We start from the raw sequence: 116320 nt of genomic DNA, 5'->3' as shown, positions 1-116320 counted from the left end.
GCACTGGATGGCCCCGACAGCACCAGCAACGGTAACTGGATAAGGGGAAGGAAACTCAGGAAATATTTAGCACTATGTCTGCTCGTGAGTGCTTGTTTGCTTCCAGGAGTGAATCCAAAACACACAAAAGCAGCACTGTCAACATGAATCTTACTTTAAAATAATAAAGAAACTGATAATACCTTCCAACCTATCTTTTTCCGGGTATTTTTTTGCCGTTCATTTGAGCAGTGGGCAGGGCCAGTTTCGGTTCTCGCTCTGGTTTGTGAAGCACTGGACAGTACTGTTGTTTCACAACACCACAGGTGAATTCTAACATCCCCATTACAAAGCATTACGAAATATGAATGTTTGTAAACATACCATTATGCATCTTGATCAAAATAATCAGAGATCTAAACTCATTTAATTCATCCATTTTGTCACCAAAAAAAGCCCAACACCTGAATACAGGACAGTAAAATTCTCTATATTGGCTTTAGAAAGAAGTTTATCTTTTCAAAAACATTCTGCAAATATTTTTCATAAAAACATAATCATATTATTTAATTCAATTGAACCAAAAGTGGATAAAGTAATAGCTGAAAAGCAGCTCATTTTGAAAATAAATCCTGCCAAACTTGGAGACTCCATTCCGTTATCCAGCCCCTCTCCATAAGCTACATGTGTGCGAGTGCAGTGGTGATCAAGGTTTCTGAATTTTAACAATCATAGCAGAAATGCCAGGAGGGATAAACAGATAAATATTTTTAAGCAAGTGATTAGTGCACATGAATGGAGCCAGACTGAAGCAAATGCGATTTGAATCTCTATAGATAAGATAAAAATGCAGATACTGTATTTTTGTACCGCTCCATGTTACTCTGGAAAGATAACTCCTGGATAGGAATGGATTTGCAAAGGCCTGAATGGAAACTGAACTATTGGTAGAAGATGCCAGCTACCACCGCCAGGTCCCACACTGGGAACTCAATGAGGCCACCTATGCATTGCTCTCACATCAACCTGATGAGATCAGAGACTCCCTTCTGCCTCCAGCTGACCTCAGCCAATTCCAGCTGGCAACCCAGAGGCCCCGTGTCCTGCAGCCTCCTCGAGTCAGGCTGTATGAAATGCTAAACTATTACAAGTTCTTACCATCACCATTTTCTTTTTTTTTTTTCATTCCAGACTGCCAGATATCTAAAAGCCACTTCTTTCCCATCCAAACACAGTATTTAAAGGTCAAGATGAAACTCTTGTTTCCTGTTTCAGAAGTTGACCTTTCCAAGGGCAGCAGCAGGCAAGGTTCACATACTGTCCCTCTTTCTCTGTTGAGGATTTTGGCTTTTGGATCCTGCTCCTGCTGGACACCACAAGAGCTGAAATCTAGCAATCTTCTGGGCACAGTGCAAGACATATATTTAGTTCAATGAGACACTTTTTGTTCCTGAAAATAACAGATACCATGGTTGCTAACGTGCATGAATGCAGTTAGAGTGGCTCTATATTGCTTCTTCATAGAGTTTGTGTTTGCAGTGCTGACTACCTGGCAGATGTGGTGGCAGGCATTTGTCACCTCTATAAAGTTTAAACTTTTCTTGGGTTTTAATTGCAATTACACTCATCTACATTTCTTCAACTGCAATAGTTACAGAAATTGTCTCTATGGGGAAATTAATCCCAACAGCTACAGCAGATTAAGCTCTCCTATAATTAAATATTTTGAAATAGTTGCTGTGTGGATATTCTATCCCACAGTAAAAAGGAACATAATTCTGGGGTAATAATTCCAGTCAATTTTTGGCTGGATCCATGGTATTTTTCCCTGTTGTGCTGATAAAATATTATTTTTCTGTTCCTTGTCATAACACAGTTTAACATCTAAGCTGTTGCCTCTAACAGGATTTTAGCTTCAACAGCCTTCATTTCTTAACACTTTTATATTGCTTCATTTGTTCCTTTTTCTCACCTAGCTGCTTTCTGCCCTGAACAAGTAATACACCTGTGAGACAGTGGCCATGCTGCTTTAGGCACTGAAGATGCTCAGCTTTGGCACTGATCAGCCACCTGAATTTGGGGCACACTTGATATGTTAGTCAGAAATTATCTACTTAAAATCTGGATCAACAGCTAAACCCTTCAAACCTCCCTCAGCTGCTGTGGCTCCCTATCTTGGTCGTGTAATACAGCTGCCCTGATGACTTACCTGCTTAAGTTAAAAGGCTTCAAGCCAGAGCAGAAATGATCACTGCTAAATCACTACAAAAATATGGATTAATCCATGCTGTGAGCTGGGGAGGTATGATCCCTGTAACACAAAAAAGGGGCTGCTGCCAAAGCTAAGGGACTTGTTTGGCACTACACAAGGTGCAATTTTCAGTGCCACGGTGGGAATTCAGAAGGCTTTAGTTCTTAGCCAGCCACAGCTCTATGCTGTCCCTTTCAGAAAAGTGAAATTCCCCATTTACTTAAAGAATTTGTGTGCAGCTGGACTCTATATGGAAGGTAAGAAATTGTACTAAATAACTCCTTCACAGTTATATTCAAGATGGCAGAAGCTGAGCAAATTCAAGTCCTTTGATATGGTATGCTGTGTCAGGGCTAAATATTCTCACCCATCAGCAGTTAGCTGCTCTTAAGCCAGACACTAGAAAAGGCCAGGCTGCTTCTGCCAGTGTGTCACACAGCCCCTTCTGGAAAAACAAAACAGAAAAAAACCCCAACAAACAAACAAAACCCCCAAGCCAGTATTTTCCAGGATATTGCTCAGCAGCACCCTCTTTTTTTTCCCCCTCTTTTATGACATTACAAACTTACACGAAATTATGACTCACCCTTGAAGATTTCTGCCCCTTTCACTCACTCCATCTCCTTTCTGAAACTATTTCACTCAAGAGGTTGGGAACCTGACCCAAAACTTGCCTCTCCACTGCCTTTCAGGAGTCTGAGTTTGCTGTTTGAAGGACAGTAATGGAAGCTGAGGAGCAAACCCTGCATTACTGTGGGCCGTCAGACTTTAGGTCTCCTGTGGAGATTTGCACCTGAATTTCTTTGCATAGGCTTCAGCAAATTCAGGAATACCATTTTCAGCTAAAGTATAAGGAACAGACTACAGATACATCCCCTGACTGCAGCACGTTTTCTGCTGATTTATTGACTGTGCATAAATACTACACTATAACTGTCATATTTAACCACAAAGAGAGAAAGCTGTATGCTCAGGAAAATAATCCGAGGCAACTCTGAGGTTTCTCATCTGTCTTCCATGCACTTCAGAAAAAAGCAGCCACTTAGCAAAGGGGCATAGTCCAGCCATCCTGGTTTCCCCCCCTCTGCCCCAGATGTGTGTTAACCCCTTGCTGTGCACAGTTCAGAGCACCTTTCCCCTTCCTGCAAGGTTTTTATGCAATCCCAGCTAACACTGCCCACGGTCCAAAGGTGAAAGCCAGATCACCACAGCCTACGTAACAGCAGGCACATTTTCATTTCCATTTTGCTTTAAAGACCTATGAGAAGGGGTTGAGGAAGTGATTGGTTGCCTAAGATGGGGGACTGTTTTGCAATAATAGTAGATAAGCAAAATTCTGACAAAACATCTCTGAGGAGACATAAAGCGATTCCACGAAGCAGCACTTTGAACAGCAAAGCAAGCTGGAACAGATTTCCAGACAGGCAAGGCTTTCCATATGAGAATAGGTTTCAAAGTCCAAGAGTCTCTCCAGAGAAGAAACAACATTCAGAATAAAACTTTGAAAAACATTCTGGCTACTGAAAAAGAAACTGAAACCCTCTTGGTAAATTTAGCAGACTGAAGAATTGAGTTACTCTAAACCTGAAGACAAGAAAAAGAAATTAAAACTGTACACATGTCTATGCAGGGAGATACAGAACTGAAAATGTATGCTTCAGATAAGTGCATCTTTGTGATGAAACTGCAAATAATATCAGATTAATGGGGTGGGTGCCCCAGCCCCAAGCCCCCATATGCCCTTCCAAGTTCTTCCCACATAAAGATTTCTCATCTGTCTTCATAAATGCTGGGAGACAGCAGAGCTTGTTCTGGGGGGTAAGAGAAAGGAAAGGGAGAGGGATTTGTGGCCGAGAGAGGAGCCTTACACCAGGCAGTCACAGCCACTGGAAGCAGGGGCTCTCAGGCCAGGGATGCTCTGACCTGAAGGTGCATTTGAATTGACAGCCAGCCAAGAACTGCGTGAAATTCCCCGTTACTTCCTTTTACTGGTCTTATGCTAAGTGTTGCTAAGCTGTACCTGGGAATCAGGCCAAATCAGCTTGGGATCTTTGGATGAAAAGCATTAAAAAAAAAAAAAATCCAGAGTATTACCCACGTGGAAAGCAACAATATGAATTAAATGGATGCGCAAAGTCGCAGGATTTGGATTTTATTACATTCTACAAGGTAAAATATAAAGACAGACTAAAAATTACCACTTTGGAGGAAAACTACATCCTTCTGCCTGGGTTTCTGTGAGGAAGAGTCATAAAAGCAGTGTATCGTTACCAGAACTGAAACCTGAGAATACACATTTTTAAATAGACTGGAGCCAACAGGGACTGGTTAGGAGAGTCATTTTCCTGGGCTAGGCTACACAGATTTGTGCCACCGAGTGAGAAGTTCACACTGCTTCATCTATTCCCTATCAACATTTATTTTATGACAAAGAATACTCATGTGGGCTGGGGACCTGCTCTGAACTGACAGGATTCATCATAAAGCGAAAGCCACATTTGGCTGTTTCATTTCTGGACACTGTTATGATTTTTTATTATATATGTGGCCTGCCTGCAACAGAAATTCTCCCTTACAGAGTTCAAAGTATCTCCCACAGAGAAAGTTTATCTAACCTGACTGTGCACTCCACATCCTGCTTGTGCCTGATCCAAAGCGGACCAATCTCTGCTGGAATCCTGAGGGAGCCTCAGCCCTCCAATTTCAGCTCTGCAGGTCACTTCTCACCTCTCAGCATTATTTCACTGCACTGGGAACACCCACTGGCATAGCACCTTGTGTGTCCCACAGAAAAAAAATTAGAGACAGTCTCCTAAATATTGAGGGACAACACTCCATGGGATGTTAACTCTGTGCTGAGGGCACCTAAAATAACTTACTGGTCCCAAACCAGAAATGTGATGTATTATTTAAGGATGAATATTAACATTTCCAATATGTCCTTAACAGATCATCATCATCATCATCATCTTATTGAAACTGAACACTTCCATGGCATGAGTATATTTATCATTATTCAGTTCCCAAAAACAACCCTTAGCTACCACAGAAAACTCTATGCAATACAAGCATTATATTTTACCATAAACAGTTTTCACAAAATATTTTTTTCCTCCCAAAGGAATCCCATATTTAATCCTAAAGACTATTTGTCATCAAAGACTGTCAAAAGAACAGACAGAATTATTCACTTGGAACACTAGCTTTGGTGCCATGTGAGCACTTGCTGGCTCTGTTATAAACCTTCACCAGCATCTTCCTGGCCTTCCTACCTTGGTTTCGCCAGCTGCACAAGTGCTTATTTTGTTGGTTTCACTATTTTTTCAAAACCATTTAAAACTGTGCCAAGCCCTCTCTGCGGAGATGAGAGGAATCAGTCCTGCCCTGCAGTTCTCACAAGCTAATTTCAGCCATGATCTAATGAGTGGGTGGTAACAAGACAGAAAGGCAGGACAGGAGGAAAAGGCCCAAGCAGCAGTGGTGAGGTTGGCAGGAAACTCAGCAAAAAGCAAGTGCACATGAGAATAAAACAAAGATCTTCTTCTTTAATATTTATATTTTTTTTAGATAAATAATGAGGAAGAGGAAGTGAAGACTCATCTCCTGAAGTATCTGGGAGATGTTTGGAAGAAACAAGTTTCCAGGAAGACCTTAGGCAGGGACACAACCCCATCTTGTAAGAGCAGCTCTCTGTGTGGTGGCATGGAAAGAGGAGATGGCAGGAGCAGACAGCACAGTGCTGCAGCATTGCCAGCAGCACAGAGCAGATGGGAAATCCAAAGAACTGAGACACAACAGCAAGCAAGAAATAGGTGAGCAGAGCCTTGAAGAGTCAGCTCGAATGTGACGAGGTAGGACAAAAAGGCACGGGGTGGAAGAGCTGTGTGACTTTGCCAGACAAAGGGCAGAAGGGTGTTCCCTGCAGATGCTTGTGCCTGGATCTGAAGGCATTTGCATTTGCCTCTCTCACATGGGGCATTTATGCCAGATAGGAACATATAAATATAAAATTAAAATGTGCTCTCTCTTCTACGCCTCTGTCTCTTAAGATTTAGGCACAATAGAAGGTATTGTGCTTATTCTGGACTAAGTACAATAAAAGAACCCTGCTCTCTGTGTTCCTGTTAATGCTGCAGACCTTGCTCAGTACAGACTGAATTACTGAACTTCCTGATCTCTCAGGTCCCAGTTTTGTCACTTCCTTACACTGACTCAATTTTTGTGTATTAAATTTGAAGGTTTGTTGGCAGCAAAGAAGAACTTCAAACGGAGATGCTTCTTCTGTTTACTTGCTGCATGCTCTTACCTAGTTTTGGGTACGAACACAACCTCAGACCAGAGGGGCTTACAGGAACAAAGTTTCCTCTTCTCTTCAGAAGCTTTTGGTAATTTCCAAGAGCCAAAAGGTAATTATTTTGGCACAAAGAAGCACAAAAAAACTTTTAACTATGGCATTCCTGTATAGAGTTTTCTTGACACTTTTGTCTGAGAGGAAAAAGAAGAGAGGAGTAATAAAAAGCCCACTTTTATTTTTTTTTTTGAGATACAGGACAGCAGTTTCACTACAAGAAGAACTTAAATAGACAAAGGCTCTTCAAGTTGGAAAAAAAAGGTGACTGCAGAGAGAAATCTTGGCAGTGTTTAAAATGTTGAAAGGAGAAGGTAAATGCAGAATAATTGTTCACTTTCGCTTGCAGTACAAAAGCTGAGGGGGCATCCAACAAAGGCATTTAGCAGCAGGTTTAAAACAAACACACCCAAAAGGAAATACTCTTTCCTACCGTCCATAATTGCCTTGTGGCAGACAGTGCCTCAGGAGGTTGTGGAGGCTGAAAATGGATTTTAAAAGGCATTAAAAAAATTCATGTGGGACAGTGTGATCAACAGCAAATAAACACTGTAGCTTTGGTGAAACTTTGGGGTTTTCAAACCCTTACCCAGCAGATCCCAAAGCTGGGAGGAGGCACCAAGTCAAGATGATTCTGTACGTGGCCTTTTTCTCCCTCACTAAGCATCTGCTGCTGGCTGTTCCTGGAAACAGTGTGGCAGTTCCTGTTCAGTGCTGAGCCATGAGCCGGAGTGTTGCACATCAGTAATGAGCAGCAAACCGTTCTCTGCATTCTCCTGCCCAGCTCTATCTTCCAGCAGACTTCCTGTGAGGGCAGGAGATGCTTATGGCAGAGCTTTGCAATTCAACCCTCCCCCTCCTTTTCCCCAGAGCAACCACACTTATAATTGTGCAGAGAAAGAATATTGCATTAGCTAGTGAAGTGCAAATTTCAGGTTAAACCAAGGAAGATTTCAGTCCTATCTTTTGGGATTTAATTTTAGCTTTTATCTCATATTTAAAGGCTAGAAAATGCAGCTGCCTCCATTATTGGCCAAAAAGCTTGTCAGTCCCAAATAATTATTTGGTACTTTCTACAAAAAAAGAAAGGCAAGGCAACCAAACAACTGTTCTCCATAGGCAAGTAAAAGTAACAATTTACCTCAGACAGCAAGGAAAAACAAAGAGAAACCCCAGAAACTCCACCCTGAAGTCACTCCATTTAATTTTTAAAAAATAGTAACTACAATAAAAGATTTTATACACAACGTTCATATAAAGGACAAGAATTTCCAATTATGATTATGCCCACTCTTTTATTAAAAAAAAAAAAAACAAGGCTGTAATAATGCCAATTCTCTTCCAAACATTTTCAAACTTCAACTATTCCCTATTCAGCCAAACTCATTGTGTTTGCAAGGAAAATCCAACTGAACTGGGAGTTTGTGCCAGCTGTTTCCCATGTCACAACATGCTCATTCATCACCCCAACACTTCTCCAGCCTTGCACAACACACTTTCCATGGCACTGCCAAGCCAGGGACAGGCAGCTTGTCTCTTACCCCCTCTTCTCCCCCCATTCCATCTCCCCGTGCAATCTCCCTTTTTATCCCAACACACACATCCAGCTCCCTTGTTTTATCATCCAGCAGAAACGCAGAAAAGAAAGAGAGGAGAAAACAGCAGAAAAGGGGGAAGAGAAAAGGACATGGTGGGTGATTGGTGCTGGGCACAACCTTACATATATACAAGAAATGAAACAATTAAAAATTCCAGAGGGAGGACCACAAAAGCCTAGTGACAGGCTAGCAAGTGAAAATGTGTGGTAAGGTACTGGTTACTCTAGGTTTCCACAGCACTTGTATTCTCAGCTTTGGAGCACAATAAAACAAAAAATATGAGGCAAGTGGTACACTTACACTAAGGCAGGGGGGTCCTGAGTTGTTCAGCACCCCTACTAATGTGGGTCTCCTGGGGAGAGAGTCACTGAGACTGGACTGTGTCCTTCAAGGGTTTCTCAGTGTAATGCCTTGGAGTTTCCTACTAAGAGCCCACAGCCCCTTTGCCCTTCTCCAGTTGCTCAGGTCTTCTCGCGCTCACACATGTTGAGGAACACAGACAAGAGAGAAATTAAAATGCAGGAGAACGTATGTATAGAGGCAAAATAAAGGAACAAACCTTTGAAACGTTGTGAAAAAAAACAAGTGTAGATCAAAAGGAAAACAAGCACAGAGAGAAATGCAGTTCTACAAGGTTCCTCTTGTTCTCTAGGAAGATCCACCATGACTGAAAATGCATAACTTCATCCAGTGAAACCATAAAATACTCTTTGATACACATAACAAGAGCTTAGTTGAATTGTGTCCCAGGCAAAGAGAGTCACCTGATAAAGCTAAAATGACCATAGAAATAAAAGTTAGCTTTTTTTTTTTAATTTGGAAATTAGCACTGAAGAGAGTATTTAGCCATTAGACTACTTTAAAAAACAAAAACAAGCAAACAAACAAATGAAACCAAACAACAACCCAAACATGATAACAATGTATTACATCTCAGTGCATTGAGGCACACTTCAGAATGGTGGAAACAAAGGAAAAATTAGCCTCAGCCTTCCAAGGAGTATTTTAGTGAAACACAGACGTTTCAGTTAATGGGCTTTGACTGTGGGTATTTTAGCTCTAGGCAGTCTCGCCTGGTGCACTTTGAGCTTAATTCTCTGAGGTATCAATCACTTGAAACTCCAGATGAACTCAGGAATATCAGCAGCTGATGCCTAGTCAGAGTCAGGCCCAGCTGCCCCAAAATGGTCAATAAAAGAGGCATTAAAAAATGTGAACCCACCAAGGCTTTGATAACTAGGAGTTCATCCGTAATAAGACTAAGAGGGCAACAGGATCCTAAAACCAACGATATAGCCTGCCATCACTGGCAGAGAAAAAAACAGAAAATAGAAAGACTTTCGTCCTGATAGTGATATCCAAACATATTCTTTTCCAAATGCAGCACAAGCTGCAACATGCAGCACTTCTGCCTGAGGAAGGGCAGTCCCTGGGCCTGAGGAACAGGACAGCACCTGTAGCCATGTGGGTTGCGATTCCTACAGGGAATGCAGCTGGGGCCAGTGCATTCCTTGCTAATTAAATACAGTCCCAGGCTGCCAGCCAGTTACCCCTGCAACCCTCCTAGGGCCACGTTTGCAAACCTCTGGTCAAATAAGGGATATGTGGAGCACTTAGAAGGTAAGTAAGCTCAAATTTAAAGCGTTGCTGCATACCAGATACAACCCTAATATTTTTCTTACACGTTTACTATTTTCAAGCAAAAGCACTAAAGGCTGTCTGTCTGGGCTCGTAATTCCCATTGCTTGCAGTCTCAGAAAGTTGTCCCATGGACCCTTGGCCTCCAGGCTCCAGGAGCAGCATATCCACAGCACCCCCAGCTCCCAAGGAGCTGGTGATGTGGCAAACAGGGAGGGCCATAAAACAAGGTAGGGCAGTGCTGCAGCAACACCCCAGAAAACTGCTGTACCTGCTGTTAGTGTAACATGGAGACTCCTCCAGTCAGTGCAGCTCTTTGTCAAAGTACAAAATGAGAATCTTATCTTTTTCAAAGCTTTCCTTGAAACACTATACAGAGCTGCCTGTGTGCAAGCATTATCCTCAGCTGCTCCTTTCCCAGCAGATAGGCAAAGAGTGCTATCTGATTTCAGAGGCTGGGGCTACGCTCTGCTTTCTCTCTCTAAGTGGAACTTTGCCTTAACACCATTAAAACAAAGCCAGCCCTTTTAAGAAATGGGACTCTGCAGACAGTGGACTGTAGGGGTTTTCTTACTGTTCTTTCTTACTGAGGTTTGCTTTCTCGTCAGAGCCTAATCATTAGTTTTCCAGAGGTACAGAACATACACATAACTCAGCAAGGCAGCAGGCAGTGGCCACATCCTGCCACAATCTACCAATGAGGACCTAAACAGGTGTGGTAAAAATCCTCATTTTGTGATTACTCTCCAACCAAGAAAGCAGCTGGGAATGATTCTGTCACTACCAAGTCTTCCCACACACCCTGCTTTCATCTTAATTTTTATTCATAGGAACATGCAAATTTCCTGTGACATGGGCTGGAAATTGCTTCTACTGCATCTCCAAAAGACATCAGAGGATTTCAGCATCAGTCACCACTGTGTTACATAGGCCAAAATTTTGACAGACAATAGTGGAAAAAAAAAATCCTGAACCAAGAATTAGCCCAACAAACATACAGAGAAACTCAGTCAGTCCCCTCTGGAAACCCTATTGTTTACTGCTGCTAAGGTCAATGAAGCTATAAGCAAACTGTTTCAGCAAGCTCTGCAGAGTTACGTGTGCCAATACCCCACATTGTTAGTTCTGAAGATATTTTAAGAATGGTTATAATCAGAAGTAGGCAGGCCTCAAATACAGCAGCTGAGCAAAAACTCTGAGGGCTTGAGTGGCATCGAGGCCAACCTGCTGATTCTCCAACAGGATCCCTTTCCTTCTGAATCTTGGGAGAGAGGGACAAGCATGTCAATTTTTGAGAACTCAGTGAAGAAAGCATGAATTTCTGGCCTCAAAGGCTAGGGACTATTTGCTGCTCCTTCAAGGAGACCCAAACTTTATCCAGTGGCTTTAGCCATCCCAGGTGTCCACCCCAAAATCCTGCAGAGAAATGAAAGAAGGTCCAGTTAAACCTGAGCATCACCAGACAGGAAGAAGCTTTCCAGATGAGCCCAGATCTGGTTTAGGATCCTAACACATTGAAACCCTTCTACCAACCATAATTACAGGCATGTCAGACATCTCTAGTAATAATTAAATTATTAGTTTGTGTGAAAATTGAGCCTTTTGTATCTCAGCAAAAACTAAAGAGGGGAGCATAAACAATGAATAAGACTGAGCAAGTGATGCTTTCCTGTTACTTGTCTAGTTGCCAATATTTTGGTTTAGTGACAAATATTAATCCCAACTGTTTAACAGTCATATAAACCAACTCACATCCAACATGCTTCACATGGTGTGAGTATTTTATTCACATTCACTGAGGGAGAAATCAACATCTAATCAGTAGGAGCCAAAGGCACTTTTGTCATTGAAAATCACCTTGACTGCTGTGTGCCCCCTTTTCTTCATCACTTGGCATAATTTTGACTATTAGTTACAAGTTTGATTTTTTTTTTTTTTATTTAAGTTAGGTGACTTTTGCAGTCTGATCTTACATTACTTACACAGAGCAATACAGGGAATAAAAGGCAGAAATGAGAGCAGAACCTCCATTTCCTTACTTAAAGCCATGAGCTTTAACCATTCTCCAGTGCTGCCTTCTTTACTGAAATAGTAAAGTATAAATGCAGGCAGTTCTGGAGTTCAGATTATATGATCCCAGCCTTCCTCTTTTGTTGTTGCTCATTCATCCTTTTTATGTAACTGTTGCCTTAGCTGTGAAACCCATAAAGGTCAACTTGACTGTAAACTGTATCATTGGGAAGAGTTATCAAAATTGTGGACAAAGCATACAAAGTTGCCACCAATTTCCTTGATTTTGGAGAGAAAGCATGTTGGTAATGTTATTCTAAACACAACTGCTTCAGTGAAAATACTTTTGCAATTGAATTTACTGCTAAGATTGGGTCTGCAACAGGGGGAAGCTGTAAATAAACAGCACAGTCTTGCTAATGACTGTATAGAGGACAGAACTAAGGTCAGACAGCAGTGCTGTTGTTTTCAATGAATTCTGTGGATCTGATTTTATCTTTCATTGCTATAATTTCAGTGGTATTATCAACTTTTATCATAGTATAATCCAGAGTTTCCCAACTGTATACTGTTTGTCATAGTAAAATATTTCTTGTGAGTGTAATAAGACTTTGGTGAACTTATAGGTATTATTACAAAAAAGTACAAAGAAGCTAAAACTAAGACTACACCAAGTGCAATATGTATGTGGTCTATACCAAACTGTGCTCCTAGTGTAGTGATGGGGAAAGGAGTGACCCAGGGCTGCACTAGACTAGGAGTTTTATGAGGATCTGTGCTTCACTTATGCTGGAAACACCTTTCCCAGCAAAAGCCCACTTTTACTGTAATGAAATGCTTCAAGTAATCAATAATTTTATCAAAATTTCATTTTAGAGGAAAAGGAAAACTTCCGAGAACACCTGGTATCTTGTTTCAATATTTTCTCTCCAAAATAATTTTCCTGTGACATGTAGCACAGTGCCTATAAACATGGAGTTGCCGTGCTGCAGTGCAAGAGACTCTAAATTAAAACACACATTTCAGCCTATCCACCCTGCCTTTATTTTTATCTTCTGGAAACTGCAATTTTACCCCAAATAACAATAACTAAACTTTCCAAAAGCAGTGGAAGAGATCTCTTCCTCCAGCGTTCATGGTGGAATTTCCTGCTTTTTCCCATTTCTCCCTGGAGCGAGGTGGGTGCAGTCCTGCAGGGAGAACATGGAAGGAAGGCTGCTTTCAGGGCTCATTTTCCATGTGGATTTGCAGCTTGGACTGGCGTCACCTGGCTTTCCCCACGCTCCCTCCCGAGCTGGCATGCTGGTGTCTGGCTGGGCTGCGCTCCTCGGGCAGAGCTGAGGAGGAGGTGGAAAGCAGCCTGTGGAAATGCAGTGGGAAGCGAAGCGGGCCATGCCGATGGCAGCGGGAGGGATGGTGATGGCACAGCGGGGAGTTCCCACAGCAACCACTGCACAGGCAGCACCCAGCGGGCAGAGCCTGCCGCTAAGCGCGGCAGGAAATCGTGAAAGAAAGGTTACAAACTTCAAACAGACTCCCCCCCCCCCCCCCGGGTTGCAGTTAGGTGTAATTTAGACCCCCTTACTTAGAAGCCGTGACCCTTGAGCTGAGCCATCCCTTGGGCTGCACTCAGACCGCGTAGGCACCACGGGTCTGCAATTAAACCCCAGGTTTTGCATCGGTTGTCCTGCCAGTGCCAGAGGAAATCTGGGAGCTTCACTGCTGTCCTTGTCCCCACGGCATTTTGATGGGTTTCAAAAGGGTGGTTATATCTTAGAGTCGGTCATTACACCAAAAAAAAAAGGAAATTCATTTAAAATAAACTTTGTTATGTCTGCATTTTAGAATAAATGTAAGTTTGCACCAGAACTGATGTGGAATGAGACTTACAAATGTGTTGGTACAAGCCTGCATATAAGGCAGTCACAGATGATTGATACGATGACTGATACTGTAATTTAGCTTTTTATGCAGTTTAAATGAGCACTCAATTCTGTACTCTTTAATCACAAAGTGGCATTTCATCTCAGGAGTAGCCAGCTGTAGTTCAATAAAAGAAAGACTGCCCAACAGGAGTGGGCAAAGTAGGCTGAGGCCTCCAAAAAAAACCAGATCAAAAACATTGTTTGAAAAATGAAATATTAATATGGGCAAGGTTTCCAACTAAATGTTTCCTTTGGTATTTGTTCAAGTGAATGTTATACCTCTAGTGGCAGGAGAAGTGAATTATTTAGCATAATGATGATGGAAAATTCAGACTACAGTTAAGTAGTTTCTACATCTTGGCTATAGGTATGTACATAGAAAAATGCATGTCATTTTTGAAAAATGAAATCTTAAATCCCCCTGTCTGCAATTCACTCTGCTCAGATCCTGAAAGCCGAGCAAGAGATATGAGGAGGCCTTTCCAAGTTAAATACAGTAATTTGTCCAAGTAAAATGACAGAACGCAGGCTCCCACACAGTCTTGGGATGCACCCATGGCTTCTGCTGAAGTTACCAGATCTGATCATTACCTCCCATAGAAAGAAAGCTTATTATAAAAATGCTAATGTACAGCCCATCCCTGCAGGCACAAGGGAAGGCAAACTGCAGGTTACAGCTGCTGCTCTGGGAGGGAGGCTCACAGCAAGACTGGTTTAGGCTGTGACAGTGCTGGGAGTCAGTCTGTGGACATGTGTCTCCTCCCAAATCCAGCTGTGTTGACAGCAGAGTCCTCCCCCAGTCTGCCCAGAGGCTGGTGAGCATTGCCCAGCAATAGGTTACCACCCCTCTGATCTGGATATACTTGTTTGAGCAGTCCATAACCTATTTCAGTGAAAATCAGCTGGGCCAGCAAACTCTTATTACTTAAAATGTTAGGCCATGGTTGCACAGACATTTTTTCTTCCCTGCAAAGGAAGCTTCAGCTATTTCTAGTCCCCTAATCTTTGGCTACACTTTGCCTCTACATCCCCCACTTCAGGGGTCTATGCACTATTTTGTCTATTTTTATAAACCTAAGTCATTGTTGGGGTTTTTTTTAAGTTGGATTCCCCCACTCTCCTGATTCACTTAACTATCTGTGCCAACACAACAGAGGAGATGGTAAGAGGTCAGAAAAAATGTCCTAGGGGTCCCTACATGAATTTTATCTTCAGGATAAATGTCTTGAGGAAACCATGGTCTATACTCCCTAATTCCCTTCAGAATTTGGCCTTTGGTAAACTACATGACTCGAGTTATTTTACAGTCACAGAAACAATGATCTCAATTTCTTGTTAGTGTCACACTCCTCAGATACACCAAATTCAGTAGGATCTCCATAATCAAACAGTTGTTTTGGCCTGGGCTTTCGTGTAAGTAATTCAGGATGTGGCCGTTGCTGAGTTGTACCCTCCCATACACAATTTGGAATATGCCCAAGGCAGGTTTCTTCTAATGCCTGGAGTAAAAGGGGTCACTGTAATACCTGGTGGAGAAATAAACCCTAACCACTGTGTGTGCAAATCGGGCACAGGTCGGATCTGCGCTGATGGTGTCTTCTTTGAGCCAATGCACTTGGATTATCTGCACTCTAAGCTTCTCATTGGTGGCAGCAAAGCTCAAATCCAGAGTTTTTTGAATTTCCAGGTCAGAGATCAAGTCCAGCCCAGTTGCCTCCCAGGTCTCTCTTTTCTGCAGCATGTTTGCAACTTACCAAAGGCTGCACAAACTAAGCACGAGACCATCTGCTCAGCAGCAACAACAGTTCCTTGTTCTCAACTTCTATCCTCTTCAAATCCCTTGTCTTGGTCCTGCTGACCATAATAAGGAACGAGTTCAGCAGGAAGGACGAGTGTTCTCCAGAGTAACTCCCAGCTGAACTCCATGAGGAAGCTGGGAGCCTGCCTTGGCGCCGTGCTCAAGAAACAGAGCATGCAGTGTGGAGAGCCCTTCAGAGAGCGGCCAGGATCAGAGGGAGAAGGACAAACGGTACCTGCTTTTAACAACAAATCCAAATATCATTTGCTGAGGTGATAGCAAAGCTGCCCTGCCTCTCCCCCAACCAGCTGCACAAAGACTCAGCAAGTCACGCACGTGGAACATTTGTGCAGCCAAGGTGCAAAATGGATCATATTAAGTGAAGCTTTTAATAAGATTTTGATAACAATGGTTTTTATGTTAATCTCCAAAGAGTTTGCTTTTGTAACATATAACTGATAAGCATATAATCTAGTTTTAATTTAATCTCTGCAGGTGTTTCCCAATGGTAAATGTTAAATTTTTATTGCTTCCTTAGGCAGTAATAATAGGGAAAATGTCTGTAGGGCTCCCATCATCCATTTGTATGCAGATAGCATCATATTTTATAATAGCTGTAAATCTGACAGGATAGACTCTTACTGTTGAGATGATATTATAAATATGTGTCAACACTGAATAAACATCTTTGAAAGGAAAATAAAATAGAGATGTTATTAGAGGTCTAATGAAACAACCATAACCGCTTATTTATAAGAGATGTATGCGCACATCCTTGGAAAAAACTAGAGCCCATGCTGGGTTTGCAGCTTTCCAATGAGCAGGACACAGAGATTCTCAGCAGGGTTCTGCAGACAACGCAGAAATAGATCCAACACTTCATAAAGATGATGACTGCCTATAAACCTCTAACTGTTTGTTCTCTCTGAGGTTTCAAAGTGATTATAAATACCTCAGTGTCTAAGACTCAATTATGGCTTCTCTTATACAGCTGAGGGATCACAGCACGTCAGGAGCTCCCACACCAAGAACCATAAGACACCAAGTACAAGCAAGTAAACCCTGATACCTGTCTGAAGTGTAATGTAAACACATTGTGGGCAAAATTCACTCAGTACCAGACCTGAGAGGGACTTGATCTCTTAAATCATATACTGGCCTTATTTGCTGAGCATGCATGAAACCTGCTCTTGTTTACATTTAGTGTTTTAAAGACAGCTACTCTTTAGGCTATATTTTCCCCAAATCACTTTATCTGTTCTGCAGCAAATGTGGCTCTCTGGCATGCTGTGCTCCCAGTGTCCATAGGCACATCCTCAGAGAGCTGAGCTAAAGGACTCCTAAGGTGGAAGTGGCTTGGCTTCGGCCACTGGGGAGCATGGGCAGAGAGATCTTTGAGCTGTCTTCACTCTCCTATACAGGCATGCCCAGAAAGGGATTACACTTTAACAGAGGTCTAGATATTTCCTCAACGGTGCTTAGATATGTGGCTCCCCAGGTCCACATCATTAGTCATAAAAGCAAACAGTCTAACCTCTGACACGAAAAATATACACTAGTATGTCTAAGTCACCAGTGACAGGGAATGGCAATACAGCACGCTGCCAAGGAGGGGGGGAATTGAAAAGCTGCCACATGAGCAAGTAAAAAAAAAAATCTTTTACTGGTAAATTAAAGTTAGAAGAACAGCTTGGACAGTTTAGGTTGAGCAATTCTTGCTTCTGTTGTAAGTCAGAACACGTATGCTGCTTTAAGGTGGTAGTTTGAATGCAGTATTTTGTTTCTTCTGATAGTCTTTTAAAGTGAAAAAAGTATCTTTTATGAGGACTTAGTTTTATAAATTGGTATTAATTAGAAAGAAAATTCAAATCATCTTCTGCAGAAAGACAAGATTGAAAAAATCACAACATGGGCGTGAATGGAAAAGCAGATGCATCATTTGAAAAAAACCAAATACGTCATTTCCTGAGTGTCTTCAAAGCCTAAGAAGATCTGCCATGTTGTGCCATGGAGAAGGGAGCTGTCAAGAAAAACAAAATATCACATTAAGAATATTCATTATTAAGAATTAAATGCATTACGAGCTGTTGGTAAGATACAGATACATAAAATGTTGTGCTCACTCATTCTTCTCCTATCAGACTTTGTAAAAATATTGTAAAAATTATTTTGTGTAACTGCTTCAGACTGAGGATTCATTAGAGGAGGTTCCTAATGAAGTGTTTGCAGTCAGACTCTCCAACTACACAACCACCACACATGTGCCAATGTTCCAGGCCCACTGGGATAGTGGTAAACACAGAACCCTCTGCCATACTCTCTACACCTAAATAATACACCATGTCCTTATGCCATGGCAAATAAGTGGAATTTTTTGGTAATCAGGTATGAAAAATTACAGGAATCAGGCATAATGCTGTGTTTCTCATAACTTAAGAAAATCTTCTCCATGATAAATGAGTTGTGAATCTCCCGTATAAAGTATTTAAACAGATGGATAATCACCACAGCAACCAAAACCACCACAGAGTCATTCAGGAGCATTCCCTATCTGCACACTCCACTCTCAGGTTTCATGCTGCAAGGAGGCAATATTTTATGTAACAGAAGTCTAGCCAATGCTTTTAGGTAACTCACAGTGATTTCCAAGGTACGTTAAAAAATCAGAGGACCAAACATTAGCTACAGGGACAGCAGTTTTTTACACCTCAGATCACATTTGAGGTGACCTGACAAACTTGTTGCAGATTTTTTGCTGTATCTTATGCCTCTGCTCCTTTGCATCTGTATTTCTGTCATCTTCTCCATCCACATTTTCTCCTCTCGTCTTTTCCCTGCTCTACCAGCATCATAACAAGGACTGCAACCTCAATCTGCCTATGATCCCAGAAATAATTAATTACTCGGGCAGAATAAAGCAGCCCAAAAAGGAGAAAGCAAAAGAAACAAACAATAACCTAATGATACAAGAGAGAACTTCCCACAGATCTGAGATTATCCCAGTCACTGCCACACAAGGCAGCAGTCTCCATCTCCCACGGCGCAGCTGAGCAGCCTTCCCACAGCACACGGAATGTGGGCACCCTGCACGAATCCTCAAATCCTCTCCATCATTTTCCATCCCCCTGAGGCAGTTGAGCCTTGCTGCAAGGCAGGAGAAGAGCAGTGGGACGGTGCCAAGCCAGGTTTTTGTGTGTGCCCTAAACCAAACAGCTCTGGGATATTTTAGCATATGTCAGTGCTGGTTTAACAGCAATGGCACACACGTACCTTTAGGAATGTCTGAGATGGGCAGGATCTCTGCCAAGGGGACATTACTTGTCAGGGATGGGGGTTTGTGCTCTCCAAAGTAACAGGCACCAGCAGCAAGGACAGAACACCACTGACTCCTACTCACACACATACAGGTTTTCACACTGAATTTGAGTTAACACAGGGCTTTTAAAATCACACAATAACCTGGAAACAAGCTTGTAGCACTAAGTCTGATGAGAAACTTGTTTGAACATGTTTTAGGATGGCTCTTTGTGGTCCCTTTGTAAACACATGTTTCTTCTTCCCAACACCCCCCATAGCAACTGTTATCTCCCATGCAGGAATGTCCTGGGAAAGGTGTCCTGAGGTGTCCCATTGGTCCTTGTTAACCCTTTCCTGTGATTGGGTGTTCCTGTAAGCCCCTTGAGACTTCTAATTGGTTAACCTGTGATTCTCCCTAACCCTATAAATGTGACATCCCCAACAATAAACGCCCTCTTGCCTCCTCTCCACGCCCGGTGTGCTGTCTCTGTGCCTGCCATGGAGCCACGTGGGTGCTGGGGGGAGGAGGGAGCACCTCTCCCCTCCAGGCTCGGGGCCTGAAAAACCCTGTCCCTGGAGTCCCCTTTCCCTATCCCTCAAGACGTCGGAATGGTTCTTCAGATGGAGAAGGAACCACAACTGGGCTCTCCCACGTCGAGGGTGGGGAAAGGGATCCAGAACTGGTGCCACCGTGTGAAGAAACGAATTTACTGAGCTCTTCTATGAAGATAGGTGATTCCTAAGGCGCAGATGCGACATCTGTGTTCCCCGACGCCCCGAAGTCTTCCCCAATCCCCCTCAATCCGCCGTAATTGGTGCCACGTGGTGAAGGCCAAGATTGTTTGAACTCTTCTGTGAAGATTAGAGCAGTCCTAACGCACAGACTGGGGCGAAGTCGTGCTCAACGGTGGACCGGAGTCTAAGCGTCAAGGTATTAGCAGACGGCATCACCACAAGAGAGCAGCCTGTTTTGAATACCTCAACCTTCCTGAGGACATTCAGGTAAGGAGCAGACCCGGCATATTCCCTTATAAGCAGACTTCGGCATACTCCCTAAACCTCTCCCCCTGTAAACCTGTAACTACAAGAAGCGTGCATGCCTTTTTAAGAGAGAAAAAGAAAGCTTAAAGAACATATCTAATTCCATCCGCAAGTCATCTAATAAGACTGTTTTGCTAACCTTAAAGATAGTCCCGTTTCTAACAAGGGACTTAGACCACGCCAGCATGGCGAAAAAAGGGTTAAAGCTGCTAGAAACAGCTCCGCAGCAATCCCCCTACGCGGCTCCCGGCCCCGGGCCGGCCCCGCCGCGCCGCGGCTCTGGGGAAGCCCCTACATCAGCCGGCCCCGCTCCCGCCGCTCCAGCTCCCACCTTCCGAGCCGCCCGGGGCGCACCCCGCCCCGCAACAGACCGGACCGGACACCCGCGGTACCGCCGCCCCGCCGAGACCCCGGCGCTGCTGGCGGCCCCCGCCGATCCCGCCTGCGCCCTGCTCCTGCCGCACACAGCACCCCCCGTCCCGCCATGTGGCCGAGGCAGCAGCCGCCGCCGCAGCCCCTCTGGACACCAGGACTGCCTCCGAGAAACAGAAGAAAACAACCATTTGGACTCTAATGAAACTAAAATTAACAGCAATAAGTAGTTTGTTTGGTTCAGCAGTAAATTGGAAGTTTGTGTAAGTGAAAAACTTGTTTATGAATACATCAATAAAAACATTTTTAAATTCTGTTTTATAGGGACACCCTCAGACACTAAGAGAATGGGGTAAATTTAAAATCCATATATCAATAAAGACATATTCATCTTTAAGGAATAAAAAAGGGTGGGATGTAGCACTAAGTCTGATGAGAAACTTGTTTGAACATGTTTTAGGATGGCTCTTTGTGGTCCCTTTGTAAACACATGTTTCTTCTTCCCAACACCCCCCATAGCAACTGTTATCTCCCATGCAGGAATGTCCTGGGAAAGGTGTCCTGAGGTGTCCCATTGGTCCTTGTTAACCCTTTCCTGTGATTGGGTGTTCCTGTAAGCCCCTTGAGACTTCTAATTGGTTAACCTGTGATTCTCCCTAACCCTATAAATGTGACATCCCCAACAATAAACGCTCTCTTGCCTCCTCTCCACGCCCGGTGTGCTGTCTCTGTGCCTGCCATGGGGCCACGTGGGTGCTGGGGGGAGGGGGGAGCACCTCTCCCCTCCAGGCTCGGGGCCTGAAAAACCCTGTCGCTGGAGTCCCCTTTCCCTATCCCTCAAGACGTCGGAATGGTTCTTCAGATGGAGAAGGAACCACAACTGGGCTCTCCCACGTCGAGGGTGGGGAAAGGGATCCAGACAAGCTGCAGTGATAGATGGGTGGGAGAGGAAGGAGACCACCATGAGTCCTGATTTCCAGAGGTGTATGCAAACATTCTTAAATACGTGGCAGAACAAAGTTGGATCCTGGGAAACTTGCAGAGGAAGATATTAAACCTGCTTTTAGAGAGTCTGAACTTTCTTTTTAAATGAGCTGGATGAACTGGAAAATATCCAATGTGGCTAATTAATGTGCTTCTAAGTCTAGTCCTTTTAAATTATGTTTTTTTCTAATTTCATCATTTTATTTGTTATTAATTTAAATATCTCTGAAGCATGTTTATGTCTGCCACTTGTCCTGAGACAGATTTCCAAAATCAGGAACACCCTGCATTGGATTAATACTCAGTAAAAACATAATAATTTTCTGAATGTATCCTGAGAGGCTGAAGTCTGGTAGTTCATTTAAAAACAAGAATTCCAGTTTATTTTTAAACATGTTAAAATCTGAGCTGATCGACACTCATCAAGAAACAAAAAAACCTGTATTTTACCAGTTTTCACTGCATACATTTTCAGAAATTCTGACAAGATAATAATTTCTATATGTAATAATTTAACAATATTATGTAATTTGTGAATTCTTAATGAACTACTAGCAACCATTAGATCTGCAGAAAAAGGTAATTGATAATATACACAACTTGGCTAAATTAAAAAATACATTGTTTAGAATTTCTTTATTTAATGTCTTCCACGACTTTAAATAGACAAAATGTGTTGCTTCCTGTCCTGGATTGTTTCATGGTATTATTGTGAAACATTCATGGCTGCTGTGTTTACTTCACCACGGATGTGTGTTCATTTCACTGGTGGGTAAAGCCTGGTAATGGGTAAAAGATTTTGCAATCCTGCTGACTGGATGGCTCAATATAAATCTTAATTATCCACCTGACTTGCAATGAAAACATTCTGCTCCATTAATAATCTTAAAATTGGGGGTGATATTGGGTGGTGATTATGCATGGGTTTATTTTTATTATACAGGGCTTAAAAGCCGAAGTTGGGAAGAAAACTAAAGGAAGATGATATAGTGGATAACGCATAAAATGAGCTGAAGTCCACAACTAGTTTAATTTAATGAAAGAGGAATAGAGAACAAAGGTAACAGGATGAGAAGCTGTTGACAGGGACGGCGTGCCCATTTAAGCCGTGCTGCCGTATGGTCATGCAGGTCCGACTGAGTTGTCAATACTTTTATTGTGATTCACGCCGGGTGGGACACGGACCCTTCCACCGCGGGACGTGCCGGCGATGGGCAGCACCGGGGGGAGCCGGAGCTCCGGAGCCGCAACCCCGGGAAGGAAACACGGCGGCCTCGAGGAGCCGGGAGAGGGGAGGAACCCCTCCAGGACGGGTTAAACCTCAAGAACCGTGAGATGAGGTAAATGACTATTAAAAAACACCTTCCCGCAGGTGAGGAGCGGCGGCCCGGCCGCACACCCCGCGCTGCCCGCGGAGCCGGCGGGGCCGCCCGGGAGGGCGGCGGGGGACGCTCCGAGAACACCCGCGGTGCCGGGGCAGCACCGAGGGGCGGCCCCGGGCAGCGGCCGCGGACACCCCCGATCGCGGGGAGCCCCGACATGGCGGCGGGGGCGGGCGGCGGGCGGGGCGGTGACGCGGCGGCGGCGGCGGCCGGTCGGTCCCGGCAGCCCCAGCGCTGCCCGCAGTGACGGGCGGACAAAGGGGCGCCGCGCCAGCCCCACCGAGCGGCCCCGGGCGGGTGAGTCGGGCTGGGGGGCCACACCGGGCTCGGGGCGGGGGCGGCGGAGCCCAGCGAGACCCCCGTCCTGCCTTGTCCCGCGCTGTCCCGTCCCGTCCTGCCCTGTGGCGGGCGGGCGGCCCCGCGGGCCGGGCCTCCCTTCGCTGCCCTCGGCGGCGGCCCCGGGCCCGGCGGGGCCGCGATGGGGAGCGAGGCGGCGACCGCGCTGCGGGGCCCCCGGGCTGGGGCCGCTGCCCCGGGGGTCGCTCCGGGGGGCGGCGGTGCGGGGGAAGGTGCCGGGCAGGGCTGCGGGGCGGGTCCCGCCCCGGGCCGTGCGGGGGAGCCGGGCAGGGCCGGCGGCGGAGCCGCCGTTACCGCGCAGCTGCCTCAGCCCCGATCGCTGCTGCTGCTCCTCGCTGGAGAACAAAGAGGATCAATTAGGAGTGTGCAATTACCGCCGTGCCCTGCCGGCGGTACGAGCAGATCGGAACGCCTTTCCCCCCGCCGCGCTCCCAGGGAAGTGTGTTTGGCGTTTCGGGGCCACGTCGTGCTAATGGGGCACAAGAGACGTTTGAAAATCAGGCGGTTTAGTGCATTAAACACAACCTGAAAGTGAGAAAATAGAGACTAAAGTAAGAAAATAGAGACTAAGGCAGATGTGCCCTTGAAAGTCTTCCCTAGGATTCTTCTGAGCCGGAATGGACCAGAAGCAGTGCACAGCTGTTATTTCATTTTTCACTGCTTTTGCATGCCTTTTAGTTGCGTTTGAATATTTCTTTTTGTTAGTTACCTCTTCAGCGTTTAAAAAAATGGACAGAATAGTGTGGTCCTAATAAATTGTGCTGTCAGTATCAGCATGATTTATGCATCTTTTAGTCATCCATGCTAATAGGTAACGCTCCGAGACTGTTTCATTTTACAGCATCCTGGAGACAGTTACTAATTACATTTCTCATCACTCTGTGAGGGGGTAAACAGTAGCAGCTTTGCAAAGTATCAGAGCGGTTCTGCCAGTTCAAATGGGACCGTCAGCCTACTGAAATCCTTTGCAGAATATGTGCCTTCATAGATCAGCAAATTGAGGTGAGGTTAACCAACTTGCTCAAGGTCATGGAGTGTCAGTGACAGAGTTAGCAGTAATGGAATCCAGCCATCCTGGCTGCTGGGTCTGTTGCTCTCCTGTTGGGTGACTCTCCCAGATAATTGCAGGTAGTTTAAACATTGTTTTGCGTAAGCGCACGTTGAGGCCTTCAAAACATTTTGGAGAAACAAAATGCTAATGGATGAGCTTCAGTATTTGCATGTATCTCAAGGCCATTGCTCAGCTTGACACAGGAGGGAATTTTGAAGAAGACTTTGGGTTTACTTTGTAAATAGGCGCTCAAAAGGCATCAGTTTTACTGAGTATGTAGTGTAGAAAGGCTCATGTAGATTTAGGGGATAGATCATGAGATGTAACAAAAATAGATTACGCTGTAATTAGACAGTTTTTAAAAGAAGAATTTGGACACAATGACTGTAAAGAGGTTTTCTTCTGAATAAAGTGTTTACCCGATGACATTCTGTAGAGTTATTTGGAGTTGTTAGGAAGAAAAACAACCAACAAACATGCTGGGAAGCCATGGTCATGAGGCCACTGGAAGTTAAAATGGGAATAAAAAACTTCTTCAGCTGGTTTATTTATTCAGCAGGTACTTGTTAAGTAAAAGCAAATCACAATCAGGGTTATTTCCGACTCTGGAGAGAAGTTATGTTTCACTTCGAGTTTTTCTCTGTTGAGTTAAATTTATGAAGAAAGGGATTTCAAAGGAAACGCTGGCAGATCTGTGCTATTGTGACACCAGCAGTATATATTTAGCAACATCAGGGAGGAAAGATCCTTATTGTGCTGAGAAAATGCCAGCGACAATTGTTTGTCTGGACTTCAGAGAGCATTGGGAAGCGAGCTGGTGTTGTTCAGGTGTTACACACTGGCCTGTGTCCTGTAACCAGCATTACCTTAGACAGATTCCTGCAGGAATGTCATCGGCAGTGCTGGGAGAAGCCCATCTGTGCAGTGCAGGTCACAGAGCTGAGACCACAGATCTGGGGTTGATACAGATTTATGTTGGGCAAGTAATTGTGGTGACTACTGACTGCAAAATTTAGTGGTCATGGTGAGGAAGAGAGGCAGCTGAGTTTCTTTTAAATGAACTGGCTGGGCTACGTGACCTTATTCTGACCATGAGAGCTGCTGTGGGGTTAATCTGGGCAGGGAAGTTGTGGTGATACATGTACATTCTGTAAAAGTGTTCGCAGTTTCTTGTTGATCCAAAAGGTGTGGTGTTATCAAGACTAAACTGTCACGTCTCCCCAGCATGTGTGTGGTTTATAAATCAGTCTTTGGGAAAAGTGCTTTTACTGCTGTCACTTGGTGAGATGTCCCAGCAAGGTGACTTCTAAGTAAAAGCTGTTGTCTCAGAAAGGACAAAGGATGCTGGTTACCTGCTTAGGAATTCAGAAATTTATATCCTGAATGACACTGCTGTGTCAGCAAACATATCTACTGTAGGCCTGAGTTTGCCAGATATTCCTTTTGCCAGTTCAGGCGGTAACTCCTCGTCCAGCCAAGTTAAATAAGAAAAGGAAGCAATAACGGGATATACTTTTTTAAGATTGGTGGCTTTCCGTGTGCAGGTTGTGGAATCCTGGGAGGTTTGTGCACTGTTTTCAATGGATGTGTGAGAAAAATGAGCCTGTTGATAGGCTTAGTGATCCATTCCTCCACTGATAGTAATTTGTGGGGTTTTGGACGCTGAACACTTGCCACTGGCTGAGCTGAAGAAACTGGAGATGTGGTATGAAGCCAGGAATTGGAATGAAGCATGTACAGGGTTTAAATAAAAAACTGAAGCATCAAAACAATATTGATTATTATAAATAATATTTAAAACTTTTATTAAATATTGTCACTTAAGATATGTAGCAGTAGCTTGCTGTTGGTTGTATGGTAGTTTGAAACATTTATTCAGAAAAAATCCCTTTTGTTAATGCAAAGATTGCCTGTATTTCTGTTACACACAGTGTACACAGTGTAGATATGTATGAGACCCAAAGATTCCAGCCTACTCTTACTGCATACTGTATTGAGCTAATTTTGGTTAAAAAAAATTAATAATTCTTAATCTTCTACCTATGAGAAGCATCAAAAGAAGTTATTTTGTATTTCTACTTGCTGGTATTTTTTCCACATTAGCTTTTCATATAGTCCTGATATGTTTGAATGGAACCGTGAACCTCACATTGCAATAGTACAGAAAGTTGTTCAAGAAATAATGCTTACACTTGCTGTACAAGAATTTTTTGATTCTTCTGAAACAAAAGGGATTCACCAAAATTCTAAGAAGCACTCACAAAGCCATTTCTTTTTCTAGTCTTTTCTTAATAAGGTAACAGAACATCAGCTTGGAACCCTATCATTGGGGATTTGTTTTCAGAATATTATTAGTAGCATTTCAGTGAAGTGGAAACAAACTTGTACTCTGAAAAGAAACTGGATCATGGGGAAAGACATTCCAGTGAGATCCATGAATTTAAATTCTACGGGGATAATTTGCTGTTTTAATAAATAAATAAATAAATTTGAAAGCTTAGTTTGTGAATAAGAATCAGAACCTGTAAATCTGATGGTGTGACAGATACACTCTAGCAAACATGTGAACCTGTGTCATGTTTCAAGTATGAAACCTGTATCTGGTGCTTGGAAATGTGATCATCATGATGTTTAGAATGCTGAAATAAGCGTTTGGTTTTGATTGTTCATAATGTTTGGGCTACTCGCTGCGAGAAAGTTCAGAAACTAAATTTTTTAAGGTGCAACAAAACCAGTTTATCTGACTGGAGAACAGCCAAAATGTACCTTGTTTATAAAGCTTCATTGGAAGTGGAAATGACAGCTAATGAGTCAGTAGGAACTTTTTGTTCTTTTAATATTTTCTGCTGTAAAGTTAAACCTCAAAGGACACCTTCAGTTTGATAATTAACCTACAAGAGCTGCAATAAAATATGACGTTCTTGGGGGGTAGAAGACTTTGTTCTGTCTGTCATGTGTCAAGTCAATGGTATGTGTGCTGAGGAGTTTGGCCTTAATTTTATTTTATGAATTACATTTGGGATTGTTGCTTGATTGGGTCATGGGTTCTGGTTTTAGTTCTGGAATGTCACTCAAAATAAAACAGAACTGTGCGGGTGGCAGAGGGAGAATTGCAGTGGTTGTACTTTGGTTGGAGGCAGTGGTGACAGAAAACCTGTTGTCTTTTTTAATCAAACAGTAAATCCCAGATCTGTTTGGTGTTGCTCATCTCAGTTATTTTTCAATTCATTGCATGTAACTACCGTGCAGTTGTAACAGGAGTTTAGTGTAAACAAACCGTGAAGGTGTTCCCCATTCCTTTGTTCTGAATTTCTGGGATTTGACATACCTGGGTGCCTGGGTGAGCAGATACCTAGGCTGTTATTCCTCATCCGGGGAGGTCATGCCTCTGGAGAGGTTTCTGCCTAAACAGTGACTCCTACTTATGTCATGTTTCCTCATTTCTGCTCTGGTTTTTCTTAAGTGTTGGTATCCTGAGACACAGGACATAGGATGGAATATCTTTTTGTTATCCCTGTTTGGTATGTGTTGTAAAGAGCCAGTATAAGCAACCCAAGTCATGGACTGGGACCCCAAATGCTGCTGTGATACACTGAAGAGGTGCTTATCCATTTATTTTATAGCAGTTTGTTAAATAGATGGAAACACAACGCAAATATTTTTTATATATCAGTATTTTTGAAGGAACATAAGTAGAGGTAGATTCATAATCAAACATCACATTTTATATTTTTACACCTTTGTTGACTGCCTCAGTTTATACTAGTATAGACTTATGGAAATAATCTTCTTGCCTTTTCTCTTTTTTTTCCATTTTTTCCTTTAGAATTGCCAAAATGCTTTGGAATTCTTAAACGATTCAAAAACTGAAGTCTCTGAGGATTCAAAATCATAAGAACACAAGAAGCAGCAAGGAGGATTCAGTGCCAATGCAGCAACAAAAAAGACAGCCAGAGTTAGTGGAAGGAAATCTTCCTGTTTTTGTTTTTCCTACAGAACTTATATTTTATGCAGATGACCAGTCGACACACAAGCAGGTGTTGACTCTATATAACCCCTATGAGTTTGCCTTAAAATTCAAAGGTGGGTTTCTTAGGTTAAGTTCTGTTTAAGGGTTAGTTGGTGATCTTGAACAGTCCAATTATAATTCATGTAACAAATCATATCTGTGACAAAACCAAACTCGTGTCTCTACATGTATCTGTTGATGAAGTTGGTGAGGTATTAATTCATGATTTGTTACTACTCCTGTCCTTTTCATTGCAGTTCTTTGTACAACCCCAAATAAATATGCGGTGGTTGATGCTACTGGTGCAGTGAAGCCTCAGTGCTGTGTTGATATGTAAGTAAAAGTTGTTTGGGTTTTTTTCTGATATACAACATTTTATTATCTTCTTTTATTATTTAAGAGGTAGTGAAATGACAGCATGCGTATAAAATATAACTTGGATAAAGTTGTAATGTTTTCCTAACCTCCTGTGTACTTGTGGCTGTCTGGTTTTTGCTGTTCTTTCACTCTAGGGCAGAGGTATTACAATATTCTTTAATTTTGTCTTTGGGCATAAATAAACTGCCAGTAAACACATCTTGTAGTGGAGTCTGTAAACCAGCAGTGAGAGGAATGTGAGCCTCCTCTGAGTACCTTTTTGTAAGAAATAACAAGAAAAGCAAGACCCCCCAGGGTTGGGATTTCTTTGTGAGAAATACTTGTTTGCAGATTGGCAAAATGGAAATGTATGCAGTTCTGCTGAGCACATTTTCCTGGGCCATGTTTAATTAAGGTACTTTTGCCTACCTTTCACCCTGACCACCCCTCCTGTTCTCAGATCTCTGTGTCTCCCCTTTACTTGCTTTTCCTGTCAGGTCCCAACCCAATAACTGAGAAAATAAGGAGGCTGGTCAAGTGACCACAGTAATGTACAGGGTCTGCAGGCTGCTGTAATTTGGAGTAGAGTAGGTGTATAAGCTAAAATAGACCAACTTTTTTTATCTTGCATTTGCCACATCATTTCTGTGCTGATGTACAGATACAGCTGAAGGAACTGTGAGGTACCTAAAACAGTAGACTGAGCTTTTTGAATAGAAATTTTCCAAACTGTAAAACACCACCTGGGATCTCTGGCTAACAAATGGCCATATGCAGAAACCCCCACTATTGAATGAACTATCTTTTGTCAGATAAATAATACCATGCTTGGGGAATGGCTCTTTCCTGTAGACTGTTTTTCTTAGGTGTAATTTGAAAAATTCCAAGGACTCACCAAATAAAAAGGAAGTTTAAAACATGAAACTAAAAAGTTTCGGTGGGCAGGGGCAACAGTGCTAGAAATGGAACAAAATGGGTCAGAATACACCACTGTATCAGTGAACTATTGTGGTCTTTAGCAGACTTTAACCAAATATAATCAAGCTTGCGTAATTCTTAAACAAATGTCTTTTAATAGATAAAGGAAAATAAGACATACACGTGTTTCAAGGGGATTTTTTTTGTGCAGGAAAACCCCCATCCCATTCCAGTGGTTGCTGTCTCAGGGCAGTGTTTACTGCTTGGATATGAACAGTACTATGCAAGTGTGGCCATTTGCCAGATAAACAGATATTCTACAGAGCTTCCAATTATGCAATGATCTCTAAAAAGAAACAGGAGAATGTATCTGTTTATGAGGGTCTGCAGAAAATATCTCTGCTTGGCAGCAGATACATGTTCTAGCACGGTGTTCTCCTAGCACGGTGTTATGTAAAGATTCTGTTTAGGTTGGTAGTTAGTACCATGGTACTAAGAGTGGAAACACCAATTTAAAGGAAGTGTTAAAGGAAGAAATCAGTTGATCTGCTGTGCTGATATGCTGAGAGCTCTATGAATTAGGGTTGTCAGAGGGAAAAAGCTTTTTGTTTTAGTGAAGGCAGTTGCCCAGCCAACACTTGACTTGCTGAAAGGCTGTCATAAGCACACTCATTTGCCTCTAAAGTGACGTAAAACTCGCTATATCACTGCAGCCTTTTCGCTGGGGGGATGACTTGGTCTCTGTTCCTGTGATGAATAGTCTATTCAAACTAGATACCAGTTGCAAGCATTGGCTATGTGCTAATGCTTGTCGATATCTTGATGTGATACAGTTCCTTTAAATGAAGCCTGAAACACAAAAATCCATCCCTTCCTTGAAGCAATTTTGAAACTACTATCCTGTGTTACTAAGGGTACAGTCATTTTTTTTCCTCATGAGATGGCAGCCCTCTTGAAACCAAATCACTTATTTGTAGGTATTTTTTTCAGATTAGCTATTGTTACCTTAGAAACTTAGAATAACCTTTCACAAGAAACATTTGGAGGAATAATATAAATCCTTATTAACCCTAAGAGCTGATACCATTTTAAACCTAAATGTTCGAGCTTTTTAATGCTAGATACATATTTTTGTGATGAATCACAAATGCAGAGAGGAGGCAGTTGAGCAGAGCTCTGCTCAGAGGTCTGTTTTGCCTTTGATCAGTGCTATTTTAAAACTGTGCCTTTTATAGGTTCCAAACATGCTCATAATGGTGGGTTTCTGATTTTGAAAATCCCTAGCTCACTCTTGTCCACAGAAGGAATGAGTTTTTCTTCTGAGAGTGTAGAATTGTAAAGCTTTGAGCCTGTTTTCCTCAAAAAGCTGAACTTCAGCTTGCCAAACACCTGTCCAAGTATTTGGCAGCCCCACTTTACTTCTTTCCTGTCCACTCCAGTCCCCTCATACCTTTTAAAATCATTGGCCAGCATCAAACAACTTCAATAAATTGATGTTTCATCAGGTGGCAGCTCAGCCTCAGACTGAGGCAAAGGTGGGTTGAGATAAAGAATTAACTGTTCTTTTTGGCCATCCAGTTGGAGCTTATTATATATTTGGGAAATATGGAGGGGAGAGAGAAGGCAAGATCAAATCTTCAAAATCACTGAGTGATGGAGGAGGTAGGGAGGATCTGGATTATTGCAGTTTATCTGTGCATGGGGGAAAGAGGACAAACTTAGTGATATAGGATGTAATTCCATACATGCTTCTCATTAGTTGATCTGTTTGAAAATGTTGGTTTTCTCTGCAGTGTGATTCGTCACAGAGATGTTCGGGCTGCTTACTATGGTGTGATAGATAAATTCCGTCTACAAGTGTCTGAGCAGAGCCAGAGGAAAGCATTAGGGAAAAAGGAGATTATTGCTACTCTGCTTCCATCTGCAAAGGAACAACAACAACAAAAGGAAGAGGAGGAAAAACGAATAAAAGAACACCTGGCTGAAAGTGTCTTTTTTGAGCAGACTTTGTGTCAACCAGGTAGCTGAAATCTTTTACCTCTCCTGTCTTCTGAATCAGTTTTCAATAACTCAAGTTACTAGAAAGACTAAAATATTTTTTAAAATATAGGTTAAAATAAATTTGAAAGGAATTCTTTTTACTTACCTGTAAGACTGCTGTCTTTGTCACTGGGGAATGACAGTACCCAAGAACCCAAACTGTGGCTATTCTGTTTGTGCTGCCTTGATCAATCAAGACCCTTTTCTGCCCTGTTTGCATGTCATACCTTGGAGAGAGAATCCTCCCTTCCTCTGGAGCAGGAGTTCTGGTACAGCCAATGGGAATTTATCTGCCAAAGGATGGTAGTTATTTTTCCCCTTGGGCTCTTTCAGAACATATGCCCCTTCTGAGTTTGTTCCAAACCCATAATCCCCCGTTTCCTGATGAGCAGGAAATATTGCCAAAACATCTTCTGAAGTGCTCCTTGTTCTGCACCCTCTCCTTTGTCTGTCCCACAAGAACAGAAGAGCACAGTTGGGAGCTGAAAACTCGGCTCGTTTCATATGTGAGGAAGTAAATCAACAGTCTTGGGCAAAACCTGGGCCAAACAGTTAAATTTAAGGGGTAGGATAAAAAGTATCAAGTTCTACCTGAATTGAATCTAAACTGATTCTTGACAGCCTATAGTCCTGTTAGTTTTACTGATTTATATTGTTATGTTCTTGTCACTGTTTAATTTTTCATTACAGCAACAGAAATCAATTCCAGAAAATAGATGAACCTTATTGAGGGTGTTCCTCTTGTTAAAGCCAACCTGTTTCACTACTTATACAGAGTTTGTTGGCTGGTGAAATACCTTTTACTAAAGAAAACTTTGATTATAGATATTAGTAGGATACATGGTTAAAGCAAACCTACAAAGATCTCTGGCCTCACAGAACAAAATGTTACTGTGATAGTTGTTCCAGGACAGAGGGTTTGAACAATCTGATACTGGTCTTAATCCAAGTACTACTTCTCTGCTTAAAAACCTTGTTGACCACATTTTATTGCTTACAGAAAAGCAGTAAACAAAGTGACTGCAGTCTTTGCATGTAACCTGCAACCTGTAAATAACAGATTTATGGAATTGAAATAGAGCACATATTGCTGGTCACTGAGGATAGAAAAAAATGATAAAAACATTGGCTAATTTCCAATGGGACTTAAGGATTTGGTTGGAGGTATTCAGTTAACATGTTAACAGCTCTTTTCAAAGATGACACAGTGGGCCTTTGAGCAGGTTCCAGCTGTTGAAGTGCAGCGCAATAAAGGGTATGAAGGACTCTTTATTGTCTGTGGTTCGCATTTCCTTATTCTGGTGATACTGGATGTCAGAGTGGTTCACTCTCACGGTTTTTAAAGGAAGGTTCAAATTTTACTGATTTGTGGCATCTATACTGGTTCTGTTGGGTGCAGCCCGTGAATCCTCTAAAAAAAGAAGGGGAACTCATCTGGCCCAAGAACCTGTGCTCTTGCTGTAGCCAGGTTTTGCTCAGGAGGTGTAAGCAGTTACCTGCCTGTGCAGCTCTTTTGGGTGATCTTTCCTAATTGATTACTAATCACTGAAGGAACATATGAAGGAGTGCAGTGAGGATGCATGGGGAAACGTCAGGCATTGCTGAGACACCCATCTGCCCTGAGTGTGTGTATATATAGCTATAGCTATAGTATAGCTGGGCCTGGCAGGCTCTGCTCCTCCAGAAGGGAGTGGTTTGGGAAGTCATGTGAAAACAAGTCCCAGCATCAGAACAGGGAGCAGCCTCCCTCACTGCAAAATGCAGAAGGTTTAGAAGGGTGGGTTTAAGAGTCATTTTCCACCCCCTCCAAACTGCAAAGGGAAAGGAAGAATCTCAGGGTATTGCAGCTCCAATGCACTGCAAACGTTTTTGCAGAATATTTAATGTTTATCTTGGTCAGATGTTCCTTACAGTTGGTACTGTCTTGCCTTCTCAGAAAACAGAACTGCCTCGTCGGGACCTAGTTTACTAACAGTCTTCCTGGGAGTAGTGTGTGTCGCAGCACTAATGCTACCTACATCGGGGGAAATGGAATCCCTGGTGCCTCTCTACCTCCACTTAAGTGTGAATCAAAAGTTAGTAGCTGCTTATGTTTTAGGTGAGTACTTTGGGTTTTGTAAACGTTTTCTTGCAAATTCTGTGAGTCTGGAAAACTTCATCTGTGTTCACCAGTGGCTTCAGGAAGCTGGATGGAGACAAAGCACCACATGACATTTTGTTTTGCATCCCCACGTATATCTTAATTTGCAGCCATGGTGACAGCAGGGTAAATTAGTTATTGTAAGTGTTTTAGACCAGATTTGAGTCAATACTTATTACACACAGGCTTCTACATGTTAATTTTACCTTCATTTGATGATGGGCCAACCACGGTCATCTGCCAACAAAACGGAATGGAACGTCCTGTTTCTTATTCTTGTATTGCAGTAGTTACTCTATTGCAGAATGTAGGGCTCTTGTGTTACTGTGTTTCTCCCTCTAGCCCCGGTGAGCTGGTTTGTAAGGCCCAATTCTCACTGCCTTCTTGATAAGCAGTTGAAGTGTGTAGCAGTAAGTTACTGTAAATCCTTTCTAAGAGACCACTACCATCCACAGTTCTTCCTGATTTGTAACTTAACTCCTACATTAGCAAGCATAGGTAGGTTGCACATTTCATTTATTATGACTATTTCTCTATAACTATTTCAGATTTGAAGAACAGTCACACTAAACTCAATTCTCCTGTCCAGAAATGAGGATTTACAGGAAACGAGCTAGGCAGCTTCAAACTGATAGCTAGAGGTGAGGTAGTGATGGGGAAAGGTGCAAGTTCTTGATGGTTCATGCACAGTCAGCTGACTCACAGGTCAATCTGCTGAAGCAGTTTGAGATCTCACTTGTGGCTCTTTGCCCAAGCTGATGCTGATGGACTCTCAGATCAGGACCTTACGGTAATCCTCACTCTGCTTTTGTCTCTGCTTTTGAAAATTACTCCAGGTTCTGCTGGTGCCAGCTGCAGTATTAAACCATGTGACTTTATACATTTGCAACAACTGAACCTGTTTCTTGATTCCCTATGAAGTTTTGACAGGTTTTGGTTCCTTTGGTGGCAGTATTTTTAGTGTTCATGGACAGATTTTTTTGTGTGCAACTCTTGCTTGTGTAGGAAGTCAATTATTCTTGAGAAGATGAAACCACTTTCTTCCACAAGGAAGTACAACTGGATTGTGGAGCATTTAATTGAAAAGGGTTGTTATACCACACCAGCTGGGCTATATGACATTTGAGAAGTATTTGATTTACAGAAATTAGTTAAACCCTTTACTGTCTGAAAGTCCCTGTGCAAGTGGTACAGGCTTTCCTGTAAGCACCCTCTGTTGTTACTCTGCAATGATGGAATTAATCCAAATTAAGGCCTCCAGCAGTTGTGGTAGCACTGGTTGTCTGAGCCAGTATAGACCTCAAGAAATAGCTGAACTGTAATTCCTCTTTAATGGATAAATTGCTGATCTGATGGAAGGCAGCATTACAGCTCTGTTCTGTCATGCTTCACAGTCTTCACAGTCTCATAAAGTAAATAATTTAAATCACTATGTAGTGGCAGGAGAGTAAAATAGTCTCAGAAACGTCTTTATTCATGGTGAGGTCTGTAGGCTTTAGCTGAGATCTCTGCAGTGAAAGGCTGTTACATTGACATCATCTGAGCCTGCAAGAAAGACTGCCCAAGAACTGATAAATTATTATTGTGATGTTACATAAGGTTGGAATTCAAGGAGCCTTAATGTTCTTCCCTTGCCTTGTGCAATATAACCCATGGCTAAGAACTTGCAGATTTGTACTTTTTCCTGTATCAGCACATAATTAAAGTGAATTTTTCGGTGTGCCATGAGTAGGTTTATTAGTCCCACATTTCCTGCTTTCTTCTGGTTTTAATTGTTTTTAACCTCTATCAGAGCAGGTTTTTTTTTCCTCCCTCTTTAAAGGTCACAACAAAGAGTCTGTTGAAAGCTCTCTCTGCAGACTGACAAGGAAGCTTAACATCTTTGTGTAAAACTAGTCTTTGATCAGTTATTCTGCACAGAGCAGAAAAAAAGCCTTGGAGCCTTCAACTAATCTGCCTTACTGATGATTCAGCATTTGAATGACACTGCCTATAACTGGCCCCCATGAAAACTGGGGTTTGGGTTCTACTGTTACGCTTACCTAAGTCAAAATCTCAGTGTTAAGATTTTCCAGTAGCGAGATCAGTAATTGCTTGGAGTATTTATAGCTTCTTTAACATTCAGTGATTAGATAAACTGCACTTCAGTGTTGGATTTTGACTACATCAAAACTTGGAGCAATACTTCTAATATTTAAGTGTATGTATAAATGCATTCTGCATGTATTTACACACTTTTACATTGTTTTCTGGGCTGTGACAGGGTAAACTGTATTTTAAATGTTTTATTCAGTGAAATTGAAGTGTTTATTTCTTCATTCTTGTCTTTCAGGTCTCATCACCATGGTTATTTTGAGAACATGAGCAGTGAGTTCATAGGATGTCAAACACCTTACTGTATATTCACATCATGAATGTGGACTGCCTTTTACTCCCATTTGGCTCATTAAGATGCTAGCAAAACTGTTCAGTGATTTAAGATACCTTCAGAAGTGTAATATATTTTAACTGTGTATAATAAACGAAAGACTCAAAGCACTTTGCAGTGCTTCTGTAACAGACAGCTATGAAATGTTCAGTGATACCTGTGAAAATAATTTGAAAAACTTTTATATCTACGCCTACTGTAAAAAATCCTTATTAAAGCAACATTTGTTATTTTTAGTCTATGTTCACATCAGTGCGTGATCACTATAAAAGCAAACTGTCTTCTGTAAAACATTCATTTGGTTTGTGGTTGTACCTGCCAAGGCTGGCACATAACACTTCTGTATACAGACCAGAGGGGTCAGAGTCATGACTGGTCATTGAAGAAAATTAAAAGTTCCATCAGTGAAACTATGAAATAAACCATGAATTTTAGGTGAAGAAGTAATTCTCAAATTTCTTACTTCATCATTACCAATATATCACTGAGTGCTCGTTTTCTTACTTGGGGAAATAATTTCTGCAAGAGCCATTTTGTATCACAATTGTAGACAATAAAAACAAGTTCTGTAATCAGATCCATTCATTTCTTAGGAATGCATGGAAGTGACATTAACAGAAGTTGTACTCACCCTGCACACTAATACAAAATTCACCATTTTTTCTATTTTAGAGACCAAACTAAGTTTAGCAGCAAAGGCATTTCTCTACACAGTCCCTACCCCCACAGCTACCACAGGGACTTCTTTTCTATCAGAAACTCCTGCTCAAATACCAGTTTCATATTTGAGGTGAACATTTATCTTGTTTCATATAACAAGTATTTCCCTCGGTTTGACATTTCACTGTTGAGATGTTCATTTTAAAAGGGCAGCTATTCTTGCATTTGAATCATACACACAAATCTTTGTTCATAAGAAGTCTATAGAATATGCTCTGATATGAATAAAAAATTTGGAAATGAAACCCTTCACCCCTGCATGTTACGGGTCCCTTTTCTGCCTACGCATGGAAGTACAGAAAAACCATGGAAAAAGCTGTTTCTTTTTAAAAAAGGAGAAAGAGAAGTTGAATTCAAGTTGTTATTCACTACATTTTTACTTATATCAGTAAGTCTTTAAAGGGCAATAAAATGTTACTTTAGTTTGATTCTCGGAAGAACTGAGATTGTGTCATCAATCAGTATCAGATGATAAAGTCAATCATTAACATTCACTAAAAAAGACCCCAAAATTGTTCTTAACTGACTGAGTAGGTCAAATCCCAGAGCCTGCTGCAGGCACAGCTCTTGTCTCCAACACTGAGCTCATGGTTGGGTCTATTTTCCTGCCACTGCAGGGCTGTATTCTTGTAGCTTCACTGTTCTTCAGTACCTCCACTGTTAATTCTGATTTTCACAAGGTAGTTTAACATGCTGTTGCTTGGGGAAGGGTGAGGGAATTGAACAGAAGTTGGGGAGATAAAACTGCCGTGTGGTACCTTATCTTAGCACCCAAAAGCCAGGCTAAACATTTAATTGTGCCCAAGCTGATTAAAAAAGCCCAACACAAACCCGCTTTTTTCCCCCCATATCTGGGCATTCCAGTCATGGGCCAGGATCATGTTTTGCCAGGCACTTGGAGAAGTACAGAAGAGACAATTTCACCTACAGGAGCTCAGAGTCACTGTAACCAAGTCTGACACTTGCAGCTGCCTCAGTCCTGCAGGACAGCAGGTGCCTGAGGAAGGGAGATCACAGGACATGGACCCAGACTGCCAGTGTTTGTTTTCAAGGAATCTAAAGAGAAACGATTGGTTTAGAAAAACACTTTGACCAAAGAAATCAGTAACAAAAAGTAATCATCAACCAAATAGACTAAAACATTGGACGACTACTTTGTCAAGGGCAAGCAAGGAGCAATACACAGATAAAAAAAGATTAAATGCACAGTGTAACTCAGCAGATGCAGATAAAACTGGTGCCTGGGCGAAATAAGAATGACAAGTGTGAATTCTGACTTCTTTCTACTTCAGGGAGGTTGCAGCACACTGCAGAATCACTGATTTATCAACAGTGTTGGGAAAACAAGATCTGAGGACAGTTTGAGTTCAGCACTGTGAGGGGGAATATATCAAATCATGTTACATCATGGTCACAGAGGGGCACTAGTAAAAATTTACCAGGTAGATACACAAGATTTTTAAGATATTTCCTGATTTTATATATGTGTATATATATATATGTGCATGCATACACCTCTAATACTTACTTAACAGGGGCTCAGAAAACACTGAATGCCTTTGGAAATAAGACCCAAGACAGCGAATATGCCTCCTAGAAACAGCAGGAAAAACAGTTAAGTGTTCACGTCATTTCCCATTCCTGACTCCTAACACAAACAAACAGTCATTTCCTTGCAATGGACAAGTATTTTCAGCAGACAGTTGGGAGGGCTTTGAGATCATCCAGCAGAAACAATCCTCGTGTTTACCCAGCACTTGCCGTGGCACCGATATCTCAAACGAGCCATGCTGGCAGCAGGAAATGGGAGCCCTGCCGAGATCGCTTTCGGGAGCGTCACTCCCAGTCGCTGTAGGCTTGGTACATGATCTTCTCGAGGTGTTTGCACTTGTCTGGATCAGAAAATGCTTAAACGACCCTGTTTTCTCTAGAGGAGAAACTTGAAACTGCAGTAAACGTGTGTTGCTGTTTCAGAGCTCCAGGGACAGATGGGGCTCTCAGGGAATTGGTTCATTCCACCAGGGATCGCAGCTGATGGAGCCCCTGAGACGGGAGAGTGGGTCCAGTACCCTGACATGGCAACCACCTGGAAACAGATCAGGCCCTGCAAAGGGAAATGCTGGGCTGTGCTGCCATGTCTCAAAACATGTCCCAGGAAGACAACAGGGTGTGCTATCAGATGGGAACAGTCACTGGTGCTGTGGAAATAGCTCCACAGGGGCATTTCCAGCAGCTCCAAGAGGAACCCATGTGCCTTCAACAACAAAGCAGAGAAATCCTTCCTGCAATCAAGTAGTTAAGAATTGTCAAAGCCAATCGTATGTTATTTCATCGTATGTTCCTATGTAGGAAGTATCTGATAACCAACAAGCCTAAACTGGAAAGAGGCTGCCAAATAGGTTTGGCAATAAATCACCACATTTTAGTCCTCATTTGTCAATGTACATTTAAGATACCTCACTTTCCATGTAACAGCTTTCCTTATAAATGCCAAGTTCCACCATCCCTTTCTTTTGTCATGAGTCTCCTACTTCAGACTTACATTTATTGGTAATCCACCTCACTGGAAGGGCAAAGCTGCAGAAGGGAACTTGTCTGAGCCAGTAAAACAGTTCCAGGAATGTTTTGTTTACAGGAAAGAGAGCTCTCAGGTGCCAAGTGATATATGTTTCAGAGGGCCCATGGTGATCCAGGGCAACATCAAGTTTAAGGACCAGGAGGTTTTTGAAAAACCCTTGTACAGAAGGTCTTAAAAACACCTCAAACCTTGAATCACCTTCTCTATCAGGTGGGAGTTTGAGTTCTCGGGTCAGCTCAGGTGCTTTGCCCTCTGACCTTGCATGAGACCCTTTGGGCAGAAAAAAGAAGGGAACAGAAAGCCATACAAAGCATGTGGGGCTGAGCAATCCTGGTATTGATCCTCCTGCCAGCTGCGTGCACAGAGAGGGGCTGAGTGCCTGTAGAAAACAAGTTCCCTCCTGTGTCCTGTGGAACAGGGCACTCACCTGTTCACAGCAGGGTAGGGAAGGCACCATCTCTCTCTAGAGCTGGAGGAGAAACATCCGAAGCTAATGGTGCTGCAGTCTTCCCTGCAGGAATAACGTGCTGCCTGAGGACATTAAATTAAGACTGAAACCACTGAAGGAGAGTGAAGTACATTGTTACCAGCAGCACATCACTCACTTGTTACTGCTGCACAGAAGCTGATGAGGATTGGGAAACCACTGCTACACCATCAGCAAGAGCCATTTACAGATAAGGACTGTGTAAACGAAAGGAGCCCAGAGGACAAGTGTATCCTCAGAAAGGAGTGCTGGGGGAATGAACACAGGCAGGCAACACAGCATAACAACTAAAGCCGAGTAAGGGGATACACTCACTTTTGGGTCTATTTTTGTCTTCTATAGAAGCTCTCCACTGTACACTAACGAGCTGTTTACTTTGGATAATGAACTGTAGCTAATGCCCATCAGCTCTTGAAAATTTGCAAAGCTGTATAACCATGCTGACAACATAATGTGGAATTACATGCAGGCAAAGTAACTGCACTGGCCTTCGAAACAGCAGAGACTCTGAAAAGGAGTAATTTAAGCAAGAGCACAACCATGATTACAGGCACAATCAAAGCAATGAGTGACCTCCTCACTGTCAGGAAAAAGACTGGTAAGAAGGTCTACCTGACAAACAGACTCCCTGTAATGGAAGGTAAATCCATGTTTCCAATTGGAAAAAAAAATAAAATTAGCAATAAAATTTACAATAGCAAAACATTATTTACAATAACAAAATGAGAGTTTTCTTCTCTAGAAAACTGCAAACACTCGGCTTGAGTAGGAACATCAACGCATTAGACAAGGCTGTGCTTTGACAAACAAGAAACCACCATCAAGAGACAAATAAAACTGCAGTAAAGCTCTGGAATCCCGAGTTCCATCAACATCACCAAACCCATTAGTGCCTTTCCCTCAGGAATCTGCCAGGAATCTCCAAAATCGAAACCGACTGCTGAAGTTAATGCACTTTGAAATGAAAGGATGTTGATGTATTTTCAGCAGGAAGCTTCTCGCAGCGATTTCAGTGCCAGCTTTATTTAAACCAGCTTGAAAGACAACACAGTACCTGATTTCTGTGCCACAAACCCCAATGTGTGCTATGCACCTAGTTTTGATTCCTCTCCACACAAGGGCAAAAAGTAACCAGAAGAGCCACGTTTCCAAAGATTAGTACCTGCAGCAAAACCTGCTCCCTCTTCAGCAGCTTTTCCTCCTTAGGCTGACATGCAGCAAAATTCTAAACATTTACGTACAATTGTTTATCACGGAAGGAAATCTTAAATAATAAGCATTTTCCTAGGCTCTCATGAAGCAAGTAAAAGATGAAGAAACTAAACCATCAGAAGAATTTTAAATTTGATAAATGCCGGATTTGTCTGAGGAATCTTCATGGCACTGGGGATGTCTCACCAGTTCCTTGAGAGACACAGGGAAGCCAGCACAAAGGCATGTAGAGGCCTTGTTTGGTTTTCGTTTAAATGCACTCAACTCCTCCCCCCTTCTGAAAGTTCTGTTCCTGAGCCAGCTACTGAAAGTCAAACAAGGTTATTCTCCTTCAGTGGTTTATTTTTTCCCCTCCTCTCTCTCTCTCATGCTTCTACCACAAAACCCCAACAGGGGAAGCAATCTCGCCCCTCCAGGATGTGCACAGGGTCTGGGTCTGTGTCTGCTTGGAGTGCTCTGTGACTCTGGAGCAAGGCCTGGGCTGACTGGCAACTTGTCTCCAGATTATCAAACAAGGATGCTCACACCAGACACAAAGAAATGGGAAGGCTCCACTGTACAGGTAAAAAGATCACCCAAGACATATCCTTAGGAAACAAACCCGAGGTGACAATTGTTTGCATTCAGTTATTGAAAAGGACTCTTGTCAAGGACTCCTCTTTGTGTCAGTAAGGTTTTAATTACTGTACTGTAGCTGTAAACATTCAATTGCATTTACAAATATTTTAACTTGTTGCTTCCAGGAGAAGAGGGATCAACTTAAACTCCATCTGCCAGTTGGTGATGAGAAGGGTTGCTTAAAACAGGATAGAAAGAGCTCACAGAGTTTAATTATGACTCCTGAAGTTCTCTATTTTAAGTAAGTGAGTTACGACTCCGACATATGCAAGAACACAACAGCATAAAGTGAACATTTCTGAAATGACGACTGCCAAGGGAGGCACAAGCTGTTCTCAAGCTCATGGAGTGCCAGAGGCCCCTCCTGCCTTCAGTCACTTCACTGGCAAATCTTCGCACAATAGCAGGGCTGGACTCACAAACACAGCACTGACATGGAACCACAACACACAGCTATAAATCAGTCTCACCAGGCTCTGGAGACCTGTTCTGTTTGTACGGGTTGGTGATTATTTACACTCAAGTTTTCTGAAAAAAGCTGAAAAGAAATGAATTAGGATTAAGTTCACACTGATCTCAGGAGGACTGTGGGCAGCTGTTCAGCTGAGCATTCAGGTCACCCACCTTGCTGACAGCTCACAGGAGACCCTGTAAGTCAGCCTGGCTGAGGCACAGACTCATTCTCCTGGCATTCGTGCCTCTCTCCCGGTGTGAAGTATCTCCCTCTGCTAAATGCAGTAACCACCGAAGCGCTCATTCCAAAAATACAGCCCCCTGAGCACTGGCACCGTTACCAACCTTCCCTCAGCAACTGTGTCACTGCAGAGAAGGTGGAAGGAAGAAAAACATCCATCAGTTGTCAGGGAAGACACAGCGGCCCAAGACCCGATTTAACTGCCAACAAATCCTACAGGACAGTTTTCAACCAGAGCAATCAAGTGCCAAACACAAGTGTGACTTTGGAAGGGGCCATTAGTGGCAGAATCCCAGAGAGAAGCAGCTGTGTGCCCCAAAAGGGCTGCAGAATAAAGAAATTTATATATAATTATATAATTTTATATATATATGATCACAATACTTTCAATATGGCCTGAGTTGAGAAAGTTGCTCATTTCTTCTCAGAAGAAAACAAAAGCACAGACACTTGTCACAAACTCAGCTCAGTTAAGGGACACCACATGCAACAGCCCTATGACAGTGACACAGATTCAAGCAAAGCTTTGGCATTCATTGGTCATGAGGAAATGAGGAGTTGCTAAAAGAGAGGCAATACCAACAGCATGATTACTACTTGAGTACTGGGTTGATTATGCACATTGTATGACACCCTGATTCCCTGAATTCAGATACATATCTTGCAGGATAATTTATTTTAAAAATTTAACATTTAATTTCAATGAGAAAAAAACCCTATACATGCCTCCTGACTCCAGGGCACAAAACTGCAGCTTCTTGACGTGGAATCAAAACATTGAGATGTTTTTCCATAAGTTCAAAGCAACTTCTGTTTTGCAAAAGCAGGGAAAGGAATGGATGCAAATAAATAACTGTTTCTCTCCAACAACATTAATTGGCCCAGAGAGGTGTGGACTCTCCATCCCTGGAAGTGTTCGAGCCCAGGTTGGATGGGGCTCTGAGCAACCTGGTCCAGTGGAAGGTGTTCCTGCCCATGGCACAGGGTTGGAATGAGATGATCTTTAAGGTCCCTTCCAACCCAAACCATTCTGTGATTCTATAATTAACTGCCCTACTAAGGCAAACCACAGACTCCCCACTTCCTCCCAAGAGTTAAGACCCTCAGTATTTTCCAGCAGAGTAGCTTTTGTCTTCCAAAGGACTTCACCATAACTTCCTCTAGGTATAAACTCAGGACAGGTGTAGCTATTGAAGTATTTTGAAAATGTTTGGGTTTATTCTCCTTTATCCCAAGGGTTGTCACAGACCTGTAAGACAGCATGGCACTAGGAAAACAGGTAAGTCTGCTACAGATTTTAAAGCAAACTTAAATGTAAACTAGACTGGGTGGAAGTAAATTACAACAGATATTCTGATTTTTAAAAGAAAGCATTTAATCCCAGATGAACAAAAAAGAATATGGTTATCTAACAAAGTGCAGAAACAGTAAAACACATTTACTTTTCCATTTATTGGCACTTATTTGAAAAATAGCATAAATATTCAACAGAGAAGAGACAAGTTGACCCACACGCAGCTATGAAACCCCTCCACTGATGAATCTTTTAACAAAGACTCTAAGAGACACCAGGAGGTTCATTCTTAAGAAATAAGCAAGATTTTTTAAAAAAAGAGTCTTGCTCTCACCACAGAAGAGTGAATGCACAGCAACTCTTTGGCACATACCTGAAATTGCAAAACCAAACTTTGCCTTGTCAGACAAACAGACACCAACCCTCACGTGTCCGTCTGCACGGGGACAAAGGGCAGCTGGACTCAGAGAGGAACTGCAACCAGCAAGGGGATATTACAATAATTTAAGAGGAATGATATCAGAAGTAAACCATGTCGTATCTTCCTAGAACAGCGTCAGACTATTAAATACATTCTATTTTCTCTCTACAATAAGGACACAGGGAGACGGGTCATTGGCCCTCAGGTCGCCGGGTCTTTGCGCTCCAAGTCATCCACTTCTGCTTTGGATGGCTGCTGTCAATCAAAGCTTCACCCATGTGAATCTTTCACAGCAGAGTTCAGGGCAGGTTTTTCTCCTACTTGAGGATGTTTCCATACTTTTCTTGCTTTATGACACACTACAAAGATTTAGTGTTTAAAAATAAAACGTTTTGCTTCATTACAAACCTCTCGGAAGAGAAGGTTTGGAACCACACAGCACAGACATGTACAAATGGGGACTCAGCTGGGGAAGTTTGGATGCACAGCAGGAGCCCAAAACCCAAATGAGGTTGCCACTGGAAGATCTCTATAGACAGCTGTCTATAGGGGGGCCTGCATATTTTTCCTCCTGTTTGGGGAATCTTGGAGTTGAGATCAAGATGCCTCAACACACTGACTTTTCAAACACCTCAGATTACCAGATTCTAGCTTCCAATTAGCATCTGAAGTTTTCAACAGCAGAAAGGACTTGATGTCATTGTTTGACGAAGTGACATCAGGAGATTAAACACAGATTAAACAGGTTTGATCTCCTCAGCCTGCAAAAAGACATTCAGGATTTCTCACTGTATCTGTCCAACACAAGTCATATATGAGGACAAATACTGACTGTTAAAATAACACATTTCAGAAGTACTAAATACTAAAGCCTCAGGATTTAATGTTTTGTTCCAAATATTACCACTACTTTTCCCTATTAAAAGACCTTTAACAGAGCATCTACCACTGCAATACATCATCTAAATGGGGAAGAAAATAATACAAAACCCCAGAAGAATGTTCCACACCTAATTTAGATTTAGTCAAAACAGCAGTCATATAAAATCCAACATATAAATTTAAGTTGACAATTCACCAACTTCTTCTTTGGACATCCATCGGAACATAGGATTGATTAAGAGCCAATCATAACAATTCCCCCCCACCCCAGTATTTCCCCTTACATATGAAGAACTAAAAAATATAAATATCTAACACTCTGGGAATAAAAACAATTAGTAAGCTGATTCATTGGTTTCAGACTGAGGACAAATGTGACAGTTATCTGTTCCTACACAAGCACCACATTATATGAGGGAGGACACTGGCTGCTGGCAAGCCAAGTCTTCCACAAGCAGGATGCACATCCAGCCTTTGTAACTCATACCAAGGAGACAATATCCATGGCAAATCCACATCGTGCTGGCTGATGTGAACATCCAATGGGTCTGCAACCCAAATGCTTGCTGTTAATTTAGTAAATGTCATACAAATCACTAGAAACATGAATTCCTCCTCAAGGAACTACTCTGGAAGTTTTCTAGAAATAATGACATTCCTGGAAGTTCCTATGAGGAACAGAATCGGTTACACACAACAGAAAGTCTTGGTGATATCCAGCCTGTTTCCTGGTGTCCATCAGCAGACTCCTGCTCCTCAGTTAATGGGTAACTTGGCCGTAAGATCTACTGGTAAAAAGGGGGATCTGGAGTCAGAGAGCGAGACTGGAGAGTCTGTGCTGGTGCCAACTTCTGCTGGGGAGTCACAGGAGGAGCCGGCACTGCTCCTGTTGTCATCGAGGGCGTGTGAGGACAGACTGAAACCAGAGCAACATCAGGACGTGAGAAACGAGGCACTGGGGAGTCCCAATACCAGCTCCACTCATTATAAAGCCCTTTCAAACACACATACACATCTCTGAAGGAGCAGTAAAGCCCCATGATCTGAGATCCATCTGCAACCCCACACCTTGCAGTCACTTCCAGACAGACATGGAACGCTCTGCCCGTTTCTTCCTTTGCCCACCCAGAAATGGGGCACAGATAAGAAGACCTGGGCTGAGCAATCCCCTGCCAACTTTACCCCATTCCCAGGGCCTTGGACCAGCACACAGCCAGGGGTCTTTTCTGCCAGGAGAGACAACAATAATAAACTGCACATACTCCACTGTACTGCAGATCTCACAGGACACAAATCTGTAACTATAGTGATCTACCATCAGTGACAGCAGCAAAGCGATTATTTAAAAATTATCATCTCCTAAACCAAGATGAAGCAATTGAATCCACACTGCTATGCCTACTGTGAACAGGGTGTGCAAAAAGGGTATGTTTTTGAAGTACCTTTAAAACATCTATTTTGCTACTGCTACTGCAGTGTGCTCAAAGCTTGTGCACAGTTTGTACATCAGCTGAGAGGCAAAAAGGACAAAAGCACTGTGAACAACCCTCTCTTGATAGCTGTGTGGGCACACCCTGTGTATTATTAACCTCTTGACTAAAACACTAGATCAAAATCCCTTGCTATTTCGAGTCATTACGATTTCTAACAAAGTACTTTTTATCTCCTCCCAGCAGGGAGGGTCAGACAGACTCATGTTCCTCTGTGACTAAGAGCAAGGGAAAAAAAACAAAACCCCATCCACCCAAAAGCATCAGCATTCACATTTGATTGCATCTTGAAACTGGACTACAAAAACTGCCAGCCATGAGGTGTCTTTTCCTAAACATGGTCAACTCCCACATAGGGGAAGCATGTTATCAGCCAGGCCTAGAAACTGCAAAATTATAGTGAATATTGCTGCCTGTTTATTGTGACAATTTCAGTGCTGTAAAGTTATGAGATGTCTGTACTAAAAACAAACAAACAAAACCAATTTCAAGTATAATCATTGCTAGAATAAAAAAAGACTGGTATGCTGCTGCTGAAAGGGACAATGAATAACACAGCGTTTACCATCCCCCAAGGTCTGCCTGATGTGCAGCTTCAGGGGTAAGCATGTTGGTGGATCCTTGGAATAATCTTTTGGGATGATCTTCCATCTCTGTCACACCTTTGGGAAGAGATAAGGAATGATAAAAATTACTACTCATTCAAACTAAAATCTGCTTTCAATGTACTTCTACAGAGCAAACAGAATATAGGTTCAAACTTATTACAATAGATTCCTTTATATTTAAACCATAGAATTTAGATGCTGAAACACTGCCTATTTCTTCAAAACATTTTAGTCCCAGCTTCAGTATTTAGTGAGTTATTAGCTGGGGTTTAGATATCAGACATTCATTCTTCAGTAGTGAAGAATAATCTTTTTGTTTCAGTTTATCCAGCTATCAGTTCACTGACCAGCTCCACCAGAGCAGAGAAGCTGAGAAGAATGAAAAAGAACAAGGTCCAGGATTATCAAAACACTTTTACATTGACTTTGATTTCCAAATACTCCAGAACAAGAAAGGAGAGATCTATGCTTAAATAGGCTATGACAGTACTCAGATAAAAGTATTTTAGAAGTTGTCTCAGAGCCAAAAATGTTCTGTAACGAAGGTGAAGCAGGAAGATGTAAAAACAGATGCAATAAAATAGCCAGAAGTTAAACTTGAAGAAAAATGTGGGAAGATAGAGAAGCATTAGACCAGAACAACTATTAGCTTTATGGAATAAAGATGTTTTATCATCTGTAATACCTTCTATTTCTAGTCACTTTTTGAAGTATCAGCCAATTGGAACAGAATTGTGAAGAAAGCTATATGAATTATTATATAACTAACAAGTTGGCCTATTATAATAACCAAACCTAAATACTGTACCTTTTCTTTTTATTGATCCAAGAACACTTGGTCGAATGCAGTTAATTGGACTCTGGCTTCTCCTGCTAAAAGAAGGCATTTGCTATACTGAGATCATCATTAAAAAAAAGAAGTTTGAAAACATATGAAGAATCAAAAGATACTCAGAAAACAAACTACTAAGTGAAAAATACTAAGAAAATAGGCATTAAAACAGCTTATCCAGAGCAAGTTCTTTTTTTTCCTCTCTGAAAAAAGACCAGGAAGCACAGACCTGAATAGCAAAAGTTTAATCACATTATTTCACAACTGGGGCAGTCTAAAACCTCACATGCAGGCACTGACTACATCTCAGTTGACAGGCAGTGCTCTGCTGAACAGTTAAGGCCTACTAAAATTTAATTATAAGCCCACATCACTCAAAACAACATCCAATGCAACTAAAACCCAGAAGGAGTAACAAACCCTAAATCTGTTTGAGTTTTCTTCCCCAAGAATTCAATTACTTAAGATGTATTGAGAGCACAATAGAAACTACACTGAGAAGACAGATGCCACAATGCAGCCCACTTGCCCAATGTTGTGACATGAGGATTTTGACAAATGTTTTACAGCACTGTAAAATCCAACGTTTACGTCAGTATAAAAATTTGTATTTGTGCTCAGAAATCAATGATGAATATAACAAATTCTGGTATTTCAAACATCTACTGTGAACAAGTTATGCTGGTGTCTCATCATTGATGTGATCTCGTACTTACCTTGAAAATCTCCTTGTTGGACTTGGGCTGGGACTTGGAGGCAATCCACTGCTACTGACCAGACTTTGCAAGGATGGTGAGAAACATTGCTGAGAGGAAAACAGGTCGTGTTATTTACTTATAAAGTCTGTGTCACTCCCCTGTGGTACCAAGTGATGCTGATGCAGAGAAATAAACAACCCAGTATCAATTTCAGCAACCAGTCACTGAGGCTGCTGATAGTGAGACACCACCTTCTGCTACTGAGGAAAAAAAATTTAAAAATTGGACAGATTCCATTTTCATGCATATTTATTTCACCATACTCTGGTTAAACAGACTTATTTATTTTTTGTTAACTACAGATTAATAGCTGAACACTCCACAGAAATTCACATCCACAAGCTGTGCAGCTGCTAGTATGTGCTGGTATTTTCTGGTTTGGGGTTTCAGGGGGTTTTATTTACTCTCTAGTTTCTTGTTTGCAGCTGAGGTAGAAAGGAGCAGGTGGCTTAATCTTTTGCTACTAATTTGGCTGAATTTATTTAGCACTACTCAAGATAACACCATTATTAGCACATTTTGCTCACCTTCCCTATTCCTCTTGTAGGCGAAGGAGCTGGAGAAACTGGAACAAAGTCTACTTGCTTTGGTGATAGCGATTTTTCAAAATCATTGTCACTCTGTAAATATGTAAATAGTAAATAGTACATATAATTAATCTTACGAGCAGGTACCTTAACATAAAAAGGATTGACTGGTGTGAAATTCCAAAGTTATCCTCCATCATATCAATAATTTTTAGGAAGCCATTTATGAGCTTATGCTTAACAATAAAAAAGCCTTAAATATTACATGGTATCAGAACATGGAAGAAAATTTGACCAGGCAGACATCCATGCAATTTCCTTCTGATATACCAGCCCAAGGAACCCACATGTGCCTTGAACAACTGATAATTCTATGCCTTGTTAGTGTGAAAAATTGCTGATCAAAAGCAGTGCTATGCTAACACTATGCTAATTGTAGGTCAAACTATCAAAGAAAATGTTGACATGAGAGAATCTCTAGTGTCCTGATACTGATGATAGAAACACAAATTAAAGCATGAATGCATTACCAGGCTCAAGCTCTCCTCCCATGAGTGGCTCATCTGCATTGCTACTTGCACTTCTCTATAAAGAAGAAAAGAAATGTATTGTCCCGGGCCCACAGACAGCTGAGGTAACTGTTCTAGTTTGCCTTAGTGCTCACCTTTCACGAACTGTTTCTCTGTTCAGCAGATTCATCCCTTCTTCCTAAAAGATCAGCAGATGAAAAAATAAGATCAAAAAAGCCCTTTGCTGCAGAAGATCAGAAAAGCTGTGGTTTCGTTTCACTTTGTCACACAGAAAATTTAATTCAACTCCCTTAAGCAACAATAACTTAACGTTCTCACTACAAGAAAAGGAGTGAAGAGAGGATGAGAAAGATGTAGCAAGAGAGATCATCACATACAAAGTGCTTAGGTGAGCTCGTTGTTTCCCAAGCAGCTTTATTTTCATTACTACCCAAGAGCTAGTTACGAAACTGAATAATAATAATATGAACCAAAAATTCTGCACATGCTAGAGCCTCTTTATGCAGTCTTGCATAATGTCATTTCACAAAGTGGACACTGGTACAGATAATCCTCAAAAGCATGGCTGGATTCTTACCTTATTCTATGGATTAGTGACTAACTAGACACTTGTCAGCATCTCATTTGCAATACACTGCATTGCACACAATGAATTTGGGATTTAGTGAGGGTTTTTTTCTAAAAAAAAAAAAATCTCCATAAAATATTATTAAAATGGCTCAAATATGTAAAATTAAACTAAACATTAACACCAAATTCAAACTTGACTCAATCTCCTCTTAGGTAGAACAGCCTTCCTTAAAATTAACTGAATGCCACCCAGTCTGTTGAGTGAATGAGTAGATTCTCTAATTCAGTCCAGTTTAAGAGTAAAGGTTCAACTAAACATCTTCACAATCTTCATCATAAGAAGGAAGGGTCTGAGGTAATTCACCTGTCTGGTAATTTGCTCAGATTTGAAAGAGATCAGAAGTAAATCACAAAGTTCTCACTAAGTACACAGGACATGGAATTAATTCCAACTTGTGAATTTAACAATCAAACACACATTAAGAAATTACACTGTTTGCTTTAACAAATAGGAATGCCAAAATATTTTCCAAAAAACTGAATTATCAAACTTTACTTCATGTAATACAGCAGAGCTACAGCAGTTCATTCCTCTGCTCTCAGCATTTCTCATTATATCTCCCTGCTCATTGCAAAGGGGGTTGGACCAGACGACCTTTAAAGGTCCTTTCCAACCCAAACTAATTTATGATTCTATGATATTTACATATTAATCCTAAGCTTTTTTATATTGATAAAAACAGCTCTACAACTGACCCAAGTGCTTCTGAGTCTCTTTAAGCCTGTAAATTATTTACATAATGAAAGCAAGTAGTTATTTTCTTCAGGCTTACTGTGCAAGTACCTTAAATATCTGAGGTGGGAAACAGAAGTGCTTTCCACTACCTCAGACAGCATACCCTAAAAATGCTGTCTGAAGCATTAAATCATTTTCTTAACTTTTCACCCTGTAAAAATCAAGCCTACCCATTGAAAACTAGCAAGCTAAGAAAAAAAAATTCAAAAGAAAAATCAAACATCTTCAAGCCATTTTTATAAACATTCTACTGTCAAAAAGTGGAGATATAAAATGAAGGAGCCACAAGAGCTTGAGCTTGTTGATTTTAAAGCTGGAGTCTTCGGACTGCGGTTGCTGGCTGGGAGCAGAGCTATTTGAGCCTGCTCAGATATTCCCCACACCACCCCCTCCCTACGTGTTTGCTCTGGTGCCCTTCCCCCTCCGTTCATGCTGTGACAGCACAAGCACAGGGATCTGGATAAGAAAATTATACAGATGAAAAATAGCCCAGTAAGAAGAGCACAAACTATTTTTTAGCCAGAGTGCTTCCTTACCCTGCTCGTTTTCTGGCTGCACAAAAGTCTTGAGCCAACACAAGTTAAGGAACACTTTGTTATTGGCCCTGAATATTTATGCTGGTACTGCTGCCAAAAACTTGGTGAAACTTTACCCTAAGAGCTTACATTAAAGTAAAATGTCCATTTTAAGATTCCTCTCTCTGCTCAAATCCTCTTCTCGCTGTAAGATGCATTCTGCTTGGTGAAACATGGAGCAGGGTAGGCCGTTTGAAAATAAAATCTACAGTCGTTTGAAGAACATTACACATCAACTGCAAAAAACCCAACCACCTATAAAAACCTTAAATTAAAAAAAGATCAGGCTCTGTGGTTACCTGTTTGATTTGATGCAGGCGGCTGCTGGGAATACGGATAGGAGAGGATGGCACAAACTGCAAAACAAAGTCACAGACAGCTGAAAGTACAGCAGAAGGGAGGGAAAGGTGCAGCAGGGACATCAGGAATCACTCTCTAGGGCTACCCCAAACTACAAAAAAAGTAATTAAAAAAATCACTTATAACATTCTTAGTATATATAAACTATGTTATTTACTTGCAAGAACATGCTAATATGTATCTCCACATTGTGCTGCTTTGTATGCTCACAGATGCTAATTAGTATCAGCCTGGCTTCCATTCCATTTCCAGGCAACTAGAACTGACAGCCTTCTCTGCAGAATGGGGCTGCTTTTCACTAACACCCTGCCACCCTTAGTATATATGTTGGCATAAATATTTTCCTTTATGTGATTCAGAATATTTATTTTCATTTAAGTGAGTCAGAAAGCTCCCCAACAGATCCTTTAGAAATACAAAGCCAAAACAACACATTGTACAAAAAGGTTCCTGGATTGTTGTCCGCCTATAAATGAGTACTTTGACAGGTGAAAAAAATCAGCTATGAGAAGGCTAACAAAGAGTTAAACACTTTCTTTATGGTTTCTCAAGAGCTTCACCAATTTGGGTGAAATCAGAGAAGACGCCACTAAAAATGGTCCTCTGTTAATGTTGACAGTTTTGCATCAAGATCCCACTGGAACACTATGATTTAAAACTGAACACTCAAAACCGAATAATTTAAAGTGATTATTTTCTCAAAATATAATTTTCTTTCAGATATTTCCCATCCCTCAAACTGTCAACCTTCAGTTGATTTTTGTCATAGCCATTCAGGGAACAAAAATTCTAAGCTAAAGCTGTGAATAGAGGTTTAACTTCTCTGTAAGATGAAAATCCTTCCAAAAAATAAGGTGTCTTTTCAAAAATGGGCATGTTCAGAAGGAAAGGTTTGCATTATTATGAGTGTTTATACACTTTATTCAGTAAAAGGCTTCAGCCCTTTCACAAAACATTACTAAAGCTCTTCATCATGCTAAAGCTGGAGAACCAACAAACATTCAGTTAACTGTTACTGCACCATCTTCTAATCAGTGCCACAGAGAATACAAAGATTTTGCTTCTGACGCAGTCATGGTAAGTTATCACAAACAATTAATGCTTCATATATCCAGAATCTTCCTTCTAAAAAAACAAGACATCACATCCTTCTTTTCTCAAAAAAAATCAGCCTATCAGACTCACACAGGGGATGTCTAATGTTTGTCCTAGAATTTAGTCATCATAATATATATAGTACTAAAGTCTAACAGCTATAATATCCTGACTGGCTACTTTTTAAGTCCAGTTTAGGTCAGCTTTGCTATTATACTGGGCTCCCAAAAATCCTCTACACCTAATAAAAATTCTTCCAAGCTGCACTAGCCAATGTAGACCTTGAGTTGACCTTGATTCTCACATAGAAAGAAGGATTTGGACAATAGTGCATTCCTGCCTATTCACTCTGTCATTCCACAGTAGAAATGCATTTGTTCCACTCATTATATTCTAATTTTATGACTGTGATCCACATAGTTTAAGGTTTGACATTAACAGAATATGTACAAAACCTGTGGCTTGCGGTGTAAAATGAAAATTATAAAAAGGCAGTTCAGTGTTCCTCTGCAGGGTCTAATGCACTGACTTAACTCTGAGGATCCCACACCTTGTTTCCAACAAGTCATCATCCTCACTTTTTTAACATTTAAAACTCACTTCTGGTCTGTTTGTATCCTTTGATTTCATTACTGTGAAAAGAAACCGCAGTCACTTTTAAAGGATAGCTGCTAAACAGATGGAACTGTTAAAATTATGTTACTCAAATCCCCAATGTTTTAAGAGAGCACAAAGTTAATAAAAACATTACAAACTATTAGACTACTACAGGGGAAGATAAACACCTTCCCCCCTTCTCCAGTGTGCCAGATGCTGTTTTCCACTGCAGGTAAAGTTTCAGAAGTGCCAGTCTGGAGGCACCACGGGCAAAGTGAGCAGCGACTGCCCTGGCCCCTCTGCCCTGCCCTGCAGTGCCCTCTGCCTCCTGCCAGCACAGCCACTTGTGGGGCCACAGTGAACCCCAGCAAGGAACTCACAGAGAGTTTAGAAAAACAACAAAAATTAGAAACAAATTTAAAAAACAGCTTTTGCTGAAACAGCACCTAAACATCTAACAACGGACTAAACAAGCACTTTGCTTAAACAACAAAACAAAACCCCCAACCACACAAAACAAAAAGAACACCAAAACATTTACTCCCCAGTGCCACTGATATCTCCTGGAAGGAAATAAACAACAGATACCGAGCCTAGTTGATCCTTCCTTGCAGTGTCAGAAAACTGCAGATCAAGCCTTAGCCCAAATGGCAGGGATGCCCCTTGCAGACATCATTATAAACCAGCTGGAGTCAGAGACTTGGGGAAGCTACTCAAAAAATAGATTTTAGAACTCGTTGAGCAACTGGGATGGCCATGACAGCCCTGAAGATGCAGTTGATGGAGTATGACCTCCAGTTTTCAGAGATTTTAGCAACTCCCACTGCTCCTATGACAGTGAACACAGAGTAGATAAGTACTAATCAACTTTCTTCCACAAAGTTTACAAAACATAAAACTTTATCTGTACTTATAATACTAAATTAACACAGGGTTAATTTAGGTTAATTTAGGGTTTTGAAGTACCTTTTGAAGTACCTTTATCACTTACTTAATGTAAAATTTAAATTACCAAATTAGATGTGATCTAACTCCTTAGAATATCTCTAACATCATAAAACTACATGTACTTCCTTGCTACAGCAGGAATACCAGGAGAGGTTGCTTAGGGTCCTTAGTGCTGAAAGTTTAATTATTTTCACAAAGTCATTTATCTGTGGATGATCCTGGTTTAAGATCACATAAGGATGAGAATCCCAAGGCTTATTTCCAATTCCATCCTCCTTGCAATCTTCAACAAAACCACAAACCAGGCCATAACTCCATGGAATATCTCAAAGCAGACAAGGCACTGATCTAGCAGTCAATGGGGCATAAGTAAAATTTCAACTGTATTTTGTCAGCACCTGGTCAGCTGGGAGTGAAGAAGAAAGTTAACTTTCAGGACACTTTTTAATGACAGGGGAAGGGTCAAGAACATCATCCCACGAAGGTGGGAACACTGGTTCGGTCCAGAAGACTGGAACATCTATTGGGGCAGCCAGAAGAGCCAGCCCATAAGTGAACTTGCTGTGATCATATACAGGTGTTCTAAATCAGTCAAAATTACACCCTTCTACCAAAACTCTGCATGATACTAAAACACAAAATACGCAACATTTTGTCTGGGTTGAAGCACCATGGGTTTAGATTAGTATTTTAAAAATTCAGATCTGAGGAGCTGTAACACCAGAAGTCTGACAAAAGCTGAAATCACAAATGAATGTCTCAGAGACACAGCATCATTCATTCTGGAAGTCTTGAGATTAATGTCCTGTCAGCCAGTTCTAACTTGTTATTGCAGTTGTGAATTAGAACAGTCTATTCTGTCATTTTTTATATAAAAGACTATTTAAGATCAGAGCATCACTGCCCTTTTTTCCTTAAGCATCAGAAATCATTAACACAGATTACTGATCAACAGAACAGCTATGTAATTAGTTTTCATTGCAAACTACCTTTCTTACTCCATCCTAGAGCATCTGCTTGCATTTTATAAGCAAAGCTACGATCCCAATGACAAGTATGGTCTGGCTACGGCGTGTTAATGTCACAGCCCAGAGCCTTGTTTCTGAAAGCACGTGGTGTTAGTCTCACAGACTACAATCTAATTTTGTTTACTGCTGTTTGCACACTTCTGCTTTGCACAGAGTGGGGTTGGTCTGACAGTTTTCTTACCGGGCTGTGCCGATTCATGACCGTGGTGCTGTTCCTGCGGGTTCGCAAGACGTTGGCCTGGAACACCTGTGAATTATCGCTGTGAAAAGAAACATTTGTCAAATGCAAAAGCCATTTCCTCCCTATCAAAAAGTACCTCTTAATATAAGCTCAGTTTCCAATGCTATGACAGCTGTCATGTCAAGACAAAGCACTCCAGAGACAGGTGTAAGAACTCTTATAGCTTGTTGGCAGAGAGTGTAAATCAAATTGTTCATCCTCCAGTTCCCAGCTACTTCAATTAATGATTTTAATTAATCATATTGGGGCTGCAGAACAACTGAAAAATTGTTTAGACTGCTCATTTCTGTGGGAATTTCTGATGTTTGGAATGGCTGCAGTTTGTACACTGCTTTGAATGTCATTCAACAGAATGAATGTATAAATGGTTTGTAACTGAAACCAGCTTCAATCTCATAGGTAAAATAGAATTTAAAAATACAGTATCGTGATACATCTTACCACTACGACATTTAATAAGTTCTAAACTTTTTTCCAGGAAAAGTTAAATTAAACATACAGTGAAATCAGTTTTTAAAGCCCCATAGCATTCACTGAAATAGTGTACAATTATTTATTTTATACAAAATGAGTTCCTTTCTCAAGGAAACTTTAGTTCTATTGATTCCTAAAGCAAATTTCACTGGTCATGTCATCACTAGTGTTATCAACAGCCAATGATCAGCACTTAATGAATGCAACTGCAGAAATTAAGTAACTTTTATGGTTGCTGAATAAATTTTGAGCCACAATCCTACAATCTGCATGGTCAAAAATCAGTGAGGAACTGCACAGGTGAACGGATCCAAATGTAAGACTGTAAATATATCCAAATTACAAGAATTCACTGGGTTGTATCTTTTTGTTTCAGCTAATAACTTGGGATGAAAAAAAGCCCCACATAAATACCATTTCTTAAAACTAACCTGATCAACAGTGACCTTGTTCTAAGGACTGACAATCATAATGCACTTTTAAGACACATCATTATCAGAATCCTCCAGTTTAAAACACACCAGTTAGACACATATGTTTTAGACAGATTTTATCTAGCTGTAAATAAAAAACAAACAAAGCTTATACTGTGAAATAAAAGCCAACCACAATTGGCATAAGCACTGTACTTTTTGCCAAGAAAAATGCATTGACTCTCCTTCTCTAAAGCAGCGAGTACACAGGACCAGACATCATTTACAATTTTCCCAGAAGTTTCATTCAGCTCACACCCACGAGACATTATTTGTTACCATTTGACAGGAGGTGGAACTGGAGAAATTGAAGGGATCCATGACATGATGTTTAGAGATGAGATTTACTGACTGGGGCCAACAGCTACAAATTCTTTTCAGTGTAAGTGTACTGGTTGGCATGCAAACACAACACAAACAGCACATCCTGAGATCCAGAGCCTGAGTCAAGAAAACAGGTTGGAACGATTCTGCACCACATTTCCATAGGCTGAGTCCAATACTCAGTGCTAACTAGCAGAGAGGAAGAGAAAAAACCCTACAAATATCCTTACCTTTAATCTCCCTTGCAAAAACATCAGAGCTGGTCAGATCTCAGGCTTACCTTTCACAGAAAACTCCTACAGTTCCTACTAAAAATCAATTTTATTTGGCACAAAAACAAGATTTAAAAGTTCTGTGAAAGGTAACTTCCATGATTTAAAATATTCCGTTTAAAACTATTCTCTGGCTCTATGGCAACTCATCCTCCAAGTTCCTTACTAATTCTGTTAATGAAGAAGTTAAACAGGAGGCAGAGGAGAAAAAGAAAGCTGTGCAAAAGCAAGAGCTTTTGTTTCAGTTTACCCAACAAAGCCATTCTGGGAAAAAACTGAAGTTTCTTGCCAAGAGCTGCAATCTTGCAAAAACAGTATTCTGATGGAAAATTCCAAACTAACAGGCAAACCACTGCAACCACCTCAAATTAGTTCAATGGCATTTCAGTTTAATTTGTATGAACACCTAACATACAGTACATGCACAGTTTCAAGGCAAGAGCTCAGGCTTATCTTTCTACCTGACCAAACCATGAATTAAATAATTTGAGTTTTTTAAAAGTCACGGGTGTTACAGTTTGTAAGAAACAACTTACAAAAGGCTGAAATTATAAAAACATCTTGTCCCAGTTACACAATTAGTTTACCTGCTCAGAAACCTCCCTGAGGAGAGCTGCCATACACAGCACTTCCATACTACTTTGAAATGTAAAATGGGGGTTGTTTCATTCTGATTATGCAAAAGAACCACAATTACGTTTACTTAACATTAAATCGTAATGGAATAGGCAAAAATTAGTATTTCCTCGGAACTGTCAGGCACAGTTAACCATTCTGGTACAAGAGATGTGAGATTTCTTTGTCACTTGATATCCAGTTCCTTACAGAAAACACGAAGGAAAAAAAAAGAAAAAAAAAAAACAAACCACCAGGAAGTGCTTATCATGTAATATAATATGTTTTATGAAGTTTATTGCAGATATTCCCTCCCAAATTGCAGACACAGTATTAGCAGGAGCACATGGACCGCCTTACAGTTGGACGGTAGCCACATCATGTAGCAGATGGGGCATCTCCCAACTTCACAACAGCCCACAGGAGACAAGAAACAGCACTCTGAGTTACAAACTTACCCAAACAGAAACTGTACAGGAGACCCTCCCTAACTGAGAGCTTTTTCCCCGGCCCTTGCCTGGAACTGCCGCTTTCTGTCCTGTCAGCTGAAGACCTGGCAAACACCCAACCCTCCCTGCAAACAGCACCTGCCACAGGCCGATGGCAATATCCAAGCACAGTTGCCCACACAACGCCTTGTCTTTCTCCCAGTAATACATACCGAAAAAATTAGTATCGTCCAGAAAAATTCCTGGACATCTGATACACTGTTTTACACTAAATGTAAAACTTAGGTCAGGGTCCCATGAAATGACCTCCCTCGCCGAAACTGCCTGGTTGCTCTGAAAGCATTTACTGTTGTATATCATACACAGGGCATTGATTTAATTTGTTCAGACTCGAGCCATTACAGAAATCACCGCGATTGCTATTCTACCCACAAGAACGGCCACAACCTCCACGCTGCGGACCAGCGTGCTGCTTCTCAGTTACACAGCGCACAGCAGACCTGCACGAAAACAAAGCGTTTTAGTAAAGCCACAGCACGTCTCCCTAGACTTCCTCGCACCTCTCCACACTTGGATGCCTTGCCTAAACCCTTCCCCGCTCGGGACAGCGCTCAGGAACCCACTTTTCCCCAGGGCGCCGCGGAGCACACCCGGAGCATCCCCGGGGCTGTGCCCGGCCGGGACGGGCGCGGAGCCCGTCCGGGCTCCTCCCCGGAGCCCCCCGGGCCCCTCACCTGAGCCCATGGATCAGCGGGGCGCTGTTCGACCTCCTCAGGCCGCCGCCGTCGCCCGGGCCCGCGGCGCTCCCCGGCGGCAGCTCCAGGTCCAGCTCCATCTTCTCCTGAGCCATCGCGGCGGCGGCTCCGGCTCCTCCCGCTCCGCCCATTCACCGCCGCGGCTCCTCAGGACGGAGCTGCCCCGGCCCTGCCGAGCCCGGGGGCACCGGGGCGGCCGCAGTGGCAAAGCCGCATCCCGGGGGTGCGGGGGCGGCCCCGTTCCCGTCCCGATCCCGATCCCGATCCCCGGCCCCCGGGCCGCTCTCCCCGCTCGGCCCCAGCGCGGGCGGGCCCGGCCGCAGGGCGCAGGCGCAGCGCTCCGGCCGCGCTCGGAGTCACAGCTCTGAGGGGGTTTTAAGGGTATAAAATGTGTCTCCCAGCGCTCTCTCGTAAGGGCTGCAGCGCTGACCTTTAAATGCATCACATATCGTCTTTGAGTTCACACCGAGCCTTTGCCGCTCTCGGAAATAACAGAGCGGGAGGCTCTGTGCAGGCCCAGACAACTCTAGGAATGGAGAAGAAAAAAAACCCAAACATTTTCAAAATACTTTTGATAGCTGATGTATCCCTAGTTTGTACCTAGAGGAGGTTGTGGTGATACAGTTCCGGAGATCAATGGTGCTCGTTGGTGCCGAGGATCTTAAAGCTTGGAAAGAAGTGGGGAGTCCTTGTGGTTTGCCTTAATAGAGCAATTAATCATAGCTCATTTCATCCCACTCCCCTGCCATGGGAAGGGACACCTTCCACTAGACCTGGTTGCTCCAAGTCTCATCCAACCTGGCCTTGAACATTTCCAAAGATGGGACATCCACAGCTTCTCTGGGCAGCCTGTGCTGGGTCCTCACCACCCTCAAAGGGAAAAACTTCTCCTAATATCTAATATAAACCTACTCTCTTTTAGTTTGAAGCCATTTTCCCCTTGTTCTGTCACTCCATGCTCTTGTAATGGTCTCTCTCTGTCTTTCCTTCAGGTTCCCTGCAGGTACTGGAAGACCACAATTATGACACCCCAAAGCCTTCTCTTCTCCGGGCTGAACAATCCCAATCGCCTCAGCCTTTCCTCGTAGGGAGGGCACTCCATCTCTTCATCTATTATATTCCAGGTGAGAGTTTCAGGCAGTCCTTAAGAACAGAAATAATCAGAGAAGAAAGATAGATTATAGAGAGAAAAAATACTTTTGTTCATGGGTCCTATGCTTACTAATTTATCTGAGGCTGATGGCTTTTTGTAACTGTGACTGTGTTTATTTTGCCAACAGGGATATTTTCCCTGACACTGTCAAATATCTCCTACATCATCACCCACACCTTCATGTTCACCAGTCTCTCTGTCACTTTACCCACCTATCTCATTCTCCCAGTCCCCATTTCCCCACTTTGAATCTCCATTCTTCACCTCTATCCTCCCAAGGCTCTGTTTAACGTGTTCTCTCCTTTGTTAATCCCTCTTGCCACGGTCATTTACGCTGTTTTTCTAACTCAACAACTTGTGATTTCCTCATTTCCATCCTTCTGTTCCATAGCACAACTCTCTTGCAGACACCTCCCCTTTTCTCTGCCTCGTTACTCTCCTCAGCCATTTGAGGGTCACCTTGGCAGTTCCCACTTTTTCTTGTATACATGTTTCCACTGAGATTCTCTTGGCTATAGTAAACCCTGGTCGGACAGTAGGATGATGAGACTGGCACTGGAAAATCTGAGCACATGGAGCAGATGTTATTTAGCTCTCAGACACATTTTGGATATTACTGACCTTTTCCTTAACATTGTCTTGGTACATGGCATTTGAAGCTGTTTACTGTCCTTAGTGGCAACGATATAAAATAATAACTCCACAGTAACAATAAATAGCAAAATCCACAGTAGTGGATGTAGTCAGTTGAAATGATGAAAAATCCTAACTTTTCTGTCCTAACTGTTTCTGTACCTAGCACTCTGGAAAAAGAATGATTTCCCAGGAGAAAATGAAGGACTTGTAAGAGACAAATGTGTACGTTGCAATTGTTATTGTAGAAAAATATTATAAAATAAAAATCAGTAAGCACAAACTTTGATGTTTTGGTCATTCAGAATCAAATTGCCAGGGTCAGTCGCAAACTTGAATAGAGCCAAGAACTAGAATCACATATCTTATAGTGAATTTTATGCCAGATGCTCACACGCTCACTGTGCATCAAAGCCGCAGTATGTGCTTCAGCGGCAAAGGAAGGCTAGGGAGGACATTGGGAAAGACTGTGTGATTTAAGCCCTGAAGAAGGTCGCAAAGTCTCTTCTCTGCTAAGGAGAGAAAAGTCTGCCGGAACAGGCTCGGCTGGAACGTGACGGCGGCGGGACTCGAACCGAGGTCCCCCGTCAGCCCGGGCCCGGGCCCCGCCCCCGGGGGCGGTGCGCGCGTCCTAGCGACCGTTGCGCCGTTTCAAACACACGCACGCACGGCCCGGCGGCCAATCAGCGCGCGCGCCGCCCGCGGGGGCAGCCGGGAGCCCGCCCGCCGCCGGGGCGCGGAGCCACCGCGCGTGCGCCGCGCGAGGCCGGGCGGCCCCTGCCCGCTCCGCTCTTGCCCGCGCAGGCGCAGTGCGCGGCGGTGGGTGCGGAGCGCGATCGGTACCGAGGGAGGCACCGGGAGCGCCCCCAGAGCCGTCCGCGCCGGCACCGCCACCGGCCGCCGCCGCTGCTGCTGCTGCAGGAGCAATCGGCCGCCCCCGGGTCGCCCCCGGGATGCGGCGCTGCTGCGGCCGCCCCCCCCGCCGGGCCCGGCGCGCCCCCGGGCTGAGCCCGCGGCGCCGCCCGCGGGGCCTGTAGGGCCGGGGCAGCGGCGGCCTGAGGAGCCGCGGCGGCCGCCCGCGGTGAATGGGCGCCGCGGCGGGGCGGGAGGAGACGGAGCCGCCGCCGCCGCGATGGCTCAGGAGAAGATGGAGCTGGACCTGGAACTGCCGCCCGGGAGCGCCGCGGGCCCGGGCGACGGCGGCGGCCTGAGGAGGTCGAACAGCGCCCCGCTGATCCATGGGCTCAGGTGAGGGGCCCGGGGGGCTTCGGGGAGGAGAGGTCTCCGGACGGGCTGAGCGAGCCCCAGGCCTCGCTGCGGGCCTTCGGCAGGCCTGGCGCTCCCCAAGCGGCCTCCGGGACGTGCCCCCGTTCCTCGGACACAGTGTGCCCCCCTGTCCCCCCCGGCTCGGTGAAGATGCTCCCCCGGTAGCAGCGGTGCTCTTCTTCAAAGGAAAGCTTGTTTTCAGGCCGCAGCGCGTGTCACGGCGCAGCGCAGCTCTAAGCAAAGCGCACCTCGAGAGAGTTTTGTTCACCAAACTTTTGTTTTTTCCCCCCTGCAGTGACAACTCGCAGGTGTTCCAGCCTTACGTGTTGCGGACTCGCAGGAACAGCACAACAGTTATGAGCCGTCATGGAATGGTGAGGAATCTTAAGCATGTCACGCTTGCACACAACAAGGAGTAATCGGAGTAGAGAAATGCAGTTGAACTTGATCATTTGCACTGTGCATCCCAACGAGCTTCCAGGCTGCAGAATAAGCATTTTTTCACCTCTAACTGGAACTGCAATGAAATAATACTGGTGTGTTAACTGTGTCCACCCAGGAAGACAACAATAGCTGAAGCTACCTGTGATTCCCAGTATTAAGTACAGTCTTTAGGTTAGTTTAGACCTGACTGCGGGTTAGAAGAGAAAACTGTTTTCACAATTAAAAGTCTTGAAAGGGTGTTTTAATTTGTTGTGAAAATGGAAGAAAGAGTCACAGTTTTTTGCTGATCTGCTTGTTTGACATGGTGCTTTTTTTTTTTTTTTTGCAAAGTCTGAACACTAGATCTCAGAAAATCATTTAAAGAAGAGTAATTTATTTGTTGCTCTCTGTTGTAAGTCTGGTAGTGTACAGAGCTGCAGTTGTTTAACATTTCAAAGATGTTGCTTTTTTTTCACCTTTTCCTTCGCAACTCAGTGATCTGTATGTGCTTTTCACTGAAATTTTTCTGTCTCATCTAAGGGTAACGAAGATTAAGTATTGCTTTTCTCAAAACCTGTAGAACTTAAAGTCCCTAAATAAGTTTTTTCTATGCCTTCTGTTCAGAAAAGGCGAGACGGGATTCAAAATCTTCTGCTGTGAGATTTCTTTAAAATAAGAATCCAGAATTTTGGAGCTCAGACTGGTAGATGTGGCAATGGACACATGGATGTCCTGAGTGGGAACTCTTGGCCCATTTGTATGTGATGGAGTCAGAGTTCCAGAGAAATTAGATGCATAAAATGTCAGAAGCAAAGCTTTAGGGAGTGTTGTTCAAGACTGAGCTGAAACACTGAGGTTTCTCTTTTATAACAGAGAGCTGGGTGAGAAAGGTTCTACAGGGGTTTGTCATCTTACTCTGGGCAGTGAGGAATTGTGTAAAGATCATAGTTTCATTTGTAGTATCTCACTTGTTTGAGTGGCATCTGTAGCTATTTGTGTACTTGGGATGTTGAGCAGTATCTGCCTGCAAGTCAGTTCTGTGCTGCTTGTTGAGTGATACAAGGAATTTGTAAGTGGTAAAACAAGTCTTTTCTCTTGAAGGTCAGTGTTTGCTTTTTGCAACATTGTTTGAGTCATCCACAGGTAGTTGTACAGCTCATTTTTATCTCACTAAGACTGTAGTTAATGGTAAATACTATATATGCAAGCAGTTGAAGTGTGATTTAATCATTGTGGCTGTCACTTTTTCTTTTTCCAGTTCTTGTCATCATCTCCTATTCGGATTCCTAGCAGCCGACTTCATCAGATCAGAAGGGTAAGTTTTTATCTGTGTATTTAGTAACAGAATGAAAAGTACTATATAATATTGAAGTACTTATATAGTGGGAGTTTCTTTCCTATCAAGTTTGTCAAGTACTAAAGAAAACTGTGTATTTTTCAAGACTTCATTTCAACAAGGGAAGTGTCCTTGCAAGGCTTATGGTTATGCTTAAGCTGCCTTGCATTTTTGAAGTGTTTCATTTAAGAAAAGCAGTGAGCTGGACTGGTGGCAGTCTTGTCTTTTTATAGTGGTTCTACTGTTCATATTTCAATTGTGATGGCAAATCACTGAATCACAAGTGTTATTTCAAGTGCCTGTGATGAATCAAATGTTATGGGGAAACTTAGGACATTTATTTCCTGCAGGAGGAAGGAGTGGATTTAATGAACAGAGAAGCAGCACATGAAAGGTGAGTGTTATTGAAAGAACGTGATAAAATAGCCAGAGTTATCCTTTTTGTAGCTACTGATGGGGTTTTTTGTATTCTAGGGAAGTGCAAACAGCAATGCAGATAAGCCAGTCATGGGAGGAAAGCTTGAGCCTGGTAATCTCTTTATAGATGTTTCCTATTTAATTCTACTTTCACACTTAACTGATGAATTTAAGGGAAAGAGAGGAATTAACTGTGAAAATAATTTAAGAAGAATTTAAGCTCACCTGCTTTAGCTATTTTGTGCATTTGACCCAATGACTTTCCATTACAAGGTTGTGCCTTGGATTTCAAGGTGATATGCTGTGCTGATGTTAAATCTGAAACCTTGTGTTCACAGAGCGACAATGACTTGGACAAGTCTGAGAAATCTTTTTCCCCAAAGAGAATAGACTTCATTCCAGTTTCACCTGCACCTTCACCTACAAGAGGAATAGGGAAGGTAGGACGAGTGAAATAACCAAACTGAAACAATATTTCAGAACTCCAGACCAAGCTGAACTGTGAAGAATTTTAACTTCACAAATTGTTTCATGGTTTAAAAAAACCCAAACAAACAACACAACCAAGTAAGCACCAAAAACCCCAAACCCACATTTTATTGGGTTCTAAGAATCAGATGGTGACCCATCTTGGACCTTGCAGAGTTTAGTCAGGAAAACAGTGGATGTTTTCAGTTACTACTGTTTGTGCAGTGTTTGGATGTGTTGGAGTTCTAGGGGAGCTGGAAGAGGTCATGAAAGTAATCATGGACATGATCTTCAGCTGCAGAAGTGGGGGGATGTTGGGGAAAAAGTACCAAAATTGGAATGTGTCATCATGTACAGTAAGAGTAGGTGAAGACTGCAAATCTATGTGGGGGTAGGGATGAAAATGTGTCCCTCAGTTATGGAAAGGAAGGCACAAACACACTGTGAAGGAGGACTCGGGTGTGCTGAACTTGCACCAAAAACTGATGGCAGATGCTGGAGAAAGAGGTAGCACGGAGAAACTGATATTTATGTTTGAAGGTGACCTTATTTTCACTCCCTTTTGTGGTTCTGCTTTTGTACTGCAGTGTTTTCCTGCAGGCCCCTACCAGTGTTGCTGCACAGAGCAGCCACATACTCGTGGTGGGTAAATGTGTTCCTGGGATAATGCTGGTGCTGGCAGCTGGTCCTGTGCCTTTGGAATCAGCTGTAAAGCAGTAGTAGATAACTTGACAGAAAGATTTTTGTGTTGAGCTGGGAGCAGTCATAGGCTAAGCTCAAATTAGCTGCAGAACCACAGAGCTAAATATCCTATTCTACTCTGGAATATTGTCAGTTTGCAGACCAGATGTACTTTGAGTAATTTCTACTTGTTTAACAAGCCCCTTGAAAGGGGGTAAGTCTTGACTACTGTACTGTTGCTTCTAAGTGTGACAAAGAAGAGAAACAACATCTGTTTCAAGTTCACGTTTCTCGTGGGTTTCAGTTTTAGGTTAATCTGAGCAGAATTGCACAAGCCGTTACGTTTTTGCAAGTTAAGTTTTAAATGTTTCCAAGGTTGTGTTTGATCATCTCTTCCTAGTTCAGTTGCTAGCTTTTCTTTGAGTGGGGCTTGGAGGGTGGGGTGGAACATCTGAATGTTTTGAAGGAAATTCTCAGGTGTGTTAATGTACCTTTTTTTCTGCAGCAATGTTTTTCACCATCATTGCAAATGTTTGTGAGCAGTAATGGGTTACCTCCAAGTCCTATTCCCAGTCCAACAAGGCGATTCTGCAAGTAAGTGACATGTGCAAGTAACAGGTGTATGTTGGGCTAGAATTGGAATTTAAGCCAAAGATTAATTAAAGCTGATGTTAAGGCATTAGAAGAGACTAAAGTTTTACAAGAGCGGAAGCATTGCCATGTAAAAATGCTCTGAAAGTTACCAGTGGTAACTTTATGTAGGCGCTCTTATAGAGCTTGTGTCAGCTTTAAACTACACTTGGTAAATTGTGGGGAAGTACTTCAAATTAACTTCAATAACTTTGTCAGCAGATAGGTTTTATATAAATAATGCACATAATTTATAAATGGATAGAAATGAGAACGTGATGCACAAAGGGAAGGAGAAAACCCTGAAAAACTTACTGCAACTTTTTATGGCAGATAATCTGCTCTAAATAGGCAGCATTTATGTGTTATGTATGTATTTAGATGCCCTAAAAATTCCAAGTTGTGCAGGAATAGTTTTGAAGATTGCTTCATATGCTGTGGTTGTGTTGATTTGATGTGACTTGGAACCTTTATCGGCCTGACTTTCAGTGTGCTCTCTCTAGCAGGAGGAGTCAAAGTCCAATCAACTGTATCAGGCCTAGTGTTCTTGGCCCTATTAAAAGGAAAGGTACGTGTATTTACCTTATCAGATGTTTTAATATGGATGTAGTTTTGCAGCTGGACATTTTTATGTTTTGCAGTAACATTTTTATGTTACTTTGTAAGTATAATGCACTTGTATCCACGGTGAACTGGAATTTGCTACTTATAACTTAAAAATACAATGTAAAGTAGCTAGTCTAAAACGCAGGAATGGAAAACTTTAAAAGCAGCTACTGCTTGAAAGAGGCAAAGTTTATTATGCATCAAATGAAACATTATGAATGTTTGTAAGCCCTGACATTCCTACAAGTACCACTGAACAGTGCACACCCTTCAGATCATCTTAGGAATGTTGCTTATCATGCAGGATCTTCTAAACTTAGTACTGAATGTTTGTTTTCACCCTGAAAGTTCAGAAGGTGAATGTTTGGAGAAGTGGAGTAGATCAGTGCCCTTTTCTCCTGAAGGGGTAAAACTGTTCTTTCCTGGAAGTATTCCATGTTAGGGATATTCAAATTACATCCCAGGGCAAGTCTCCATAGCAGAACTGTAAGAGTGAGATATTTACAGGTGAGCCACTAGCTATGCTTAACCTTTTAACTTGGGCATTTTTAACTGCGCCAAAAGCATGTCCTTTTATTGTACAAGACTTATATTTAGCCTTTGAGAAAAGTTACTGTTTATTGTTTTGTTTTGTTTTGTTTTGTTTTTTTTTAGGGCTGCTTGTCCTGTCAGATTAAAGAATGTTGTCTAATTCGTATTGACTTCACAGGAGAGAGAGACAAGTTTTCTCATAGATGCCAATTCTATCTTGGCTGTTATTTTCTGTGAATTTTAGAGGCATTTAAATGGAACAAAAGTTTATTAAGCTCAATGATCAGTAAGGGATAGATATTCATACCTATGCTTTATCAGCTTGTAAAAGCAATGCAGGTAAAGACAGGCTTTCCTCACCCAATCCATGTGCTCCTGTGGAGCATCTTTTACAAAGTGGAGGTACGAGTTCACCTTTTTTTATTTGAAATATCAAGGAATTTTCAAAATGTTAACTTAATTTTAAAACATCTAACCCATTTAAATGGACTTTCTTTCTTTCCTGAACACGTTATCCTGTTGTCTGAATTTTAGCAGTGGCTTTATGGTTCATATTGTACAGACGTGACGTGGTAACAAAGGGACACTCTGATATGGGGGAGAAAGCAAGCCATGTGTTGAACATTTCACTGCTCTAGGGAGTTAATACTGGTAGACTGTGCAATGTGTTGTAGCAGTGCAGATTGGCCTTTGTGAAATTTCAAGGAGCAAAAGTTTACCTAAGTTGGTGGTTTATTAATTTTTGTGTAAGACCAAGTATTTTATAAATGTTTTTTGCCCATTCTACATGCTGGAAGCTGTTACTCCTTACCTTCAAAAAAGGGAATGTATCCCTGTGGGCTAAAGGAAACAAGAAATCTGGGAGGGTTGTAAGTCTTTTAGCAGTATAATTTTGTTGCAGAATGTCTTCATAGATTCTGGTTTGCTGTAATGCTTAAATCTCTCTCAGGTTTTCAAACTGATGCTACAGCTACTGCAGAGTGTAGGTGAAAAGACAGAAAAATCTATTACCATTTCATGGTTTTGCTGTCAAACTAAAAATGAAAATATACTGCAGCTGAGAGGGTTTTCTTTTTTTTTTAAGCTTGTTATTTGCAAGTTCATGATATTTTCAAATGTCTGTTGTATAGCAACTATTAATGAGCCAGGTCATTCTCAGGGCAGATTATACTCAAGAGATTATATGAATTCTCCCCATCATATTTAATCTTTTAATGTCAGTAAATGGTTACAGGTACAAAGACAGTCTGGTCACTGATGAGAAAGTGGAAATGCTTCCACATGACAGATTTATTCTATTCAGCTTCCTGTAGAAGTGTACACATGCATCAGAGTTTGTTCTGCAACAGAGGGTGAAACTGAACCAAGCTGGCACTATTATTTTCATAATTACTAAGAATTTTAATCTCCATATTTTGGCTTATGTCAGTTACCTCATCTCAACTGTGTACTTAAAATTTAAGTCACAGTAATTAATTTGCTTTAGCTTATTTTGTCTGCAGTACAAATAACAAGTTTTATGTCTTTAAGATCGTTGTAGCCCCTCAGATACTGCTGAAGGATTAGTTAAATGAAGGGTAGACTGGATGGTTAAACAGCAGCATCTAATTAATGTCTTACTCAAGTGCTTGGTTGGCTGAATTGGAGAATTCATGTTACAAATGCAACCTTGGAATACTGTGGGACAAATCTCTCTTTCACGGCAGACAAATACAAAAACGATGTTCCAGAGTCTCAGATGAGTTTGATTGTTTGCACTGTTTTCCTTAGGTGAAATGGAAACTGAAAGTCAGCCAAAGAGACTTTTCCAAGGAACAACCAACATGCTTTCTCCAGATGTTACACATCTGACAGATCTCAGTTCATGGTAAAATATTTCATGTGCCCTGAAATGCCAAAACGGGGAATGTTCATTTATCATAAGCTCTCCTTTTTTTTTTTTTTTCCAGGAAAAAAGTGCTTTGTGTGTAGCTCGTGCATGTGTATTACTGGGAACTGTTCCTGTGGGAGTGTAGTGTGACAATGGTCCTGCTCTTTGTATTAATTTTTTGAGCAGACTTTAGCCTAGATTTAGTACATCAAAACTTTTATACTGAATATAATTGTTACAAATCCCCGTTGATTCATCAGCAAAATCACTTTGCTTCATCATGTCAGTATGTTGTAGGTACTGGTCATACAGTGTCTGTGGTACTTTCCTGAATACTTAGAAAATGTGTGTGAGTGCTTAATAGTTTTTGTCCCTACATTCATGATTCTGAGTTACTGTCATCTTTCTTTACTATGATCATAAAAAGCTAAGTTCTTTTTTTTGTGTGGAGTCAGATGCTAAGTACTCAAAAATGTGAACTGTTTTACTGTAATTTCAGTTTACCTACAGACTTGAAACTGCCTAGATTTTTTTTCACGTTGCTTCCCTCTAAATTGCAAAAGCATCAATTTATGTACCTTCTGGGATCTTGTATCAGGACTTCAAAATCCAAACACAGGAATTCCTTCCTTATAAAGGAAAAATAGGTCTCAATCTTGCTTTGAGTAGTGCAATGTTAAAGAGCATACTGGTTAATTAATGGCATCTTTACTGCAGTGCTGATTAATTTATTATTATTATTCCTTTCCTATAAGCTTTTAAGGTTTTAAGCTCATTAGTTTTCACCTCTTTTCTATGTCTGATTAAAAACAGCTTTGTAATTTATTTTGCATGTTAAAAAAAAAAATTGATTCTGTTCCTCATTCCCATGAGGAGCAGGAATGTGTATAACATGCTACAGAAAACAAGGAGTTTTCAGGGCTGCCAGTCTTGCAGTAAAGACTGAGTGGTAGTATAGGTCTCCTACATGTTCTCTCCAAGGGGAAAGCACGTTAACTTTGTGCACTCTCATCACACCCGTGTACTAAATAACCTTTTTCTCTTTCCCCAGCCTGTCTTCAGATATTCTTGATGGGAGTAGCAGCAGTGTTGGCTCTTCCTCTGATTCCCTGACTAAAGGCAGCATAACCACCGAGTCTCCAGTCACGTGCTCCAACTCCTGCTCTTCCTTCATACTGATGGATGACTTCTCACCCAAGTGACTTACCAAGTCCTGAGTCAGTGTCTGGCTGTGCTGTCCCCTCACTGTACACTTGTACAGAGAAACGAACTGATCCTTGAACCATTAATATGAGGTTTATTAAAAGGAAAAAAATTGTTGTTACTGTAATCCTTGGCTACTTTCCAGTGATTTTTTTTTTTATTTATCCATTTAATGGACATTGTAGACCATATTAATGTCTGGTTTTGCGAATTTATTTTTTAAACAAGATGTCTGCTGATATTATACTAACTTTTGCTTTCAGGAACTTGCATACACTTTTTGATTCCAGGAATAGGTATCTACCTATTAGTGTTGCAATTTTTAGGAAAGTACTTCTATCATTATCATGGTCACTATGTCTAGGGAAATAACTTGGTTTGGAAGGATTTGAAAATACTAATTTATTCTCTGGCACTTCTACTATTGAGAAAAATTATTCTTGCCTTTTTTTTTTCTTCAGTCACTAGCCTCAAATTCCTTTATGGAAGGGAGAAAAAATATTTTATTTTCTTAGTGCTGCTAGTCATTTTTATTACAGAAGACCACATTGGGTGTGGAAATGTCACTCTATTACATTAAAATAAAAACCCCACAACAAAATAACTAACGACTGTCACTTTTGCCATTGGTGAAGAAATAATACTACTCTACAAACATGATTAAATTAGCTGCATAGTTCTCTCCCCTGATCATTTATCCTACAGATTGTATGAAATAAGTTCAATATTCAGTAAGATTTGGCCAAGGAAAATTAATCCACGCCTCGACTGAAGATATACAGTGCAGATAACTAAGTTAATTAAACTACTGTGTAGGAGAACCATGTATGGCACCATCGATGTCTCCTGTGGCATTGAGGTCATAAGTATTTTTGTGCCTTAGGGGACATTGTTACAAAATTATGGAATGTAAACCAAGAGGGGTGGGTGGGGAAAGTCCTTTGTGTACAGCTTGTTTATAGAGTGCTTACCCTTATCCTGCCGTGGATGCTGCTTTCCTTAGTGTTCCTCCCCGAGGCGTGCGAGGTGCTGTGGGCAGGCCAGCTCTGCTGAGGGAGCAGCCCAGGGGACACCCCTTGCAGCTGCTCTGGACAGAGCTTGTCCCTTTGTTGGTCACGAGCAGGGCAAACAGCTCAGCCAACACTCAATCCCTAAGGAAAGACTTTGGGTTGGATACGAGCTCTGCAAATTGCTTGGTGAAGGAGCTCTATTTGAGCTATGAGTAGTCTTGATACAGTACCTTGGTCAGTCTGAGGTAGGAATAGATATTTTACTTTTTAAAGACTATAACGGGGCAAAATAAATCCGTTTGTAATCTACTGTGTTATGCTATTTATTATTTATAACTCTGTAAAAAGTCTGTGGTGATGAATTATAGTATTTTTTTATGATTGAATAAGTTTTTTATGTTCAGTAATTGCTGGCTGGTTTGTATTTAATACGCAACATTGTCTGCCAGAATCATAAGCTTCCATTTTTGAATGTTTGTAACATAAATGCTTTTGTTACCTAAAAGTACAACTTGTGATCTTTCTGAAAGAAAATAGCACTGAATTTAAACTAAGATTATGTGCTTTAGAAGTGAGCACAACCTCTGGCAATACTGTCTGCCTAGAAGGGGAGGGGAGAACCATAGTTTTTTCCGAAGAAGCTGTTGGGTATCCAGAAGACATGTACATACCAGATTATTTTTAAAAGTGTTTCCTTTAAATTGTAAGAAGTACTAGAATGGGCCAACAGTGGCACTATTATTTGTATTACCATTTTCACCTGTGGAGCATTAGTTCCCCACTTCAAATAAATGTGCATATTGTAAAATATTGTCCATTGGTGCCATTTTTAAATGAGCTCTACAAGTATTGAATGTTAATTTTATTTGTATATGCACAGTGCTATTTCTTGAATTTTTGATGTCTTAAATCGCTTAATTATTTTTTTATTCATGCCTGTGTCTTCTCTGCCTTCTTGATGCTGAAAGAAGGCTCCTTTTTCATTGCAAAATATTGATAAACAGTCTGTGATAAAATCCAAGCTGTTACCTGTGCCCCAGTTTCCTTATACCTTGCTTTTACTGCTACCGTAATTTAGAAATCTAAACAAGGGGTGGCAGGAGGGGGAAATCTATTGCATGCTTTCTTAAACCTGAGAAGAGCATAGCTATTGCTTATTTTTGGCTGATTTACCTGTACAATTGATGTATTCCGGATTTGTTTGTTAGTGGAGAGTCTTATCTGAGTGCTGGCCTCTGTAAACATTCAAATGTACACTGCATAAAGCAAACGCACAAACAGTCACTCTTGTTACAGCAGTTTTTTGTAGTGTTCTGGCTGTTCTGCACTCTGGGAATGTCTTACGAAAGACATTGCTCTTTTATAAAATATATACTTAATGCACACACTCGCTGTGTCTGTGGTTTCAGGATGAATGTTGCGGTGTAATACAGGCCCCAGGCAGGCCCAGGTTCTCTTTCACGCAGCTGTAACAACACTTGTTCATTTTGAAACTTAAGTTTCCTAATATGCTGGTTATTGATACTTGCACTCAACTGCACGAGAGTTGCTGCTGCTCAAGGATCGATCGATATCACAGTGTAAAGGCTGCACAGCATCCTCTGACTAAAACTGACTGAAAGTTGCATTTCTGGATTTTTTGACTGCCTTGTCTGATACCAGTTTGGGAAGAAGGCCAGCTGATGCTGGTAGTCAGCTTTTATGTATAACTATTGACACTTAACAACTGGTTTTTATGTCTTCACCAGACTTATTTCTTCTGAATTGCCATGATGAGTGTCTGAGAATTCCTGTCTGTCCTCCACTTCCCTTTTTATTATGAGGAACCATTGGTGCATATCTATTGCTGAGAATCACCAGTGATGAGTTACCTTTAATGTTGTAATTGTTGAGAACAGAGTTAAAATGCCAGCATAACTAGAGCAGCATTTTAGATGGGCTATTTTTAATATGTTAATTAGCACAGTATTACAACCTTGGTCTGTGTATGGCTCATTGCCTTTAGCTCATACCCAGAGCACGCTGAATCCTCATTTTGTGGGCTTAAAATGCTGGAAGGATTTTACCAATGCTTTAGAAAAATGTGTGTGTCAGCTGTGGAACTCTGTATGTTTTGATAATATCAAGTGTTCTGCATCAGGAAATGGATCACAGTGTGCATGTTTCATTCTCCTTCATTGAATTTCAAATTGGGGATCATGGGCCCAAAGGCCTGCATTTAAGGGGCTGTTTTTCTGACTGTATGTGATTAAATACTTTCTCCTACAATGAAAGTAATTAAACTGTCAGTGGGTGAGGATGTAAATCTGAGTCCTGCAGACTTTATTGGAAAACTCATTCTTGAAAGGCACAAGGAACTCTATACTGTATAAAAACACTGAAGTGGGATTTCTTTTTTTTTAAGTCATGATAAAAATAGAGAACTCAATTTAACAACTCAAAATGCTAAAAATATTTTAAGTGTAAGGCTTCAGCTGGGCACATTTCTCCAGGCAGATTCACGCTGGGGGCTGTCTGCAGAGGTGAACTTGAGCAGGCTTAGGGAGATTTGGACCTCAGGTTCTGATGCACAAACACAATAGACTGACCTTGGGAAATTATTTTTTGCAAATATTCATGTTCTTATCTGTAGACCCTGCTAATACATTGTGTGACAACAAAGACGAGAACTTGTTTTTCCTAGAGGAATTTCATCTGCATATAATTTTCCTGGTAACTTCATAATAAAAAAAACCTTTGCATTAACATGGGTTCAAATATTTCATGAAGTCAGAGGCCTGTTGCATTTGTTTTTTTGGAGTAAAGGCCTGGGAATCTTTTTGGAGCTATAAAAACTGCCCCTCGTGTTCCAAGGCTGGTACATGAATGGCAACTGTCCATAGTAGATGGAAAGGGACTTTGCCTACCATTCAGTATTTCAGTCTCTCTTTAGATCTGTTAAGTAATCCTTAGCAAATTTGCTGTAAGATGGATTGCTGAGAAGAGTGCAGTAACTGGCTCCTTTGACTATAAAGATTTTAGCCCTGATTTAAGCTTATCCAGCTAATTTTTAAATGAAAAATGTGTTTTTCAGATGACTGAGACTTTTCACGAGGGTCTGCATTGTTCAGACTTGGAGGAAAAGGCTCCTTGTGGGCAAGTCTTTGCTTAATCCACCCCCAAAAGAATGAGTGAGCTAAGCTTGCCCATCAGAATTAGAGTAGCAGTTGTTTCAGCTGGTTTTGGGGAAGGCAGGGAGTCAGTGGCTGGGTTTCCTTAAGGGATGGTTATCTAATTCACAACAAAGACCTTCGTCCTCAGGCTAAAATAAAAAGTAGATGTCATTTTAGGGCAAGTCTGTTTTCTGAGGGAGCAATTATGCTGCAGAGCTGGTTTAAGTGTGCTAGCTGGGGTTTGCTTCCTGCTGTTCATGAAGAGCCTTCATGTAAGCACAATGTAGGGACCCCATAAATGCAAACACACACCACTGCCACTGTAAATGTCCCCAAATGGCACTCTGTGGAAGTACCTTGTTTCAGTCCAAACCATTTTGCATTCAAACTGCTTTTTATTACTTGCTTTTAGATGTTAAAGCCCTTTGGTTTGAGGCTTGCCCCTGAGTAGCATGCCAGGGCCAAAATTTTCTTTTTAAATCTGCAATTTGATTTGTTGTTGTTGCATAATAAAGTTTGGAAATGGGAAGTAGGTAGGTTCTTGCTATTAACGAAGAATGCATGATAGCTTGGGTGATCACAAAAGAGTGAGGGATTTCAAAGAAATAAGACCTGAAAACACAGAACAAAGATACCTGTTTTAATGAACGAATTTGGCTGGTCTGACTCTTTTTTTTTTAAATGCAGGCAATAATCTTTTGAACGTATCAGTAGTTAAGAACTACAAAATCCAATACACTTCCACCTCCAAACACCTCTCCTTACTGTAAAGTAAGAATTTGTTACTGAAAGCCCACAAGTTTTGTTCATCTAGTTTTGTTCATCTCTAATAAACTGGGCCAGGCCTCTCTCAGTCTCTGGGTAAGTTTGCAGTAACAGTCGCCTGTGATTCAACAGACCCTTTAGTGACACCAGGCTGTCAAGCAGTTCCTGTCTGCCCAAAAAGCATCATCTTACACCGTACAGTATTTCTAATACCTTTAGTCTCCCCTAACTTATTTCCGAGGGCAATGAGATTTTTTACCTTTTTTAAAAACACAATTATTATTTGTTGTTAATTACCATAGTTTGACTGTCTTACTAAACAGCTGCGGTAAAATTCCTGATGGAACTTTTGCATGTCTCTCATTTTGGGGTATAACAGAGTTTGAGTTTTTTGATTATTTTTCAGATAATGCAGTGTGTGTTTTCTGGAAGAATTCTCCATTGTGTTTCGATTCTGAAAGGCATTTGGATACAGTTTATGCAGAAGTAACTCCTATTTAACAACACTGGTCAAATGAATCTTGGAGACAATGACATGAGGTTGTTTTTTTCAGAAGCTGACTGGCTTAACCCCTGCATTACCTAAAGAAAACTGCATTCTGCCACAGCCTCCACCACTTCTGAACTTCCGCCAAAGCTGAGTACGTTGGCAGAAGCTCCCGGCTATTTGTGTTGGGACAGTTTATAATGCAGATTATGAAAACCCTATTGTGCTGGAACAAAAATATTTTCCTTGCCCCAAATAATTTGCAATTTAAATTTGTCATGAGAACTGTAATGGTTTATCAGTGCAATGCGTGGTCAACAATTTTTTCAGTATGCAAAAGTTACGGTCCCTACTAGGCAGGTAAGAAACAGGTAGTATCAAAAACTATGGGCCCAAGTAGATTAAAGAATGTAATGGAAGTTAACTAGTCCAGAATATAAATATAAATGTTGAATCTGGCCTCTGACAAAGTTCTACAAGCCCCTAAAATTTTGGAAAATTCAGCTACTGCCATGAACTTAACAGCTCACTCTCAACCCTAGCTGTCAACACTCCCCTACTTATGACCAGAACCTCCAAAAATTTGGAAGAAAAATAAATCTGAAAGGGGGAGCTAGAATAAGAATGCCTCTGTGCCTATGATGTATGAGCACTGGTTTGAAAAATGATACAGAGAGCAAAGTACAGTGAGTTGGGACAAATGTGCTTTAAATAAGAGTTAAGGATGTGCTACAGAAAGTACGTGTCACATCTTGTTCGTGTGCAAGAACAGACTGTGAAAGAAACAGCTTTGTGTGGGAGAAGCGACATCAAAGGGCCTGAAAAAACTAGTACTGTAATAGGAAACATTTGCCTTTTGAGGACTCATTGCTGCTGGTCACTTCTTCTTTTCCTTATTTTCTTCTCCTGTATTAAAACCCAGCAATGTGAGGAAGGAGAGGCAGCATGGGCAGGGTGGGCCAGATGGGCAACAAGGAGGGGTACAGAGGGCTCACTGAATTTGTGTGGGCTTTCACAGCCTCCCTCCTGCCCCCTTCACATGGAGTTTTCATCAGCCCTGAAGTCTGTAATTGTGTTTGTTGGACAACCAAAGCAAGGCTGGAAGCTCAGCTTCTTGTCTTCATCAGCAAAGTTAGTGCACTGGATCGTCAGCTCTTGTCAAACGTGTCCTAGACATGTGGGTGAAACTCTTCATGGGGGCAGAGCGGGAATGAGAGAGGAAATAAGGGTATAGGAGTGGGGCAAAGATGCCCCAAAAGCTCTGGGCATTGTGAGAGACCACGAGGGACCTGATGGGACAAGGGGCTGTAGATAAAGCACGATAACTGAGCAGGAGGAGGAACATCACCCAGCAGGAAGGAGATGGTATGGCAGGAGGCTGGTGGACACACTTGGTGTGGAGAAAGTGATGGTTTTTCTGCAAAGTGCCCTGGTTACTCTTGTTGCCAGCAAAAGGCTCACACTGAGGGAGAAGGGTTGTGGTACAGCTGAATGAAGGCAGCAAGCCATGCCACAGCCACATCCTACAACCTGCACCTGTCAGGGTGGTTGTTTTTGAGAAGTAGCTGAAGCTTTTTGGCCTTACTTTGCCTTAGCGACAACAAACATCGTGCATATAGGATTTACATGCACAGCACAGCCCTGACTGTGCCGGGAACTTTGGACCAGCTGTGGGAAGCTCATGGGGATCTGGATGGCCACGGGATGGCGTATTGCGGCTTGCAAAGCACAGGACAGGGTTTAGTGAGCAGTGATAATACTGCCTGAAGTGCATCTGAACTGAACTCACCCTGCAGCTTCTGTTACCAGAAACTTCTAATGTTTTCTTTCTTTTCACTCACAACATAACCTCTTCCTTTCAGAGTCAACACTAACTTCCCAGAGTGAGGGTTTGGATTTCTTTGTGCTATTAAATATAAAACTGATTTTGAAAAAGGCAGACGCACTATGGTTCTAAGGACAACACAATCCTCTGCTAGAGGAGACTTGTATCAAATTTACTGACAACCTGAAATGAATGAATAGACCGTACTCACAGCAAGAGAGCTTTCCTAGGATTGCATTGGCTGTTTTCCCAGCCCCATGAAGCATCTCAGGAGCCTGCTGTGGCACATTTCTATTGGGTTTAGTGAATTGCAGTGCACACACTGGCTTTTTCCCCAAGTGCTGATGCTGCAGTGTTCCCATCAGACCACACATGGGAAGCATCCTTCTGTTATTTCTCTGTGTGGGCACACACAGAACTGCATCTTGGAGAATTTTCAGTGGCAGTCACAGGGAACGTTTGCCTGCATGGAGAGCATCCAGCAGTGGAGATGTGCTCTGGTGCCGTGTCCAGGTGAGTCCTCAGGTAAGGCTGCCTGGAACATGTCTTGGGATCTCTGCTGCTTTTGACACAGATTGGATTATCTACTGAAAACCAAGATGTAAAATAGGCAAGCACCAGGCTCAGGGGGTGTGCAAGGGAGATGCCACAGGGTCACAGCGTGGGCTGGGATGGTCCAACCCAGCCTGGCAAGGAGCTGGGGGAAGGTGGGGGAGCCTCATGGTCTTCCCAAAGAGCTTTGAGATCCCTCCATGGCAAGTGCTGTGCAAGGGCTGAGTTCTGTCAGCACTGCTGTTGCTGGGAATTCTGGTTTGGCCCCCAGATCAGCGACTGGCCTTGTTATGCCTGTGCTGCACGTAGTTTTGACTGGAGTTGGGAGCGGTTTCTCTGCTCTTTCATAGTTTGCCTTCTCCTTCGCACGTCTCCAGCAGGAAGTGCAGATTCAGCAGGCATTGTATGCCTCAGCAGCCTGCCAGCTGCCTTGCTGAAGCTAATTCACAATTCAAGTCACTCCTGATAAGTTTGCAAACAATGTGCAGTGATTTCTGAGCTAGATAGCAGCTGAGCTGAACTCCTCCGCTTCCAGCCTGTCAGTTGGATGAAGCTCTGCATTTGCTTTGTGAAGCCCATGGGTCAAACATGGTCTTAATATTTCGTGTTTCTGTGATGTTTCATAAAATTCTTACTTGTTTAGGAGCAACTTTGAGTGTCATCATTATTATTAAAACTCTCAAATGAGTGTGTGGAGGGACAGAGAGGGCATATGGTTAGTGTTGGTTAAACATGAGCTAGAAATTGAACCCAGGACTTCTGACTTGCACTTTAGTTCTTTGATCAGTGGATAATTCTGTTGCCCCCTTTATAACACACTGGAATAGCCTGGGAATAACTCCAGTGAAAACAAGAGCAGCATTTTTTTCTTCAGCTAACTTCATGTGGCAGCCACTGGAAGCTGCTCTGAGGAACTGGCCCAGAGGAAGCGACTCTGCACTTGTGGCTCATCAGCCCTGGCAGGAAACAGCAGGTCAGAGTTAGAAGGAACTTACTTAAAAGCTAATGAGTGAGTGGTGCAGCAAACACTGTAAGAGAACATGGCTCACTAGTCAGTAGGGGAGCTTGTCTTGGTCCTTATTCCACTTGCTCTCTGTTTGTTCGTATCTATTTAACCAGAGAGATGCCAAGGTGATGATGTATTAGATAAGGATTTATAGATGAGCCTGTGCCCTCTCCTGATCTGAGCACAGCTCTCTCTGGAAGATGGGGTTGGTACAGAAAACACACTATTTAATCTTATTGTTTTTATGAAATTAATTCCTCATGACTCTGTATCTCAACTTGGCAGATACTGTTTTTTTCAAACGTGTGTAAAGTCAGTAGTGACAAGTGTAGCAGCTTAGAACTGCAGGGTTTGACCATTCTGTGCAAAAATTGGTACAGTACAGTGGCAGAAGTAGGTATATATATTGCTGCTGTCAGATGACAGGAGGATTTTGTTCCTAGGTAAGCTTGGGGAAGCTCACCGTGGTGCACTTTCCAAAGGGCATGAGGGCACATCACAGGCAGACTTACATTTTGAAATATATTTGTCACTGAGCCATGAGTTGGGTCTTTTTTTTTTTTACTTCTCCTTCAGTATTGGATTTGAAAATTCAAGTTGGAGAAATGTGAAAGCAATTGGGCCTAATCCATTCCTGTTGTTACTCCTTTTGTTTTCACTGGAGTTACTCCAAGGCTGAATTCAGCATATGATGAACAACTTGTTCTCCAAAGTTGGAACTTAGGGGAGAAGGTTTTAGGGATGATCATGCAACTCTGAGGCTCCTTCTCAAACAGCTAAAGCTCCCATAAGAGGGACAATATATGGTGAGTTCAGGTTATTGAATTTAGTGCAACATTCTAGTAATAAGCCCTCTAGTCATAATAAGACATTATTATCCATTAGAACAATTGTTTGAATGAAACCCAACTGCTAGCTCACTTAGATTAGATGGAAAAATCCTATCTGATCTCATTTGCCAGTCAGCTGCACAGATACCAACCGTGACCAAACACAAATGGTTCTGATCCTGCCCCATTTCCTCTCAGCTTCTAGGGAACCAGCTCCTCCAGACTTGCCACTCATGAAATGTTGCCTGTTTTTCATGTATTGACCATCTCAGCTGCAGCCCCAGGAAGTCTCCAAAGAGGTTACAAGCCCTGGTTCTGTCTTGGTGAGATGGAAAAAGGAGAGTGCTGAAAGCTGTGGAGAAGCTGATCATTACCAGCTGAAGACTAGGCGCTGTTTATTTGGGTTTGGTTTTTTGGGGGGTTTGTTTTGCAGGAGGGGGATACTGCAGTTAAGAACTAAGATGAAACTCTTTACAAATCTGCTAGAATGAACCAGTCCTCACTGCTGGTTAATTCCTCCTGTGTTCCTGTGAGCCGTTGGAGGGGTCATGACAGAGGCAAGATCCCCATGGTAAAATTAAGCTTTTCTTTCTTGGAGAAATAACCATTACTGTCTCTCTGGCTCACTCAATTTCATTTACTTTCTAAACAACTTAGATCACAAAGGGCTCCAGGAGGGGTGCAGAGCTTGCAAAGAAAAGGCCTGGATGACTTTCTCCATTTAAGAGAGTCTTGTGAAAGTTGTGCTTCCTACCCTTGCCCAGAGAAGAGGATTTATAACAGATGCTCCTGCAGCCATCACTGTGTGTGATTTGGAGGGTGGAGGATGCACCAAGCTCGCCGCACTTGAGAGGTCAGAGCAGCTTTCTGCTGAACAACACGAGTCCTGTCTGACTAATGGAAAATCCCTGTTCCAAAGCCCAGCTGACACAGAGACCGGAGATCCCCTTCTTGCCTGAGCTCTGACTCGTTGGGGCACATCTCCTCAGCAGCTTTGCTCAGGCAGTTCCCTGTGCCACAGCCATGGTATGTCCTTGGTCTTGCTGAGGTTGAGCTCTTCTCTGTTCCCTTTGGATTTCACCTTCCTCCTCCACTTTGCTCCTGCTCTGGGGGGGGATGCTGGCTGTTCTCCCTGCTGCTCCTCCTCCCGGAGCCCATTTACAGTGATCCAATTTGCAGTCTGTGCCCCCACAGCCTTGACTACCAAGGATGGTGCAGAACATGCTAAGAATAGAAACAGCACTACAGGAAGGGGCATTTATAGTCTTTATTATGCCTAATTTGGGCTAGAGGAAGTGCTTCTCTAACACCTCAGCTGAAACACAAGGTAGAATACTTTCTTCAGCAGTTATATACTTAGTAAGCAGCAAGGAAGAACACTTCACATTTAAAACAAAAATAAAGCATCTTTCAGTCTTACTTGTCTTGACTTACTTCTCTCCAGAGCAGAAAATGCATCACTAACAAGCTGATCAGGGTAATGATCAATGAGACGCTGTTCCACTTAGATCTGAGATTTTAGGGATAAGGCAGAAAATTTGATGTATTCTACACAGTTACTGGCCCCAAGCCTCAGCAGAGCAAACACCAGGTAGCCAAGAAAAACAGAAAGAATAGTTAAAATCTTACAAAGCACAGCATGGAGGGATTATCATGCCAAAGTTTGGCTAAAAATCACAATGCAAAGAGGATCTCTGTCTTCTAGAAACTTCAGCTCCTACTGTTTGTCCTCCATGCTGCTCCAAGACATAATCACTTCCCTAGCTTTACTTGGTCGTCAAGAGTGCTGTAATTTGCACCAAAACTTCTGGAAGACTTCAACATTAAACCAAACATGTTATTGCTCAGCTTAAGCATAGGGTAGGAGGGGATGGATTTTCCCTTCTGTGGCTGGAGTTCTGCAAAGTGCCCAAACATGTTATGAGTGTATAGATATTTGTACAACAGAGTTCAAAGGTGGGATGTGCTCAGCTCCCCTGCAAGGTGTTCAAGACTTGCTTTCTCTGAGAGCCCAGCACTAGATAAAACTGTAGACTTGTGCCTCCAGCCCTGCTGCACTCTTATTTTGTCTCCTATTTGGATCTTTGCTTCACTTCCCTGCAAGGACTTGGCTCTAGGATTTGGGGTGTCTAGTCTTTCACTTTGAAACTTTCTGTTCCTACGAGCTATTGAGTCACCTGGGAATTGCAGATCCTAAGAGTTTAGAAACTAGAAAATATAAAAAAAATAAAGCTGTCAAAAACTGTATTGTCTTAATTCCCGGACGAGGTGGGTTGTAACTCATGTCCTTGAATACTGGGGTTAGGTGTTCAGCCCACTTCTGCTGTAAGATAAAATTTTATTTATTTTGCCCTATCAAGTATTTGCCCAAGGACTTTCTTCTATTCCCAGGTTAGTAGTAATGCCTGTGGAGAAAGGCTAACTGCTTCTTGAAAAACTGTATCAAATCTGAGTGGAGGACACAAATAAGGAGTCTGGTGTGGGGAGCTGGTAGAGGTGTTTTGGGTGACTTATTCCTCCTCAAGTGACATGATCTCACACTGTACTCATTCGAGTCAGGCATGAACTTCCCTGAAGCAGAGAATTTTGGGTTCTGGGTTCAGCTGTGCGAGCTGAATATCACTTTCCAGATGGGCTTCCATGCCTCTCCTTGAAAAAAACCACAGTTCAGTCTTGGCTATCAAGGCACCAGAGTTCTTCCTTGATGCTCTCCCGGAGCCCCACAAAATGCTCCCTGTCCCAGAGAGGTGGACCAGCTGTTTGGGGGCTGTTTGTCAGACATGTCTGCAGAGGCCACTGGACCAGAAAGCATGAAGGGGCACCTCAGGGCCAGGCCCTGGCGAGTGCTGTGGGTTTTATCTTTTTTTTTTCCCTTGAATTTTGCTGTAGTGGATGGCCACACTTCAGGACTTTCAAGGGCTGCTTCTCTAATCTCCTCAGAAGGATTACTGCTGCTGGAAATCATGAGGGCTTGGACTAGCTATCAACTTTATCAGGAAAACTTCTTTCCGGCCAAGCTAGTGAGGGCTTTGCTAAGCAGGGATCTTGGGTTGAAGCTGCTCTTCTCATATTTCACAGATGGCCTCAATGAATGATTTACTAGGAGAGTAAAAGATTAGCCAGATTCCTCCAACTTCTTCTCAAGTCATATAAAGCACTGGGGTTTATTTGAGTCTGGGCAGTTCCTAATTCTTTAGCCTTGTTACACTGTTTTACAGTGACTAATTGCCCTGTGCTCCCTTCCCCGGGAATCAGGTGTCTCCTGGTGAGGAATCCACACTCCTTGCACCCTCCCCTGTGCCCTGGAACAGCCCTGCCAGTGGAGGCTGCTCCACGTGGGCAGGTACCCAACAGTCATGAGACGTGATGTCTCCAGATGTATTTTACTGGAGAGGTTACTGTGATTCTGGGAGAGAGATGGTAAAGGGAATACTTAAAATATACAATGAGGTGTTCCCCATAAAATTACCAAAAGCTTTGCAGAATCTTCCTGTAGAGAAAGCCATCACTGGAGAGTTCAAGCGAACAGTGGTTTGGGAAGGGCAAAAAACCCTCTTGCTTTATTGTTTTAACTAGTCTCCAAGGCTTGGATGAGCTCTTCTGGGGGAAGGGAGATTACCCCATATTTGCCTGTTACAGAGTTTCTCACATTTTTCTCCTTTACACTTGGCAACCAGAACTCTGTGTCTGTCTCTCTATGGCAATTTTACAGAGTTTGGCTGTTTTAAAAGACTGCAGTACTGATTTAAACATCCAAATTGGAAAAGCAGGCTTTCAAGTGGACCTACTTTTTCCTTTAGAGTGAGACTTGTTAAAGATCTTTGTTAAATTATTTACAAGTGGTCTCACAAGATGAACAGATCTTTACATTTAATCATTTGCATGACTTCCATTGTGTTTTTCTCCCCTGTCCACTAAATAAAAACAGAATCATAACATCACTAAAGGGCTTGCAGGGAGGGGTGGCCTGTCACTATCGATATATGAAGTTTATATGCCATGAAGTCTAAAGCAATATCGGCATGTGCTGATCTCATATGAACAGTCTTTCATTTAGAGCTGTCAGAGATGAGAGCTCTGAGGCTCACTGGGGGAATCAACCTCTAGCAGAAATGTCTAAAATATTTGGGGTTTAGCCAAGAGGCTAAAAAATGGTGGGTTTGTATCTTCCTTTTTCTCTGCTGTGATCTCCTGACATACAACACCAAAAGCTATGTGAGACACGGGGATGAGAAGAAACAGCCCTGACAGTCCCCAAGACACCAAAAGAGGCCGAAGATCCTCAGTCTGCCCCAGAAGTACAGGTATAATAAAATTTGCTACTTTTCTGATTTTTTCATCACAATTTACACATATAAATTGGGGCTGAACCTACTCCCTGGAAGCCCCTTTTGGTTGAACCTGTGGCATAAAGGAGACAGAAGCAGCCCCTGGAGTCCCCTTGATGAAAGCTCCCCCACCACAGTTCTTCAAGGCCAAAGTTTTGCCACAAGCTATAGCAGGGTGAGGGAAGAGCTACAAAAAGTACAAGAACACAAACTCCTGCCTTCTTCTTACTGAAGGTAGAAATAAAACCTGTGTGCATGTTTCCAGGACAGAACATAACCAGTTGTGTCTGGTATAAATGAGCTGTGCATTGGCATCTGTTGTATGTTCAATTTTTCAAGAGCATCAGTCAGCAGAACAGACCCTTCATCCTTTGGTTTGTGATGACTATGTCCTCCCCAAATCCAACTAGCCTGTAGGAACAGAATATTAACACTAAACATCACTTTAAAAGCAAATGGCATCCTTTGATGTTTAAATATAAAAAAGGACAGCCTGTGTTTATGAGGGCAACACCAGATCTGGGAGGATTACTCACCATGGCAATTTTTTGAGGATATTCAGTCACTCACACAGATTTTATCCACAGACTGCCAGACCAGAAGGATCCCTGGGGCTGCCTGAATGTGATCTCCCATCAGCGACCATCGAAGGTCTTGGAGCCCTGCAAGTCCTCATCAAAGACTAAGCTTCCACTTCTTACTGCCAAGCAGATGGGGCCACTGATGATGGTTTAAAAAGGCACAGCCAAAAGATGGAGCAATTAACAGGAAGAATTCAGAGTCATGAGAAAAGACAAATAGTGAATTTCCTTGATTTTTGAATATCACCCTCACTATTTTTGGATGTATGATCATTGTGCCAGATGCACTGAATGGACACCTGGGACCCTGACATCGTACTCTGAAAGGCATCAGGATGTGATTCCAGCCTTTCCCGTGCATCCCACCATGTTTGCATGTTTGGAAGCCTGTGTCAGCAGTAGTGGGAGAGCTTTGCAACATGCTTCTGTAAAACATTCCTCTTGCAATGTTGCCTTGCTTTTTATTTTACTCCTCCTCTTGGTCTATTCTTCCTGTTACTGCCAGTGCAACAGTGAATCTGCTCCCACAGAAAGGGCTGCTCTCCATGTGCCTGCCCTCGTCTGTGCACACACTGGAGACACCCTTGTCTAAAGCCAAGCAGGAATTGGAAAAAGTGATAAGCTGAAGGAAATTAAATTGCTAATGAGTTTATGAGATTACTTAAAATGTTTATTTCTCACCATTTTGCCATGATACCCCACCTGAGCGTGGCTGGGAGCACAGCAGCCCCATCATGAGGACGATTGCTCAGCAGGAGAGACAGGCAGGGGTAAGAAAGGAAACAGCTGTGATCCCTTTTTGGAGCATTTGCTCTTTTTCATCCCCTTAGACGTATCCCAGTGTAAAGGAGCTTTCAGATCACTTTCCAAAGTGATTGCTTAATGTGACGGAGGAGAAGCTATTCTGTAATGAAATCATTTCTGTCTTTTCTCTTTATTTTCCTGCTTGGTCATAGAAAGGAAATCTGACTGGTTGTTAATTTCAAAGCATTTGTAGAGGTGATGGCATAATAGATATGAAAGTTCACAGGACTCTGGCAACTACAAATCTATTAAGGCTTTCAGATGAAAAATTGAAAGCTGCCTGTGAAGGATTCCCATTTGTCATGGAAACCCCAAAATACCCAGGACAGCTGCTTGCCTGGGATCTCTACCTCATATGTAAGGAACCAGAAGTGACATGTGCTCTGTTGTACAAAGAGTACAACTCCACAGAGACAGGTAAATCATTCTTTATAAGGGAAAATAATCATATAGACTTGACATTTTATGTAAAAGATGATTTTCAGGGTTTGCTCAGTATTCAGTATAATCAAAAACATGGTTTAAAATACATAAATCATGGTATTTTATATTCTAACACCCTAGTAATCTCCTCTGGAGATGGATTTGGTACTGCTGCAAGCGTGGCTGGATAGCTGGAGGGATCTGGTTTGGCAAGGAGCCCTCCTGTTGTTGTACAAGAGCGGAAAGGTGAAGCAGGTGGCAAAAGTTTCCTGGGAGATGTTGGGTCTGGAGTCTTAACTCCCCTCAAGCCACTCTTTGCTTTACCTCGATCCCCATATCAGATAGTTTGGTGATGAGGTTTCATTTGAAAATCAGGATGAAAAAAGCCAGTCTGGGGCTGAAGGTTCACCAAGCAACTGGAAATTAGGAGAAGCCAAACTACGACGCAAAGTTAACACAAATTTCATGCAAATGGTGAGCTTCTGGAAAATCTCCCCCTGGTTGTCTTGGGATGCTTTTATTTTTCACATGGTAGCTTTGCCATGACTTCAAACACAGCATTTGGTTTCAGTGGGACCAGGTTGCTTGGGAGACTGCCACTAAAGGTCTTCCAACACAACAGAGGTACTGGCATGAAGTTCAGGGAGGAGAAACAATCCCCCCAAGCTCCCCATGAGCCTACTTGTTGGTGTATTTTCAGTAGTGGCTCTTTTTAGTTCACTCTGTGTCAGGAAATTCTGCACTGAGCTTCCTGCTGTGCCACGCTGTGCCAGCACATCACAATGGCAAAGCATGTCTGCATTGAAGAGTTTATCTAATATTAATTTCCTTAACTTTGGCAGGTCCAAAGGTTTCCTCACATCTTTCCTTCTTCTACCCACCTTTTGGTTATTGCTTCAAATAACTAAACCAAAAAAGACAGCAAACCTTGTAGAAAAGAGATGACAAAATTATGAAAATAAAATAGCAAGATTAACCCAAATGGGCTCAGTGTGTGCAGATATAGGAAAGTGAAAGAATACTGAAGGAAGCTTTCAAAACTCTGCTTCTTTGCCAGGACTCAATCTCCAGACATTAATTTAGCTGTACTAGTAATGCATTTAAGTGTGTTCCTCTGTTAAGCAATATATTCCCTACAGAGCAGCTCTGGAGCAGCTGTTAGCTACAGGCTTTCCACAGGCTGAGGTCTCTGGGTCAGAAACACTCATATTCCACCAGCACATCCCCCTGAAGTGCTCTGCACATCCATGATCTGTCTTCAGGCAAGGTGAGTCCCAGGTTTCAAAGTGCTGTAGCTCAGCTGGCGGCACAGAGGCTGAGGGCAACTCCAGTGTTTGCTGCTCTGCTGGAAGGAGCCATCGTGTCTGGAGACCCAGAACTGTCCCTTGTCACATCTCAGCTGAAAGTAACGCCGGCTTTGCTGTGAGGAGCTCTGCTTGTGCTGCACGCTCCCTGCAAGCAGCACAAGCTGCTGCTCCCACACATTCAAACACTGACACCTTATTATCTTTAAGTTGGTCTTCCTTTTCCAAAGCCTTCAGGCTCACAGAGCACCCACGGCAGGCTGAGACACCGGGGCTGAAGGAGAACAACCTTGACTCTGTTGCTGCTAAAGACAGAGATTATTTCTAATGTAAAAGTTATTGTCTTGGGCAGCCTTCATCTCACCAGTGCACAATTCCAGAATGCTTTAAATTAAGTCTGGAGGCTAAAAGTGTGTTAGTCATTGCCCATACATCTTGGGGGAAGCAGGGCTTTCAAAAGTTATTGTTAGCATTAGGCATCTGGTTTATGTTTGTAATGATTTATTCAACAGTGGGAGACAGGTAAGGAACCATCATGGAAGACAAACTAGAAAAGATCATGTTTTTCAAAGCTCTGAAGCCACTGTTAAATCAAAGTTGTCTGACTTCAAAAGGAGTATATAACTTGATTAGATTCTCTAAACAATGTACAATGTTCACAGAGTTGGCAGCTATTATTAGAGGCAGAGTTGGTAGCACAGCCTGCTCTGGAGGTTCGTGTCCCTTCTAAGTACAAGATCCTGTTCCTATGTCATGACTCTGGCTTTTTCTTTTTTTTTTTTTTTTTAATTTCAGCCAAGTGCTTCAACTGCCTGTGAGAGCCAGGGCAGAGAAAAATGCATTATTTTTTCAGCATTAGAATAATTCAGGAAACCCTTTCTTTGGAAACATCTAATGCTTCCATATTTTGAAGCAGGGACTGAAATCCAGTGAGGGAAGATAGGCTTTGTGCTAAAGAGGGTGTGTTGCTATTGCCATAAGGGTCTGACCACAGTTGTTTCAGTTTTATGAGACTCTGAAGAAGTCTAGTTTGTCTCTGTGCATTGGGGCTTTGCAAGGGCTTAGCTAAGATTAGGGAAGAGTCTCTGCTTGTGTCTCTTCATGCTGGTCTCTCACCAGCCTGTGCCAGTGGTGAAATCGGTCTTTCCTGTCAAGGAGTAGCAGGACTTGGGGACAGAGAAGAGGAAGCCCATCCACAGCAGCTCCTGGCATGCTGGAACAGAGATGGGGACTGGAAGCAGGAGCTGGTGAGACAGGGTAAGTTGGGAAGGATAGGCTGAGGGCTGATGGTTCCATGGCTGTTTGATCCCCTTTCCCAGCCTGACGGGTATTCCCTTCCTCTCCTGACAGAAAAGACACCCACAAGCAATAATCCTCATTCCCTCCAGGCCCAGATTAGGCAACTAACACACCACTGTTCCCACCCCAAAGGGCAGGAAGCAGGATGTAGGCAAAAACTGCATCTGGAGATCCTCAACTCCAGCTGAACACACGTTCGTTCACTTCACCCACCTTTTGGACAGAAGACACTGTCCTGTGTTGCAGATGATGTACTCAGCAAGTTCAACCTCCACAGTGCCAATCTCAAACTGTTGGACAGGGGCTTCTCAATTTTCCTTCTGTAGCACGGGGCAGATAAATCCTCATCATTGCTCTGCTTTCTGCCTTGTTCCAGAGCAACCTGCCTTCCTGCTGCAGAGCCATGCTGAAGGGACACACGGGGCTGGGCAACCAGCTGCCAGAGCAGGCTGGAGATTTCCATTAACTTTTCCTGTGAGACGAAAAACAGGTCTGTGCAACTATAACAGGATTCAGGCATGTATTTACTTCTCTTTTTTTCCCTTTCTCCGAAACACACCTTGACCCAAGGGATGACCAGCTGGGGTTTACCACTCTGCTGAGGAAAGCATTCAATGGTATGTTGGGGATTTGGGGGCAAAACACTGTTCATGGAGAACTTCCCAGGGCTCTGCTATAAACTCAGCATGCCTGTGCCACCAGGTTCAGCCAGTCCTGGGTAGTGTCACCTGTCAGACCTGCAGCCCATCCCAAAATGGAAATAAGCAACCCACATTTTGCACTGTTGCCCTTCACCTGAGGAAAATCTACATATACCAGCTGTCCTGTCACTCCTTGCCCTGGCCAAAGCACCATCTCACAAACGTCCCTGGGTTGGGGAAGAGCACAGGGCTGGGCACAGCACATCCTGAATGGCTCTAAATGACATCCATGCTGTGTCACAAACTGGTGCTCGGCGTGGGAAGTTCATGGAGCAGCTGGAAGAAAGCCAGCATCCCGCTTCTGCTTGAGTTAGGAAAATGTCCCAGCACTGGATCCACCCAGCTCAGTTAGAGCAGGGCTGCTTGGCCAGACGACAGGCCTGGCTTTCTCTCCAAAGTGGATGAGTGCCAAAGGGGATTTTTAATTTCCAGATGCTTTTAAAATAAAAATAAAGCCTCTGCTGTAAACTGGCTTTGAATGGACGCCTCCCCTTCAGCCAAATAGCTGACTGATACAGGCTAGCTGACTGGGCAATAAAACCTTTCACTGCAATCTGGTACATCCTGAGTCCTGTGCCGAGGCAGGCGGCCGGCCGGGGCCCCCTGTGGAGCCGGGGATCCCATGGAGCCAGCCCTCCCCATGGAGCCAGCCCTCCCCATGGAGCCAGCCCTCCCCACGGAGCCAGCCCTCCCCACGGAGACAGCCCTCCCCACGGAGCCAGCCCTCCCCACGGAGACAGCCCTCCCTGCCGCCAGGCGGGCGGCCACACTCCCAGGGCCCTCTGGCTCCAGATAAAAATCTTTATGCACTTTTGATTTCTGTTTTGTTCTTTTGGAGGGAGGGGGAAACACTTTTTGAGAAGACAGTTGGCAATGGCAGAATGGAAATTAAAAGATCTGGGGTGCAGTGTTGTCCTGAACATTCAAAAGGCATGTGGATGTGGCACTAAGGGACATGGTTTAGCAGTGAACACAGCAGTGCTGGGTTAATGGTTGGACTGGATGATCTTAGAGGGCTTTTACAGCCTAAACCATTCTGTGATTCTCTGTGGTGGGGCGGGGCTGGTGACAGGGTGACTTTGCAGGACCCCTTGCTGCACATCTTGCTTCGGCTCTGGACACAGACTTGTTCCCAAGCCCTGGGTGAAACCCACTGTAAACAACTTAAACCTGGCAGCTGCCAGTCTGCATAACAAGAATGGGCTGCCCAGGGAAGTAATGGATTCTCCGTTCCTGGAGATTTTTAAAAAGAGACTGGATGTGGCACTTAGTGCCATGGTCTAGTAACCGCAGCGGTAGTGGATCAAGGGTTGGACTTGATGATCTCGAAGGTCCCTTCCAACCCAGCTGATTCTATGATTCTATGATTCCATGATTCTATGATTCTATGATTCTATGATTCTATGATTCTATGATCGGTGAATTAATTTCCAGCGGGGGTGAGCTCTCAGGGTGTCCTGTGCTCCAGGGTCCTGGGAGCTGGGGCAATTCCTCCACAGCTCCCATAACCTACATTGTACCTGCACACCAGGGATTTGGGCATCCCAAGCCTGCAGAGAGATAGTTGTTTCACATGATCCCAGACCTCTGGTGCACCTGGGGAATGCTGTGTGAGCCCAGCCTGAGACACACGCTGTGGCCATCGAAATGTGTCGCTGGCAGCCAGGAAGGGCCATGGCAGGGAGGGGACACCCGAGGCTCTGCAGCCCATTGCCCGCCCGCTCGCCTCCTGCTGCCTGTCATCACCTCCCCAAACCGAGGGTCACCCCCTCCCCAGCAGCACTGCCAGTTGCTTTATCAGCCCAGATCTTGATTAATTCCTTACTGCTGCAGGCAGGATTGCCTTTTCTGGCTGGCTCGGTTCCTCTGCACTGTGTTTTATCCCACCCCTGGCACCAAGCCACCACATGCAGCAGCCAAGTGAGATGGGGACAGTGGAGCCAGAGATGCCAGCAAGGAGGGAGTGACACAGGGGTGACATGGGGACAACCCAGAGATGGAGCCTGCATACAAGCCCAGGAACTGCTCGCCAGCAGGTGCTCTTGGAAAAAAAAAAAGCTGGTTAGGGCAGTTTCCACACCTGGTATCTGGCTGCAGCAGTCAAGGAGTGAGGATGGGCTTGTCACAGGCAACACTAGGGCTGTTTTGACTGCCTGGGCTCACTGGTGGCCCTAGGAAAACAGAGCAAATGTGAATCTGCTCGGTTGTACTGGAGCTCACTGTGATGGGCACAAATGCCTGTGATGGACAGCTTCACTTGCCCATCTCACTGACCCAGCAGAGACAACACAGCTATTGCTGATGGCTTCTGGGGGACAGAACCAGCCTGGTGACCCAGCAGGGCCACCAAGGACCAGTTCCTTCTGTCTCTTGTAGCCATTTTATTTTTTGCTAAACTGTTTGCACAGAGGCAGCTTTTGCAACCCGTTCTCTGTCTAACTCCTTTTATTCTGCATTTCCTATGGTAATTTTGATCCAGAGTGAAGGCAAGATGCTCTGCTTGAAGCCTGGGAGAAGGTCTGTCTGCACTTGGATGGGGTCACAGCAGAGAAACATATCACCTTGCTTATCACCATCACTATCTATGAGACAGCTTGGGGTGAGCAGGGACAAGCCACATATTTTCCCCTGAAGAGCAAGAGACATAAGGAATCACTACAGATATTTTCTTTGGCAGCAGCACCATCATTTTTGGTATCTCTGTGGCATCTCTATTTGACATCACCTTTCTGTGGTGCTCGTGTGGTCTTGGTGTGACCCAGAACACATGTTCTAGCTAGGCAGCCCCGTGTGGAGCAGAGACCCAGCCAGGAGCCATCGCTAGCAAAAGGGGCTTTCGTCCCTCTCCAGGGGGCTGGGGCTGCTGACTAAGCAAATCCATGCAGCTTTGCTGGGAAGCCAAGTGTTTCAAAGCCATCTTTTCACTTGTGGGGGGAGGCAGGGGTTGAAGGCAGCACACGTGGGGTGCAAGGTCCCTGTGCTCCCCTCCTGCAGCGAAGGTGATGCCGGGTGTGCGTCGTCTCTGCCTCCCCGCGGCTCCTCTGCCGGGCATTGTGCAGCTGACACCGGGAGTTTCTAATCCTCGTTCCTGCTTCAAATGTCACTCGATTCCTCGTGGCATCTCACAAAAGACTGAACGGGCATCAAGCATAAAGGCAAAATAATCCTTATGCTGGGAATGCCTTTGAAGAGTGCTGACCTGCCTCCACAGGCGTTGGCTGTCGCCGGGGATGCCACGCAGCTCTTGGGTGTCTGAAGTTTTGAGGGTCAGAGACAGGATCCTGCCTAAAATATTTGTATCTGGATTAGACTTTCGAATGCCAGAACGTGCATCTGTGTTGGTCCATGTTACTCGTTTCTTCCTGACTTGATGTGCCTGGTCACAGAGTAAAAACCACAACAAATTTGCCTTTTTCCCCCCTCTTGTTTGGTTTATTAATTGTATTTCCAGTGACACTGCTCTCTGGCCTCAACAGATTCATTTGTGATTCTCCTGTGACATGCATACTGTAGCAGAAGATAGTAGCACATAATCATTTAACATATGAATGCTGTCAGAGAGTTTAATCACATCCAAAATTGCCGCCTTTGTGCCCCGCACTAACTCGTTGTGACTGCACAAAGTGAGCCCAGCTCCGTGACACAAAGAGCAATTGCAGCCGGCTCTTTGTCTACTCTCTTTGCATAATTTCCTGAACCCTGCCCTGTTCCACCTGCTCACTAATGTTAAGCTTATTTCTGGATAATTTATATGCACCCCATTCCACAAGTGCACCCTGGCACGGATTTTTTTGGAGCAGCTATGGGAACAAGACTCTCATCAAGCGTGTTTCCCTCCAGTCTGTAAGTCTGTAAGTCCTGAAGTCCATCAGCGCTTCCCGAGCCTTCCCTGAAACACCAGAGTGCAAAAGCTCAAGTGTTCAGGTCCTCGCACTGGGAATTCAAACACTGTTTTGAGGGGATGGGGGATAAGTCGCAAACCCTTTTTTTTCTGCTGTGTTTTCACCAAAGCCAGCAGCAGGGTGGCTGGGCGGGATGCTCCCCGCTCCAGCTGCTCCACGGCCAGCACAGGGTGTTTCTGCGACGCTCGCAGCCCTGACCCCGAGGCTCTCGGAGGAAACGCGCGGTTCCTGGAAAGCATTGTTCCCGCGTTTGTTTGTTCCGCGGCCTCCCAGCAGCCGCTGGGAAGAAGCAGAATAAAGGGCAGTGTAAGGGAGCAGCTCCCGCAGAGGGGACGCGGGTGGGCAAACAGGACTGTGTTCCCTGGCTGAGCCCCGGGGCCCTTCCTGGGCACAGCCAGCGCATCCCGCTGCTGGTTCGTGCCTGAGCAGACACTTGGGTGCGTGGTGATGTTTGCCGGCCCCGAAGGGGCAGAACTTTGCTGCCTGAGGGTCTCAGGTACGAGCCCGGTGCAGCTGCAAAGCCGAAGGGATGGCACCGCATTCGGAGGAGGGCTGTTTTCTCTCCCTAGCTGCCTCTCCAGGTCCATCACACTTTGAAACATGAATCCAACTCAGGGACACCCTGGTTGATGCTGCTTGTGTTGCAGGAAAGCTTCTGCCCCTAAGGTCTCCTTTCACTAATTCTTCAAGGCACACATTGCCCTCCTGGGACACTGTGGAGGAGGGTACCAGCAGCTGCTGATTTAGCCCGTGCCTGGGGACTGCCCCCCATTCAACAGGAGCAGAGAGAGCCCTCGCTGCCATCTCACAGGGAGCAGTTATTTCACGCCAGCAGTAACCAAAGCAGGATGGCTGAGCCAGAGGTGAAGGGGTGTCTGCTGGCTCCCCTGCCCCACTGGGAACGGTGAGAAATAATTTGTGCAGAATCTGTCAGGGGCTGAGCCACCTGTGCCAGGGCTGCCTGTGAGCCCCAGGTCACCCAGCCACACTCCAGCCCCTGGGAAGCAGGACCATCCCCTGGCCAGAAGGAGCTGGCCACTCCCAGAGGAGTGATGCCAGCGTGGGTCAGGCCCGAGGTGGCTGTTGCAGCCAGAAGTGTTTGTTAGTAACTGTCTTTGCAATCAGCCCATTGGTTCCATCAGCATCTCTGGGAATAAGGCTTGTCCTGGAATGGTTGCAGTGGAGGCAGGGAGGTGACCTGGAGGGGGGTGCTCACTCAGCAGCCACCATGGGACATTGCCTGCCAACGTGACACTGGGGCACTGCAAAGCTCTTCTCTGCACCAAAACCTTCAAACCTGAGTCAAGCAAACAACTCAACCAGGTGTGAACGGTGCTGCCAGGTGGAGCATTTCAGATATCCTGGGTTTTCCTGCACAGCAGATCCCAACAGAGGCCCCTCCATCCACTGAGCACTATTTCCCACTCTTTTCCACCAGTTCCCTAGGTTTACAGTTGAAGAATCATTTGGTGTTTTTCAGTGATCTGTTCAGTCATCCCCAGAGCCAAAAGCTGGCTTGGTAACATGTGCCATACCTGAATGCCAATTACTTTTGCTCACAAGGTTTTACAGCCCACTGAGGAGCCCTGAAATCAGTGGAACTGGCCCTGCCAGGATCTGGGCACCCCCCTGCACCCCCAGCCCTCCAGGCTGCCCTCTTTGCCAGGGGCTGCAGGGTGATAGAGTGGGCAGCTGAGATGCAACCCTGGAGTGGCTGTGCCAGTGACTACTCAAGCCAGGGAACAAAACATTGTACCAAAAATAAGGCTCCCCCATTGTACTGTTGCGCAAACGTGTTCTGTGAGTAAATCAAACTCCCTGGGATTTTCCGAGCCAATTGCCTGGATTTTCTTGGGGTCATTTCACCCCAGCTGCTGGGAGGGGTGCTGGGCACACTGAGACCTCAAAGCACAAAGTAGCCCTGGGAAAGGATAGCCTGGAAGGGGGCTTCCACCTTGCCCTCCTGCCCCAGCAGACAGAAGTGATGCTGTGGGTCCCATCGAGCTGCTGCTGAGGAAATTCAAGCTTCTGTTTCTGCCACCAGCAAGAGCAGGGCTGCCAGCACATGCATCTCCTCCTGGTCCCCCAGGCATCCCTGTGACCACCCCAGGGACTTCAACATGGTCCTGCACTGGCTCTGCCAGTGCTGTACCCCATGGGATGTTCTTTCCAGGCAAACAGGGCCAAAAGAAAAAAAATCCAGCCTGTCTGCTGAGCAAAAAGTCCAGGGGGAGGAAAAATAAACACAGGAAAAGCCACAAGAACTGGATATATTGCTGGATACTTAGATGAGTAGAAGGTCCTTAAGAGCTGTGTTTGCAGAAATGCTTCAGAAATGGCATAAATTTTACATGTAATAAAATAATAGCAGGCATGATAGTGTCACTGATAGTATCTGTGTCTGGCACTCCTAACAGCACTGCTGATGCAGTGAACTCCAGCCACAAAGCTGCCAGGCTCTCAAATAGCACAGTTATACCCACTGAGAGATGGGGAAACCAAGACACAAGTGTGTGCCTCAGCTTTTCCCAGCAACCTGGCAGCAGGAGGGAACTGCCCCTGGATGCTGGGCTGGCACCCCACTGTGCCTACTCCTACGCCATCCTCATCCCCACTCCAACCCACTCCATCCCATCCCAACCTATCCTGGCCCAATTCAACTCATCCCATTCCATCCCATCACACAGCATCCCACACTATCCCACTTAATTTCATGTTGTGTCATGCCATGCCATGTCATCTCATCTCATCTCATCTCATCTCATCTCATCTCATCTCATCTCATCTCATCTCATCTCATCTCATCTCATCTCACCCTATCCCAAGCTATGGCTGTCCATCTCTTGGCCACATAGCACAACAACCCACCACATTGGGGACCCTCAGGAGCATCCTGCTCCCCCTCCAGATGCTGCACCAGTGCCAAGGGAAGGACCCACAGCAGCTCTTGTGTGCTGGGGGGCTCTGCAGGGAAAGCCTGGATTTGACCCAGTGCTGCCCAGCTCTTGTTAAGTGTGCCCCAAAAACTTCTGTTTTCCAGCACAAAAACTTCTTCATGGCCTTTTTTGTGCAGGGCATGAATGGGAGTATGGGACAACGGGAAGGGCTCTCATTCCCAGTAGTTGCTGGCCTGACATGGACAAATGACTCCTTAAATATTGCAAAGACTATTAAAACTATTACTGATAAAAGGCAAGAAGCTGGGAAAACAGACTAGGCTGGGCTATTTTTAGAGGCAGTGGCATCTGGACAGCATGAGAAATGCTTTGTACAAATTTAGTACAGCTGATGTTTCAACAAAAAGTTTGCTGGCGAAGCTGAAATCACCTGGCACGGGCACCTACAGGAACAGAGACCAGCACAAAACAGCAGCTCCAACACTGGCAAGGAACACCCACGGCCAGGTGTCACTCACAGCCACCTAAACAGGGGCAGAAGGCTCCTACAGGGCTGCCAGCACTTGGTGAAGCTCTGGCCAAGGACTTGCCGTGATGCTGCTCATGGTGGCGGGTGGGGACACCCCCGAGTCCCCAGGCAGATGTGTCACACCAGGTGCCACTGCAGCAGCGCCTGTGCCAGCAGCCAGCTGCGCTTCTTCAGGTGGATTTGGAGGGGCAGGCTGTGCAAAGCTTGTGGCTGAACAAACAAACACTGTCAGCATTTAAAATAGCCAAACTATTTAAAAACCCAGTGCTGGTGACTCCTGACCCGGGACAATTTTGTCTGCCTGAAATTCCGCAGCAGCTGGGCTTGGAAGAGGAAGAAGTCCTGCAAGTGCAGTGCAGTGCTCCCCTGTAAGGGGACATTTTCTCTCACATCCAGAGAGCCATTTAAATTGCTGATGGAAACCAGACATTGCCTGGCATGTATTTTCTCTCCACCCATGCATGGAATGAATCTCTCATGTTGTTACTGATACACCCCTCTCATTTTTATCTAGCAATTATTTGGATTAGACATCAGCTTTGACTGACTCCAGGTGTGACTGAGGGGACCTTGGCCTGGGGTAGCGATGATGCTTGAAGAATAAGTGACACACCTCCTCCCATGCAGACTTCTTCCTGGGCAAAGACCAAGACATGGGGTGAGGAATGTGCAGACTCAGCCAGGCGTGGCTGAGGGGGGGGCAGCTCCAGGGGCTGCAACTCCCCAGTCTGCAGGACAGCAAGATGCCCAGTGCAGTTTTCCCCTGCAGAGTGTGGGACTGGGCACAGTGGGTGCTGTATGAGGCTCAGCTGCCTGCCCTAAACACACACACCAGCCTGGATACCTGTTTCCCAAGGAGTGGGATGGTCCCTTTGCAATCTGGCAGCGAAGTTCTTCAGTGAATCCATGCAGTCAGTGCTGATGCCAAGGGTCTGGGGAATGGCAGATTTGCTACTGTCATTGTTTCACGGGTGCTGAGCCCTGGATTGATGTGTCCTCATCCCTTCCAACCTAATCACCTCCCTGCATCCCTCCCTGCTTGGCCCACCTCCTTCCCCGTCTCTGTGGGATGTGGCTCTCAGACAGGGCTCTTACCATGCAGATCAGACCCTCTGTCCTCCCTTCCTCTCTCAGCCCCTTCACCATTACTCCCAGTATGGCTCTGCATACAGAGACTGGTCCCAGTCCTGGCAGGGAATGTGTGGGCACTGCCCACAGACCCCAGACAGGCCACAGGGTGCCACCAAGCCAGGAGTGAGAGGGAACTCAACCATCTGGTTGCAGCAAAGGCAGCAGAGATGCTGTATCGTGACAGAGGTAATGAAAAAGAGCCCGAGTTAAACCCCGGCCATCTGCCTCCGTTTTGCTAAACCCACTTTTCTGGCCGGAGCTGGCAGCTCAAGACTTGGCTGGCTATAGACACTTTCCAAAGGTTGTTGAAGGTAACATGAACCATCTTGCCACGTCCAAGGGCTTCCAGAGCAATTTCTTCATGGAAAAAGCTCTGGTCAAGTCTTAGGCACGGCACTTTGACACAGACCGGGCAGCTGCGTGCAGCCAGGAGCCCCTCGGAGCCAGAGCACCCCTGTTTGCAGCCCACCAGCAGCAGAAGGGCAGGTACGGGGAGAGGGAACCAGGAATCAGGGAGTGGGTCTGGGTACAAAATGTCTTTTTTGTGGGCTGGACACGCAGTGGCCACAGCATCCCCGAGAGACCTGACGAGTCCCTGTCCCCTTGCTCGGTGACAGAGCACAGCCATCGCTCCCCCTCCCCACTCTCGTGGTTGTTCATTGTTTGTATTTGGACATCCACCAGGTCCTGGTGAAAGCACTCGGAGCCCAGACTCACAGAGTCTCATGTATTTCAACACCAGTGATTACTCATCTAAAAAGCTCAGATTGGACTGTGGTATTCATTATTGGCTACTCTTCAGTCTCCTGTTTAAAACATTCCCAGTCCAGGCACAGGAACAGCTGCCCTGTGCCCAGCCAGGCACACACGCACACACAGCAGAACTCACTGGCATAAAGCACTTCCCAAACATCTTGGTGAGCACTCAGCATGAGAAAACAACACAGCTCAGCTCAGAAATCCTTATCTTCCCCCAAAGGAGACTCCATTTGCTATGGTGATTCCCTCTGTCTCCACTGACATTGATTAAAACACAGTATTTATATCTTCTTCTGTTTCTCCTGGAAGACATGATTGTGTCCCAGGGTCAGCAGTCCAATAATTCCTGTTCCTGCACACTGGGACCCCATGAGCAGGAGTGACACTGTCCCAGGGAGATGGCTCCAGCCAATGGGGAAAGGCCCTGAGGAGGGCAGCGGAGCCTGGGCTGGCTGGGAGGTGAACACATTGCTGCTTTGGAATCAAGGCTGCTCTGCTGAGCATGAGGTCAAAGCATTTTCCTGCACTTCCCTGCCTGCAGATGGGGGAAGAGCTTGAAAAGAGTTGATGCAGATCGATGGTGCATTGTTTTTTAGACCTTGTTTTTTCCTATATACCCTTTGCAACGGCTCAGCTGCCACAAGGCAGGTGTGACACAAACAGGGAGAGATGCATCTGAGAGCAGCCAACCCCCATGTCATTCATAGGCCTCTGGCATCCCTGCACATCCCTGCCTGCTCCCCATGCCTGGCCAGACCTGCAGGTCCAGTACAAGAGACTTGCAGCTCCAGAGCTGCACACAGCACTAGGAGCTTAACAGAGCCTGAGCAGAGAAAGAAGGGCAGCAGATGTCCTGTGCCTTGAGTTACCAGCCCAAACCCCAGCAGAGGATGCCCTGAAGAGCCCTTTGCAGGTAAGGATGTTGTATCTGTCACCTGCCCTGATTTCACACCCTTACGGCTGCCTGGTGTGCAGAGAAAAGCCACCCTCCCACCTCCGGCCACTCACAATGGCGAGTGCCTGAGAGAACATTTGGGCTCTGAGTGGAGGGAACAGCAACCCAGCTGAAATGTTGCACTAAAAATAGCATGTTGTGGTTAGCTGGGGTTTCGCATCCCTGAGAAAGCCTGCGCCAAGCAGGGACCCTTCACTCCCTTTATTGTCCACTTTCCCCCTCTCCCTCCAGAGACACCCTCAGGATTAACCAGCAAATAAATAACTTTCCACAGGACAACAATGGCTTCTGTGATCAATCTTCATGAAATGTGGTTTGTTAGCTCTGCCAGAATCAACCCAGCTGCCAGTATGGTCCAGAATAAACGAGAGGCTGTGACAAGGCTCTGGGGATGGAGAGGCAAAATGCTGGGGCCAAGGAACGCAGCCTGGGCCACCTCGGGGACACTGCAGAGATGAGATTGTCCAGGAGGGAACTAGGGAGGGGTGGCCCCAGGGAGCTGCAGTGCTGCCCAGCTCTGCAGTTGCTGCAGGGGCAACAAAATAAAGAAAAGACAAGTTTAAGAAAGAGCTAATGAGAGGAGCTCATCTCAGGGCATTTAATTTTATCAGAGTCAGTCTACCAAGGATGTAGGTACTTGTTCAGGAGCATCTACAGCTTATCCTTATTTCACTTGGCTCCTTTTCATGAAGCACTTTCCAGAGGCACAAAAACCAAACTCCAGATTAACCAGAGCTTGCTGCTGCAGTTACTTACATAAAGTTACAGCACTCAGGCTTGCAACTGAAGTCTGCACCAGACCTCATTCATATGGCTTTTCCATACAGAATTCCCTGGCTTTTCACTGTCCAAAAGGAAAATAAAGATCAAGGTGGATACAGAGTAACACAGACTGTTTGCCTAAGTTCCCTTCTGCCCTGCCAGTGCCTGGTGTTGGACCAGCCCTATCAGTCTGTCCCGCCGGACACCCCAACCAGCGCCCCTGAAGCTGCCTGCAAAGCCCTCATCACCAAGGCTCATGAAACAAAACATGAAGGAGGTAGATTTAGATTTCACAGGCAGCAATTCAGGTGTATTTTACCTTTCCAGCATCTGCCTTGGAAATCTCACCCAGTGCAAAGGAGGGGTTTCTGCCCACTGCTGCATGTTTGGCCCTCACCCAGTGGTGTGCCTGCAATTTCAGCATTTGTTGGGTCAGAGACTACTGTTTCCTAGGGATGGTGCCTCGCTGTCACAAAATATTATTGCTGGTGGAAAAAGAAGTTTGTTTCTCACTCAAGAAAAATAAATCCTTGACCCTTTACGAGACCTGTGCAGTAGTGGCGCCGTTGACTCCTTGTGAAAGTGTGTGGGTGGGAAAATAGTCTGTGCTGACTTTTCTGCTGGCTCTGTGAGCTGTGTCAGACATACACCCTCTCAATAGATGCCTGATAATGCTCAGCTACTCCTCTGCTCACAGCCTGCAAGCCCCTACAGAAACACTGACTGCAAGCCTGGAATTAGAGTCTCCCACTCATTATTTGAGAAGGACGTGCCTTTCACAGCCAAGTGGCCTCTATTTGCTTGGGGGGAAACATGTGCTTATCTCTTATTTATGTGATTTATTTCTTGAGATTAATGCATCAAACTGGCTTGCTCCCAAGCTGTCAATAAAGTCTTGGTTTTTCTGGGACTGTCCTGAACCACACAAAGTTTCACTGCCTGTTTTCTGAATCTGAGAGGAGGATTTTTATCTCAGTCATAAAGCAGAAATTGGGGGGGGTTCAGTCATAAGGCAGTCAGCATTGTTTTGATCTGCAAGCAAATGATAGCCTTCTCTGAGTTCAAGGAGGGCTATTAAATCAGCCCTGTGGAGATAGAGCAAACAAAACCAGCCTGAGTAAAGGAGTGAAGGAGGAATGTTCCTATTCACATAAGAAGGCACGAAAGCAGGGGAGGCAAGTTAATGATCAACTCATCTGGGGTGTTTACTTTTACATGCCACTGGGGTAAACAGAGCCATGTTATCCCTACAGCCTGCTCTTGTTTATAAATATACAATAACATTTACAGCTGAGCTTGCTGGACTCCCCTGGGTCCTGGCTGGAGAAGCCAAAGGGGTCTTGTCTCCCAGCCCTGCGTGGGACAGCTCTACTTCTGGGGTTCTGCTGCTGCCAATCCACCTTCCAGCTCAGTGTTTGCACCTGTCTGTGCTGGGAAGGCATGAGCTCACCTTCCAGCAGAGCCCCTTGGAGATGTCCCCTTAGAGATGCCCCACTGGAGATGCTCCAGAAACATCTTTCCCACCCAATTCCTGTGGATACTTGGAGCCATCCCTTTGCACTGCTGGGGTCAGAGCAACAGCAGGTCCCAGAGCCCTGCTGATGCTTTACAACAGCCTGAGCACACACAGTGACCAACATGCTCATCTTTGTGTCAGCCAACCCACCATGATGACAGTCAGAGTGAGGATTTGAAGTCATTGGTGTTATTGGCTGCAATTCACAGTTATCCTTCAAGATAATCACATTTCACCTAAACCATAAAATTCTTATAAATGCTGTAAAGTCCCTAGGAATGCTATTATTCAGTAAGCCTCAGTGGAGGAACCAAACAGCAAATGCCAGGTGATGACTTAGTGCAACTTTTTTGTCCTGAATTCACTGATCACCACAGAAAAATCTAATGATCTCCTATTTTTTCAAGCTTCTGCCCTAGCTCTTGGTGCTGACCTGTTAGCAGTCAGCAGTCAAGGTACAGCGTGCTGGGAGTTTGGAATGTGATCCTCCAGGAGGACGTCACGCAGGGTTTGCCTGCACGCAGATTTGCATCGGCTTAGAGACACTGAGGCAACTTCCTGCACAAACATGATTGTGGTGGTTTAAAGCAAACGTTTCTTGTGGCTTACTTAAAACCCCCTCCCAAAAAATTTAAATTGGACGTATTCTAGCTTAGAGTAAGACATACCGGTGCTCACATAGGCTTTTCCTTAACTTAAATGTTGCCTCTGTAGTTTAATCAATGCAATTCCATGTGTGTCCTTAGATCCATATCACATGCAAAAATACACATTGAATCTAAATTGCATTTCCATGAATAATCACTGATATTTATTATTATTTTGTTAAATAATTCTGTTGACATAATCCTGCCAGAAATTGCATGGAAGACAAGAACTTCTGCTTCTGTAAATTAGTGTAGATATCAGCGACTATTCATCCTCATTTTCATTACTAAACCATTATCCCATAACGATGGAAAAGAACACAGAAAAAAATGGGGAATAAATTGGGAATAAATTTGTTTATGTGGGAATACATGTTTACAGAAAATTTTTGTTCACAGCATGCACAGGCCTGTCAAACACGTCTCCCCATTTGCATCTGTCCCCCCCAAGGGGGACTTGCAGAGCCCTTAATCAAATTAAAAATAGCCAAATGAGCATCAGTCAGTTGTATGTTTCTGAAGGGGAAGCAATTGATGGTTGCTTGATGTTCCTCACCTATAGAAAGCAAATCAGCTGGCATGGATACTGGCATGGATGCTGGCATGGATGCTGGCATGGATGCTGGCTCTTGTCATTGCACTGCTGGCATTTCAGGCTCATATCAAGATCAGCCCAGAATAAATACTGGAAAAAATGTAATCACTAATTATTATGCAATGAAAACAAAAATGCCAAACTTTGCGGAGAACCTCATTCACAGCAAATTATACAACCAGCTGTAATCAAGGTCATTTCAATCTGAAAGCATTTTCTATTTAAATCCACAACAATATTCGGGCCCCGTTCATTGCCCAACAGTGAGAAAGCCACAATTGCTCTTGTGTGTCTGGATGCCCCGGGGTGGTGGGGCCAGGTCCCACAAGGATGCACCCACCGGAGCTCTGGAGCCCTGTGAGGAAGCCAGCAGAGCCTGCACATCTCAGCCTTTCTATCGTGAGTGTCAGACCCGAGCATGACTCACACATTTCCAAAGCTGCCATTCCCTCCTGCTGGCATTAGCCCCGTCCCTTTCCTCTGTGGTGCAGGCAGATGTGTGCTTTGCTCTGCAGCTTGAGCCAAGGAGGTCCTTGGCTCCTCAGGTCCCTCCTGCTTCATGGGCACCTCATGCATGATGTCACCTGCACCCACAACCCAGGGACCAGCCCCTGGACCAGTCTGGAGTGGGGCATCAGTGCCCCGGCAAGCAGAAACTGGCTTTATGCTGCTGGAGCCTGGCTGGTCTCTGGGAAAGTTGGCTGGGGTTCAAGCTTTTGTGACTGAGGTTTATCCACGCTGCTGCCTAAGCTGGAGACAGTGGCAGGGTTTCCAGAGGGACACCCTGCAGCACTTGCACAGGGAAGCTGCTGACAAAGGGTCATGAGCAGAAAGGGGGGATGCTCTGAAATGCTTTGCTTGGCACGTGGAGGACTGTGAGAGATGGTTTTGTAGTTAAACTCGGGCCAAGGCCCCCAGAGACTCCAGCTCAGAGCCTCCAAGCAGAGCTCTGCATCCTCGTGCTCGCATTTCCCATCCGCACAATGGGACAATGACCCTCCCTCGGCGCCTGGACGCCAGCAGGACAGTCCCCACGGCAGCTGCGACATGGACCCACTGCCCCGCTGTGAAAGGCAGCCGAAAATGAAAAAAAAAATGCTGGCTATGCTTTCCTAAATAACTGCTGAAGCTTTGCTAGACAAGACCTCGGGGTTGTCCCCACGGCAGCACCAGAAGTAACGGTGCAAACTGCCTGGCGCGATTTAATTCCTTTTCTGGAGTGACTAACACCTCTATTATTCCCATCTGACCTCTGCAGACATCCTGTCATGCAATTGTGTGAAACTCTGTGGCGAGAAAGATAACTGGGCCTAAAATTAAACCATCCAGCACGTTTTTAATATTAGCACAGGCGAGGAGTGAATTCCTCCTGGGTGGAATTCACCTCTTCTTGAACAAGCAAGCAAAACCAGCCCTCAGTACCACACCACCAGCAGTGATATGATGGGAATTATTTGTCTTTTTACTTGGTGAGCCCCTGGCCTGGGTAGAGCCTGTTCAGTGCAGGGACCTGCCTGGCTACCATTGCCCTTCACAGGGTGCTGAGGGAGGTCCCAGCCCAGGCACCACATTGCACATGCAGCTGGAGATTTATTCCATGAGGATAGGCAGGCTGTGGATACTAAATGTGTGAGCAGATATCCCCCATGTGAATACCCTGGTGTTAACTGGAGTCTCATGGTATCTTCATGTCTGGTAGAAAAAGCATTGCAGCAAGAAAGTCAGCGCTGAGCCTCAGCAGGGATATCACAGGGTCCTTTGGCTGCAACAGGATGGCTGCTGTGTTTTCTTTTAAATATGGTTTTCTGACAAAAGTAGCCCCATGGGCTTTCTCATCTCACGATGCCTTTTTCACAGTGAACTTCACAAGCAAGTTGGGCTCAGAGGTGCTAAAAGGTTTTTTGAAGGGCCTGACAGGCAGCTTGGCACTTTGGGGTGCAGCATGCACCCACTGCCTTGCCTCCCCGCCCTGGTGAGGGGTTTGCTCACTCCAGCAATGTGAAGAGAAGGACTCAGGTTCAGGGAATGGAGATATCTGAACTGAATGAAACGCGACCTCAGCAGCCCACAACGTCACTGCAGAGCTCCAGCCGTGCCGTACCGCGCAGAGGGATGCAGAGTGCCCAGGCAGGTTGTGTCCTGAGCAAGGAACCCGTTATCCCGCCGGACAATGTGGCTCAGGAGCTGCTGATGGAGAGACGGAGCGATGGAGGCTGCCTGCGACACTCAGACCTTTCCATTGGTCCTTCCGGGGAGCCCCGAGGCTCTGGGATGGGGGCGACGAGATCTCTCCCAGTGCACACCAGCGCAGCCGGAGCCCTCTCGTCCCCCCAGCTTCCCGGTGGGATTTTTGCACTCTTGTGCTCCCTCTGGTGGTCCTCAGCCCAGCTCCGCTCCCGCACCGCTCCCGCACCGCTGGGAACCCCAAATCCTTAGGTCCCACCCCTCCCGCTCCCCAGGGCCAGCAGCACCCTAAAGCGTGTCTCCGAGCCAGCCTCGGAGGTCCCAGTGAAGGAGAGGTCCCAGTGCCAGCCTGACAGAGGGTGCTGCTGGGACTGCTCCAACCGGGATCCAGACAGGATTCACACATCCTGGGAAACAGCAAAAAACACGTCGTCCAAAATAAAAACTTTAAAACATACTCTTGGGAGTGATACTACAAGACATGGATATGATGAAGATGACTCAGACTAGACTGGGACTGCAGGGATTGCATTATGAAATTAAATCACACATGGGCACAGACAGGACACTGTGGATTTGTCAGCCCAATTATGTACAAACACACTGGGCAGCTTTTTGCACCAACACTTCCACAGCTTGCACTGTTGGTATCAGCTGTGAAACACATTCTCATGGTCAGAGGTGACCTGCCTTGCTCCTACACTGCACAAGTACAGCTGGCCACAAATGTGCCACCAGCAGAGGTAAGAACACCAACACAGAGCAAAGGCTGCAGCTCAGCCCAGTGGCTGCCAGTCCCTGGCCTGCTGAAGGGGACAAGGACACACCAAATCAGGCCAGGACATTGTGGTGCGAGGTCTTGTTTGCAGGCTGTGCTCCAGCACTGCATGCGGTTCTCCTGCACTTTCTGTCTCAGCAATACTTCCCAGCTTTATTAGAAAGCTGGTTGTTGTTTCAAGGCTGCTTTCTAGCAGTTATTGCCAACTAGGGATGGAGGTGGGGGAGCTGCTCTCTGCACGGCACAAATGGCAGCTGCCAAGACACCTTCTCCAAGGCCCCATAAAAGCCCAGTTATGGCTCAGGCTGCCTCCTCTCAGCCAGACATCTCGGAGGGTGACCCAGCACGGGAGGCTGCTGCACAGCCAGCCCTCCCAGCTCAGAGCCCTGTGTCCTCATCCCTGTCCACGCAGTGATGTCCAGCTGCTCCACTCTCTGCCATGGTTTGGTTGTGCCCCTCATGTTCTTGGGTCTGTGTCCAGAGCTGCTGCTTAGCAAAGGTGGTGAAAGAGATAAAACTCTTGCTTGCCCCAGGAGTAGTCTGAGACAATGGGGAGCTCCAAGGCAGAGGAAAAGGAAGGGGATGTAAATCAAACAACAAAAAAAGAATGCTGTTATCCTGCTCACACAGCCTTCTCCTCCTCTCCAGCACTGCCATTGCACCCCGGAAAGCCACAGTGACCCACTGTGCATCATTGACCATGGAGGCTGTGCTGTACACATGCTGCACTCCAGCCTCTGCCCCAGCACCCCAAAATCTGGGTAGCTCCACACAGGGTCCAAGTTCAGCCTTTCCTGAGAGCAACGAGCAGCCCAGCAGCTCCCAACTGTGCTTTTTTGGGGGGTGCAGATTTGATGTTTCAGAGCTGCTTTCCAGAGCAAACAATAAACCTTTAAAGTAAGTGTGGGGTTCTCTGAAAGTCACTGAGTTTAATGGCTGAGCCCTGCAACAAAGGCTCTTCCTGAGCGCAGTGGCTCCCTGCCCATCGCCCTCCCGGTGGGACGGCAGAGGCGGCAGAGAGGAGGTGAGTGCTGGCTCCAGTTTGTAAACTGTGACTGCTGGAGAAAACAAAACCTGTCCAGAAGTTTCGGGAGGCATCAATGCCTTGCACTGATGCAGCTGGTCACTGGGGGAGAACAACACCAGGAGCTGCTGCTTTTCCCCAGCCCCGAGGTACCTGTCTTGCCACAGGGCACTCCGCTGAAGCCCTTTTAGGGGGAGCTGCTGCCACTTCTGCCAACACCAGCTGCAAGTGCAAGGTGATGCCCCACAGACATTTCTTCTTGTGCAGAGCTCACAGTTGGTATCTGCACATCACAGGGCTATTCCCATCTAACCACCATCCCTCTTGGGTGTCCTGCTCTGGCAGGGAACAGCCACCCCTCAGTGCAGGCACCCACCCATGACTGCGAGCAGTGCTGTTAGAAGGAACCAGCTGATTCTGCATTTTGCAGGTTGGTCCTTGCCTGTGAGGAGGTGAAACTCCACATCTGACTGACCACTGCAGAGCCAAAGCAGGCTGGACAGGCACAGCTGGTGACTCACACCACAGGGCTTTCTCCAGGTGAAGCATCATCATTAACCCTTTCACTTTGCACAGCTCTTTAGCCAAAATCCTTTATCATTCAAAACTGATCCCTCTGCTTTCTAGGACCATTTTTGTGGTTCCAAATAAACAATTAAACACATGTAGCTGTCTCCCATGTTAACTTTTCCGTGGGATCATTGACAGCTGGTATCATTTCAGTGCATGAAACCGCAAAGGCAAAGTAAGTGAAAGCATAGAAAAACCAGGGCTCAAATGGTGAAACCTTCCCAACCAGAGCTGCTAAAATGAAACAGCAGAAGTTTTTCTATGGTTAAGAATAGCCCTGTTATCTCTCAGGGAGACAGCAAACTTTCCTCTCCAAGGAATAGGTGAGTCAGCAACACCAAGCAAGGCAGCCCTACACAAATGTGCTCGAGGAGAAACTCTACTATATATTGCCATATACTGAGAGACACAAATAAACTCTATTACTGTTATTAATTCTGCAACAAAATTATTTTTCCAAATCTTCCCCAAACCAGATGTGGAAACGTTTAGCTGCCTCTGCACTCCTCCAGCCCCGAGCCTGAACCAAGTGTTTCAAAAGGGAGAGGGAGGTGGAAACCATGACTGGTTTCAGTGAAACTCATGGATTTCCCAATTCATGGTATCATGAAACTAATTGTACCTTTTCTTCTGTCTCTTTACAGTTAGGTATCTTCCCCAAGAGGTTGAAATTTCTCTTTCTTGCAAACAAAATTGAATTTCTTTCCTGTAAAGAGTACAGAAATGTAGATTTTGTTCCCAGAAGCAAGATTCAGAAATCATTATTCTTTTTATTAGTACACTTTCTTAGATGTAGTCAGTATAAAAGACAGTGCTAAAAGGCAGCAGCTCCAATAGCCCATCTCATCACCGGCTCTCCCAAATCACATATCAGACTGGAAAACAAAAGGGACATCACCTTGCTTCCCTCCTTGGCTTCCCCCATGGGTTACACAGCCCTGCTTCTCTGTGGCTTCCTGTGTCCTGCTTCCTTGCTGTGCTTCCATGAAGCTGGGACATTCATAATGTAATACCTGTGTCTGTCCAGGTGATGGACTTGCTGGGAAGGGCTGAGCCAGGCTGAGCTAACCCTGGAAGCCAATGTCTGCCATGCAGCCATGGGTCTCCCACCGCTCTCCTGAGCTGCAGCCAAGGTGCACAACAGGAACCAATCCATGAGAACACTCTCTGTGCCACCTCCATTCAAAGACACTAATTATTTATTGCTGTTTTCATCATCCACTGAAATAAATAATGTTGGGGAAACGTAACTGTACACACTTCCTAAGCTGTGCAGCTCACAGGGTGGATGGGTCTTCTGCTGTGTGCAGCACTTGGGTGTACATGTGCACTTCTGCAGGCGGCTCTGCTCTGTCCCACCACACCTGGACAGGTTCCCTGCCCCAGCACCACCCAAAAACAGACCCATTCCTGGCAGGACACACTTTGGGGCTGGCCTGGGGCCCAATCCTGCATCCCATCCTGAGGGCAGTCTGGAGGCAGTACCTCTTCACTGCCAGCACACCCTTTTCCTGTTCCCCACAAGAGCTACGTGTTATCACACCCACTAGACTTGACATTTCATGAAGGTGAAAAATGAATAAAAGATAAGCAGAGAGAAGCACTAATTTAGGAAAAGTACTAATTAAACATATTCTGGGTGGTCTCATTTTGGCATTCTGCCTTTTGGGCTAGACTGGTTTTGCTGCCGCTTCCCTTTCTCACACGTTTTCTCCTCTCACCTCTCCCAGCACCCACAGCCATCCCTGCAGGGGATTTCTGTGGTGTCTGGTCCTGGTGTCTGGGGGTTGCAAGGCATCACTGGCTTGGGTGCAGGGCAGAACTTTAACTTCATTCCCTCGGGCTGTGCTGCATCCTTCCTACTAAAGTTCGCATTTTCTGTGAAAAGCATAAGGTTGTTATTAGATTTCACTGGAATTGAGCCAGATGTGGCAGGTAAGTGTCTGGTCTTCTGTTCCAAATGACACTAAATGACACACACTTGCTAAGCAGTGTGTGGTGCAGTCACTGTCCATGCAGGTTTTGGTCTCCCACTCATGCAACATCTCTTTGCACCCAAGGCAACATGAGAAATACAATTTGAAGCCTGTTTTGCCATTGCTTCTGCACTATGCATTGCTGAACTAACTCCTGGTGCAAGCCTGCAGTTTCACACAGAGAGTCAGATCCTGCATAGCTTTAAATTTCAGAGTCAACCCTGGAGCCTCCTTGCTAGCTGGATGCACCATGAAATAGAAAGCTCTTAGTAGAAGGGAAGATGTGAATGAAGTGCCTCCCTGTGAGTTCTGCCAGTGTTGACAGCAGGGTATGAGCAACACTTCTTCATCCCACTGTTCAGAGTGGAAAACACTCTGCTGTACAGCAGGTGCAACTCATGGTAATTGAGTAATTAAAAAAAACCTGAGTAATTTAAGGTTAAAAGCTTGTGTAAAGGTATATTGTGTCCTGGGCATGTTGAAACCTAATTAATGTCTGTCCACAGGAGCAGTGCTCATCTTCCTGTTAAAATTCTGCTAATAGGATAACTGGCCCATGGCCAACCTGTGGACCCAGTGCCATGATTTCTTCTTTACCCAGGAACACAGCATGAGCAACTGGGATCAGGTGCCTTGGCACAGAGCTGTTATCCCTGCTCAAAGCTGCCTCATTAGAAAACACTTCTCCTCAGGAAAATGGGAGTCACCAACAAAAACTAGGATGGAGATTTTCAAAAGCAATGAAGATCTGTATGGGATTTGGGTGCCTTGAAAGCCCCTTAAGATAAACTTTCCCCAGGTGGGGGTTAAGGAGCCACCAAAGCAAGTGATCATGAGCTGGAGAGTCACAGTGCTGCATGACACTTTCCAAAGCCTTTCCGCTCCTTCACAGGGTGGGAAACCAGGGACATGCCAACAGGGTGTTTGGGGCTGGCCTGCCAGGTTCTCTCCTGTATTTGGACCATTGATCCTGTCCTCCACAAGCCCAGTCTTAATTCCAAAAGCAGCTGCTGGAAGGGCAGCGATCACAGTCCAATGCCCAGCATGGGAACGAGCTGCCTACAAACAGTGAAGGGCAAGGTGCTCCTCACTAAAATCACACAGAGAGGCTTAAAACTCAACTGTGAAAGAAGGGTACCAGCACGAGGGCAGGCTCAAGAGCCTCCCTGACTCCCTCCTGGTGCACCTGGGCTGGACATGGGCCTGTTTGCTTTGGAAATGGAGTTGGATCTCCTGGGAGCACCTGCCCAGGAACAGTCCATGGGGTAACCAGCAGCTCAAAGAAACCTGCTTTCCTTGCTAGTTTATTGGGTGCAAGCTCTCAGAGATGCACACCTTCACTGCTTGGGTTTTCTTTTGGCCATTCTAGGAGCTACCCTTTAGGAATTAATACATCCTCTAGGTAAAAAGCCAGGAGCCAGACTGTCTTTCCTAGGAGGAGGGCCAAGGACATCTGAAGACAACAACTAACCTACCATTTCACAGACTCCTCGCATGTCTAAGGGATTTCTCCTGGGGCTATTGCCTTGAATTGTACCAAATGACTCTTGGACTGGATAATTTAAGGTATGTCAGAGGTCCATAGGATGGTCACAGAGCACAATATATAAAATATTCAGCTCCAAATATCAGTTTTCCTGCTGTATCAGCATAACAAGGACTTTTGCAACCGTCTGATGTTGGGACTTGTTTGTATTGCAAATGTCATTGTCTAATCTATGGCTCTGTATTAAATAACATATTATCCTGTCATGACATTCTGCTTTGCCAGAAGAGCACAATATTTATATGTACATGCCCACAGTACTGCACTTCTGACAGAATACTGTCTCAATGACAAATTGAAAGTTTGGTAACACAACTCAGAGAAAAGTTTTAAACCTGCTGGCTTTGGGGAAGTCAGAGGACCTTGTTTAGGTACAGAAAAAATCACAGAAGCAAATAAAGTCATCATGTGCTGTTTCAATAAACATTGATCTTCAAAATCATTAACACTTTTGCACGAAGAAGCTGAAGAGGTGCTGTAACAGATAATTTCTCAATGCTATTTCAAATCCATGAGAGCAGCGTGGCTTTCAGGATGCGGGCAGCTCCTCACTCATGGGTCAGCACATCTTCTGCCAATGGCATTTGCTCAAGGACGAGGCCAGCAGACATCTCCACAGCCAATGTGCTGGTGGTTATCCTATGGACAGCCATACTTCTGCTTCTCAAAGCGAGAAAGAGCAAAGCGGAAAGTGCTCCAGCCCTTTTTGGAGTAACCTTGATATTCAATTCCCCTCCCACCCTTTAAAGCTCTACTTTTTGTATCCTGCCTCTGTCCCCTCTCACAGTGCACCAGAAAACCTCTGCAGTGATTTTGGGATGTGGTTCTGCAGCACCATCTTCTCACCTGTCGTCCTTTCTGTGCTTGGTCTAGTTGATTCATCCATGGGGAGAGCTCAGAAAGGGCTGGAAATTTACAGGGAAATATGCAGGGAATTGTCGAGCTGGCCCCGGGCTCTGCACAGGCCAGGTCACAGCAGCAATGCCAAAGGCTTGCCAGGGACAGGCTGGAGTATCTCACTCGTCCCCACCCTGAATTTAGTTAGAATGTTTTACAGGCAGTTTTCTATTGAGATGTCGGCTGTGCTATCAACCCACCCCCTCCCCTGCACATAATCAAAATATTTTGATAACCGAAAAATGTCAGGCAATACAGCAAATTTTGCAGTAAATAAATACAGCAAATAACTGCAAAGACAAGGAGGGGAGGAGTGGGGAGCTGGTGCCTTTGCAGAAGGTTTCCATCCTGAAACAAAAAAGAAAAAAATAGTTTAAAATTAGCGTTTCAACAAAAATAGTTACTTTCTACACAAATAACCCTCCTCTAGTGAAAAAAAAAAAGGAGACCGATGGTAGGGGATGTCATGCTGCTGGTTCACACCTCTCTGCCTCGGAAGGCCATGGCACAGCCCCACGGCATGGCCGTGTGTTGGCCCAGCACAGCCCGGCCGCTCCTCGCATCAGACAAGGATTGATTGGATGAACCGCCTGGCAAACGGGCCCTCGGCGAGGTACTGAACACACCCCAAACACGTGTGACAAATTGCAATGACAAGGTTGTGCTGGCAGGCTGGATGGCGGGTAATGGAATCCCTGTCCAGACAGTGCTATGCTCCGGGCACACTTTGAGCCAAGGGAGGTAAAAGATGATGCCAAAACTGCATTGGCACGGCCACCACACCCTTTTTCCACACTGCGGGAAGTGGCTGAGGATGCAAGCACTGAGGGTGACCAGAAAGCCAAGGCTGGGACTGTCACTCCACGTGCACAGCTGGGGGAAATGTGAAATGCCAGGGCTGATGCACAATGGCAGATGAAGGAGACCCAGAAAGAAACTAAGCACCAACCCACCATTCAGTCTGGTCACAGGGACCGGAACACTCGAGGAAGGGTTAGTGCAGAAGCCAGAGCTTGAGATGGGCAGTGCCCTGTGCTGGGGGGGGAGGGTAATGCAATAAATAAAAGGCACCACTCCCCTTCTGCACATCAGGAACCCCTGTTCTGCACATTGGGAAACACAAGGTGCTGTGGCCATGCACACCTGCACTTGCTCCTTGCCACCATCCCAGGCACCCCAGACTGCCCACCCACACTCCCTGTGCCCCACACAGCCCCTGCAGACACAAGGACCCCCTTTCCCATGTCAAACCCCAGTGTCAGGATATAGTTAGGGACTGGCCAGACACTCATCCAAGAAGCAGTGCAGTTTATTAGCTCAGTAGCAGTGGAAAGTTTCCAGGCTGGGCAGGATGCTCTGGCAGCGAGCCGGGCAGGGAGCAGGGGCTGCACAAGGCTCTCACTGCAACAGGAAAGCAAGGGCAGCTTGAGTAGTACAGCTCCCAGACCCCAAGGGCTGCTTTTGAAGAGGTGTTTCTCTTGAGCCATTTGTCCCCTCCAATGTACCTTGTCCCACCAACATCCCTCCTGAAAGGGCATGTAACCTGCAAGTTTTTGGTTTATTTTCCTTCCACTTGTGGACAGCAGAGGCAAACCTGGCATTTGGTTGGGCAATGGGCAAACAGAATTGATCTCCTCTAAGAGTTTCCTGCCTTTGCCATCAGCCTGCAGCACAGAAGGAGCGGCCACAGCTCATCCCTGTGACAGAGAGCAGAAGGATTTCAGTAGGCCACTTTTCATATGTGTGGTGTAGGATGTTTATTTTTTTTAACCAGCTGCCACCTCTGCAAGGGTATCACATTCTGAGTGTCTGACAAGCCCCAGCCCAGCTGGGTGCCTATGCCAAGGCAAGGGAAAGCCAGTGAGCCTCACTGCATCTCTGGAGTGCAACTGCAACGCCCCGAGAGTCGTGGACAGATGAGGAACAGGACCCGGGCAGGACCCTGCAGGTGTGCCTGCAGGAGGGCAAGCAGCAAACAGCTTCGCTTGGGAACTTTGGGCTTTCTGCTTTCTGCCCCAGTGATCCATGGGGCGCATCTCTGCTCAGAAGCAGGGACCACAGAGCATCCATCTGCAAAAATACCCAGCAAACACAATCCCTCGCCCTTCCCCCGGTCTCTGTGAGCAGCATTCATTCCTTGCTCTTGCTGTAGATCCGGCATGCCGAGTCCTTTCTCCCCAAGAGTATTCTCCCTTTACAAAGCAAGATCATAAAGCAGTGACATAATCCAAGCTTGGCAAACACTTCTGCTGATGTTAAGCCAGTGCCTTTCGTGGTTCTCACTGCAGCTTTTGAGGCCATGATATACATGGCGCAACCAGCTGATTAAATGTGCAGGAGCCTCCCAAGATACCATTTCATCCGAAACGCTGACATGTATATTTGACTTCCAATAAGTGTGGGGCTTTTTTTTTTTCATTTTTAATTAGTTCTCACAAGGGTGGGAGTCAGACACAGCTACACAATGAAGTTCTCCATAGAATAGGTATGATTTAACCAGATGACTCCTGGCCAGACTTCCTAACCCATCTACCTTGCAGCAGAGCCTCAAAGCCAAATTAATTAGAGGCCACCCACAAGTAGATGTGATTCTGTGTGGGTGAATCTCTTTGCCCATTCATTCCTCACCACATCTGCTGAGATCTCAACATACAACATACACGCTAAGGGTGAGTGGGAGGGCTCTGGTGCTAAATAAATTACTCGATTCGTTTCGTTTTGGCACTGAAACGCAGCCAGCCAGTGAGGCTGAGTAGTAAACAATAGTAATGTGGGGGGAAAAAAGTAAAAAAAAAAAAAAAAGGCAGCATATAAGATGCCTCAATGAAGAGGTGTGATTGTTGGCAAAATGTGTCTTGTTTGAGTTTATGGGATGTACAGAGTCTTTTTATTAGGGATACTTTTTGCTATTAGCGTAATAAAAAAAGGACCAATTGTTTCTGCCATCTGAGAAAACTCTTGGTGGAACAGGCAGAAATCCAGGAATAATTAAGAAAATAATAGCGCACACCCAAGAAGAAAAACATTATTTGTTTAAAGATGAAGTCCCTCCAGAATACTTGGTAGTGATTGCATTTCTTTCAAAAGGGGGGGAAAAACCCTTCTAAATGAAAAGCAGCAGCCATCAGCTAGTTTCTAAGATCTCGAGTGGAAAAAGTGCAGGGCTGTAAACCCCCTCAGTGGTGAGGCTTTTCCGTTTTCACCGCTCTTATCAGCCTTTGAAAGTTGCAAAATAATAGTGTTTTGCCCCTACATGTTTCCATCAGAGGATCAGAAGCACTTCACAAAGCAGAATTAATTGAGCTTCACTGCTCACCTGTGAGAACAGAGCAATTATTTAGCAACAGGGTTTGGGGTTTTTTTGCTGTTTGGGGTGGAGGTAGAAATAAAAACTGCAAGCTTACAAACCCACCAAGCCAACAAGAGACTTGGCAGCTTTGCCCATTTCCAGCAATGAATGTGACAAACCTGGAAGTTTTTGACCACCAGATCTGGGTTCTCCCTTTGAAAAGGATCACTTTGCCCCAGTATCACCTTCCCTAGGCCTCACCTTGCCAGACTCCCCACCAGCACAAATCACCATCCTCCCAAGCTCTGACTCTTCAAATTTAAAAGTCTTCAGAAAACCGTTTCACCAAACCACTCATCTTTCCCATAAGTGTCGTGGCGCCATCCCACACCTGGGATGTGAGATGTGGGCTCTGAAATCCTCCTCCCATCGCTCCTGTGTGACTCTGGGCAGGTTATAACACAGGGGAAACATCTGCTGAGCCTGTGGGTCGGGGAAAGGAGGACTGCGAATCTGTGTTTGTGGAGAATTTCATATCACAGTAATGGAGGGAAAAAGAACAACTCGAAGTCTGATGTCGTGTGAGTGCATGGGCAGAGCCACACACTGCGTAACAAGACATCAACTTCTACCCACGTAGGGCTGGGAAAGCATCATCCCTGCTCCGGGTGGGTTACAAGAGGCCATAAACCGCGGAGGGAAGAGCAGCGGAACGAGCCGCTTTGCACGACAGGCGAAGCCGCGCTTCCCCGCCGCTCCCGTGCAGCTCTTGTGGTTTATACACATTTGTTTACTTTTTTCCCAAACTGAGGGTTTGTTCCCTGCACGCAGCTTTCGGCAGCGGCCGTCCCGGCTCACGGCACCGGACCGGGGGCAGGTGAATCCAGCCCCTGCCCGGCCGGTCCCGCGGGGGCCGCACATCCCCACCGGGCG

The 116320-nt window shown here is 44.2% G+C and overlaps 3 protein-coding genes, 1 long non-coding RNA gene and 1 other non-coding gene across 9 annotated transcripts; 4 read left to right on the top strand and 1 right to left on the bottom strand.

Annotated features, from left to right (window-relative positions):
- The first annotated feature begins 22559 nt into the window (after positions 1–22559).
- Positions 22560–36495, top strand: MOSPD1 (motile sperm domain containing 1). Of its 3 annotated transcripts, none has more exons than XM_064670016.1 (7): positions 22560–22581; positions 27858–28114; positions 28298–28373; positions 31109–31335; positions 33292–33453; positions 34044–34136; positions 35828–36495. In XM_064670016.1, exons 2-6 carry the CDS (start codon positions 27961–27963, stop codon positions 34088–34090), a joined length of 666 nt encoding a protein of 221 aa, XP_064526086.1. In that variant the 5' UTR covers positions 22560–22581; positions 27858–27960; the 3' UTR covers positions 34091–34136; positions 35828–36495. The 3 variants fall into 3 exon arrangements, with proteins under 3 accessions (XP_064526086.1, XP_064526087.1, XP_064526085.1); XM_064670015.1 differs by lacking the exon at positions 22560–22581 and adding an exon at positions 22829–22920; XM_064670017.1 differs by lacking the exons at positions 22560–22581; positions 34044–34136 and adding an exon at positions 22806–22920.
- Positions 36496–43589: 7094 nt separating this feature from the next.
- Positions 43590–59277, bottom strand: LOC135421479 (P2R1A-PPP2R2A-interacting phosphatase regulator 1). Of its 2 annotated transcripts, none has more exons than XM_064670013.1 (10): positions 59126–59277; positions 55725–55803; positions 51815–51871; positions 49709–49752; positions 49575–49629; positions 49045–49137; positions 48476–48564; positions 47736–47800; positions 46885–46981; positions 43590–45745 (listed from the first exon to the last, which is right to left on the bottom strand). In XM_064670013.1, the coding sequence occupies exons 1-10, from the start codon at positions 59275–59277 to the stop codon at positions 45586–45588; spliced, it is 891 nt and encodes a 296-aa protein (XP_064526083.1). In that variant the 3' UTR covers positions 43590–45585. The 2 variants fall into 2 exon arrangements, with proteins under 2 accessions (XP_064526083.1, XP_064526084.1); XM_064670014.1 differs by having other exon boundaries at positions 47736–47797.
- A 162-nt stretch (positions 59278–59439) lies between these two features.
- Positions 59440–61216, top strand: LOC135421481 (uncharacterized). Of its 2 annotated transcripts, XR_010434027.1 has the most exons (3): positions 59440–59824; positions 60139–60270; positions 61099–61216. It is a non-coding gene; the product is annotated as an uncharacterized LOC135421481 (long non-coding RNA). The 2 variants fall into 2 exon arrangements; XR_010434026.1 differs by having other exon boundaries at positions 59440–60270.
- Positions 61217–61744: 528 nt separating this feature from the next.
- On the top strand, positions 61745–72181 carry LOC135421478 (P2R1A-PPP2R2A-interacting phosphatase regulator 1-like). Its single transcript, XM_064670011.1, has 10 exons — positions 61745–62180; positions 62494–62572; positions 63880–63936; positions 64308–64351; positions 64432–64486; positions 64713–64814; positions 66029–66117; positions 66657–66721; positions 69061–69157; positions 70212–72181. Exons 1-10 carry the CDS (start codon positions 62065–62067, stop codon positions 70360–70362), a joined length of 855 nt encoding a protein of 284 aa, XP_064526081.1. The 5' UTR covers positions 61745–62064; the 3' UTR covers positions 70363–72181.
- On the top strand, positions 69988–70131 carry LOC135421746 (small nucleolar RNA U109). Its single transcript, XR_010434179.1, has one exon. It is a non-coding gene; the product is annotated as a small nucleolar RNA U109 (small nucleolar RNA).
- Positions 72182–116320: the final 44139 nt, after the last annotated feature.

Source organism: Pseudopipra pipra, chromosome 13 (genome assembly GCF_036250125.1).
Source record: "Pseudopipra pipra isolate bDixPip1 chromosome 13, bDixPip1.hap1, whole genome shotgun sequence".
Taxonomy (NCBI): Eukaryota; Metazoa; Chordata; class Aves; order Passeriformes; family Pipridae; genus Pseudopipra; species Pseudopipra pipra.
This window is presented reverse-complemented; position numbering and strand designations above follow the sequence as displayed.

Excerpts from the sequence above, each read along its gene's own strand:
- MOSPD1 (XM_064670016.1), top strand. The coding sequence starts at position 27,961 with ATGCAGCAACAAAAAAGACAGCCAGAGTTAGTGGAAGGAAATCTTCCT. Across the intron at positions 31,336-33,291 it reads GCAGACTTTGTGTCAACCAG|AAAACAGAACTGCCTCGTCG; the intron begins GTAGCTGAAATC and ends TTGCCTTCTCAG. Across the intron at positions 33,454-34,043 it reads AGTAGCTGCTTATGTTTTAG|ATTTGAAGAACAGTCACACT; the intron begins GTGAGTACTTTG and ends TAACTATTTCAG.
- LOC135421479 (XM_064670013.1), bottom strand. The coding sequence starts at position 59,277 with ATGGGCGGAGCGGGAGGAGCCGGAGCCGCCGCCGCGATGGCTCAGGAG. Across the intron at positions 48,565-49,044 it reads CTACAAGAGGAATAGGGAAG|CAATGTTTCTCACCATCCTT; the intron begins GTGAGCAAAATG and ends TTTTCCTCTCAG. Across the intron at positions 45,746-46,884 it reads CAGGCAGACCTTGGGGGATG|TCTGTCCTCACACGCCCTCG; the intron begins GTAAACGCTGTG and ends CTCTGGTTTCAG.
- LOC135421478 (XM_064670011.1), top strand. The coding sequence starts at position 62,065 with ATGGCTCAGGAGAAGATGGAGCTGGACCTGGAACTGCCGCCCGGGAGC. Across the intron at positions 66,722-69,060 it reads TGGCCCTATTAAAAGGAAAG|GTGAAATGGAAACTGAAAGT; the intron begins GTACGTGTATTT and ends TGTTTTCCTTAG. Across the intron at positions 69,158-70,211 it reads CTGACAGATCTCAGTTCATG|CCTGTCTTCAGATATTCTTG; the intron begins GTAAAATATTTC and ends CTCTTTCCCCAG.